The 136547-nt window shown below is 52.9% G+C and overlaps 9 protein-coding genes across 16 annotated transcripts in view; 3 read left to right on the forward strand and 6 right to left on the reverse strand.

The window, feature by feature from the left end:
* Positions 1 to 3107, reverse strand: part of KAZALD1 (Kazal type serine peptidase inhibitor domain 1) — a 3276-nt gene extending 169 nt beyond the window's left edge. Inside the window, exons 1-5 of the mRNA XM_062214592.1 lie at positions 3010 to 3107; positions 2059 to 2625; positions 760 to 920; positions 531 to 678; positions 1 to 393 (exon numbers count right to left, since the gene is read on the reverse strand). The exon at positions 1 to 393 is cut by the window's left edge and continues 169 nt beyond it. Of these exons, the coding sequence (XP_062070576.1) occupies positions 299 to 393; positions 531 to 678; positions 760 to 920; positions 2059 to 2569 (915 nt within the window). The 5' untranslated portion in view covers positions 2570 to 2625; positions 3010 to 3107 and the 3' untranslated portion in view covers positions 1 to 298. The remainder of the gene's footprint in view (positions 394 to 530; positions 679 to 759; positions 921 to 2058; positions 2626 to 3009) is intronic.
* Positions 3108 to 23686: 20579 nt separating this feature from the next.
* Positions 23687 to 31515, reverse strand: SFXN3 (sideroflexin 3). Of its 2 annotated transcripts, none has more exons than XM_062214608.1 (11): positions 31393 to 31515; positions 29331 to 29494; positions 28625 to 28795; positions 28259 to 28357; positions 27873 to 27948; positions 27643 to 27728; positions 27285 to 27412; positions 27049 to 27098; positions 25870 to 25919; positions 25332 to 25379; positions 23687 to 25117 (listed from the first exon to the last, which is right to left on the reverse strand). In XM_062214608.1, the coding sequence occupies exons 2-11, from the start codon at positions 29489 to 29491 to the stop codon at positions 25021 to 25023; spliced, it is 966 nt and encodes a 321-aa protein (XP_062070592.1). In that variant the 5' UTR covers positions 29492 to 29494; positions 31393 to 31515; the 3' UTR covers positions 23687 to 25020. The 2 variants fall into 2 exon arrangements, with proteins under 2 accessions (XP_062070592.1, XP_062070591.1); XM_062214607.1 differs by lacking the exon at positions 31393 to 31515 and adding an exon at positions 30674 to 30777.
* Positions 31516 to 31980: 465 nt separating this feature from the next.
* Positions 31981 to 48897, forward strand: PDZD7 (PDZ domain containing 7). The gene is made up of 17 exons (XM_062214195.1): positions 31981 to 32043; positions 32638 to 33020; positions 37021 to 37161; positions 37386 to 37560; positions 37985 to 38161; positions 38248 to 38395; positions 39438 to 39498; positions 39849 to 40244; positions 40555 to 40752; positions 42130 to 42180; positions 42695 to 42870; positions 45534 to 45625; positions 45739 to 45830; positions 45962 to 46033; positions 46428 to 47039; positions 47306 to 47406; positions 47794 to 48897. Exons 2-17 carry the CDS (start codon positions 32798 to 32800, stop codon positions 48181 to 48183), a joined length of 3105 nt encoding a protein of 1034 aa, XP_062070179.1. The 5' UTR covers positions 31981 to 32043; positions 32638 to 32797; the 3' UTR covers positions 48184 to 48897.
* On the reverse strand, positions 48778 to 58046 carry LZTS2 (leucine zipper tumor suppressor 2). Of its 5 annotated transcripts, XM_062214189.1 has the most exons (6): positions 55313 to 55384; positions 54355 to 54475; positions 52525 to 52974; positions 51308 to 51970; positions 50643 to 50918; positions 48778 to 50111 (listed from the first exon to the last, which is right to left on the reverse strand). In XM_062214189.1, the coding sequence occupies exons 2-6, from the start codon at positions 54394 to 54396 to the stop codon at positions 49428 to 49430; spliced, it is 2115 nt and encodes a 704-aa protein (XP_062070173.1). In that variant the 5' UTR covers positions 54397 to 54475; positions 55313 to 55384; the 3' UTR covers positions 48778 to 49427. The 5 variants fall into 5 exon arrangements, with proteins under 5 accessions (XP_062070173.1, XP_062070177.1, XP_062070178.1 ...); XM_062214193.1 differs by lacking the exons at positions 54355 to 54475; positions 55313 to 55384 and adding an exon at positions 57970 to 58046; XM_062214194.1 differs by lacking the exons at positions 54355 to 54475; positions 55313 to 55384 and adding an exon at positions 56217 to 56538.
* LOC133775764 (serine/arginine repetitive matrix protein 1-like) lies at positions 54785 to 58800 on the forward strand. The gene is made up of 5 exons (XM_062214271.1): positions 54785 to 54865; positions 55215 to 55807; positions 57545 to 57725; positions 57998 to 58141; positions 58786 to 58800. The coding sequence occupies exons 1-5, from the start codon at positions 54785 to 54787 to the stop codon at positions 58798 to 58800; spliced, it is 1014 nt and encodes a 337-aa protein (XP_062070255.1).
* A 1963-nt stretch (positions 58801 to 60763) lies between these two features.
* TWNK (twinkle mtDNA helicase) lies at positions 60764 to 66502 on the reverse strand. Its single transcript, XM_062215014.1, has 5 exons — positions 64654 to 66502; positions 64266 to 64506; positions 63980 to 64087; positions 63223 to 63364; positions 60764 to 62389 (listed from the first exon to the last, which is right to left on the reverse strand). Exons 1-5 carry the CDS (start codon positions 65894 to 65896, stop codon positions 62069 to 62071), a joined length of 2055 nt encoding a protein of 684 aa, XP_062070998.1. The 5' UTR covers positions 65897 to 66502; the 3' UTR covers positions 60764 to 62068.
* Positions 66503 to 66548: 46 nt separating this feature from the next.
* MRPL43 (mitochondrial ribosomal protein L43) lies at positions 66549 to 67751 on the forward strand. Its single transcript, XM_062215015.1, has 3 exons — positions 66549 to 66723; positions 66826 to 66932; positions 67034 to 67751. Exons 1-3 carry the CDS (start codon positions 66593 to 66595, stop codon positions 67267 to 67269), a joined length of 474 nt encoding a protein of 157 aa, XP_062070999.1. The 5' UTR covers positions 66549 to 66592; the 3' UTR covers positions 67270 to 67751.
* A 1059-nt stretch (positions 67752 to 68810) lies between these two features.
* SEMA4G (semaphorin 4G) lies at positions 68811 to 83281 on the reverse strand. 2 transcript variants are annotated; one of them, XR_009868362.1, is made up of 16 exons: positions 83196 to 83281; positions 79915 to 80403; positions 79669 to 79817; positions 79367 to 79429; positions 75194 to 75292; positions 74977 to 75070; positions 74741 to 74854; positions 74400 to 74569; positions 74139 to 74308; positions 73779 to 73923; positions 73427 to 73649; positions 73154 to 73269; positions 72861 to 73021; positions 72634 to 72695; positions 69972 to 71004; positions 68811 to 69850 (listed from the first exon to the last, which is right to left on the reverse strand). XR_009868362.1 is itself a non-coding variant. In XM_062215013.1 (15 exons), the coding sequence occupies exons 2-15, from the start codon at positions 80036 to 80038 to the stop codon at positions 70175 to 70177; spliced, it is 2520 nt and encodes an 839-aa protein (XP_062070997.1). In that variant the 5' UTR covers positions 80039 to 80403; positions 83196 to 83281; the 3' UTR covers positions 68811 to 70174. The 2 variants fall into 2 exon arrangements, 1 of the variants encoding a protein (XP_062070997.1); XM_062215013.1 differs by having other exon boundaries at positions 68811 to 71004.
* Positions 83282 to 90516: 7235 nt separating this feature from the next.
* SLF2 (SMC5-SMC6 complex localization factor 2) overlaps positions 90517 to 136547 on the reverse strand; it is a 50844-nt gene continuing 4813 nt past the window's right edge. Inside the window, exons 4-20 of one of the 2 annotated variants that reach the window (XM_062214938.1) lie at positions 134360 to 134417; positions 127860 to 128830; positions 126845 to 126915; positions 122642 to 122764; positions 122122 to 122289; positions 119704 to 119806; positions 112419 to 112494; positions 111533 to 111674; positions 106134 to 106236; positions 104772 to 104948; positions 102998 to 103095; positions 101654 to 101741; positions 97579 to 97710; positions 96811 to 96888; positions 95891 to 95977; positions 92576 to 92644; positions 90517 to 90644 (exon numbers count right to left, since the gene is read on the reverse strand). In XM_062214938.1, coding sequence (XP_062070922.1) covers positions 90609 to 90644; positions 92576 to 92644; positions 95891 to 95977; positions 96811 to 96888; positions 97579 to 97710; positions 101654 to 101741; positions 102998 to 103095; positions 104772 to 104948; positions 106134 to 106236; positions 111533 to 111674; positions 112419 to 112494; positions 119704 to 119806; positions 122122 to 122289; positions 122642 to 122764; positions 126845 to 126915; positions 127860 to 128830; positions 134360 to 134417 — 2580 coding nt within the window. In that variant the 3' untranslated portion in view covers positions 90517 to 90608. Of the gene's footprint in view, positions 90645 to 92575; positions 92645 to 95890; positions 95978 to 96810; positions 96889 to 97578; positions 97711 to 101653; positions 101742 to 102987; positions 103096 to 104771; positions 104949 to 106133; positions 106237 to 111532; positions 111675 to 112418; positions 112495 to 119703; positions 119807 to 122121; positions 122290 to 122641; positions 122765 to 126844; positions 126916 to 127859; positions 128831 to 134359; positions 134418 to 136547 lie in introns of those variants that run through there. The other variant, XM_062214939.1, reaches the window with a different exon arrangement.

The raw sequence follows: 136547 nt of genomic DNA on the forward strand, positions 1-136547 counted from the left end.
GCCCCTGTGCTCTCTCGCACGACAGATGGCCAGCAGCAAAGTACTTGCAGTTAGTAAGGGAGAGAGGGAAACCTGTGGAAGGTGAAATTTGAGCTAAGGCAAACTGAGGCTAAGCAAAGGAAAGTAACAGAAGGAACCAGGACCTCTCTCCCTACCCTCCTGCGACTTGTCTCTCCCTTACCATCGCCCCCATGATTGCTCGTCCTAAGAGCCTTGGAGCAATCCATGAGGGGACCCTGCTCCCGCTTTCAGGGGCTTTTCCAGAACTGAGCCAGCCTCCACACCCTGGGTTCCGGACCTAGTAGTAGTCCTCGCCCTCTTCGCTCTCAGCCTCCTCCTCTGGAACTAGGCTCAGTGACGGCAGCCGGGGGACGCCTGTGGAGTTCAGCTGGTCTGGGTAAAGAAGAAGGACCAGGAGAGAGGGACTGTGGGCACCCACATATCCCAGGCTGGGGGGCACCGCCATGCACATGCACACCCAGACTCTGTTTCTTGCAGCACCCCCCTCCAGGCCCCAGAATTCCCCTCACCTGGTGTGAGCACCGTCAGGGTAGCAGGGGCCTCCGTTTGGCCCAGTGAATTTCGGGCGAGACACCGGTAGACACCCTCATCACTGGGGCGCACATCCTGGATCTGCAGCCAGCCAGTCACCTCGAACCTCTGGGGGCCACCCCTAAACTGGGGCCAGATGAGGCGTCAACACGGCCCTTCCAGGGGGTCCTGGGCTGCCTGAAGCAAGCCTCTGCTACCTGTCCCTACCTGCACAGAGATGTGGGGGTCATCCCCGGGCAGCGGGATGTCCAAGCCGTCCTTCCTCCACTCGATGGAGGCCATGGGGTAGGCGAACACCTCACAGCCAAAGATCACGTCCTGCCCGGTGACATTCCAGATGTCGTGTGGCTGTGACACGATCTGGGGCTCTGCAGGGGAGAGGCGGGAGGCCTGAGAAGGGAGGGCACGGGGTGAGGGGTGCCCAGCAAAGACACGCTACTCAGGGACACGTCTGTGTGGAGACACAGGGCGTGCTGAGGGAAATGTACACCCCTCAGCAAAACACGACAGGCACACACGGGCACACAGGAACACAAATGCGTGGACACACAGGGAGCAAACATAGCATGGAGATGCACGCACACCTTGCAGACACAGTGCACAAACAGGCAAGTGCAGGGAACCACACCTTAGCCCGGCAGCCACTGCTGTCCCTGACCGTTCCCCTGTCCTCATTCCACCCTCCCAATCCCCTCCCCCTCCCCCCTGCCTGTAACCAGCACCCCCTCCCCCTCTCTACCCAGGCCCAGTTCCCAGAGGCCCTACAAGCAGCCCTCTGTCCCTCCCCCTGCAACCACACACAACACACACACACACACACACACACACGGCTCCACAAGGCAACGGAGGACAACCTGAAACCAGACCTGAGAAGCAGACAAGAAGCCTGGGTGTGTGTGTTGGGGGGGATTGTTGGGACACCCCCCCCCCGCAGAGGTGGGGGTGGGGGAGTTTGTTTTCCCAGCAGCCCCAGCCAAGCCAGACCAGGAGCTGGGGCTCAGGAAGTGAAAGTTACTAAAGCTGCCAGAGAGAATTTGAGATCTGAATGGACCCCAGCCCCCAGGGATGGGGGGAGGGAGAGCTAGAATCACTTCCCCCTTCCCTAATCCCTAAACGCAAGGGAAAGGAGAGACGCCGGCCAGCTGGGCTAACTGATCGCTCTCAGAATCCTGGAAACTAAGCCTGATTGTGTCTCATAGGAACCCGTGAACTCATAGGAAGGCTGGGGGTCTTTTCCCTCTCTCCATTGGCTACGTGCTTGCTCCCCCGGAGCTGGTCCCTGCCAGCTGAATCCGGAGCTTGCATGGGGCTCAGACTAGCAGGTCGCCGCGCCCCTTCAGAGGGCTGCCTTTGCGGACCAGTGTGGACAGCAGCGCTGGACGCTGGACGCTGGACGCTGGACGCGGGAGCCTTCCCGCCCTTATCTTTCTAGCTCCGCTGGCCAGAAAGCAACGCTGTGGGGCGTCGGGGAGCAATGCCTCGAGGAAGCCCAGGTGCCGTGCGTACCCGATTCGCAGGGCCCTGGGTGCGCTACGGTGAGATTGGCGTCGGGCTGAGCGCGGGCCGCCTCCTGCAGGCGGCAGATCTGGGCGTAGGTGCGGCCGTCGGACCCGCAGAGCGGCCGCTGCGAGCTGCAGGCGCACAGCGGCTCTGGCACCTCTCCGCGGCTCAGGTCGCCGCCTGCGTCCAGCCGGCACTCCAGCTGCTCCCCACAGCGCCCGTAGAAATGGGCACTGGGGTCCAGGTCGCAGAGCTGGCCCTCCAGGTTGGCGCATTCCCAGCAGCAGCCGCACGCGTCGCGCACCCGGCCAGCCAGGCAGCCCCGCGGCGCGGCGCACTCTTCCGGGCGGCAGGGAGCGCAGCCCTCGCCCTCCGCTAGCAGCCGGAGCCAGCCGCGCCGCAGGTAATCCGGGCCTGGGGACGGCCTTGCGCTGGTCGGGGGCGGTGTCCGCACCACCAGCAGTAGCAGTAGCAGGGGCAGTGCCAAGGCAGCAGCGGGCGGCGGCGGCGGCGGCATGATTACCGGGAAGCCCTGCGAGCCAGCACTCAGAGCATCAGCGCGTTGGCGGCACCCTGCCAGGAGGGAAGCCAGGTCAGGCGGTCAGAAACAACGCCCAAGCCCTAAGACCACCCTCACTGCTCCCTGCACCAAAACTTGGCCCTAGCGTTGCCCTCCCCCCCAACACAGAGACCTAGGGACCCCCTCAGGGCTATCCAGTTACGCCGGTTGGCAATTGATGGGGCTGATGGGAGTGGGGGCGGGGAGTGGGGAAAGGAGAGAGAACAGGGTGATCAAGTTCAAGCTCACACCCGGGCGCACCAACACCACGAACATCCTCTAACTCGGATCCTCCTTGTCCCAGAGATGGACAAGGCTCTACAAGACATCGTTAATGGGGTGAGAAGAGGGGTGAGTGATGCCCCTGGGGCTGGTAGCCTGGGTCCCAGGGCGCTCACCTGGTGTCCAGGAAGAGACCCTCTGATTCCAGTCCAGAGCAGGTGGTGGAAAGAAAGCAGAGGCGCACGTGTGCCACCTCTGCTCCGGCCTGAGGCTCTCGGGGAGAACCCACCGACTGGGAGTCACAGAGCCGCCCCTCCGAGCCGCCCCTTCGCGCCCTCTCCCCGCCCCTCGACGTCGCGCCCGCCTTCCCCCCTAGTTCTGAGCCTGTGGGTTTTATGCAACTACACGGGACCCTTCCAGGCCATTTCCCCTAGCCTGGCCCAAAAGTCACGAGAAGCCGTAACCGGACACCGCAGCTGGGAGAGGAGCGGGGGCGAGGACCCGAGTCCAGGCGCGGGGGTGGCCAGGGAGCTCAAAGCGTTGGCTGAGCGGCCAGGCCCTGTCACACCTGACTCTTAAGTCCCTGAGGTCGGCGACCGGGACTGCGTATTGGGGGGGGGGGGGGGGCGTGGTAGGAGATCCGGTGCCCAGTCATTTGCCGTCGACGTCTGGGCGCCCCTGGAGGGCAGGGCTAACTGCCGGCGTCCCCCCGAAGCCCAGGGCCGGCTTCCCGCGGGGGGCGCCTGCAGGCTTGTCCGCCCAGCTCCTCCAGCGAGGATCGGAGCCCCAGCGCTTCCATCTCCCTTTCCCCATCTGGACTCCTCCCTGCCCACATCTGGCAGGTGCTTCAACCCGCAGACGGCCGCGTGATTAAAGGTCGGAGCCGGCCAGCGGCCGCGGGGGCAGCCGGGCGGCGTCGCGCGGGGCCGGGATTACAGGTTTGGCTTGCGAGGCCAGCAGGGCAGGAGGCTTTCGGCCTCGCGGCCGCCACCAACGCCACCGTGGCACTTCGGGCTGGGGGCGGGGAGAAGAACGACGTCGGAGGCCCCGCCCCGGCCTGCCTCAAGCGGCTCTCAGAAGCCGCGCCGCAGTCCAGTTTGTAGGGGGCGGAAACCATGGTTTGCAGCCAGGGAGAGGGCGGTTTTAGTCAGGCTCGGCCCAGAAGGCCCGGGCCGAACCGTGGCCCGGCCGGCCCAGCGGGGCCGCCTCCGCATGCGCACTGGAGCCCCGTGAGTCGCGCTCCCGGACTCTCCCTTCCAGGAGCACCCCCGAACCCGGCCAAGCCCTTCCCCTCGGGGCTCCCGAGCTGCGTAGACGCCACTCCTGGCCAGGGGATCTCTGACGAGGTGGGCGAGGGCCCAGCCGCCGTCACCCGCGGCTTCCACCGAGGAGCGACCGAGCCCGCAGCTCACGCGAGGTCTCGAAGTGTCGCGAGAATCGCAGCAGGAAACCTAGGAATTCAGAACAGGAAAAGCCCGCGGGTTTTAAACCGGGGGGCCAGCGGAGGGGGAGCGCTGGCAAAGGCCGCTGGGGCCGCTGGCCTGAGGGCACTGAGGCAGAGGTGGCCCCCGGGGAGCAGCCGGAGAGGGAGCTCAGCGGAGGACGGGCGCAGCGCCCACGGGGAGGTTCCTGGCGCTGACTGGAGGGACACCTTGGGGCGGAGGTGGTTGCCCGAGTACCGAGCGGAAGCAGGCCGGGATTGAAGAATTCCAAGGCCTGGAGTCGAAATTTGAAGAAAACTCCAGGGCCCTGGGAACTCCTCGCTCACCCCACTTTATTGCAGCCGGTTATTTACTGTCAGCCTTTGCTTTGAGTAGTTAGGAATCGTGCCTAACTCCCACTTTATCTTGTGAACCTAGTCCCGCGACTGGCGGCACAGTAAATTCTCGGTAAATATTTGTGGATTAAATGTGAAAGACGTTTCCTGAGTGTTAAAGTCAAGTTCAACCTGGGTTTTCTGAGTGGCTGGTGGAGACGACTTAGACGGGGAACGGGCGCCCTCTGGTGGCAGGCGGCTGGCGGCGAGGACCCGGCACACCATGCATACCTTGGGCACCAGCGATGTTACTGTACAGGGGCTCTGTTTTAATTAAGTGCAGATTTTACTCCAGGAAAATGCCACATATTATAAAAATACTTTTAGAGGGGGGTTGTTTGCATAAGACACAATTTGAAAGTCTAGACATGGGACCGGCGGGGCATAGCAGGTTAAGCCGGGGCCAGCAATGCGCGCATACCTTATGGGCGCCAGTTCCTATCCTAGCTGCTTCACTTGCAATCCAGCTCCCTGATAATGTCCTGGGAAAGGCAGTGGAGGATGGCCCAAGTGCTTGGGCCCCTGCCACCCACGTGGGAAACCAGGATGAAGCTCCTGGCTCCTGGCTTTGGCCTGGGCCAGCCCTGGCTGTTGCAGTCATCTGGAGAGTGAACCGGCAGATTGAAGACCTTTCTCTATCTCTCTCTCCCTCCTTCTCCCTTCCTCCCTCCCTCTCTTATCCCTCCTATAACTGCCTTTCAAATAAATAACATAAATCTTTTTTTTAAAATCAAATAAATATAGGGGCCGGCACTGTGGCACAGCGGGTTAACGCCCTGGCCTGAAGCGCCAGCATCCCATATGGGCGCCTGTTCGAGACCTGGCTGCTCCATTGCCTATCCAGCTCTCTGCTATGGCCTAGGAAAGTAGTAGAAGATGGCCCAAGTCCTTGGGCCCCTGCACCCACGTGGGAGGCCTGGAAGAAGCTCCTGGGTCCTGGCTTCAGGTTGGCTCAGCTCTGGCTGTTGCAACAAACTGGGGAGTGAACCAGTGGATGGAAGACCTCTGTCTCTCTTTCTCTCTCTCTGCCTCTCCTCTCTCTGTGTAACTCTGACTTTCAAATAAATAAATAAATAAATCTTTTTTAAAAATCAAATAAATAGGGCCAGTGCTGTGGCATAGTGGATTAAGCGGCCATCTGCATTGCCAGCATCCCACGTGGGCACCAGTTTGAGCCCTGACTGCTCCCTTTCCAATTCAACTGCCTGGTGGTGTGTCTGGGAAAGCAGAGGAGGATGGTCCAAGCACTTGGGTCCCTGCTACCCATGTGGGAGACCCAAAGGAAGCTCCTGGCTCCTGGCTTAGGCCTGGCCATTTGGGGAGTGAACCAGCAGATGGAATGTCTCTCTCTGTCTCTCTCAGTGTGTAACTCTGACTTTCAAATAAGTGAATAAATCTTAAGGACAAAATTATATTTAAAAAATGAAAAAAAATTTTTAACAGAAGTCTAGGCATGCTTCCAGATCTTCATCATCTGATTCTTTATTCATTAAAGGTTTCAAGACACATTCAGGAAAACCTACATGCCTCCTAATAAAGGAACGGCAACATATTTAGTGTATTCATACTTTCAAAACATTGACTCTGACCAGGTTCACGTAAAACTCTTGGGCCGAAGGGAAAGGATTCTGTGGTCCAGATGACAGGAGTACTGCAAAGAGAGAAGCCAGGTGGCGGCCTGCTTCGTGTCCATGTGGGGGAGACCAGTTCAGCTGCAGAAGGCGATCTTAAAGTACGTGGACTTCGGCCGGCACCATGGCTTAACAGGCTAATCCTCCGCCTTGCGGCGCCAGCACACTGGGTTCTAGTCCCAGTTCGGGCGCCGGATTCTATCCCGGTTGCCCCTCTTCCAGGCCAGCTCTCTGCTATGTCCCGGGAAGGCAGTGGAGGGTGGCCCAAGTCCTTGGGTCCTGCACCTGCATGGGAGACCAGGAGAAGCACCTGGCTCCTGCCTTCGGATCAGCGCGGTGCGCCGGCCGCAGCGGCCATTGGAGGGTGAGCCAACGGCAAAAGGAAGACCTTTCTCTCTGTCTCTCTCACTATCCACTCTGCCTGTCAAAAAAAATAAATAAATAAAAGTATGTGGACTTCACAGGCCTGCCACTCTCCTCCCCCTCGCGAGCTGACACTTGTGAAGAGGTGCAGCTGTCAGCTTTTGTCCCCGTACTGGAGTGCCTGCGCCAAGTTACTCATGAAGAAAAGGGCGGGTCACTGGGGCTCATGGCTCTGGAAGCTCGCAGCCCAAGGTCAGGCCAGCTGGCCGATCTGACATCTGGTGATGGCGCCTGACCGGCAGGATCCTGAGGCAGAGCGTCACATGGCATGGACACGCGTGTTACTGTCCCTCCTTGTCAAGCTGTGATTTTAACACACAGGCCTCTGGGGGACACTCAAACCCATCATGGGAGGTGTGGACTGTCGTCTGCCTCCCACTGGGAATCATAGCCTGGAGTCCTCGGATGATCACACTTTTACTTTCTTTGAGCCTCTGACGTGGGAAATAACTGTGAAATGTAATCACAGAATGAAGGGGGCCGTTCTGTTGCTACAGGAGCCCTATTTTGACACAACTGAGGAAAATAGTGGGGTTGCATCTTTGAGGAGAGAAGCAGAAGTGAAAGGAATGGTCCATGTTGACCTCTTAGAGGTGGGTACAGAGACATTGTGCGTCCCGTGCATATTGAAACCAGTTAAGTCCAAAAAGGGCTCCATAATGAAGATGCAATACTTTGCATCTACCTACTATGACAAATAGGTGGACTCAGGCAAAGTGAAAAATATGTGCAGGAAAATAAGGCTAACGGGGAACTCTATGGATGTGGATCACCGCTGCAATCATCAGTAAGCATCCCACGAGAATTGGGAATGAGGCTGAGTAATGGTTGAGAATAATGCGCACTACTCCTTTATTTTGTAAAAACTATTTTTCATAATAAAGAGTGGAGGCTATTTTTATAGATACATTAGAATGTTGAGATAAATGGAGAATGCTGGGGTAGGCAGCTAAGATGAGAAACCCTGTAGTTCAGCTCCGTGTAATATTACCAAAAGAAGGCTGGGATAGTCAGGAACTGGCTCTGCTGTATCCAGGCACTGAGACAAGCTGACATCCACAAGGAAGCCAGGCTACCACTGGCCTCAGTTTACCTTTCTTGCACTATCTCAGAACACAACACCTAACCCCCAGCATGCCACCCAGCTTTCAAATGAGACTGTAGCTCCATCCAACCTGATGACTTGGACACATTTTTTATTTATAAACTTTAAGAGGTTGTTTAAATCATGGTGTACGCAGACTCCTTTTCCATCTGTTCATTTTTCATTACGAAGTAAACAGACAAGAAGACAAGCACACAAAGCGGATCCGTGGCCCAGCTGACTGCTGGAAAAGGAGCGTTCTGGTGAGCCTCAGCCAGGTCAGGGAAGACACCGCTCACAGCACCAGAGGGCCCATCCCGCTCGGTCCTTAGACAGCCACTGCCCTCTCTCTGCGCTGACCTCACTGATGTTGACGCTTCCTTAAACTGGGACATGCGTAGAGATGAGATCACTGCTTCATGTCGTGTGAAGACAGGCAACATCAGAAGATATTACCAGACCTTTCTTCCAAAGTGACCATCAATTACGTAGTGGCCAGCGGTTATGAGCTTTCCCACTGTGCCACATTCTTGCAACACTCGGGATGATCAGTCTTTTAAATCACAGCCAGTAGGTAAAAATCTTAGAGCCTAAGACTTTTTTTTTTAAAGATTTATTTTATTTGTTTGAAATATTTGAAAACAGAGAGCTGTACCATCCACTGGTTCACGCCCCATATGGCCTTGACAATGTGGGCTGGGTCCTGCAGAAACCAGTAGCCAGGAACTCCATGTAGGTCTCCCATGTGGGTGGCAGGGGCTCAAGTACTTGGGCCATTCTCTACCACCTTTCCAGACACATTAGCAGGGAGCTGGATCAGAAGTAGAGCGGTCAGGACTTGAACTGGCATCCATATGGGGTGTCACCACTGTAGATGACAGCTTAACCCACTATGCCAGGGTACTGGCCCCTGAATTCTTAAATAAAATTTATTTGTGTTGGGGCCCACACCATGGCATAGTGTATATAGTGCCACCTCCAGCTGTTGAGCCATTTGAGGAGTGAACCAGCAGATGGAAGACTCTCTCTCTCTCTGCCCTTCAAATAAATAAATAAATCTTCAAAATACTTTTTATTGACATAATTTTAGACTTGCTTAGAAGCTGCAAAAATAGCACAGAAATGTTCCATGTAGCCTTCACATAACCCATTAATAGCATCCTATATAACCAAAGTATAAACATCAAAACCAAGAAATTCATATTACTATTATTAACTAACTATGGATCTTATTCAGGTTTCACCAGATTTTATGTTACTTGTGTATATGTATTTGCATAACTGAAATGTTATCCCATGTGTGGGTTTGTGTAGCCATGAGGGGAGTAGGTGGGCTTTTTGGGGACATGACAGCTAAAGCTGATGCCAAAGAAAAAGCTAGTAGAATCTGCGCTGACACCACACCAGTTAACATCTGAGTTGCCTTGTGCGTTACTATTATCAAAGTCATTTATGGAAAACGCAGCCAGTGGTCATGGCTAAACACTCCGCCCACAGTGACGCACCAGGCAGAGTCCCAGGGTCACTGGCAAAGGTCCACCTGTCGGTATGGCAGACTCAGAAAGGAAGATCGGTCCCACCACACACCCACTTGTTACCTGCTGTCTCCTGTCGGTGAGGCCAAGGAGATGGCTTCCCTGATACCTCCGCAGTGATTCCTCATTGATTCTGGCAGATGCCCAGGTTTCTATCTCTGCCTCTCAAATAACAGTTACATTAAAAAAAAAAAAAAGTAGATGTTTCACAGGAAACCAGGCTGCTGTGACCAAGGCCAAGTGCTAGTGACTGCAGCCCAGCCACAAGCGCTGTGTGTGATAGGGGCCCCAGCGGGGGCAGCTGGTGAGGCTCCACAGTCTGGGAGGGGGGGAGTCAGTCCCCCACCCGAGAGAAATTCTTCCTTTGACTTGGAATCCAGGCTTCCTGGCTCAGCTTAGCCAGTGGCCACAACCCATCTGCACTTCACTTGCTTCTGGGAGCCATGAATGAATTCAGCCTCAGACACGTTGCACTTGGCACAGTGTTTTCAACTTCTCGCTCAAGTGCCAGTATTTAAATGTTGAGAAGTTTTATATAAAAGTCTAGAGTGTAGGGCCAAAAGGCCAGGCCAAGCTATTCAGAGAGGCCGTGAGAAGGAACCAAGCTTCTTCCAGTGCCGAGATAGAGAGGCAGGGAGCGAGAAAAATCAGGACTGGTGTCCGAGCACCTGATGCTGGCAGACTGTTCTAGAAGCAAGCAACCAAGAGAAATGGGGCACCTGATCCACCTAGTGACAATTGACAGTGACACCTGGTTCACCTAGCGACAACTGACAGTGAGCACTGGCTGCTCTTCACATAGAACTGGCTGCCTGCCCGCCACAGTCCCCACCGGGCCGGCTTCCTTCACTTAAGCTTCCTGTCTGCCATGGTAGATTTTATGTCCCTTGAGCTAGGTAGATCCTTCTGCTTTGAGATGTAATAATAATAATAATAATAATAATAATAGCTGGGGCCAGCGCTGTGGCTCAGTGGGTTAAAGCCCTAGCCTGCACTGCCGGCATCCTATATGGGTGCCAGTTCGAGTCCCAGCTGCTCTACTTGCAATCCCACTCTCTGCTACGGCCTGGGAAAGCAGTGGAGGATGGCTCAAATCTTTGGGCCCCTGCACCCGCATGGGAGACCTGGAGGAGGCTCCTGGCTCTTGGCTTGGGATCAGCTCAGCTCTGGTCATTGCAGTCATTTGGGGCGTGAACCAGCAGAATGGAAGACTCTCCTTCAGGCTCTACCTCTCTCTGTAACTCTTTCAAATAAATAACATAAATCTTTTAAAAAATAATAATACCAGCTACCACTTCTCAAATGGTTACAGTCGGTACTGTGGTATTTACACACATTAGTTTGTTTCAGACTTAAAAATCTTAGGTATGGTTATTAGCCTTGTGTTTTATTTATACAATTTTAAAACTTATATTATTTATTTGAAAGGCAGAGAGAGAGAGAGAGCGAGCAAGCACACTTCCACCTGCTGTTTCACTCTGTAACTGCTCACAGCTGGGGTCGGCCCAGGCTGAACCCAGGAGCCAGGAACTCATCCTGCATCTCCCATACAGATGGCCGGGACACAGCCGTCCACCATCACCTGCTGCCTCCCAGGGTGTGCACAGTAGGAAGCCAGGAGCAGACATGGAGCCAGCCCGAAGCCCAGGCACTCTGACACAGACGTGGGTGGGTGTTCCAAGCGCTGAGCTGTCCCAGAGGCTTAACGGCTGCATCAAATGCCCACCCCCCCTGATGTTCTGGATGAAGATGCTAAGGTGCAGAGCAGTAGGTATGTGTTCCCACGCCACACTGGCTGTCACTTGACCATGGGGCTGCTGGGGCCCAAGGCATGATTCTAACCATCACGTTGCCCCGACGTTGTTACTGTACTGTGGTCAGCCTAACGTCCAGCTCGAGGCGGCGCAGCGGCAGGAGTTTTACAAGTGTAAATGCCCCACGTTCAGGAGTCGCGCTGCAGAAACACAGGCGACTGTGTGCCCAGGGGCAGCGATCAGGAGGGGGGGAGATGGTAACAGCTGGGCCTCTGAGGCCTAAGTGTGCCTGGAGAGCGATTGGGGTAGGGGAGCGGGCAGGCTGTTGGAGAGCCTGGGGCAGGGGTATGGGGTGGGGGTGGTTCCAGCTCCATCTGTGCTGAGACAGGCTGGCAGGGTGTGAGGCAAGTGCTCACGTCCCCCGCTGGCCTGGGCAGGAGCCTTCCTGGCTGAAGGTGGTTGGAGGGGTCGTGAGCGCAAATCAGGCGGCTCTCTCCGCCGCGGGGCCGAGCCTTTTTCCGTCTTGCCCCTCTCCTTGCTTTGCCTGACCCGTTTGCGGTGACCAGCCAGGTGCCTTTGCAGGAACAGCCCAGCTAGCCCCCTCCCCCGGGGGAGCAAGTATGGGTGGAGTTTCCCTAAGGCCTCGGAGCCCCTGCTAAGTGCAGTGCATTGAGCGGTAAGGAAAAAGAGGAAAGCACTTGTCCAGAAGCACGCAGTTGCTCAGGTGTGTGGGGTGAGTGAGGGGTTCCGAGCCCAAAGCAGGGAGCCTGGGCGAGGATCCCGCGTCGAAGGCCTGGAGCGCCCTCCGGTGGCGTCCGAGAGCGCCGCAGGCAGGCGGCGGCGCGGGGCAGGGAGGCCGGCCGAGGGAGCTCCAGCCACGCCGGCGAGCGCCCTGCGCCCCCTACCCACCTGCGCGCGGGCGCCCCGCCCCGGGGAGCAAAGACGCGAGTCCGAGGCGGGTCGGGTTCCCAGCCAGCTCCCTCCTCACAGGAGGCGGCCCATTATCCGGCGTCGTTAAAGAGCAATTAGATGGAAATTAAGCCGAGAACAAGTATTGATTATCTCATTAAGGCCGGGGGAGCCCGCTCTGTCGGGGAGGGTTTACCGCCGCTCACCCCATTATCTGCAAGGTGAAAGCCTGCGGTCGTCAAAGCCCAGTGATGCATCGATCTTGCCCCCATCCCCAAACCCATCCCCACCCCCTCTCCTCTAGACCAAGTGGGTTGGGGGGCACACCGGGGGTGCGATGGGGTGCAGGCAGAGCTCAGGGCCCCCACTCTCTCCGTCCTAGGACTTTCTCCTTACTTGCTTTAATTTCTTCCATTTCTGATCCCGAATCAGTATTTTCACGTGGCGCTTCTTGGGGGCAAGAAGATCAGAGACTGATCACACCCCCACGCCCCCACACACACCCAAGAGAAGATCCTCCAAGGAAGAGAAAACGGAGTGGAATTTGCTCCTGTTGACTAGAATACAGGCCTACCTAGGCCCCAAACACTTCACCAGGAGGGATCGGAAAGGCTTAATTCTGGGCCACTGCTATCCCCAAAGGAAGAGCTCCCTGGGACCACCTGCAAGCGGGGCTTAAAAACTTCAGAAGCTAGAAGGAGCTTCCTTGGGGTCTCACATGATGTCACCTTTGGAGAAAATTCAGTGCCTTACAGCGGAAAGTTATTTTCACCCAGCTTCCAGTCTAGCTGGCTATGTGACCTCAGGCAAGTCACTCTGCCTCCCCAGGCCACCAAATCCTCCAAAGAATGAGTTTGGAAGAGGCTTGCTACAACTGCAACTAGGAAAGGCGCAGCTCCCTGGGGGAGCTGGGGGGTGGGAGGGAGGCGGGTGTTCAGCTGTGGGTCCCCAGGAGCTCACCACCTGGCAGGGGAAGAGACATGGAACTGGTACTCCCAGAAGGAATTAATATTAATAATTAATAATTAATAATCACCATTATAGCACGAGTTAGAAGGGAGTGCAGGTGCCCCCAGTGTTTAATAAGGGAGGAGGGGCTCACACAGGAGGCAGAGGTTTCAATAAACACACAGGGAGCAAGCAAGCCTGTTGCCCACTCGTTCATCCAACACACAATTAAGGAAGCGCTCCAGAGTCCACGGTGAGCACAACCCAGATCCCTTGGCCCTGGAACCTGCAGTCCTGCGGTGGAGACAGATACCAAGGCTATAACGGTGCGGATAAAGATGGTTCCAGTGCTGAACCGTCTGCCAGAGCGCGCCTGAGCTCCCATCCATGAGGAACTGACTGGAAAGAGGCCATGGGGCCCAGAAAGCTGGTCCGAGAAAGCGGCGGTCAGCTCCTGAGTTAGGGGTGCAATTCTTTTCATTGGTAAAACTGGGGGGAGGTCCACTGGAGAGGGCGCGCCTTCCTCCCCCACGTGCCAGGACCTTGCCTGGCCTTGGCGCGCTCCCCGGTCGGTCGGTGGACTCACCTGGGAGCGGCCGAGGGGCCAGGGCTGGTGGAGGGCTGGCGGCAGCAGGTGGAGCGCGGGGCTGGCCCGCACCGAGCTGCGCCGCCGCCGAATCTGGGCTCGTCTCCCTGCCCTGGAGCCGGGCAACGATTAATCTTGGTTGACGGTTTCTAATATCCTAATTGGGAGGTGGGCAGAGCGGCCCAGTCCGCCCTAAAGGTGGAAGCGGCTAATGGGCCTCTTCATCACCGCCAGGAGCGGGTCCCTGGCGGAGCGCGAGGGACGCCGCGGCAGGTGAGGCGCGGCACTGGCGGCGGCCCTTAATGAAGCTGGAGGCCCCGGGCGCCAGAGGGGCGAGCTCTGGGGACAAGGGCGGTGCCAGGTGAGTGGCGGCTTCGCCCTTCTCCGCCCTGACAGCCACCTGGGGGCCCACCTGGGGGCCAGATACCTGAGGAGGCCTTCGGTGGGCGCAGTTCTAGGGGTGGCCTGGTCAGGCCTGCGTAGGTAAGGATCTTTCCAGAGGTGATGGGAATCCAATGGGATGGGAGGAGGGTCTGAGAGCACGCATCGCCTTGCACACTGCGGACGCCCCGAAATGTTTGCTGACCTCCGAGGCCTGTGCCCGTATGTGCAGGGGAGAGTTCGGAGCAAGTGCGAATTCCGTGGCCTTTTCGTGGCCACACCCCTGTCCCTTGGTGACTCGGTTTCCCTTCTGAGATCGGCTGGTGAGCTCCCCAGCCCTCCAATTCACGAAGGCGACCCTGCTCCAATATATGCCACCGGAACCCGTGGCTAACCCTATCCCCTCAATGTGGTCATTACCACTCCCGCTCCTATCCTGACCCAAACTGCCTTGGGACGAGGTGGGGGGAATGCAGGCAGAGGCAGGGCCCACCCAGCCCCAGCGCCGCGCACCCGCCCCCGCCCCCATCCCAGGAGCCCAACGTCTCTGCAGGCTCCTGCTCGCTCGCTCACTGTCAGCCTCTCTCCTGCCCTCCCCGCCGCCAGCTGCATCAGAAATATATTGCATTCTTACCTAATCCCGTTCAATTACAGCATAATAAAACACATAATAAAAACCTAATTCATTTTTCTCCCGCGTCGCCCCCATCTCCTGGCATCTTCTTGCTCGGGATTAAAAATCTGTCTTCATGTTTGTGGCACGGCAGGCCCAGTGCCCGCACATCTTTAATGTATGAACCAGGACACTAGGGACCAGCGGCACCTGCAGGCACTTGAGGATGGGGGCTTGGGCCTGCGTGAGGCCCCAGACGCACCCACCCGCGGCGTTCCCCGGAAATCCGGTGGCCAGGAGCTAGCACGTCCGCCCAGTCCAGCCGACCCAGTGTGGCCTCCAGGGGGCGCAAAGGAGCAGGTCTCCAGGGCTCGAGTTTGCCCTGGAGAAATGGGCCCACCAGGTGCAGCCCAGAGGGAGATGTAGAAGGCAGCCAGCCCTTCTGTCCGCAGCTCCGTTCTCTCCCTTGCCGGCCTGGCCAGTGAAGCCCTGACTTCCAAGCTTCTGCCACTAACCCCATCCCTCACTCCCAGTCCCCACACCCTGACACCTTGTGATCCCCTATGGACAACCTTGGATTACTGAAGTCAGGTTAGAACTGCCCAGAAGGAATGTTTAAGAGTCTAATCAGAGGGGCTGGCGCTGTGGTTAAAGCCCTGGCTTGAAGTGCCGGCATCCCATGTGGTCTCTGATTCTAGTCCCAGTTGCTCCTCTTCCCATCCAGCTCTCTGCTATGGCCTGGGATAGCAGTAGAAGATGGCCCAAGTCCTTAGGCCCCTGCACCCATGTGGGAGACCTGGAGGAAGCTCCTGGCTCCTGGCTTCAGATGGGTGCAGCTCCGGCCGTTGCGGCCATCTGGGGAGTAAACCAGCAGATGGAAGACCTCTCTCTGTCTCTACCTTTCTCTGTAACTCTTTCAACTAAATAAAATAAATCTTAAAAAAAAAAAAAAAAAAAAAAAGAATCCAATCAGAGAAAATTACCTAGAAAGTCACAGTACCTGTTGAGTTTAGAGAGGGCAGGTCTGAAACCCAACACATTCCTCCTTTGTTCAGTCAGGACAGAGGGCCCCAAACTTTCTAGATTCACTGAATTCTTGGGTTTTCAGTAATTTTTCAAATACACTGGATCCAAAGAAATCTCTGACAGCTTCCTTAGGTACGCAAGTCCAAACAATGTAAGTATTTACATGCCAACAATTTTGCAGCTGTTTGAAAAACTAATACACGGGCCGGCTCACTTGGCTAATCCTCCGCCTTCGGCGCCAGAATCCCCCGTGTTCTAGTCCCAGTTGCTCCTCTTCCAGTACAGCTCTCTGCCGTGGTCCGGAAGGGCAGTGGAGGATGGCCCAAGTACTTGGGCGGCTGCACCCACATGGGAGACCAAGAGGAAGCACCTGGCTCTTGGCTTCAGATCGGCACAGCGTGCCGGCTGTGGCGGCCATTTTGGGGGTGAACCAGTGGAAGGAAGACCTTTCTCTCTGTCTCTCCCTCTCACTGTCTGTAACTCTACCTGTCAAATAAATAAAAAATAAAAAAGGAGAAATTAATACACACAAGTTGGAAGAAAGAATATTTTTATTTCATTTTTATTTATTCATTTATTTGAAAGGTAGAGTTACAGAAAGAGAGAAGAGAAGGAGAAAGAGAGAGAGATCGTTCATTTACTGGTTCACTCCCCCAGTGGCCACAACAACCCAGCTTAGGCCAGGTTGAAGCCAGGAGCCAGGAGCTGCTTCCAGGTCTCCCTCGTGAATGCAGGGGTCCAAGTGCCTGGGCCATCTTCTGCTGCTTTCTCAGGTTCATTAGCAGGAAGCTGGATCAGAAGTGGAGCAGCCAGGACTTGAACCGGCACCCATATGAGATTGCAACACTGCAGGCCACAGCTTTAACCTGCTGTGCTACAGCACCGGCCCCTTTATTTCATTCTTAACCCCGATTCTTCACTAATGGGATGTAGGCATCTCTGTGTTCTCCTTATTTCCTATTTCACACCGATTCTTGTGCAGGGCCTGCTTTTATCACAAGCCGTTACACGAAGACATCACTAAATATAATGCAGCACAAGCTAATGTTGAAACTCTGAAATACTTCATGCAGTGTCCAGTCAATATCGAGTATGTTTCCCTCAACAGCAGCCCCGTGAGTTCCCTGTGGCCCTCTGGGGTACCTCACAACATAGCTTGGAAACTTCAGGTCCAGGGGCCACCCACTGTCTATGCAACAAGCTTCCTTAATTGATCTTGGGAACTTTGGGACAGTTGAACAGAGTGTATCTGATTTAGCCAAAGGAAAAGAACTTGATTCTTTCCACACTGTGGGGGTCAGATATATGCAGAGGAATCTGACAGCCGGGTTCAGGGGCTGGCAACCAACTGCAGAAACGGAGACCTCACTGATGAGCAAGTGTAGCAGGATGAGTGAGTATCACAGGAAGCAAAGCTTCCAGGCTTGTGTAGGGTGATGCTTTATCCCATATACCACCACTGCCCAGCACCACCAAGCCGTGCCCTGGTGCCCTGGTGCCCTGGAAGGAAGGCTCAAGCCCCTCTGTAAGGAACCAAGAGGGGCCAGCACTGTGGCTTAGTGGGTAGAGCCACCGCCTGTGATGCCAGCACCCCAGATGGGTACCAATTCAAGCCCCAGCTGCTCTGCTTCTGAGCCAGCACCCTGCTAATGTACCTGGAAAAGCAGCAGATCATGGCCCAAGTCCGTGGGCCCCTGTATCCACGTTGGGGACCAGATGGGAGTTCCAGTCTCCTGGCTTCAGCCAGGCCCCGCCCCAGCCATTGCAGTCATTTGAGAAGTAAAGCATTAGATGGAAGTTTCTCTCTCCATCTCTCTTTGTCATTCTGCCTTTCAAATAAATAAATCTTTTTTTTTTGGGGGGGGGGGGGGCGGCACTGTGGTGTAGCGGTTAAAGCTGTCGCTTGCAGTGCCAGCATATGGGTGCCGGTTTGAGTCCTAGCTGCTCCACTTCCAATTCAGCTCTCTGCTGTGGCCTGGGAAAGCAGTAGAAGATGGCCCAAGTCCTTGGGCCCCTGCACCTGCATGGGTGACCTGGAAGAAGCTCCTGGCTCCTGGCTTCAGATAGGTGCAGCTCTGGCCATCGCAGCCAATTGGGGAGTGGGCCAGCAGATGGAAGACCCCCCCCTCCTTTTCTCTCAGTATAATTCTGATTTTCAAATAAATAAATATATTTTTTGACAGGCAGAGTTAGACAGTGAGAGAGAGAGAGAAACAGAGAAAGGTCTTCCTTCCATTGGTTCACCCCCCAAATAGCTGCTATGGCTGGCACGCTGTGCCAATCTGAAGCCAAGAACCAGGTACTTCCTCCTGGTCTCCCATATGGTGCAGGGCCCAAGCACTTCATCCATCCTCCACTGCCTTCCCGGGCCACAGCAGAGAGCTGGACTGGAAGAGGAGCAACTGGGACAGAACCGGCGCCCTGACCGGGACTAGAACCTGGAGTGCTGGCACCAGAGGCGGAGGATTAGCCTAGTGAGCCATGGCGCCGGCCCAAATAAATAAATCTTTAAAAAAAAAGGCGGGGGGGAAGATACATCTCTTCCAGATTGACTTACATGATGGTAACCTGGTACCAGCCCCAGGAAGGTACAAAAGTGGAGGGTAGGTCAGCCCCACAGGGAACTGCCCAAGGAAGAGGGCATTGGCAGGTGCAGAAAAACAGATAAAGCCCAGCCTTGGGGGCCAGTGCTGTGGTGGAGTGGGTAAAGCTGCCGACTGCAGTGCCAGCATCCCATTCGGGTGCCGGTTCCAGTCCCAGCTGCTCCAGTTCTGATCCAGCTCTCTGCTATGGCCTGGGAAAGCAGCAGCAGATGGCCCAAGTCCTTGGGTCCCTGGTGCCCACATGGGAGACCTGGGTGGAGTTCCAGGCTCTTGGCTTCAGCCTGGCAGAGGCTTAGCCCACTACACCACAGCACCGGGCCCCCACTCTGGGTTCTTAATGGAAGGAAATGCCTGTACACTCCAGACCCACCCAGCTCCCTGCCTTTCCCCAGGCCCTGTTGGTGAGCACCGTTCCTGGTTCTGACAACTATAGCAGAACCCTTCCAACATAACCACTTTTCACAATCATTGCTCTCAACAACTGAACACATCTCAGCTTCAATCAAAGTTCAAATGGAAGCGCTCCTTCTGGGGAAAAAAAAATATCAATGCAGTGCGGACTTGCTGGTGGGAGGGGAGGGAGGGCTTCGGTCAGAAGGAAAAGAATATAGGAGCTTAACTGGTTAATTTTTTTTTTTTTTTTTTTTTTTTTGGACAGGCAGAGTGGATAGTGAGAGAGACAGAGAGAAAGGTCTTCCTTTTTGCCGTTGGTTCACCCTCCAATGGCCGCTGTGGCCGGCGCATCTCGCTGATCCGAAGCCAGGAGCCAGGTGCTTCTCCTGGTCTCCCATGCGGGTGCAGGGTCCAAGGACTTGGGCCATCCTCCACTGCCTTCCCGGGCCATAGCAGAGAGCTGGCCTGGAAGAGGGGCAACCGGGATAGAATCCGGCGCCCCGACTGGGACTAGAACCCGGTGTGCCGGCGCCGCAAGGTGGAGGATTTGCCTGTTAAGCCACGGCGCCGGCCTTAACTGGTTAATTTACAGACTAACACAGCCAGCCCTGCCCCTTAAGTAAGCACCTTCTGGAAGGAGCTTCTCGCTGCCTGTTAAGAGCACCGCGCGTGTTATTTCCTGTTGGATGTGCTGGGGGTGGGACGGGTTGTCAGTGTAGCCCAAGCTAAGGAGGGTTCCTCCGCCTCGCACACGCTGGGTCCCGCCAGTTCAGCCGCAAAAACTCCTGGGTCTGAGAAGATGGAAAGGGGGAAGCTGCAGGAGGTCACCGCCTGGAGCTGGGGCTGCCGCTGGCGCCCTGGCGGCCTGGGCTGGGACCGGAGCATCCCAGGAAGCTCCCTTTCGGAGAATGATCCAGCTGGCAAAGGGGGGGTGCCCGCGCCAGGGCCGAGATGACCGCAGCGGCCGCGGAGAGGAAAGACGAGGGGCGGGGAGGGCGCCGTGCCGTCGGCCCGCAGGCGCGAAGGCGGGTCCCCCTCGCAGAGCCCAGCTGCCGGGGTTCCGAACACGCTTCCTGAGCCCCTGGGTGGAGGCCTGGGAGCGGGAGCGAGGCGGGCGGCGCGGGAGGCAGGGCCGCAGCCCGGGAGGCGGCTGCCCAAACTGGGGCTTAGGACCAGGAGAGGCCTCGCGTGATTCCTCGAAAACCTCGCGCGTTTCCGGGCAGGAAGTCAAAGGGCGGGCCCTGGGAAGCTCTTGGATTTCGAAACTGGAAAGAAGGAAGGGGGGGAGGGGATTGGCGGATTTAGCGGTCCGGGACCAGGAGCAGCAGGGCAGCCGATCCGAGATGCATGCTCCAGACTCAGGGAAGACGGTGAGCCGGACCCGCGACCCAAGGCGCTACCGCCGTTGCCCGGGAAACGGAAGGACCGACGGGGCCACCGCGGGGGGCGGGACTCTAGCGGCCGGCTACGTCTCTGGTGGGCGTGGCTTACCGATGGCTGGGGGCGGGGCTTGAAGCTGCCAGGCTTTACCCGGAGGGAATAGGATTGGCGCTGCCTGGAACCTGACCAGACCAGGCTAAACGTCTGACTGGTGTGACTCCGCAGGGCTGGCGCTGAAACTGGCTCTAACCGCCTGTCCTTAGGATGGTGGCTTCATCCGGTCCAGGGATCCAAGAAAGGGGCAGGAGATGCTCACTGTGACGAGGCTAAGCCAGGGCTCCGGACTGAAGCCATTTATTTTCCCCCTTTAGACCGTAGGCGGGGAGAGAGGAGGGTTGTGTTCTATCTTAATAAGGGCAGAATGGAGGCCCTGGAGTGGATGAGGCCAGGCGAGGGGAAGAGATGCAGCTCCCCAGAGAAGTTCCTGGCCTCTGAGCACTGGAAAGAAGGGCCGACCCACCCGAGGATGAGGTGGCTGAAGAAAGTGTGCCCCACGCGCCACCCACAAGCTTACTTCTGGTGAAAATTCCAGTGTGTGGAGACACTTTGGAGTCACCTGGTGGGTCTCTCCCTGCAGGGGCTGTGAGGTCCCTGCAGATAATGTAGAGTGTTTGAGAAACTAGTTAGAAACAGGAAGGAAGGGGGCTTCCTGCTCTGCCCACCAGTGCCGGGGCCAGTCTTCTCGGACGTGGTTTAGCATTACCTGCAGGGCACGGTTGTTTTTTATTTTAATGTTTGTTTATTTATTTTTCCATCGAAAGGCAGAGCAGCACACACACAGGTTGTCCATCTGCTCTTTCACTCCCCAAATGCTTACAACAGCCAAGGCTGGGCTATGCTGAAGCCAGGATCCTAGAACTCCACCTGGCTCTCTGACATGAGTGGCAGAGGAGTCAAACACTTGAGCCATCATCTGCTCTCTCCAGGATGCATAGCAAGAAGCTGGATCATAAGCAGAGCAGCCTGGACTCAAACCAGTGCTCCGATAACTCATGGCACTAGAATGCCCACCCCAAATAACTGCTATATAATGTCTTTTAAAAAACGATATATTTTATTTATTTGAAAGGGAGATATAGAGATCTTCCATCTGCTGGTTCACTCCCTAAATGGCTGCAACACCCAGGGTTGGGCCAGGCTTAAACCAGGAGCCAGGAGCTTCCTCCAGGTCTCTTACATGGGTGCAGGGGCCCAAGCACTTGGGCCACCTTGGCCAGGCCACTATCAGGGAGCTGGATGGGAAGTGGAGCAGCCAAGGCTGGGATGTCAGCACTGTAGGTGGCTGCTTAACCCAATACACCGCCGGCCCTTTGTTTTATAAAGATTCCCGCACCTCACTCTCAAACTAGATTTATCTTCCATAGATCATCCCTGATTGGCAGGATGGGGTGGAGTTGAGACTTTTATCTAAGTGTTGTCCTGTTTTTAATGAAGATTGGGGATCTTCACTTTTTTTTTTTTTGGACAGGCAAAGTTAGACAGTGAGAGAGAGAGAGAGAGGTCTTCCTTCCGTTGGTTCACCCTCCAATGGCCGCTGTGGCCGGCGCACCATGCCGATCCGAAGCCAGGAGCCAGGTGCTTCTGGTCTCCCACGCGGGTGCAGGGCCCAAGCACTTGGGCCATCCTCCACTGCCTTCCCGGGCCACAGCAGAGAGCTGGCCTGGAAGAGGAGCAACCGGGACAAAATCCGGCGCCCTGACTGGGACTAGAACCCGGGGTGCCGGTGCTGCAGGTGGAGGATTAGCCTAGTGAACTGCGGCGCTGGCTGGGGATCTTCACTTGTACTGCAATTGTGAAACTCTGAAGGTGGGAAACTATTTAGTGGCATTAGTGAAAGGCTTGTGTACACTTGTTGACCTGTCAGTTTTGCTGGTCTGTACAAAAGGTGGCCAGGGAAAGAGAGGCCCTGGAAAGTCCACATGACCAGAATAACGGCCTCAAGGTCGCTGGTGCCTGGCAGGTGAGAAGTCTAGCAGAGTGGCCATGGTGACACACACACCTCTGTTTCAATCCTAGCTGTACCGCCTCCTAGTGGTGCAGTGTGGGAAACTCCCTTAATAACTTGAAGCCTGTGTCTTTGCTAAGAGTGTAAGCTTTCTGGCCCCCCAGGGGTGGTTATGAAAATCAAGAGATGACAGACTCGCAGCCCTGGCTTCACTGAGCCCACACCACACAGGGGGATTCAGTGGTCAACAGCTGGTGTCAGCCCTGCTGCCCGCCCAGGTGAACTTCGGACTCCAAGGACAGTGAGTGACCCCAGGCCAAGGTGCACTTCAGGCTGCTGTGAGAGCTTTGGGCTAGAAAAAAAGGGAAATGAGGGGTCTTTCCCTGCAGGGAATGAGACACAGTTTTTCATTAAAAACCCATTCATCATTGTTCCCTTGAATCTACAAAAGCTAAGACTCAGGGGAACAGAGGCAACTATAAACTGCCCAATAGTAGCTCTTACCAGCTAGACACAGAGGTGAACTTCTGGCCTCGTCCACCTCCCAGAAATAATGGGGGAGGGCGGGTTAAATTGATAGGGAGGGGGTGGAGGACCCTGGGGTCATGGGAAGAAGTGTTAAGGGGGGTGGTGTTTGGTGCAGTGGTCAAGATGCCACTTGGGATATTCAGACAAACCAAACCAGTGCCTGGTTTGAGTCCCAGCTACTCTGCTCCAGATCTAGCTTCCGACTAAGGCATCTGGAAGGCAGCGGATGATGTCTCACGTACTGGGTCCCTGCCACCCATGTGGGAGACCTGAACTGAAGTCTAGGCTCTTGGCCCAGGAATGGCTATTGCGATTATTTGGGGAGTGAACCACTGAATAGAAAATTTCTCCTCTCTCCTGTCTCTCTCTCTCTCTCTCTTTGAATTATTGAAGGCGTATTTATTTATTTGAAAGGCAGAGTTACAGAGCGAGAGAGGAAAGGACAGAGACAGACAGAGATCTTTCATCTGCTGGTTCATTCCAAATGGCTGCAATGGCTGGAGCTGGGCCAGGAAAAGCCAGGAGCCTGGAACTCCTGCTGGGTCTCCTATGTGGATGGCAGGGACCCAAGCACATGAGCCATCTTTTGTTGACCTCCAGGCGCATTAGCAGGGAACTGGATGGGAAGTGGAGCAGCAAGAACTAGAACTCGTGCTCCAGTATGGGTTCTCAGCATCACAAGCAGCAGCTTAACACACTACACCACAACACTAGCCCCTCTCAGTCTTTTTCCTCCCCCCCACCTCTCAAAGAAAATGAAAATAAATACATACAAATTCTTGAGGGGCAGAATTTTTCTAAGAAAAAGCAATTTGCTTTAAAAATAAGTATTAAATGGCAAGTGGTTCCTCCCAGGCCTGTTCCCGTGGAACTTTGTAGGGCATGGAGGAAGTGCCGGTGTCTTAGCAGCCTCTCTGATGGAGCCGGGCAGTTCTCAGCCCTCTCGCCTCCCTGTCTCCAGAGGCCTCTCTACGTCACTCTTCCCCCCCCATGCCTGCACTGGTGGGCAGGTCCCACCCAGGCCCCAGTGGGCAGCGTTCCATCCACCGCGATGACAAAAGGTGGCGGCATGGGCAGTCCCTGCGAATGGGGGGACTGACTTTTTAAATCTCAGAGCGCCCTCTTCTGGGAAATGAGGCTCCCTACAGAAGAGGAGGCAAGAGGCCAAGAACTGGACTTCCTAGGGAGAAAAAGGAACTCCGCTGGACACTCGGACATGGAATCAGGTGAAGATCAAGAAGGAGATAGGCTTGTAGTTTATTGAGTAGCAGTGGCAGCATGGCTGTTGTCACCGGCGCTGGTGGCCTGGGAAAGTGCCCCCAGAGCATCCACTGAGGCCTTCTGTCCAGCCCACCGCCACCACCGCTCCAGCCAGTGTCCATGGAGCTGCAGTCGAGACTGAGCTCTGAATTCGCCCCCAGCCATCCCACCCCACGTCCATGTTCCACTTGGACCCACCATTGATGCCCGGGCCCTTCCTCTCCTTGGGGTTGGGGTGGAGGTAGGAGCGGGGCCAAGCCTCGAGAAAGCGGAGCAGCTAAGGTGAGGGCTTTGCTGATTGTCCCACAGGGGCCAGTGGGACACAGAATCCCCGGTCTGACGATCGCACACTCAGGGCCTGGTTGCCTTTGAGGGTGTCCTGGCTACAACCACTTGGGTGCCTGAGGAGTTTAAGCACTGCTCCCACATCTGGGACCCTCTGTGAGCAGGTACAGTGGGAGCTCTTAAAGGGAAATGCTCGCTCTGCCTTTGTGGCTCTTTGGTTGGGAAAAGGGGTTGGAATGGTGGGGTTTCAGTCTGAGGTCATGATGTCAGAGCAGATCAAGAACTCCTAAGTGGTGCCTAAAGACACCAGCGTTGAGGTCTGGGGGAGTCGGGGAACAGCAAGAGCAGCACAGGCTACTAACACTGCTTTGTTCTGGTATAGAAGAGGAGTGGAAGAGGGACTGTTCCAGGGTGTGGGGGTGCTGCCGAGGGATGCGTGAGCCCCCTGCCTCCCCTTACCACACTGTGGCTTCCTGAGCCAGCCGATTCCAGAGTCAGCTTTGGGAGCCAGGTCTCAAAAACTGGAAGGATTCAGCCCACTTTGGCCTGCTAGTGGCCCTCCGTCCCTCTCTTGGGAGCCTGGGGCTCTTCCTGTGTCTAGAAAGGGTGAGGCACTATCAGAAGTGATGGCCAGTGAAACAGTTCAGGGACGGAAGTCCCACCTTGACCTGGCTGGCAGGTGGGCAGGCCACTGAGAAGGGACGCCAGGTATCAGGACATCCCAGGATAGTATGTCTGCCACTTTCTTCCAGGACCAACATACACATACATGTCTCATGCATGTATGTATGTGGACACACAAGCACAGGTAAGGAGGGGTTATGTGATGTCACTCTTTGAAAACAGAGAAGAGAGAAAAAGGCTTTTGGGAGCACCTCCCCCACCCTAGTGGGTTGCTGGTATCTGTAGCTGCTCCCCTCCCCCACACCTCTTGCCCCATACAAGGCAGCTGGGCAAGTGGCAGTGATGGCAAGGCACCATGAAAGCAACAGCCCAGGCAGTAAGGGAGGGGACAGGCTGACCCCCCTCAGAGCCCCTTGTTGTAGTAAACCACTTCGATGCTCGGCTTTTGCTCGTGGATCTGAGCCCTCAGCTCCGGCTCCAGCCTGCTCACTTGTATGGAGCTGCAACAGAACAGCACAGGCGGGCTGACTGCCCCCTGAGCCCCCGCCTCAGGCTCAAGGACCACCGTTCCTTCCCTCTCCCACTCCCACTCCTAGAAGCCTGGCTCCCTGTCACTCCCCCACCCCCAAAGTCAGAAGACTGCCTGCCAAGCCTCCCCCCAGAACATACAAGGAGGGTCAGGAGCCCCGGCCTTGGCCGGGGGGCAGCACTTACCTCCTCTGGGGAAACAGGGCACAGCACAGGGGCGTGGCGAACACCAGGCTGGGGGAGGAGATTGGAAAGGCTGGTGAAGTTTGGCCTGGGGTTGTTCCCTCCCTGCGCCCACCCACCCCTGAAGATAGCCCCAGGAGGTGGAGGTGGATTAAACCCAAAAGGGCCTTTTAGGAACATGAAGCCCAACCCCGACTTTAGGTTCTGGCCGAGGACAGAGCCCCCAGAGCTACGTTCCAAAGCCCCTGGCCAATGGGTGCAGAACCAGGAATGAAATGTGTGGGGAAGCCCTTCCTGGCCCAGGAGTATTTGCGTGTTTCCCCTTGTAGATGAAGACTGGCAGCCCCTCAGCTAAACACGTGACCTTCATGGGCAGGGACCACCCCCTAACACTCACAGGTATCCAGGACACACATGAGCCGGACACATGAATGCACACTGAGTATAAGCATCTCAAAGGCCATAGAGAGCCATCTGCGCCCACTGTGGACAAGGCGCCCACACCCTACCCCCCGCCCCCACTATCTCCTTTGACACTTACCAGAAGCCCACCAGTCCCACCTGCAGGGGTGCCCCCAGCCAGGGTCGGCGCTGTGGGGAGACAGAGACAATGGGATGGCTGGTGTCCCTGGCCTCCTAACCCCCATTCTGCTCCACCCACTGTGGCGGTATCCCATCAGGCCTACCTGTGGGCCTTTAATATCTGCCCAGCCCAGGAGACAGTGGATCCATTGCACCCATGCACTCCAGCCAGGCCTGGGAGCTGACCACCCTCCCTGACATCCTGTCAGTCATTCTCACCTCTCAGAATTGGTTGCCAGGACACTTGCTGGCCCCTCCTCTTCTCTCACCTCCTCCAGGAGCTGCTTCCTTCACCAAGCCTCCGCTCTGAACCTCCACTCCCAGCCCCCTATCCTACAGGTATGAATCTTTCCCTTTCCAAACACATCCCCTGCTCAGCATGCTGCTCTCAATTGGCTTCAGTCACAAAGACCACCGTCGGGCCCCTCAAATGTTCCTGCCCCAGGTCCTTTGCACTGGGTTTTCTCTGTACCGGAAATGCTCTTCTCTGCACTCCGTCCAGTCTCCCCTTTCCATCCCTGAGTTGTCAGCAATCCCTGACCACCCTTTCTAAACAGCTCGGGCCCATTGGTTCCCCACAAAGTACGTATCACAACTACTTATATTGGTGGCCTCCTTGTTTATTGGCTTCTGTGCTGAGCTATAAGCTTCCTGAGCACAAGGACTGTTGTCAGTGCCGTCTGCACAGTGCTGGCACACAGCCTGGCACGTAGTCGGTACTCACTCAGTGTTTATGAATGAATGATCTAGACCATGTATCCCTGTGCCTTGCTTCCCCGTCCTGCCTGCGTGTGTGTGTAAACATGTGCACGTGGGGGGGGGGGGGGCTGCTAGTGGGTGATAGTAAGAGTATGCTATCAAGTATGACCATGACAGTCCTTATCCCGGGGTCGAGGCCTCCAGGGTGACGCCAACTCGTTTTTGGACAGAAACCATTTCCTTTCTTCTCTTCCTGTGTTCCTTCACCCCAGCCAAATTCATTCTTGTTGCATGAATGAAGGTGGAGGGGGCAGGGCAGGGGCGGGAGGAGGGGTGCAGGCCTTAGGCTCAGGCCAGGTTGGAGAGAGGGCTGGAGGCTGATGCCTTCCTCTCAGCCAGTAAACTTCCGGGATGGGCGTGGCGAGTGCCTGGCACCTACCTTCAGGAAGTCTTTCTTCTCCAGAGTGTTCATGATCACAGGGGGGATGGCTGAGGGGAGAGCAGGGCGGGAAAGGAGGCGGTTAGTAAAATGAAAGTCAAGGACCCCAAGAAAGGGAGACCTCTTCACAACTCCTGCATGCTCCCTGCAATCTTACCCTCCCAAAGTCCGCAAAAGAAACTGCACCCCTCCTCCTTTCAGAGCCCCCCTCCCCTGGTGCTTCCCCCCCGCCTCACCCATGGCAGGAATCGCCATGCAGATTCTCGACACCACCACCTGGAAGATTCCCTGCTTGGCCGCAGTCACCGAGTGGCCAAGCCTCTGACCTGTCTCATCAGTCACCGGGATGCCCACCTGCAGCTCCCTAGGAAGGAAAAAGGGGGCTGGGGTCAGATCCTAGGCCCCAAAGCCACCTGCAGTGCCGCAGTCCTACTCAAAGGCCGGTTCTCCCCCCCCCCCCCACCCGAGGATTCCAGACTGAGACTGAGACAGCGCTGAGCCGATCACGTCTGGGGAGGGAGAGCAGCATCCCCACGCAGGGCTGGTCTGCATGGGGACACTGGGCGCGCAGGGGCCAGGGGCAGCGCTGCTCACCTCTGCCGCATCAGAGGGATGTTGATGCAGTTGGCGGCTGCCACCGCTGCGAAGGGCACAAATCTGCCGACCAGGGGAGGCAGGTGCTGGGGGGAGAAAGGTCATTCAGTGGCCCTGTGGGCCGTGGGCTGGTGAGGGTCCCTGGGGAGAAATACAGGGATCCCACAGGTCAGGACTGGGGGGCGACAGGGAGGAAGGAGGGGATAAAGGATGTGTGGGAGCACCTTTACCTTGGTGAGGGATTTGAGTCCGAGAGCCGTGGCCACAGCCCCGGTGGTGGCACTCACATAGGCTGTTCCCAGCTGCCTGTGGATGGAAGGGGCAGGTCACCAGGGAGAGGTGAAGAGGCCACCTAGGGGGTCTTTCCTTTAGGGACACGCCAGAACGTCAGCATGTGACCATGAGAGGGTGGCCTCACTGCAGAGAAAGCCCTCCCCGGCCCCAGCAGAAACTTGGTAGGAAGCCCCCGAAGCATACCCTGGGGGCCCTCAGGCCCTCAGGTGAGGCAGGGGCCAAGCTAAGCCTCTGGCTGCTGGACCCACAGGGAACTGGAGAGACAAGGACAGAGCGGTAGGGGGTGAGAGCACCGCAGCTCTTCCTGGGGACACATTCTCACCCCACGGTGATGGGAGCGTCGCCGCTGCGGTTGGAGTAGTTTACAATGGCGTTGAAGGACTGGTTCACCCACTGCCAGAACACCACGGTGGGGGTCGTCCTGGAGGAACAAAGACACTTACTTCTGCCCCCTCTACACCATCGCTCACCTTGCACCCTACAATGAAACCCCACAGGTTATTCCCAAAACCTCAGGGGGAGCCCCTACCCCTGCGTGCCCCACCCCTTACACACCCGCTGTGCCAGGGCTGAGAGTCCAACAGAAGCGCTCGCCCTCCCACTGTCCTCTGTCCAAAGTGTCCCAGAGAGGAAGCACCTACTCACCAAGCCTTAGTGTACTCAGAAAGGGACAGGGGACAAGACCTGCCTGTAGAAGGTGAGCATGCAGCCAGTGATGGTCATGTTCATGGGCACCTGGGCTGACATGCGGCCAATCAGGACCACCTTCTCTCCCGTGTCCGGGTGGAAGGCAGAGTCGTACACGTACTTGGCCCTCCACAGCTGGTCCTCAGTGAGCCCCGGAGTGAGCACGCCGGCCCTGTAGAAGTTAGCAAGGGGTAGGCAGGTCAGGAACTTCAGCCCCCACCTCAGGAATAAAGGAGCTCCTTGTCTTTGGGGGAAGGGCAAAGCTTCCCCAATGTGGAGGCTCCTATTGCTGGTCGCCTTCTAGCTCCACACAAAGGGTGGCCCTTCTTTTCTCCCAAAATGCAGGGTCAAGGTGATGGTGGTTTCCAATGGGTGGTTGCCCTGTGGCCTCGGTGGTTCTCTCCGTTGAGCCCCGCCCTCCCTGCACAGGGCGGCCCAGCAGTGGGAAGGGTCCCTATCAAGGGTTTGTGAAGCACAGAGCAGCACCCACCTGTAAGTATCAATGCCACCTCCTCAACCCAGACACCCTCCGGTCCTTATTGGATCAAGCTTTGGGCCACAGTGCTTGTGACGCCAGCAGACAGGATGACAGGGGGTTGAGGAGTAGGACCAGGTGACTTTCGAGCTTGGGGAGGCAGGTGCAAAATGTACTGTATTAATGGCAGGGAACGAGACCCATGGGGACGGGGTCAGAGTGGAGGAGTCACCTGTAGTTCTGTACAATGTTGCGGGAAGCTTCCAGCTGTGCCCTGGATAGCAGTAGATTTCGGGGATCCGTGACAGTGAAGAAGTGCCTGGCTCTGCCCAGGAAAGTGCTTTGGTCCCAGCGAGGTTCCTCGATGTTGATATCTAAGGGCAGTTCACCCATTTTCTGCAGGGCACGGACAAAGTCAGAAGGTTCCAAGGAAGGGATCCAGAAACTCCACCTGGGGAACTTTGGTAGCCCTGTCCTGGCACCTGCCTGTCACCAGCACCTTCTAGAGCTCAAGGTGACTCTAGGAAGCGGGGGTGGGGGAGGAGTTGTTTCCTAAGCAACGTCCTGGCCCAGGGACCCACAGCCTCTGGAGAGGGGAGGGGAAGGTCAGCACCGGGAACACACATCTCCTTGTGCTTTGGCCTGATACAGATTTTCATGAGTGAGGATTTACGTGTATGTGGCCAATGCATAAGCAGCAGCTCATCCCGTGTACCTCCTTGTGTACTCTGGATGCACGAAATGCACAGTACTCATACATGCACTGCACAGCCAGGCTCATGTCAGCTGTAGGTCCCCAGCTGCCCTGAACCTAGATACAAACACCTAGGACTGAGAAGATGGCACAAGACATGCCACATTCCAGCCCACACTCCTGACAGGAAGAAAGCCAGAGTTCACTGGGCACCCCAGGGCTTCTCTGCTGCACATGGGTCTCAGACATAGGCCTCCTGTTGTCAGCCATGTGCATGCACAAATCCCCTCTCCAGACCCAGCTTCCCCAGCCCACACAAGGTCCCAAGGCTCTCCCTGCTGGGCAGGCCTGGCACGGACACCCACCCTCCTCTCTAGGAGCTACCGGCCTCCAGACTAGAGCCGCACGCAGCTCAGCGGAAGCCCCTCCACCCAGCACAGAGAGGAAAGCCGGCAGCAGCCATCTGGCAAAATCCTGCAGAATGACTAATCCTCTGCAGCCCCACTTCCTCCCTCCCGAGAGGACTCACCCTCCCCTCTCGTACACTCACTCACACTCACACTCACATACCCATGCACAAAGTCACCATCATGCACGCCCTGCCCGGACATACAACAAGGTGGACGCTCCGGGTGTACACCAGCCCACAAAGACCTTTAGTCTCTGTCTCTCTGCCTGCCCCACCTCCATCGCCATCAGTGAGCACACACAGCCCCACCCTGACACTCCTCCCCAGCCAACCGCCCGTGGACCTCCGCAGAGAGGAAGTCACTGAATCCCACAGGCCAGAGCGCCCGGTTCAAGGCGAGCCTCAGTTTCCCACCCCAACCTGCAGTGCTCGCCTCCCTGCTCCGACCCCTCCAGGCACGGCCAGCACTCACGCCTTCCAGGGCTCCAGGCCTCTGCAGCTCTCAGACCTGCCTTCCTCTCCGTGCGTCGCCGCCGCCCTCCTGAGAGGACAGCACGTCACGCGTGACGCTGAGCAGCGGGGAGGGGCGGGGGTGCTCAGGGCGCCTTCGCCCGCGAGCCTGGGGATTGGCAGAGCCTTGGAGCCGTGGGTGTCATAGGGACCAACGAGACTGGGTCCTGCGCCTTTTCCTAGAGCCAACCGTGTGGTGGGGATCAATCCCGTCCCCGTCCCCCGCCAGAGAGAGGGGGAAGGAGCCGCGGGCGCTGCCCCTTGTGCCTGCAGCCCCTTGGCGGGCGGTGGGCGGCCCTGGCCCCGCAGCCAACAGTCTAGGTGCGCTGGAAGGAAGCTCGCGGAACGCAGGGCGCAGGTGGGCGGCATAGAGGGGCTGCCCTCTGATGGGGCGTCCGGAGGGACTCGGGTAACAGCGGGCTTGTTTACTTGATGGCTGCCTTGGCGACGGCCTCTGCCAGCTTGCCGGGCCCCCCTCCCTCCCACCCCACCTCCCGTGCACCTTCCCCAGGACCCACAAGCTCCACCCACGGTACCTTGGCATTCGCTCCCCTTCATTGCCCTGTTCCTGTCGAACCTGTGCCCCGTCCATGTCCCCAGCCCTCTCCCTGCTCCCCCTCTGTCACCCGTTGTTTGTGTCGCCATTCTCCTTATCCCAACCCCCATTCCTGCGCCACAGACCTCAGCCACAGCCCCCGGGATGCCGAGGGCCAGGAGGCTCGGAAGACCTGGCGGCGCCTCCGCAAGCGCGTCGGAGGGGCTCTTCCCCCGCCCGGTGTGATGGGACCGCCGCCTCGCCCCGCACCCCGAAAGGGGGTGTCCAGAGAGAGGAGGATGCCGGCGAAGGAGGCTGCCCCCAGCCACGCGCGCACGCACTCGCGGCTCACACAGCGCGCGGACAGCTCCCCCGGCGCCAGCGCGCGCTCCTGTCAAGCGCAAGCTCGCTCCCCGCTCCGCCCGGTGACATCCCCCACTGCCTCAGGGATGACCACGGAGGGGTGGCGATTCCAAGAGCTAGGGGAGCTGGCTTGGCCAGCGAAAGACGCGGTTCCCTCAGGAGGAGCAGGCGAAGACGCAAGTTCGCGTGACGGGTGGGGCGCCGGCGTCGGAGTGGAGAGCAAAGAGCCCGGCGGCCCCGGGCCGGGTGAGGGGCGGCTGCCGCGGGCGCCCGAGGGAGGCGCCGGGATGGAGTGATTGGCGGCCCCAGCAGCCAATGGAAGCCCGGGACTTACCCTGTTCTCGCAACGCGGCGGTGCGTGGGCGGGGTCCCCAGCAGCTACAGTCGCAGCGCCCGCGGGCGGGCGAAGCGGGCGGCCGCCCCCACGCCAGGAGGTGAGAGGGTCTGACCCGACAGTGGGGGGCCGGGAGGGCTGACCCCGGGGTGGGGTGATGCATTCTGGGCCCCAGAGCTGCCCCGGGTTTTGCGCGGGATGTTGTGGGTTCTTAGCCATCGTGTCCTCCCCGAAGCGTGGGAGAGGTCCCCGAAACCTCTTCAGTCCAGGAGCGTCGTCCCCTGCTCCTGGAGCCTAGCAGTCTTTGGGATCCTCGACCACAGCTGTCCCAGGGCCTTCGCTCGAAGCCCGGAGTCTGGTCCTCTACCCGCATACACAGCACAGGGCTGCGATGAACTGTCCTGACCCCTCGTGTGTGTACACCGTCCGAAGCTGCAGGGCCCCCGAAAATCCCATCCGTATTTTCAACCTCTGCTGAGGACTGGGGCGAGTGCGGATGGCTCAGCCGCGAGCTGGAGCCAGGAGTGCAAAAGAGGCTCCCGCCTGCCTTGTGTTAATGGCTCTCATGGTGCCTGCCCCGCAGTCCTCTTGCCCAACATGGGAGAACTGGGGGCCCAAGGCACGGGAGGGCAGGCGGGAAGGCAATGAAGGCAGAATTCACATCCCTTCCCCCATGGCTGCTCTCCCCGCCCAGGCCTGAAGCACGCTCCTGAGAGGTGGTGCAGCAAGGGCTTCAACACGCCGGGGACCCCAGCCCTGCACAGAAGGCTCACAGAACCAGAGCAGGCAGAGCCAGCCTCTCAGAGCTAGCAGGTTCCTTTGGATGTGTAGGGCGCCGCCGCAGCCCAGCCACCATGGCGCACGGGTTCGCCGTGGGCTTCAACCCAGGCCTCGGAGACCTAAGCTCGAGCTCTTTGAGCTCCCTCTCCTCCCGAGGCCACCTGGGCAGCGACTCAGGCTCCACAGCAACGCGATACCTGCTGAGGAAGCAGCAGCGACTGCTGAACCGGCCCCCCCGGGGAATCCGAGCCTGCTCGCCCATGGGCCGCGTCATCCTCATCAACTCCCCCATCGAAGGTGGGTGCGGGGCCCAGCCACTGGCCTGCCTTGGAGGGGGGCCGGTGGGAAGGGACAGCAGGAAGCAAGCAGAGGCAGAGCCAGTGCGGGCAAATGGGCATCCCAGGGAAGGGAGGGAGGCCCTTGGGGACCCACACTCTCGCTCACCTCCTCTTGCCTCTCCTCCAGGCTGGTGCTTTGGGGCTCCAAGATTGCAGCAGGCTCAGATGTGGGGGACTAAGGGCACAGGGGACAAGGAATGAGCCATGTGTGCCAGCTCCCAAAGGAGCAAGGCAGGGCACTGGACTGGCCCCTTCCCTTGGACTTGATCTTCCTGTGTATGGTTTGTGTCTGCCTTTGGGGTTGGGGCAGGGTGGGTAAGGATCAGCCCACTGGGTGGCCAGCTCAGTGCTGGGCTGTGAGCACTCAGCGCCTCAGGTGCAGGAGGAGGGGACGAACTTCAGAAGGCAGGGGACCACAGTGGGGCTGAAGGTCAGAGAAGGAGCCCCCGGGCCAGGTCTGAAGGAGGGGGAGACCTAGGCTCAGGGGTTGCCAGATGCCACTTCCTGACATGCCCAGTCTGTACCAGCCTTGCTTAGGCCTTGCAGGGGACACCCAGGGAGAAATGAGGCTCAGTCTCCCCCTTGCAGTCTTTGGCCACGTGGCAGGTGGTGGGGTGGAGGGGAAGGCAGGGAGCATGGCGGGGTGGGCAGCTGGGAGACAGCGGGGCTGCAATGACAGATGTGAGGCGACCAAGAGCTGGGGAGCACGACAGGACCTTGAATGCCAAGGGGAGGGGACCCCTGGGCCTGGGCTCTCTGTGAACAGGACCAGATAAACATCTCCAGCTCCTCTCCTCTTTCTTGGCCAACATGGCTCCCTGGCTGCATCCCAGACTGGCCTCCTCGGGCTCTGTTCCTCCCCTCTGACCCAGCTGGGCATCTCAGGCCCCCTCCCCAGGTGCTGGCAGGGGTGAGGCGTGTTGCTCCTCCTCCAGCAGTGGCCCAGTGCCCTCGCCCTGGCCACCCAGCACACTGTGCCTCACACTTAGCTGAGTGACAGGACCCCGCTGAGGGGCACCACTCACAGCCAGGAGCAGAAGTCCCCAGAGAACTCGGGGCCATGGGGTGGGGGAGGCCCTGCAGCACCTCCCTTGTCAGTCCCATTCTAGTAAACTGTGCCCCCACCACCACACACACTGTGCCCCCTGTGATGCCAGGGCTGTTCATGCTGCCCCTCCAAAGACCTCCTCCAGAAGCCCCCTGACCACTCTCTCCCCAGCCTTGCCCTGTGCCACCGGGCAGCCAGGGCAGCAGCGTCTCCTAGCAGTCGAAAGACCGTGGCATTGCTCGGACCACCTGGTCCCTACCCTGCCTCTGAGCCCAGAATCTTCCCCTCTTCCTGGACACAGACATCCCCTGGCTCACCACAGCCTGCCCATGTTGTCCTGTAGCTGAACAAAGTAGCTGAACAGGGGGACACTGCCACATCACCCCCAGGAGGTGCCAGACAAAATGCATTCTCTTTAACCTACCTCAGCCAATATTCCTCGTCTCCTTAGTTCATTCGTTCATTCATTCATTCATCAGTCCATTTAGTCTTTAATTTAATAAAAAAATACTTATCGAATGCTGTACAACATCCTGGGGACATACTGTGGGAAAAAAATGCCCAAGTCCTACTGTGAATGAGCTTCAGTCTTGTAAAAGGATGCGCAGTACAAGAGAAATAATGAGAAAGGATGGAAAATTTGGAAGGAAATAATTCCTGTGATGCCATAGAGTAATTTTTCTCAAACTTTTTTTTTTTTTTTTTTTGACAGGCAGAGTTAGTGAGACAGGCTGGGGCCAGTGATTAACCTAAGATGCCCACGTCCCACATCAGAGTGCCTAGGTTCGATTCCCAGTTCTGCTCCTGGCTCCAGCTTCCTGCTAATGCAGACTCTGGTGGGCCGCAGTGGTGGCTCTCAAGTGGTTGAGTCCCTGCCACCCAATTGGGAGACCTGGATCGAGTTCCTGGCTCCTGGTTTGTGCCTCAACCGAGGGATCACTGTTGTGGACATTTTGGGAGGCAACCAGTATGTGGGAATGCTCTTTTTCTCTATCTCTCTGCCTTTCAAAAAAGAAGACAGATTGGTGGGCTCCCCCAGAGCCTGATTCAGTCAGTCTGTAGTGAAGCCCAGGAACTCACATTTTGAATACACTCCCAGGAGATGCGGCTGCGCTGCAGGTGCAGGTGCCAGCCAGGAGAATTCCTGTGGTGGCCCCTGACTTGGGGTGGGGGAGGGGTGGTCCAGGAGGGCCTCTGGGAAAGTAGACTCTGAGCCAGGAGGGCAGCGAGAAAGGAGCTGGCCTGTGAAAGGTCTGGGCAAGGGTGCTGCAGGCAGAGGGGACATGGACAGGGCGTGGCTTGTGTGAGGGACAGCAGGGATGCTGGGTGAGAATGGCCGGAGGTGAGGACAGAGGGGTGGGAAGAGGAGGCCTTGGAGGGCCTTACAGGGCACAAGAGGTGTTTGAGTCTCGCAGAGCAGGCGAAGGGGCAGGTGTGGATGTGCTCAGGTGGAAAGACATCATCTGGTGTGCCAGCTGACTACCACCCGGGGCAGGAGCGGGAGCAGGGACACAGTCAGCAGGTTGCTGTGGAGCGCCTGGAGGGTGGGGTTGGTGGCCCCAACTAGGGCAGTACAGGCAGAGAAGGCGCCATCCTTGGAGGACCCAAGGTCCTAAGCTCACACCTCAGAGTGGCAGCCCCTGGCCCAGGGCCCTAGGAAGACCCAGAAGGGACTAGGGGGATGGGGGGGCAGGGGACCAAGGATCTGTGGCAGAGGCCGAGCAGGTCCCGAGATTCTGTAAAAGCAGTCGCTGGGCAGCCCCAGCCTCCCCAGGGCTCCGACCTGCACAGCCTTGCCCATGGGCTGCCCTGGGGATTTCTTTCGCAGCTGCCCTGGCCGTGCCCTGTAACCTGATTTCTCCCAGATCAAATGGAGGTGTTCTCGTGTGCATGCTGTGTGATTTCTCCCCCTGAGCCACCTCTAAAGTAAGCCTTGCCCAGGAAGAGACTCCCTGGGACCCCACGGACCCCCGAGTCTTGCTTGTCTCTGACCAGAAGGCCTCCCCAGGCCTGCCTCTGAACTTGCTCACTCCCTCCCCTCCTCTGGGCCTCCCCTTCCCCCTGCCCTCCCCCACCATGTCTCCTAAGAAGCCTGCTCTGACAGGTCCAGGCCCAAGGACCCCTCCCCTGACTGCCCTGCCCTGAGGGGAAGGCCCACTCGGCTCTGCAGCCCACTGCAGCGTGGCTGTGTCTCAGCTTCTCTCTCCACGTGGCCAGGTGTTTCCTAGAACCCTTACCTCCAGAATCACCAAGTCTAAGAGGTGAAAGAAGTCTCAGGCTCCTTCCAGGAGGCCTCAGGCAGGCACTGGCCAGGTCTCAGCTTGCATGCCTCCAAAGATGAGCGGCTCACTATCTGTTCCAGAAAACTCATCCTGTGGTCCAACAGCTGAATATTTTAGGATTTTCCTTCTGTCTCACTCCACTGTGTGGGCTGGTGCCAGGGTGGGCTCTGCCCCGTGGGTTATGCAGACAGAAACATCTGATGCCCTCGGCGGGTAGCTCTTTGGCTATTTGAAAATGGAGCTAACAGTCATTCTTGCACTAAGCTGAAGAGCGCAGACCCCTCTCTGCCCCATGCAGCAGAAGTCTGAGCCCCCTCTTCTGTCTCTGTGACTCCAAGTGGCAGGGTTTCTAGAAATGTTTATTAAGCACACATGCACGCACACAGAGGGAAGGGGAGCCATGTTCCGGCTTGGGTCGTCTTGCTGCCTGCTGCTCTCACTCGCTTCCACACCCTCCTGGCCCATGGTTCCCCAAACCACCCGGGGGTACTCAGAAATAGACAACCTCCCCCAGGGCCCGAGGTGCCTGCATCTCAGCCTTTGCAGGCCCCAAGCTGGGGAACCCAAGCAGGGCACACTGTGTGCCCAGAGGGTACATGGGCGTCATGCCTTTGTCCTTGTCCCCACAGCTAACAGTGATGAGAGTGACATCATCCACGCGGTCCGGGTGGAGAAGAGTCCAGCAGGGAGGCTGGGGTTCAGCGTGCGTGGGGGCTCTGAGCACGGCCTGGGCATCTTCGTCAGCAAAGTGGAGGAGGGGAGCAGCGCAGGTGAGCGGGCCCTGGGACATGGCCCTAAGCGTGGGTAGGGGCTACTGTAGTCAGGGCTGGGGGGCGAATCCTGGGCTCTAGGGGCCTGGGATGGGCAGAATGGAGTGGGGACAGACCCCTGCTCTAGCAGGGGGTCCTGGGAGCAGCTCCCTGGGGAGTCCGCGCCGTGGGGGACCCTTCTCCCAGGTGTCCTGTCCCAGCTCTCCCCGTCTCCTCCGGTGCAGAGCGAGCCGGCCTGTGTGTGGGAGATAAGATCACCGAGGTGAACGGACTCAGCCTGGAGAGCACCACCATGGGCAGCGCTGTGAAGGTGCTGACGGGCAGCAGCCGCCTGCACATGATGGTGCGGCGCATAGGCCGAGTGCCGGGCATCAAGTTCTCCAAGGAGAAGACCACGTGGTGAGCAGCGTCTGCCTGGCTACCCACCCTCACCCAGTCCACCCCGCACCGGCACCACACAAAACCCATTGGCAGGAGGGAGAGGGTCTGGCTCCTCCTGCTCCCTGGGCACCAGAAACACAGGGATGTTAGGCTTGTCCTGGAAATGAGGTCTGCCCCTCTCCCCCAGCCCACCCCCCAGCCGCTCTCCCAGACCAGTGGGCTGACAGCACCTGACCTGCAGGGGGCGCCTTAAGGATTAGAACTGAGCCCCAGCACCTTGTAGCTGCTCAAGAGAAAGGGGTGCTGAGGACAATTTCCAGATTCTTTGGAACCCTGAGGGGCTGCCCCCAAAGGCACCCCCAGCCCCCCGCCCCGTGCATGGGAGGGGAGCTGGGCATGTGGCTGGGGCCCTTGGGCTGAGGGCCCCTCGTGGCTGTCCCAGGGTGGATGTGGCGAACCGACGCCTGGTGGTAGAGAAGTGCGGCTCCACGCCGTCGGACAGCGGCTCGGAGGGCGGCGTGCGGCGTATCGTCCACCTGTACACCACCTCTGACGACTTCTGCCTGGGCTTCAACATCCGTGGCGGCAAGGAGTTTGGCCTGGGCATCTATGTGTCCAAGTGAGGTCTGGGGTGGGGCCCAGAGCTCGACTGGGGCGACGGCGGGCAGGCCGGGGCCCATCGGACGGGTGCCTGTCTGCCCCCAGGGTGGACCATGGTGGGCTGGCCGAGGAGAATGGCATCAAGGTGGGGGACCAGGTGCTGGCGGCCAACGGCGTGCAGTTTGACGACATCAGCCACAGCCAGGCCGTGGAGGCACTCAAGGGCCAGACGCACGTCATGCTGACCGTCAAGGTGGGCGGGGCTTCAGCATTGAGGGGCGTGGCCAGACCAGGAGAAGGGCTGCAGGCACTACCCAAGCTCTAGCCCCTCCCCTGCTCTGGCAGACTCTGCCGCTTCCACAGCCACGCGGAAGGCACAGCAGGCCCCACTCTCACCCCCACTTTGCAACAGAGAAAACGGAGGCAGAGCAACTCGTGGCCAGTTACTGGGCCTGGGTGCGGTGGCCTGGGCAGGGTCCCTTCTCCTGAGTGTGAGGGGCCTGCAGCCAAAGGAGCAAGGGTCCCACCAGAGGGACTGTGGCAGGGGGCGTCCTCAGAGCTCAGGGCAAGGCTGGATTCCAGCAAAGGCAGCTGGCTTCATTGTCCATGTGGGTCTCACACTTGCCTGCGGATTAGGCCTTCTCCCTCCAGCTGTGGAGGGAGGAGGTGAGGCCTGGCCCTCCCCTGGAGCCCACACCTGCCTCCTGCCCAGGCCTCCACTCACCTCGCCAGGCAGTGCCTCCTCCTCCACGAACTCCCAACACCTCCATTCCCCACCTCTCCCACGTCCCATTTCCCCATTTCCCTCCTCTCACATTGTCCGGAACATCCCTCCTCCCACTCGGCCCCTCATCCATTCGTTCCTCAGTATTTTTGAGCACCTGCTGTGTTGGGCACTAGTGGGGCGGGGACAGTGAACAGGACAGACCAGGCCTCTGCTGCTGGGAGGTGGGGGTGAGGGGTGGACAGACAAACTGGATCTTCAGACTGTGACAGGTGCTATAAGGAAATTAATCTAGATGGGCTGGAGTTATTCACAAAAGTGTCTGTGGCCAGGGGCTTGGGGCAGGCCTCTCTGAGGAAGTGACACTCAAAGAACAAAAGGATCCAGCTGTGTGTCAAGATGAGCAAAGAATCCAGGCAGAAGCGGCAAGTGCAAAGGTCCTGAGGCACAGAGGCACTTCGTGTGTTCAGAAATGAAGTGGGCGGTACAGCCTGAGCATGATGAGTTGAGGGGCTTAACGACGACTCCTGCCCCATCCCTACCCATCCGTACCCTCCCTACACCCTCCCAGGACACAGGCCGGTATCCCGCCTACAAGGAGATGGTGTCTGAGTACTGCTGGCTGGACCGCCGTGAGTGGCTCACGCCCCTGAGGGTGTCGGGAAAGGCCCCGGGCTGGACTCTGCAAAGACAGAAAGGGCAGGACCTCCCCACAGCTCAGAGCTGCTCTGGCTCCTTTCTGAGGAGCTGCAGATCCAGTCCCAGGCCCCTTCAGCCCTGGACTCCCAGAGGGCCCAAGGCAGCAGGGACTGGCCGGAGGTCTCGCAGCACGGTGGCGGCAGGGCTGCGGCACAGCCGGAGGTTCCCACCTGGGCTGCTGCCTGACCTTTGGCCCTCCCAGCCCAGGGGTGGGCTGCAAGCCTGGCAGGGCCGTGAAGCCACCGGGCCAGCCTCCCAGCATCCCTGCCTCCCCTCCCCGCAGTGAGCAACGGGGCGCTGCAGCAGCTGTCGGCGGCCTCGGAGAGCAGCTCCAGCGTGTCCTCCTATGCCTCCAGTGCCCCCTACAGCCCAGGCTCCCTGCCCTCGGACCACATGGATGTCTGCCTGGGGCCCGAGGAGCTGGGCAGCCAAGGCCCAGGCTGGGGGCGGGCGGACACGGCCATGCAGACGGAGCCGGAGGCGGGGGCCCGCGTGGAGACCTGGTGCAGCGTGCGGCCCACGGTCGTCCTCAGAGACACAGCCATCCGTGCCGACGGACCCCTGCCCGCCCGCCGCCTGGACTCTGCGCTCTCAGAGTCCCCCAAGACTGCCCTGCTGCTGGCCCTCAGCAGACCGCGGCCCCCTATCACACGCTCCCAGAGCCACCTGACCTTGTGGGGTACGTGGTGGGGCGGCTGTTGCCAGCCTCACACCCTGTCCTGGGCCCCAAACCAACCCTAACCCCAGTGCTTCTGTACCGGCCTTTCTAGGTGTCCTGAGCGCGCACACACACACACACACACTCTCCTGACCTTGCTGTAGCCCTGTGGGGGGTGGAGTTGGAAGAGGAACCCCATGCCCACTGCCTGCACTGCTTCAGATCCTGCTTGCCATCTGCTCTCCCTAGTCTCCCCACCCCGCACCCCTGCCCCTCGTCCTCTCCTTCCGCCCACTCCTCCAGCCCCCCGGGTGCTCCCTCGTGTCTGCAGAGGAGAAGAAGCAGCGGAAGAAGGAGAAGCCGGGGTCCCCTGGGGAGAAGGGTGCCCTGCAGCGCTCCAAGACACTGATGAACCTCTTCTTCAAGGGAGGGCGGCAGGGGCGGCCGGCAGGGGATGGGCACAGAGAGGCCTGGACGCTGGACGGCGGGAGCCCGGCCAAAGCCCGCCCGCGCCTGGACCTGGACAAAGGTGTGTGCGGGCTGCATGGGACAGTTGTGGCAGCCAGCAGCTCTGGGTTGAAATTCCGCACTACCCCTGTCAGTCACCACTCCACCCTCCGTGGGAGCCTCAGTCTCCTTGTGTGTGCAATGGGAGCAGCACTGCCTGTTTGTTCAGCAGTGGTGGGAAGTGCGTGTGTGCGTGTGGGTTGCTCTGAGCTTTGTCTGGCACAGGCAGTGAGGAGGCGCTCAGCAAATGCAGGGCCGCTGCTGTGGCGCCCGGCTCCCCGTGACACACAGGGAAACTGAGTCACAGCGCAGTGAGGAAGTGTGAGGGCCGGGCACAGAGCCCTGTGCTCGCTGGGGCAGCACGGGGCGGGCAGTGAGGCGGGGTGTGCACTTTTCTAGGGCGCCTAACGTCACCCCTCTGGCCAGACTCACAGGCCCTGCTGAGTTCTAGAACCATCCTTGAGCAAGGCCATTGGTAGATTATTAAGGCCCTGGGCAGAAGGGCCTATCCCGGCGCATGTGTGGATCAGGGGCTTCCTAGCAGCTCTCACAGGAATCTCTAGTGAGAGGCAGAGGCTGAGAGTGGGTAGGTTCCTTGGAGGCGCGTGAGGCAGAAGCTCAACTCAAACACACGTTAAGTAGGCTGGATATAGCTTTGCAGCGAGACACCTGTCCCTTGCCCTGCCATGCCCTGGGGCTTAGAGAAAAGGGGGCCTCCCCGGATAGGGGATGGGGGCGCTGTTGCTGGCCTGGCTGGGGTCACCCAGTGCTGAGCAAGTCGCTGTGATGGAGCAGACAGGGCAGGTGCCCTCTGGCCTCCTCTGGCCTGCTGGGGGGCTGTGTGCCCAGGGGAAGGCCAGAGTGCCATTTCCCAGATCGGGTGGGCACCAGAGGCTGAGGAGCCGGCCCTGCCCTACCTGGGCTGGATGCTCCGAGGCTCCAGATGCTGGACCCACGGGCGAGACAGCTGCGTCCAGTGGGGGCTCCACAGCCCCTCCCTCAAGCACCCTCTCTCCCCACAGCTCCCAGGGCCCTGCTCCCTCCCAGCTGTCCTCCCTCTCTGGCTCCTCTTTCCCACTCTGTCCCCTGAAGGTAGGTAACTCTACCCCTGAGCCTACTCTCCCCCAGCTCTACCCCTGAGCCTCTTCCCTCTGCAATTTGCTTCCAAATGAAGGCCCGCAGGCAGAGCCTGGACTGGACCCTCTCTTGACCCAAAGCACTCTGACTCCCCATTGCCTGTGAACGAAGTCGCCGGCCTGAGCTCATGACCTTCGAGCCCCTCCTGGCCAGGCCCCCTGTCTCCCTGCCCTGCCTGCTCCGTTCCAGCCAGTGCAGTCCGAACGCCCGGACTCCAACTTCCACACTAGGGCCTGCAGCTGAGCCTGTCTCTTCTCCACAGCAGGCAGCGTGGGGCCCGTGCAGAAGTTCGTCACCTGGAGACGGAGACGCGGTAATTCACGCCTCACTTCCCCCAGGCAGCCGAGGGCGCGTGTCGGGGGCCTGTGGACCAAACTCAGTTGGGGCCCACGTAGGGGACCAGGCAGGTAGACGCTTTAGGCGGCAGCTCGAATAATTGGACTAAGCTCAGGAAAGATAGCGTTGTAGACAACTATTGGGGTGCACTTGGGGGCTTCTGTTGGGACTCTCCAAGACAGGTTTTGCTAGCCTGTGTTAAGACTCCAGTGGGGCACAGAGGGTGCATTTTTAGGGGGCGTGGGGGCCCTGGACTAAGATTGCGTTCAGGAACAGTCTGGTATGGGGTGGGTGTCAGGCAGTGGGAGGTGGGGATTGGTGCAGCATTGGTGGGTGGGTTGCTGTAGAAGACCACGCTGGGGGCAGATGGGCTGGCCTGGGATCCCATCCCACACCTGGGACCCTCCACTGACCCTCCATGGGGGAGGCTTCTGCCCTCCCCTCGAGGGGGTCTGACTCCTACATCACAGCCGTTTGTTCCTGCCCCACAGACCGGGACAGAGGCCGGGCCCTGCTCTCTGCCAGGTCTGGGAGCCCCTCCAGCCAGCTGCCCAATGTAGACGAGCAGGTGCAGGCCTGGGAGAGCCGACGGCCTCTCATCCAGGACCTGGCCCAGAGGCTGCTGACTGATGACGAGGTGCTGGCTGTCACCCGCCACTGCTCCCGGGTAAGCCCCCAGTGTGTCCCCAGCCCCCAGCTTGTGGGCACTTGTTACCCAACCCCTCATCTGTTCAGGCCACTGACCAGTCTCTGGGCTGAATGATGGGAGACCAGGGGTCAGTAAAAGCTGCAGTAACTTCTCTCTCTCTCTCTCTCTCTCTCAGTCGCTCTCTCTCTCTCTCTCTCTCTCTCTCTCTCACACACACACACACACACAAACACACACACACACGTAATAACTAGAACCGAAACACCCACAGTGAAAAATCATGGGATTTCTGTGAAGGAAAAGAGTATGAGAAAATAATCCGGAAAGTGCATTTGCAGTGGTGTAGTCTGGGAAGACCTCCCTGAGGAGGTGATATTTCAGGAGAGGTACGAAGAAGCGAGAGTGTGAAGAGAAAGTCCAGCAGTCATGTGCCTGCAGCCTCTGTAAGCCCCAAGCCTTGTCCCCATGCCTCCTACTCCTGGGTCAGCCAGCGGGCCTGGCCTCCTGCAGCCCCCAAACCTACACTCTTGTCCTCTGTCCCTTTCACTTTGAACAAAACCAGAGGACCCCAGGGTGGGTCAGATTTGGAGGAGACCCTGTGGTCTGATCCCTGGGAGGCAGCAGAGCGGTGGCTCAGCCCTGCTCCTGTGCCCCGTGCCAGGCTCCTCAGGAGAGCACGCGTTGGTGTGTGTCCTGTGCAGGGCGAGCCCAGGGGGTTCAGAAAATCAGGTATGCAGGTTCCCCACTGCTCAGCTTGCTCGGGGCGAAGCTGTGTTTGCATCTCTGTGTGTGGTTGGTGCACGTGTGCATCCTTGCATAGTCATCTAGAGACTTAGGGGGGGGTCATCCATGCATCCCTTTACCAAGGTCCCCTGCACAGCAGAGCAGCAGATGGGTGCATGTTGGGGGGCAGCTAAAGTCTTTTGGGCCAAAGGAAGTGGAGCACTAACTGTGGCAGCGGTGGGGACCGCCCTCCTGTGAGCCTGCAACGCTGGGACCTGGCCACTAGGTGGGGCTCTGTGTCTGTTTCTTTAGCGGCGCCTCCCTGGATCCTCCACAATCCCCACCCCTCCCTGGGGTGGTCCAGGGCCACTTCTTACTGTGTCCCTCTATCAGCTGCAGGGCTCTATGCACCGCATCGACGTGACCCGGGCCCCGTCCACACCCAGGCATGAGGCCCTGTAGGGTGGAGCACTGGCTGAGTGATTAGTCAGACCCCTAGGCTGAAATCCCCAGGCCACCCTCTCTCCCCCTCTGAACCTTTTTCACATGGCCTCCAGACCCAGGATTATAAACCACCTCCGTGGTCACTGCACGCGCCAGCTGCTCACTGTCATGTTCAAGGCCCTGCCTGGTTTCACCTCCCACCCACTACTCAGCTTGGTCTTCCCGCTGCCCCCTCTGAGGCTCGCTCAGGCCGTGAGCTGCATGATTTGACAGGGTGCTGGTCACTCGGGAGTCATAGCTCGTGCAGCCCTACATGGCTTCCATGGCCAAGTTAAGCCCTCCATCCACGTGTCCCCAGAGCACTTTCCTCCCTGTGTCTGTAAATGCCGCGGCCGTGACGCCCACTCTGCCCCTCCCACCCCCTCTGAGACCCCCTCACCCCCATTACTGGGGATACGTGGCTCATCTTCCCTTCACTCCCACCACAGACAGCATCTTCATCACAGTGTCGGCTGCCCCTCCCCCAGGACAGGGCCTGGCCATTGGGGGTTGCCCGGGCAGGTGTGTGCACACGTGTGCTGGCGGGACTTCAAAGAGATCATGGCACAATCAGTTTGAAATCTAGGCCATTTGTTCATAATACCCGTTTTCCATGAATTTGTGAAGGCTCCCTTATATCCCTAGGCAGAAGGGGTGTAGTGTGTGTGTGAGAGAGAGAGAGAGCGAGCAAGAGAGAGTCTCATTTGTGTCTTATTCGTTTCCAGGTATTTATGAGTGACAGGCTGTCTCCACCTCTCCACCAGGGCATGCTGTGTCTGTCTATGCCCATAGGTGTTCTGTGTTGCGGGGTGGGGTGTGTGTGTGTGTGTGTGTCCCTGAATCAGGCTCCCTCTCACCACTAGAGGGCAGTGTGCTGCCCAAGGAGGGTGGCTGTCCCTTTATTTGGTTCCCCAGAGTCAGCCGGGTGTGGCTAGTGGCGCCCTACAGGGCCAGGCCGGGGGGCTTCCACCCCCAGGGTACTGACTGGAGAGCCGCCCCTTCCCCAGAGTTTCTATCACAGCCATGACCAGAGCCTAATGCGGGGGTCCGCGTGGAGCCGTGGGCAGGGATAGCCAGGCTCGGCCTGGTGCTGGCTCCAGCTCCTTCCTTCTGCCTGCCAGTGGGGGCGGGAGGAGCGGCCCCTCCCTGCACATCCTTTTCCGGCAGCAGGGCAGGCGCAAGCTGGACTCCTCAGGTTCCAGGCCCTGCAGACACTTCCTTATCTGTGTGGCTTTGAGCAAAGTCCTCCTCCCTTCTGAGTCCCTGTTTCCTCCTCAGGGAAATGGGGGTAGTTAATGTCATCTCAGGACAGTGGATAAGTGAGAGACCCCATGGAAAAGGCTGAGCCAAGTGCCTGTCTGCCCCAGGACGTTCTGGTTGTTACTATTTATGGCAGTGACAGCCTTCGGTGTGGAGGGCCAGAGGGCTCCCAGGGCCCCAGACTGCCCACCGACCTGTGGCGCCTCTCTCCGCAGTACGTGCATGAGGGTGGCGTGGAGGACCTGGTGCGGCCCCTGCTGGCCATCCTGGACAGGCCCGAGAAGCTGCTGCTGCTGAGAGACATCAGGTGGGGTGGCCGGGGGACCAGGAGGGCGTCCCTGGTGCCTCCCCGGGGCTGAAAGCTCTCTGGCACCTCCAGGACTGAGCCCCTGCCCATGGCCATCTCTCGTCCTGCCCCAGGAGTGTGGTGGCGCCCGCGGACCTGGGCCGCTTCGACAGCGTGGTGATGCCCGTGGAGCTGGAGGCCTTTGAGGCCCTCCAGGGCCGGGCAGGTCAGCAGCTGGGCCAGGACCCTGGGGCCCTGGGCCCGCGTGGGGGCACAATGGGCACGGAGGCTCGCCGAGCTCCGTCGTGGGTGTCCCTCAGGGTGCCTTGCCTCTGACCTGTCCCTCCCTCCTACCAGTGCGGCCTCCTCCTTTGCGACCAGCACGGCAGGACACGCCACCCAAGCGTCACCTCATCACCCCTGTGCCTGGTCAGTGAGTCTCAGGGCCCAGAGAGGGGCTCCCTGGGAGCCTGTGGGGGGAAACGCCCTCCCCTCCCCCACAGTACAAGCCCTCGCCCACCTGCGCCATCACTCACTGGGTTGAGGGTTTCAGCCCCACTTGCATTTGAAATCAAGCCTCATTCTGCACAATAATCTCCAGGAAAGTATGGCTTTGGGGTGCCAGTCGTATTTTGTGCTAGGCACGTTCAAATAGAACACTAACAATTCCAAAAAAAGAGCAAAATACTGTTATAATAGAACACGTGTGTCGGCGTCTGGGCCCAACCCCAGGCCTCCCCCCCCATAGACCCCCACCCCCCACCAGCCCAGGCCAGGCTGGGAGGAGGGGCGGGGCAGCCTGACCTTGACCCTCTCCCCCCAGACAGCCGCGGGGGCTTCTACCTGCTGCCTGTGAATGGCTGCTCCTCGGAGGACGAGGACAGGGAGCTGAGGGACAGGCTGGGGGGCCTCAAGGTCTCCCTGAGTGCCTCTGCCCCCCGCCACCCGCACGACGCGATCCCCCCGCTCCAAGACGTGCCAGTAGACGCCTTTGTGCCCTGCCGCAGTGCCTGCACGCCCCCTCCCCAGCCACCCCCCGTCGCTCCCCGGCCCCCGCGGCCTAACTGGCTGCTGACAGAACCCTCGAACCGAGAGGACCCTCGGCGGAGCCAGAGCCAGAGCCAGAGCCAGGACCGGGCCCAGAGCCGCAGCCGCAGCCGCAGCCGCAGCCGGGGTCGTGGCAAGTCCCCTGGACGCAGACGCTCCCCTTCCCCAGTGCCCATCCCTGCCCTTCAGGCGGCCAATGGGTGCTACCACAAGCCGCGGAGGGCCAGGCCCCCTCTGCCCCGACCTCTGCAGGAGCAGCTGACTGGGGCAGGGGCCAGGCAGGGGCCCACGGAGAACGGGGCTGGGAGGATGCCCCAGGAGGAAGCCCTGGAGGCCCCCAGGGCGGAGCTGAGGACTGTCACACTGTCCAAGACCAAGCAGTCCTTGGGTGAGTCTCTGGGGGAACCAGGCTGGCATGGGGACTCCCGGGCTTGGCTTTGGAGGGTTGTGGCTTAAGGGCGCTGGGCGCAGGAAGAGAAGCTGGGGTGCCGAGGTGTAGGTGACAGGGTGTGAGCCGTGACTGGGGAAGTGTGTGGAGACCTGAGTGGGAATAGAAGCTGGGATTTGGGAGAGGTCTGGGGCCCTGGATTTGGGGAGGTGATCCTAGGTTCCCTCCTGAGAACTCTGGGTTTTGGGGTGTTTCTCCCTCACCAGGCATCAGCATTTCGGGGGGCATCGAGTCCAAGGTGCAGCCCATGGTGAAGATAGAGAAGATCTTCCCCGGGGGGGCCGCCTTCCTCAGTGGGGCTTTGCAGGTGGGTGGAGGCCACCAGGCCACTCCCCGGGCCCAGAGCTGAATTCTGGCAGAGTGGAGGCTGCTCCACACTCAGCTTGTCAACCTGGTGGTTTAGAGCAGGCTCGGGGACAGGGGTCAAGCACGCGGGATGATTGGTCCCCTCATGCTCCCTGGACCTAAAGATGGCCCATTCTGTTCTGCCCAGAGTCCCAAGGGACAAAGGGCCATTGTCTGTGCCCCGCCCTGCCCCCAACAGTTCTGGGCACAAAAGTCCCATTGTCCATCCCCCGTACCCAAATGGGGGAGGAGTGTCCTGGCTGGTGGAGGTGAGAGGGCACTGCTTTCAGGTTGGGGGCAGGGAGGAGGTGGCAAGAGGAGGGGACTCATTCTCCCACCTCCCGCCCAGGCTGGCTTCGAGCTGGTGGCGGTGGACGGGGAGAGCCTGGAGCAGGTGACCCACCAGCGAGCAGTGGACACCATCCGCCGGGCTTACCGAAACAAGGCTCGCGAGCCCATGGAGCTGGTGGTCAGGGTCCCCGGGCCTGGCCCTCTGTCCTCACCCCGTGACTCCGCTGTCACTGATGGCCGCCTTCCTGTCAACCGCTCCCCTGCCCACCTGCCTCCTGATACTATTCAGGTCCCCTCCCCTGGCTCCCAGGACTCCTGGACCACCTCCACTGTGGCCAACCTGCCCCAGCGGCGGACTCCCAGCCCAGTGCCCCCCACAGCCCTCCAGCCTCCTGCCACTAACACTAACCAGGCCACTCCCCACGTACCCCGCGACCCTTCACACTGACCTGATCTTCCCTGGGCCCAAGTCCTCTGCTGCCTCCCAGACTTCTCCCGAGAACCTCGCTGCCACTCGGGAACCTCCCCTCCGGCCCCACCTGCCTCCCCAGGGCTGTACACTGGTGGCTCTGATCTTTGCACCCCTCCCCTTCACTCCCCTCCCATTTGTCCATAAGGCTCCCTCCTTTCCAGATAAGCGTGGTGTCCATGGACAGAGTGCTAGTAGGAAGCCTGTGCCAGCTGTGCGCGCTGCTCCCCAGCCGCCCAGAGACCAAGTCCTGTAGGCAGGCATTTTCTCCTAACACCCCCACTGTTGATTCTGCACACTCTGAGGGGTGTGGGCTTGCAAAGGGGCCTTCCAGGGCACCCCATCCCCAAGCAGCACCAGTACCTCAAACCCTGAGACCACGCCATGTTGTGAGCCACTAGGACCCTCCACTCTGCACTGGATTTGTCCTTCCTCCTATACCCTGTCTCCCCAGAAGAGCTCTCTGTGGGGAGGGGAGCACCCAGGAGACAGATGGGGTCAGGGTCACACAACCTCCCCCAGCCTGTATGCACTTGACCAGCTCGTTCTTTTTTTAAAAACAAAAAAGGTTTTTAATTTTTTCTTTGGGTTTGTACAAATTTACAGTGTGAAAAATATACACTTGAAAACGAGGCCATAAACCTGGGTGTTGGGAGGGACTGCTTGGTCACAAACACAAATAAACAAGACATTTCTGAGTTCTTCCTTTGGTCTGACTTCAGCCCCTCACCTGAGGAGGGGGCAGCAGGGCTGGAACCTGGGGAGCGGATCCCGGTCCCAGCCCCAGCCCCCAGCACAGGCAGGGTAGGGGCAGGCACATCTGGAGCAGCTGGCGCCATCTGGCTCTCTCTGGCTTTGGGGTGGGGGAAGAATGTGGAGATGAGGGGCCCCTTCCCCTCTGAGCTCTCCTGGCTGGAGTGGGCTGGCAGGCAGCTGGGCTGGATGGTGTTGGCAGTGGCACGGGCAGCAGCTGGGGAGTGACACAGATATAGTGAACGGGGGCTCTGGGTGACAGTGAACACAGCGACCCTCGAGGGGCCTGACCTTGCTCCTCCATGTCACATGGCAACCCGAGTGCTCGCAGAGGCCCAGGGGCTGGGATCCCAGGGAAACAAGTGGCCCTGGGGTCCTCCAACCCGGGGATGCTCAGTGGGTCCCGGGGCCTGAGCGACCTGTGGCTGCTGCCCTGGGCAGAGCTCCCTGTGGAGCGGGACGCCCCGACCCTAGATCTCGGTGGCCGTGATCTCCTCCAGGCAGATGCAGGGGGCCGGCTCGGCCAGGCCTAGGTCGGCCAGCTCCCGGGCCTCCAACTCCAGGCTGAGCTGCTGCAGCTCCTGCTCCAGCTGCCGGTTGCGCCGGCACATCTGGATGTAGTTGTGCTGCAGCTGCTTCTGGTAGCGGATCACCTGCTCCTTCTCCGCCTGCCAGGCCAGCCGCTCCCCGTCGAAGCTGTCCCGCTGCTCCTCGCCACGCCGCCGCTCCCGCTGCAGCTCCGCCCGCAGCCGCTCCACCTGTGCCCGCAGGCTGCCCCCCACCCCGGCTGCCGCCCGCTGCACCTTGGCCTCGTCACTCTCAGCCAGGAGGAAGGGGTCAGTGGCAGCAGGGGGCACGGGGGGCTCCCGGAGCCCAGCTGCCTCGGCGTCCAGCTGCCCGGCCTTCTCACGTAGCCGCTCGGCTTCCTTGCGGTGCCGCTGAAGCTCCTGGGAACAGGTCTCCAACTCCAGCTCTCGTGCCCGGGCTGCCTCCTGCAGGCCCCGTGCCCGGCCCTCACTGACCCGCAGTGCTGCCCGGGCCTCCCGCAGGGCCACCCGCAGGGCCACCAGCTCGCTGCCCTTCTGCACCAGCTCTGCCTGAGACTCCTTCAGTTGCTGCTTCAGCAGGGAGATCTCGCCCGACTTCTGGCACACCTAGGATGGGAGGGGTCGGGGCAGATGGAGTTCCTGGGTGACAACGTGCTGGCCGCTGCACGAGGGAGGGTCCCACTACGACCCCCATTTTACAGATGGAGACACCAACATCACGCTGCTGCAGCAGACTGCACACCCCAATCTTATTCCTGTCTTTAAGCCGTCAGGAAGACCTGGTGGAAGCAGCACTGAGCCCAGGGCCTGGGCGGCAGCAGGTCTTGCAGGGTGGGAGCGGCTGGGGCACTCTGGTGTCTTGGTTAAGAGTGCAGACGATCAGAGCCACACTACCTGGGCTCCACGTTTGGCTCTACTACTGCTAGGTGTGGACTGGGCCCCAGTCTCCTTATCTATAAAGTGGGGAGGTAAACAGTACCGACCTCACAGGCAAGGCGGTAGAGCTGGAGCGCCACTGGCTACGTGGGCACTAGCCCAGGGAGGAGACCCAAGGAGACTCCCACCCAGAAAGGGACTCGGTGGGGCTCCTCATTTCACAGCAAGGAAGGGGAGGCCCTCCGGGGGTGGCCGACTCACCTCCCACTTGGTCTCCTCGAGCCGCGGGCCGAGCTCCCGCTGCTCCCGCTCAAAGGTGGCGCAGCGCCGCTCCAGCTGCTCGCGCTCCTGCAGCAGCTGCGCGAAGTCATCCTGCAACTGCCGCTTCTCCTGCTGCAGCTGGAACACCTGCAGCTGCAGCAGCTGCTGCGCCCGCTGGGCCCGCTGGGCCGCCTGCTGCGCCTGCGCCTCCCGCTCCCACGGCCGTGGCCGCTGCCTCTCCTCCAGCACCTGTGCAGGAGAGGGCAGACCTGGGTCCTGGCAGGTCCCCCAACGGTGGGTGAGCGCCGGCCCTCCTGGCTCCAGGGGCCCACTGCCCTGGCTTCTGGGAGGGGAGGTGCCACCGAACCACAGCGATCACAACAGCGGTAGCAATGACTTTTATGCCAATAGAGACGAGCACCACATAAGAGTTCGCACTTAAACAGCACTTGGGAGGTGCCAGGCACCGCTCTTGCCTTCCTCACCTCTGAGTTACCCCCAGGGCCAGAAAGATTCCCCTTCATAGGGAGACTGAGGCTCAGGAAGGTTAAGGAGCCACGTCACCAAGAAGTGCTCCTGGATTCCCAGGGCCTCTGGCCATGCGGTGCGGTCTCCCCCACCCCACAGCCCCCCCCCCCGCCCCGCCATTCCGCCGCTGACCACACCTGGCACACGGTGGCCTCGCCCTCGTCCAGACTGTCCCGCAGCTGCTGCAGCTCCGCCTCCCGGTCACGCAGCTTTCCTTCCAGAACACAGTGCAGCAGGGCCTCGTCCGACGGGGGTGGGGGCGGTGGGGGCGGCGGGGAGCGCTCCCCGCAGGAGCTGCTGTCAGGGGAGGCCCGGGCCCCACTGCCCAGGAGGCCCCCAGCCACGCGGCCCCCCAGGGATCCTGTGCTCTTGCTGGAGGAGGACCGGCCGCTGTCCGAGTGGGAGGGCCCAGTGGGGGCCCCTCGGGCTGGCCCAGGCAGTGGCCCCCGAGCAGGGCCGTGGGAGGACAGGTGTCCGCCGGGGGAGCTGGCAGCGGGCTCAGCGCCCCCAGTGCTGTAGGTGGGCAGGCTGGACAGGGAGTTTCGGCCAGAGTCAGACAACGTTCCCGACGGGCAGCCACTGGCCCAGCCGCTCAGGGCCAGGGGTTTGTCGGCAGCCGAGGAGGAAGAGGAAGAGGAGGAGGAGGAAGCAGGGCCACCAAACAGCTGTGTCAGGCTGCCCTGGCTCCCGGACAGCCCGGTGGCCCGCGGCCCCAGGAAGCCAGGCAGGGCCGGCGCCCCTCGAGGTTTGGGCAGCACGGGCTTGAAGGCTGTCGGGCGGATCAGGATCTTCTCCATGTTCTGAAAAGAAGTGCCGAGTGGCCTGGGGATGAGCTGCCCGATGCTGCCAAGCCCCCCTTGCAGCTGTCTGACCTCCCCACCCCGTGCAGTCCCAACAATTGCTACCACTGCCGAGTGCCTCCCGAGCGGCCGCTCGACGCCAGGCGACTAGGAAGGCCTCGCTCTCATCGCTACCGACCACTGCCCGGGCCACAGCTGCCTTCTGCCACCATCCCCACGTTCCATGCGGGAAATGGAGGTGCCGCATGGTTAAGGCCTTGCCCAAGTCTCACGGGGAGTTGTCTGACAGTCATTCAAGCAACCAACACGTACCCAGCACCTGCTAGGTGCTGGCCCCATGCTCAGCACTGTCTGAGTCACTTCTCCTAACAACCCTACAAGGCCGACCTGTGGCCCAAACCTTACAGAGACAGAATGGAGGCCCTGACTTCCTCAAGGTCCCACAGCAAATTGAGGCAGGGCTGGGCTGGCGAAGCTGGAGCCCACGCTCTCCTCTACACAGGCTTCCGATCCCCACCTCCCCTCAGGGCCCCAAGGAAGGGGCTGGTCCTCACCTTCTCCAACTTTCCCGAGACAGGGATGAGCTTGGGTGGGGGGCCACGGAGGTGGGCACTGCGAGCCTGCTGACCTCGGGCATCCTCCACGTCGCTGCTTGGGCTGGGGGGTGACTCTGTCCGGAAGTCCTCATTGATGTAGGTGAAGCTGGCGCCGGGCACAGTCTTCCTGGGGGGCACGGCTGGGCACAGTGGCTCCTGTGCCTCGTAGCTACCCCGCAGCAGCCCATCCTGCTGGCGGAAGAAGGTGGGCCCTGGAGGGCCATGGTGGCGGGAAGGAGCAGGTCCGCTGGGGCAGGGCCGGCCAGAGATGAGGCTGCTCACACTGCCCATGGCTGGAGCTTGTGCGGCAGTGGCGGCCTCAGGAGCGGGCTCCAGCGGCACTGGCAGAGTGTGCACGATGGCCATGGCGGTGGAGGCTCGGGCCTGGCCAGGGGCCTCCAGGACAACCTGTGAGCAGGGCACTGATGTCAGAACCCCAGCATCCTATGCCCTCTCCCTACACAAGGCCTTGAGTCCCCGTGCTGTCCCCTGATCCAGGTCAAACACCTTCCTGACATGAGTAACAAAGCCCTAACCCCCCCAAGGCTCCTCTTCCAAGTACTGGCACGAATCTCATTTCTCTCTGGGCCCCGGACCACTGCTCCCTGGTCTGCACACAGCCACCAGGCAGAGGAGATGAAGGGATCCGAAGCCTGCATAGCGCCACTTGGCAGTGGAGGCCCAGACCCAGACATACACCCCCACAGAGACCAGGACTCAGGTTAGGCAAGAAGCCCTCTCTCCCAGCACCCGGCCCAGGTCCCCAGTCTCCTGGGACAGGTGGCCTCGTTACAGGGCAGTTTGGGCAGCGACAACCTCAAGGACACAACCAGCAACTCAGACAGTAATTAGGGAACAAAGAGCCAAGGCCAAGCAGTGCCCCACCTCCCCCTACTGGGCCTCAGTTTCTCCCAGACAGAGAGGCGGCAAGGGTGGAGCTGGCCCAACAGGCAGTCCACAGCTCTCAGTACACACACAGGTGCCCGCTAGGGCCTCCTGCCTCTCGGAGGGGGATGCAGGCACTTGCTTGTTTCCATGACAACCCCTACCCTCTCCATACCCACTCAGGGTGTGACATGGGGCCTAAAGGAGCCTTCATGGGCGCTGCACGACTCCAACCTCTATCAGAAGCTTCCAGGTTCCACCATCTCCAGAGAAACCCCGATGGAGGCGGAAGCCCCACCATCACTTCTGGCAGCTGCTCCAAGACCTCACCAGCTCCCCGGGCTCTGCTCCTTCCTGGAAGGGGAGAGCAAGCCTCCCCGGGGAACTCCCTCCGGTCCCCAGGCCGCCGAGGACCAGGGCTCTGGCATCTGCCGAAATCATCACGCAGAACGTGCAGGCCAGGGAGGCGGACAGAAAACTTCCTGGGAGTAGGAATGTGTGCATTTACAGGTCTTCATGGCCGCCTTTATGCCCAGGGGCAGCAGAGCGAGCACTGCGTGCCGGGGAAAATGCGTGTGAAAACATGAGTGTGTGTTTGGACATGTTCAATACATACACCCGTCTAGGTGTGAACTAACGTGTGAACCTCACACGTATGTGTGTGTAATGAAGGGTCACTATGCAAGTATGCAGGCGTTATAAATGCATAGGTAACAGGTGAGCATGCTGAGATTCTGAAGAGGTGTATACATTCACCAGGACGTGGGTGCCCCCCGCGAACCAGCAGGCCGGCCAGAGCCGGGTTACCTGCAGAGAAGGCTCTGAGGGCAGGCTGTTGGGCACGGGGGAGTGGGAGGGAACCCGCCAGTTTTCCCTCTGGAGTGTGGGGAGAGGGGGAGCCACCTTTGTCCGAGCTGTTCCCCTTCTTTCTTGCTTGTGTTCCATCGAATTCGTCCCTTTCCTCTCTACCCAAGTGAAAAGACACCAAGAACCAGGTCGGTGTCAGTCCACACTGCCGGAGGAGCTGCTGGGAGCAATGGTGGGCCTGGCTGCAGGGCTGGGGCCTGACAGCACCCCAAGCTCCAGCCCTGGGCGACGCGGGCACCCGGCAGCCTCCTCCTCCCTCTGCAGGGCCACGCAGGGTACAGACAGGACCGGGGAAGGGGCCATGCGGGCTGGCATTTCTGTCCGCATTTCTCCTCTTCAGGGAGCACAGAGAAAGTGAAAACTGAAGGGAGGCGACGGGCCCACTCGGAGAAAGAGCCAAAGGCCGAGACAAAGGCTCAGGGAGGCGCGGGGGTCAGGCGGCCGAGGAAGCCAGGCCGGCCGGCCCATGGCGCCAGGCCCCGGAACCGCAAGGAGCCAAGGCCCCCCAGACCCAGAGCGCCGCAAGCCGGCCCGCCAGGCCCAGCCAGTAGGGCTCCCGCTCTCAGAGCCCGACTGAGAAGGAGGGGCAAGCCGAGGCTCCATTTTGAGAAATGCGCCGTGGCTGTGGGCAAAGGGAACCCCTGGCTCTCCCGGGTAATCGCCGCGATGGGCAGGACGGAGGGCGGAGGGCTGGGGCTCAGCCAGGGCCAGCGACGGCTCTGGCCGCGCTCCGAGCTCGCGCAGACCTGAGGAGTTCGGGAAAGTCGCCCTCCCACCTCAACTCCAAGAACAGTCACGCAGGCTCCAGTCTGGGACTCGAGTTCCCATTCCGAGGCGGCAGGAAGCCGGGACCCCTCCCCCGCCCACCCCCACTCAGCCGACGACCCCCCCCCCAGCACGGCGGCCGCCGAACGCCGCCTCCCCCGCCCCGACGCCGCCGCGCAGAAGTTGGGGGCGACCCCGGGTCTCCTCCCGGCCCCGGCCTCCCCCTCACCTCCGCCGCGCTGCTCCATGCTCAGCCCCGGGCCGCCCCAAGCGCTCCACAGGCGCGCCGCCCGGCTCCGGCCCGACCCGGCCGGGCCCCGCCTCCGCCTCGGCGGCGCCCCCGGCCCGGGCCAGTCCCCTCCCGGCCCGAGTGGGCGGCGCGGCGCGGGGGAGGGGTCCGAGGGGCGTCCCCGCCCCGGGGCGCGGACACGCGCAGGCACCCCACGTCACGCGTGTCTGCTGGGGCGCACGCAGGGGCTGCGCGGCGGCGAGCGGGACCCCTCCCGCCGAGTCTCGGTGACTGCGTGTCGGACGGCTCGGTCGGCTGTGGATTCGGCGGGCGGGTCACCCCCTACCGGAGCCGGGGCCCCGGGGCCAGCGGCAGCTGGTCATTGTTCGAGCACAAAGGGCCAAGGCGCGGCGCGGCGGCCCCTCCCCCTCGCTGCTCTGATCGAAGCCCGCCCCAGACACTCTCCAGCTTCAGAGTCCGGAGCGGGAACAGAGGGTCAGCTGCCCGCCGCTCCTCGGCTGCCGGGGCCCTGCGCCCCAGCACTGGTCGGGGGCCGCGGCCGGGTCCCTGCCTGGCCCACCCCACAGCGGGCTGGAGGCGGTACACGAGGATCTGCGGAGGCGGCGCCCCCTGGCGGTCGGTCCTCAGAGCACATCTACTCGCCCCCCGACCCAGGGGGTCTTCCCCCACTCCACAGCCCGTGCCCGCGGCCGCCAGCCCAGGCCTGCCCTTGGCGCGGCTCTGGACTCCTCGACTTTCCCTTGGAGTCGCTGGCTAAGAGAAGGGTCATTGGCCGGGGGAGGGCGGCTTCTGGCCTCCCCAGTGGAAAGGCACAGCCCAAGCCTACACCACCTTCCCATCAGACAACATTCCACGGTCTCCTCGGGGTCACGCATATGCTCACCCTCTTGGAAACAACATCTTAACACCCACACGACCTTTCCCACATTCAGTCTCAGGCAGCCGCAATCACAGCTTCACCCGTCACGTGGTCCCCCAGGCCTCCTTCCATCCACTCCCGGGCCAGCTCCCTTGCAGCCCCGTGTCACACCGGTTGTGCACAGGTTTTTCACAAGTCGCAGGCCCTCGCGCCTCCTCGCGTCTTTCACATGCTGACAGCCTCGCAGTGCTCACAAACAGCTTCTCACGCTACACACCGTGTTTTGCATGCATTCTATCACACAGACCTTTCCTTAGGGGTCTCTGTGACCTGGCCAGGTCAGCTGATGCCTGCTGGCCTTGGCGAGGACGGCCTCCCTCGCCCAGACGGCAGCCCTCCCCCGCAGGGCCAAGGCCAGCCAGAGCTGGGCTCTGCCCCAGGAAGGAGCATCCCCCCCTTCCAGGCCACAGCCCTGGCCTGCGATCAGCTCTATTTTTAGCTCGATGGGTTGTTTTTCTTTCTTTTTCCCTGGAAAGGGAAACATAGCCCAGCCAACCTCAGGCTCACCCCAGACCCTCAGCTTCGCAAAAACAGACTGAGCCCCTTCCCCAGTGGAGAGCCCCTTCCTCTGGTCGTGCCCTGATCCCGGCCTCCTGGGGCACTCAGAGCCGCCTCCCCTTGCTGGCAGCTCGCCCGGAGGCTCAGGCAGCAGCTGGGATCAGCATGGTGGAGTGCTGGGGGGTGGGGGCGGGGAGCGAGGCACCATCCCGGCTCCCTCGGCCCCTGGGGGAGGGCTGCTCTCCTGCCTACAACTTGGGGGTAGGGGCAGGCCCACTTGGGTACTGAGGGGTCGTTTAGGCTCCTGGCGGCAGTGAGGGGGGCGCCCATTCTGGCATGGATGGGTTTTCGCCTCCTACACCGGGAGGAGGAGCTCCCGGTTCTGCAAGGGGCGGAGGTGGCTGTAGGAAGGGGACTGGCAGGCACTGGGGCAGCTGCTCCCTGGGCTGCGACAGGGATGGGGGCAGCTGTCCACTGCCATCGAGGGCCTCTCCCATACATTTTGGACACCAAGAATGTCGGGGAGAAAGGCGGGAGGAATCCAAGGAACCCCACACACCCTAGCCCATCCATCTCCAGCCCTTCTATGCCACCCCGGCTCCAGGGGCCGGTGTGCTCCCCATTCTGGGAGAGGGCTTAGCACGGCTCCTGCGGAGAAAGGAACTCAGCCCCCCCCGTGGGTCCCAGCAAACGCCCTGGGATGGGGAGTAGGTCCCCTCCTGGTGGCGGCGTTGGGGGACACAGCCCACTGGTCTGCGGAGCAATCACGTGCTCCGTGCCTGTTTACGTCTTAGCCTTCACCTGCAGGCGGCCGGGAAGCAGCAGCCTCCGGATGCGTCCCACCCGGCCCGCCCCCGTCGGCGGTTATGGGACAGCCCCTCTCCCCAACCCCACGCCATCCCCGGCCTAGACTGTGGGGCGCCCTGCCGGCTGGGGGTCCGCGCGGGCCGGTGGCGCTGCCCCTGGACTGCAAGGGTAACCCACGGGCGCGCCCTGCCCGAGTGCACGTGTGTGCGTGTGTCCCAGGTGCGTGCGTAGGGAGCCGTCCGTGTGAGTTCCCGTGTTGCCTCCCTGCTCAGACTCGTCGCCTGCGCCCCAGAGAGTGGGAACCCCCCTTCCTCAGCCCAACCCCCAGCTTTCCTAGCCGCGGAAAGTTCGCTCCGGAGCGGCGGTGTGCGGAAGGCGGGAGTTCCTGCACCTCCGCCGCGCCACCACTCACCCAGCGTCACCTGCGCTTGCCGCTCTAGCTCCGGCTGGGTTCCTGCCCCAGCGCGCCCACCTCCTCGTCGCGAGAACGCCGGCTTCCCCGCCCGCTCCGGCTCCGGGCTCCGGGCTCCGGGTTCCGGACGCCGGACGCCGGACGCCGCCGGGAGCCCGCCTTGCCGGACCCGGTGGAGCAGGGCGGGGCGGGCCGGCTGAGGCCGCGCCCCCCACCCAGGGAGGGGAGTGGTCTGCCCAGCACCCCCTCAACATTAGACCCAGTACCCAGCCCCAGAGTAGCTGGCCCCTGGCTGCATAGCCTACTGCCGTTGGCTTTCGACCTGGGGAAGGGGCCACCAGCATGTGACCAAGACCTGTGTTACCTGGCTGCCCTAAACTGGCTATGAGGCTTGACTCTGCCACCCTCCCCTGCTCCGTGGGAGCCCGGCCCCCACTCACTCTCAGACACCACCCTCCCAGAGGGAAAACCCCTGGGAAGCAAAGAGAACTCGGTTTCACCAAAGCAGCGCCCCCCCCCCCCCCAAGCTTGGAGCTGCACCGCCCACTTCCCTGGAGTTGCTGTCTGGCCAGGTGAGCAGCCTGCCAGTTCTGGCCCCCACAGGCCATGGCTCTGCTTCCCTTAGGCTCATAAAGTCCCACCCACAGGCACAAACAGGAAGTTGGCCTGTACTGCAGGGAGGCACCAAGGACTCCCTCCCTCCCCTTGTGGCAGCGCAGGTAGCCCCGGGGAGGCCCAGGCCTGCGGGTATCTGGGCCATATTTGCAGCCTAATGGGGCTATGGAAGACTCCAGTGAGTTTTGTCTCTTCTCCCAGCCGTCCACGGCGTGACACACTCTGTCTTGGCCAGGCCCTTCCTGAACTCAGCTACTTGACCTCCACCAGGGCGCAGGCAGAGTGCTGGTTTTGTCCCAGGTAATTTGCTTCAAGCCTCTTTGGCTGCAAACGTGATCAGTGGACCCAGGGGCCTCAGGCAGGAACTACTGATTCACCTGCTTCTTTCTAGGCTCCAGGGACTCCTGGAATGGAGTGGCACGAGTTTGGGTCAGGGGTGGGAGTATTACCTTCCCTCCCCCTCATCTTTCTGCTTTGTGTTGTGTCGAGGAGTCTGCTAGGAGGGTGGGGCCAAACAGGAAAGCACACATCTCTCTGTCCTCGTTCCCCCAAGCCCCCAGAGGATTTCCTGAGAACACAGCAAGCATTCTCGGGAGACCAGAACGTGGAACTCGTGTCTTCTAGGTAGGCCTGACCTGCTATTGTGCATCTGGAAGCCATGGCCGCCGTTCAATGTTACAGACCCTGGATGAGGCCTAAGCAGCCAACGGCTGGGAATGATTACTGCAGGATTAGGGAGGCCTGGCTCCAGCCAGTCTGGGAGAGACCCCCAAGAAGGCAGGCCTGGGAGGAGCCACCCCCACCCCCATGGCTTCCCTCGCAGAGAACAGCTTTGCAGCAGGTTGGCTCCAGGGCGCAGCTCTCACACACTGCAGCCCAGGTGCCAGGCCTTTCCGCTGGGCCCAGAAGACCAGGGCCTGCTTCCCACCCTGGCAAAAGAGCTCTCGCCAGCCCCTTTAGGACATCTTGCATTCTCACCACTCTTCTAGGCAAATCCAAAGGGAACCTGAGACCTTCATCAGAGGGAGATGAGAAAGTGCCACTCAGAAGTACTTCTGACAGGACCTCTGGATTTCTTATTTTACAACTCCTGCTGGAGGGCCGGCGCCTCGGCTCAGTAGGCTAATCCTCTGCCTGCGGCGCCAGCACACGGGGTTCTAGTCCCAGTCGGGGCACCGGATTCTGTCCCAGTTGCTCCTCCTCCAGTCCAGCTCTCTGCTGTGGCCCAGGAGTGCAGTGGAGGATGGCCCAAGTGCTTGGGCCCTGTACCCACATGGGAGATCAGGAAAAGCACCTGGCTCCTGGCTTCAGATCAGTGCAGTGCGCCCGCCACAGTGTGCTGGCTGCAGCAGCCAAAAACAAAAACAACTCCTGCTGGACTTGTTAAAAATGATTCCTGTACCCCTCCTCACCCCCGGAACTAAAAATGCACGTGTGTATGGGGAGGGGAGTAGGCCCTAAGTCTTACATTTTAATTTTTTAAAAGAATTGACAGTGACAGATCTTCCATCCAAATGGTGATAATATCAGGGGCTGGGCCAGGCCAAAGCTAAGAGCCAAGAACTCCATTTGGGTCTTCCACGTGGGTGGCAGGGACTCACTTGCTGCTTCCCAAGCACATGAGCCAGGAGTTGGATTAGAAGCAGGGGAGTGAGAGATGGGAGGCTGGTGCCCCACGTGGCAGCTTAATCTGATGCACCACAAAGCCAGCCCTTATTCTACATTTCTAAAACAAATTTCCAGGCATTCTGGTACATACAAGGGCACTTCAAAAAGCTCATGCAAGATGGAATTAAGAGATACATTTATTGGGCCCAGCAGCACTGTGGCATAGTGGGTTAAGCTGCTGCCTGCAGTGCCAGCATCCCATATGGATGCCTGTTCAAGTCCCAGCTGTTCCACTTCCAATCCAGTTCCCTGCTAATACACCTAGGAAAGCAGCGGAAGATGGCCCAAGTGCTTGGGTCCCTGCACCCATGTGGGAGACCCAGAAGCCCAGCTCAGGCCAGTTGCTGTGGTCATTTGGGGAGTGAACCAGTGGATGGAAAACCTTTCTGTCTCGCCCTCTCTCTCTCTCTCTGTAATGCTGCCTTTCAAATAAATAAATAAAATAAACCTTAAGAGAATAAGTTTATTTTAATGTAAAAATATTTTGAATTACAAGTTCAAAAAGTTCATGGAAAACACATATTAGGAAACAATTATGCATGGATTTCATTATTTTGCACCTAAATAAACTTACCTTTTAACTCCATTTTTCTGCAAATTGTGTAAAGTACCCTGTATTAATATTAGAGAAACATGGGGAGAGACTCAGATTGGGGGTAGATCTAAAACACCAATTCTGACTCCCCCAGGAGAGTGCGAGGGGCTCCCGTCACAGAGGGCTGGCTGCTCAGACAGAGCTTGGGCCCAGGAACATGGAGATCCTCAGGGAAGTTAGTGATAAACATACACCACTCTGCGCTGCACAGGCCAAGAAGAGGTGTAAGGGGAGCAGGCGTGAAAGCACTTTAACACCGGTGCCCACAGCTCCAAGGCTGCCCCTGGGGGGCGGGCGCCCATCCACACCAACTCAGAGGAAAGTCGTTACAGACTAGGGAGACACCTGGTGGACAAGTAAGGAAAAGCACAGAAACAGAGGCAATGAGAAAAAGTTTTTTTTTTGGTTTTTTTTTTTTTTTTTTAGTAAAACTGGTAACAATGCTACAAAAAGTTCTAACTCTAGCTGCAAGGGGCAGCATCCAATGGAACCAATGTCCAGGGACTGGCCCTCCCATGGTTCTGTGACCAAGAAATCTCTCGGGAGGTAACTCCCATCTCAGGCCCCGATATAGTCCAGGGCTAAGCACCTAGGAACCAAATTCCACCATGTGCCCCCTCATGTCAGGCTCCACAGAGGAGCGGAGGGGCTCGGCACCTACCATGTCACCCTTTGGCTTTGAAAGCCTGGGCTGGAGTTGGACAAGAAGCCCCTCCATTCCCATCTAGGGTCAAGAGGCCCGACCTCACTGCCTTGAACTTGACTTGGTCATTCCCACCTGCCGGCCCTGTACTTTCTCCATCTCGATCCCTTTCTCCACATGTGCACGTGACTCGCTCTTTCTAGTTCTGCACCTCCAGGCCAGAGGCCCCCTGCTCAGATCACTTAATCGAAACTAGGCCGCAGGCGCGCTACCACGCTACCATTTTCTTCACGGCGTTTTCATGGTCAGAAACTGTGTTTTCTGTTCATTCACCACGCGTCTTGTCTCCCCCACCACAAGCAGAGCCCTGTCTTTTTAGTGACGCAGGTACAAGACCTCAAACTAAGCCTGGCACACAGAAAGCTCTCAAATACCCGCTCAACTGAATTTTCTCGTCGTGGAACCCTGCCCGAGAAGGGCCCACAGCCCAGGGTCCCCGGGCAGAGCCCTAGCAGCAGGCTATGAGCCCACGCCCCAGCCAGGGCCAGGCTCCTTTCAGTGAGCAGCTCTCACGACCTTCACCTGGAAGGCTTGGCGGGGTCTGGCTGGGAGGGGCTGGGGGCCTGACTGGGACAAGCCTCAGAGCTCTGGGCCACAGCCCCCCTTTTGCCAGAGGAGGGCTTTTTGGCCACTAGTTCATTGTCATCCTTGATCTTCTTGAGCCGGGCCTTGCTCTTTGGTGGAATGGCGAAAGTGAGGGAATTCTTGTTGAACTCAAGCGGGAAGACACCCACGTCTCCGTCAAAGCGGTTCTTGGACACCTGTAGGTACCGCTTCCCTGGCCCAGTGACCAGCTTCCGGTCCTGCAGGATCAGAACGTTGTCTGCTTCCTGGCTTGCCTGTGGGAGGGGCAGAGTGGGGAGGCAGGAGTAAGAAGACACAGGAGCAAAGTGGCAGGAGTTCAGTGTGCTGGGAGGAGGGGAGACCGGGGAAAAGGCATCCTAGCGTCACCGAGGCTCTCTGAAGCCGGGGCCCTTCAATCTTCCTGCTTCCGGACCTACGGCTGCGGAGACCGTGCAAGACGGACCCTCTGCTTGTAACACTTGACCCCGCGGTGGCCCCCCACTCATCACTCGACTCTGCTCCAAATGTCCCACTGAGAGGCCATTCTGCATTCCCTTAAAGCAAGCAAAGCTGCTTCCACATGTTACTCTTCCCCAGCTTCGAGTCTGTTCCATACGGCACATGGCGTGTGCCCCTTGGCCTGGGTTCCCGGGCCCGGCCCAGGCCTGATGTGTACTAAGCACTCGGTGTAGCACTGGACGCCCTAGGAGGAGGCTGCTCCTGATGCTAGCAGGCCGTCCCATTTATTTGATTATCTCATTTATTTGATTGAAACCCATTGCCTGCCAAACCTCAACCCAACCCTTGTGAACTCCTCCCTGGGAAGTCTCCCAGATCCAAGCTGACTCAGATGTTTCTCCTCTTCCCTCCTGAATACCTGTGCTGCTGATCACAGCTCTCATCACACAGAGCTACAGTCACACCTCAGTGTTTCTCCCACACGGGCCTGAGCTCCTAGAGGACACAGCACCAACAAGGAGCAGCCTCTGCACCCTGCGCGTTTCCAGCCCTCGTGTCAGGACCCCAGAGGACGGTCAGGATGATAGAAGGTAACTGAGGGCTGTCCCCTCCGCCCTCCAAAGCCTCAGCTCCTCTAAGGGCCACTCACTTTGGCTGAGCCAAAAATGGATGCCGTCTGCAGTTCCTTGTCATCGTCCTCCTTCCGGGGATGAATGACCAGCGTCACGTGGCAGCTGTTGTCCGTGGCGAACTTCCGAAAGGCCCCGACGATGTAGTCCTGAGCTGCGATCCTGGCCCCACCCCAACCACAGAGAGAGGTTACTGGACAAGACAGTACACACGGATTCACTCACGTGTCCCCACGGACCACTGCAAGCCTGCTCTACCCTACCTCCCTCTATCTGTGGACTCCCTCTCAGGGCCCCATTCATACTACTTCCTGCTGCCATACCCTATGTAACACAAATGGGGTGGCCTGCACACATCTCAGAAAATAAGAGAATCTGGGGCTGCCATTGGGGCATAGCAGGGTAAGCTACCACCTGCAGTGCTGGCATCCCATATGGGCCAGTTTGCGTCTCAGTTGTTCTCCTTCTGATCCAGCTCCCTGCTAATGCATCTGGGAAAGCACTGGAAGATGGCCCAAGTGCTTAGGCTCCTGCACTCAGGTGGCAGACCCAGAGAAAGCTGGCTCCTGATTTTTTCAGCCATTGCAGCCACTGAGGGAGTGAACCAATGGATGGAAGACCTCTCTCTCTCTCTCTCTCTCTGCAACTTCGCCTTTCAAATAAATAAAATCAGTCTTTAACAAAAAAAGAGAGAGAGTGCTTTGTGTGCCCAGAGGCTAGCTGCCCGAGAAGATGTGTGCTCAAGTGAGTTCAGGCTCGACGAGAGGAGGAGGTCACCTGTCTGTGGACAGCTGCTCATGACCCATCATGAATTGCAGGTTGTCGATGACCACGTGACAAACGTCGTAGACATAGACTGCATGTTGCATTGTGTCGATCACAGTCCTGGGAGGAGGAAGAGGCAAAGGAGTCAAGAGTCCAGCGGTCTCCAGAGCACCCCCAGGGGAGGTGCCACCCAGCTCTGCCTGCCCTCCCATTCTCGGAAAACCCCACGCCTGTTTAAGGAGACCTGGGAGTCCCCACCGGAGCTGGGGAAGCAGAGTGCCTGGGGCCGGGGCCTCACCTGATGCTCTGCTGCCCATGGAAGGTCATGAAGTAGAGGGGCAGGTCCTCAAAGCGGTCGGCCCACTCGTCGTATTTGTCCAGCTGCTCTTCCAGCCGCCCCACAGCGAACTGCGTGAGCATGACCCGGGCGAGCCTCACGTTGCTGATCTCAAAGCTGCCCCACAGCGTGTTCACCCCCTGCATACACAAATCCAGGGCATATTCGCTGATGAAGGTTGTCTTTCCGCTGCCTGTCGGCCCTGTGGGGGGGGAAACAGAGTCCTGGGTGAGGAGGGAACGTCCTACCCTTGAAACCAAGACACAGCGAAGGCTTGAGAAATTGCAAAAGGAAGCCTCCTTCCCAAACGCCCGTCCCTGTGGCCCGAGCAGTGGCCCCTGGGAGTCACCTGTGAAGACCGTCAGCTCGCCCTTCCGATGCCCCTTCAGGAGCCGATTGAGGTCTGGAAAGCGGCTCCAGCGCACGCCAGCCACCTGCTCCACGTTGGACAGTTCTCCTAGCACCTCCTCCCGAAGCTGCCGGAAGGACACGATCGACTTGTGCCAGGCAGGCAGGGCAGTACGAAGAATTCGAGAAAGATTTAAGCCCTGGTTCAGGGCATCCAGGGGACGGGGCTGCTGGTCCCCAGGTCGCACCAAGGAGCATCGCTTGGGGTTAAGTTTTCGGGCAAACAACTTGGCAGCTTCCCAGGACCGGAGGTCGTCCCCCAGCCAGAATACCACACGCCGGAACTGTTCAAGGTAAGGGAGCAGGGCAGGGGGTAAGCAGGCTGTTCCTCGGGGCAGGGTAAGGGTGGGCAGCCCCGTGGCCTGGTTCAAGGCCAGACTGTCCAGCTCTCGGCTTGTCAGGACCACCTCGACATCCCGACGAGTGATCAGGGGCAATCCAAACAGGTTGTGGTAGGCACCAGGCCGGGGAATGGTGGTCTCCACGTAGCGCACTCCGTCCCCCTGGTCTTCGGCCCCTAGTAGCTTCAGGCCTCGTAATCCCAAGCCCCCAGGGGAGAACCAAGGGAAGACAAGGCTGCGGGCGGGCCGCAGATACCGCACACTGAAATGCCTGAGTGTGTCCTCCGTCACCTTGTTAAGGCCGAACATGACCCGAGCCAGCTGGGCCTCCTCTGGGTCAGGCAGCTCCCCGAGAGGGACGGCTCGGTCCCAGATCCTCCGCACCTCCTCGCTGTCCTCGGCTCCTGGGGCCTCAGCAAGCAGGGTCCCCTCTCTGGCCCCATCCCCTCGCCCCTCCACGCTGGCCTGGAAGTCTTCCCAACTCCCCTCTGCCAGGCTGCTCATGCACAGAAAGTGGCCTGTGGTCTTGTCAATGAAGAGGCTGAAGGAAGCCGTGGAACCCGCCTGGTCCTTGGGTGGCAAGGACCCCACAAAGGGGCTTGGTGCCCGCAGGCAGCTGTGGCCATCCTGGAAGGGGATCCCATGAGTCCGCAAATACTGGCGGATTTCGGTCGTTGTTACTGGCAACACCGGCGCCTCTAAGGCTGGCAGAGCCTCCTTCCGGTACCGTCTGCGAGGAGGGCCTGGAACCAGGCTTCGCGGGAGGCCCCTCCGGGCCATCCACTCCCCTCGCAGGGGCAGCAGGATGCGGAGCGGGTACGCACCCCGGAGGAGGACCCACATTGCTAATGCAGCGGGGAGTCACGACTTGAAAAGCCCTGGGCACCTGGTGTGGGTACCTTCACCACGCCAGACCCTGGGGGACCCAGCCCCGCCCCCAGCACGCTGCAGGGCTCGCGCGCTCTAGATGGCTTCTCGCGGCCCCGTACACATCCCCCTGCCCCCTCTTCACACTTCTGCCCTAGGACGTCGGTGTCGTCTATCTCGGCTCCCTCACCGCCGCGTCAGGAACAGCGTCTCTCCCCCACCACCTCACCTCCGTGCCCCTCTACACTGTCCCTCACGGGCACGGTTTCTCCGTCATCTCCTCCCCTCCACTGCCCCTCCACAGATTCTCCTCGCCGCTCTCACTGCTGCCATCCGCATCGTTTTCGCAGTCCCTCGGCTCTAGGCCCCCGCTAGGGACCCTTCTTCTCGGCACCCTCCACACGACTCCCGCCGATCGCCGAGCCCGGAGGGACGCCACCACCTCCGCCCTCCTCGTGTCTTCCCTGGGCTCTGTTAGCAAGCGCTCCGCTGCCCGGGCCAGCGCCACCGCGCTCCGCTCACTCCGCTCGTCCGCAACGTGGGTCACCAGCACGCTTTGACCCCGGAATCAAAACTCCTCGGGCCCGGATGTCCCCGGAACCGGAACCGGAAGTCTCCGGGTTTAGTCCCTCCTCCACCGTCGCTCGGCTCCGCTCCCTGCAAACTGTGACCATGACGGCGCGCGGCACGTCGAGCCGCTTCCTGACCAGCGTCCTCCACAACGGGCTGGGTCGCTACGTGCAGCAGCTGCAGCGTCTCAGCTTCACCCTCAGCCGCGACTCGCCCTCGTCCCGCGGCGCCAGGTGACGTGCGCGCGAGGAGGGAGGGAGACAGGGAGTAACGCGTCCTGGCTGAGGTCGCCGGATCAGGGGGTCACCGTGCTCACCTTCCCTGGGTCCCCGTAGGGAGTTCGTGGAACGCGAAGTGACCGACTTCGCCCGACGGAACCCGGGAGTCGTAATATATGTGAACGCGCGGCCCTGTAACGTGCCCAGAGTAGTGGCCGAATACCGTGAGTGGGGCCGGGGCGGGATCGGGGCTCAGCCCGCTAGCCTTGCCCTCGCCTGCCCCCCGGCCTGCCGGCTTCCACTGACCGCCACCTCCCTCTGCTAGTGAACGGAGCTGTGCGCGAGGAGAGCATCCACTGCAGGTCCGCGGAGGAGATCACGACGCTGGTGCAGAAGCTGGCAGACCAGTCGGGGTTGGAAGTGATCCGCATCCGCAAGCCCTTCCACACCGATAGCCCTAGCATCCAGGGCCAGTGGCACCCCTTCACCAACAAGCCGACGACGCCGGGCGGGCTGCGCCCCCGAGAGGCCCGGGATGCTGCCCCGGTTCAGTTGCAGTGAGAGTTGCCCCATCAGCTGCAACCCCGCGCTTTTGAACTGTTTCCCAGGATAGGCGGCTTTTCCTCTGGGATTCTGAGCCCAGGCAGACAAATGAAGCCGCCAGTGCGCAAATGGACACATTTGTGGATTCACAAAGCGTTTGCTTGTTTCTGGTGTCCGTGGGGCAGTGGCCTTTTTGAGCCCCTAATTCTTACCCAGTTGGCATTCCTGAGGTATCAGATGAGAGGGCCTTCAGGGGTTCTACAGGGCCCTTGTTTTCTGAAATCCAAATTAATAACAGTGAACTGAAAACACAGCGAGGGGCCCAGAGGCTGCCGTCTGAAGCCTGTCTCTCCTGCTGCTCCATCCGCTGAGCCAAGGGCTGCTGTCTGCTACCGTTGCAGCCATCTGGGCTAGGCGCTTCATATGCTCTCTGAATGTTTGTACAGATTTTAGTGAGATTAATAAAGAGACCCATGGTCGTACTTGATCTGCCTTGAAAAGCTGTGCTATTTGAAGCCTCAGTTTTCACTATTTCAACACTGGAAGCAGCTTCCTGCGACACTGGCATCCCATCTGAACACCGGTTTTAGTCCCAGCTACCCCACTTCCTGGGAAAGCAGTGGAGGATGGCCCAAGTACTTGCCACCCATGTGGGAGACCTGGATGGAGTTTGAGGCTCCTGGCTTCAACGTGGCTCAACCACAGCTGTTGCAGCTGTTTGGGAGTGACTCAGTGGATGCTCTCTCTGTCACATAAATAAGTAAATCTTAAAAAAAACAAAAACAAAAACAAAAAAAAACCTGTAAGTGGAACATCGAACAACCCTTTAGAGTGTTGATGTCAAAGGCCATATGATTATTCTAGGCCTGACCTCTGGAGAGTTTTTTTTTGTTTGTTTGTTTGTTTTTGATAGGCAGAGTTAGTGAGAGAGAGAGAGACAGAGAAAGGTCTTCCTTCCGTTGGTTAACCCCCCAACTGGCTGCTACAACTGGTGCGCTGTGCCGATCCAAAGCCAGGAGCCAGGTGCTTCCTCCTGGTCTCCCATATGGGTGCAGGGCCCAAGCACTTGGGCCATCCTCCACTGCCTTCCCGGGCCACAGCAGAGAGCTGGACTGGAAGAGGACCAACCGGGACTAGAACCCAGGGTGCCAGTGCCGCAGGCAGAGGATTAGCCAAGTGAGCTGTGACGCCAGCCTGGAGAGTGTTTCTTAGGTCCCTGGTTGGTCCCAGCTGCACACATATCCCCTTGTGCTGAAATTCCTTGGGCCAGGGGTAGGGGGCTTTTAGATTCCTGGGGGGCTGAGAAATAAGTATATTCCAGGCATAGAGGTTGGCAGGAGGGTTAGGAAAAGAGCCAGGAAGTGAAAAATCTACAAACTGTATGAATTCTTAAACCGTTATAATTTTCCTGGTTGTCATTCTCTAATCACCATGACCAATGAATAACGTGCGCCTTGGTAATCAAAGGGCCTGCGTGTCTGCCCCGCACACCAGGATGAAGAGCCCTGCAGCTCCTTCTCCACAGGGGAGGCCCGTCTAGACCAAGCAGACTACTCAGCTGTGGGGAAAGGGTCTTTATTAACCAACGGGGAGCAGCTGAGCCCAGGCTCCCCACTCTGTCACATGCCTGTTCCGCCCACCTGGGTGGTGAGTGGGGGCATTCCTAAAGAAGTGTAGCCGTTCTCACAATAAATACATTCATTGTGGGGTGGAGGTGGGAGGGTGGGTGAAGGGCAGTAAAAACCCGTGGGATTCCACGTTCTCAGCTACAAAAATAACAGTCATCCTCACCCAAGGGGGATGGGGGAGCTCAGTCAGGATTGATTGTCCCTTACGGGCCTGGAGACTGCAGAGGCCCCTGGACCCTGAAAGTGCCCGGGTGAGGTAGGACAGGGGTGGGAGCCAAGCATCCAAACTCCCAGCCTCTGCCCTTTGCATAGTTCCAAGAACGGGCTTCATGTGCCAGGTGAGACATCCGATCTCCTCCACTGCTCTGGTCCTGGGGAAGAAATGCTTGGTCCCCCAAAGGGGAGGCTGGCTCATTGAGTGCAGTGTTGGTCACCCGTCCCAGGGAAGGGGCTCCTCAGAAATGTCCACGGACCAAACCCGACAGACACAGGTCCGAGGCGGCAAGGGGAGGCTCAGAAGGTGCGTGTGGGTGAAGTGAGAGCACATGTGATAAGGTGCATGTTACCACATGTGCGTGCGGAAGGGACACGCCTGGAGCTCTGTCACTCGAGAGGGACCGAGAGGAGTGGGGCTGACTCACAAGGGCACGGGAAGGGGCGAGGAGGGATGGATGCAGTCTTAACCTCCCTCGGCTGGCCTGTTCCCAAGCTCTAACCAAAGAGGTCGCCACGCGGGGCGGGGCCTGGGGAAGAGGGCGTGGTAATTGGGAAGGTATGCAACTCTAGAAGGGATGAAACACAAGAATCCACCAGAAGGTGGGGGTGGGGATGGGCCCTGCAGCCCAGCTGATAAACATTCTTCCGTGTGTGCGTGTGAGTACGCAGGGCTCGGCTGGCTGCAGAGGTCTTGTCTGGCCTCGGCCATGCAGAGGGTGGTGACATTGAGGCCATCTGGACCTGCAGAGCCCTGCCTGGGAGAAAGAGGAAGGGCTTGGGCAGACGAATGGGACCGGAGGAGGAGCCCTCTCCTCCTGAGTGTTTAGGGTTAAGGGTCTGGGTCTACAGAGCACCTGGTCCCAAGGGAGCACCTACCTCTGAGGAGCACCGGTGGGCCTGGGCTGCTCACGTGTGGGTCTTGGAGACTGAAGAGGGGGCTTTGGCTGGGCGTGACTGACCAGCCCTACAGAGACAGTAAAAAGTTGGGAGCAGGGCGAGTTGCGGGGGCGTGGAGGCAGGGTGTTAGGGAGGCAGCAGCCCAGCCCAGGGCAGACAGGCTGGCTTGGAAGAGGCTGGGCTCAGACAGAGCTCTCGTCCAGCTGCTCTATGAGCTGCGTGTGCTTCCGCTTCTCCAGGATGCGGCTGAGTTCCTCGGCAAAGGAGCAGGGCCCCGCAGGCACGCCATTGTTGCTCTGCCTCAGGAGCACGTAGCTGTTGCCGTTCATCCTCCGCAGCCTGCTGGGCAGCGCCACCAGCCCGTTGGTCAGCTCAGCTGGAGGCGGAGGAGGGGGTGGGGGCGGTGGTGCCGGGGCTCCTTCTCCGGGGATGATCTGAAGGCAGCCACCCTCCAGGCCCCCGGCCCCCTCCCCATCATCACACTCGTCTTCCTCTCCAGGACACTGGCCTGAGACCGTCTGCAGCTGCACAGCAGAGCCCCCTGCCCGGCCAGCCCGGCCCAGCGAGTACTTCCGTCGGCGCCCTCCTCTGCCTCCCCGCAAACAGGCCACGTAGAGGAGGGAGAAGGCCAGGATAAGGCAGAGGCTACCAAGTGTGGCAATGGCCAGCACGTAGAGCAGCCTGACGTCGGGCGCCAGCTGTGCCCTAGACGTGACGGGAGCTTGTGGAGCTGGGGCAGGCGTGGCGGGCCGCACCGTGAGGCTGTAGGAGGCCAGCAGCGTGCGCAGGCCGTTCTCCTCGGCGTAGCAGCCGTAGTTGCCGCTGTGCTCCGGCTGGGTGTCTGTCACCAGCAGCCCGTCCACCCCCACGCGGTAGCCATGCTGCCCGTCGCTCAGGCCCTTGCTCCCATTGAGTAGCCACAGGGCCCGGGCCAGGTTGGACGGCTGGTCACACGGCAGGAGGACGTCATCGCCGCGGAGCACAGAGCGGATCTTCAGTGGTGGTGGCGGCCCTGGGGAGGAGAGGGAGATCAGCACCTGCCCGTTTAGGGAGGGTGTTGAAGGTGGCAAGCCAAACCAAGTCACTGCCCAGTCCTGGCATCCCGCACGGAACCTGGAACCACAGTGACAGCTGACCAAGCACTCATGCTCCTGGGCAAGGGTCCCCTGAGACCTCCACAGGAAGCAGGCAGTCCCGTGGGCCCTGTTCCCTTCTCTCCGTGTGCTCTCAACCTCTCCTGTACTTCCAGTTCTGCCATCTGCCAGTGACGCCCGATCTCAACCTCCAGCTTGGACCTCTCTCCAGATGTCTGCCATGTGCTGGGCCTTCCACGTGGGGTCTGAGGGCACCTCACTCAGGCCGGGTACACCCAGTTCTTTCCTTGAACTGTACCACCAGCTACCTGACCGCTCAAGTCAGAAACTGGGGAGTCTCCCTTGCCTTCCTCACTTCCTCTTCCAGTCCTCACCCAAGATTCTGCTTCCAGGATCCATCTCAGACCCCATTTCTCCCTGCACTACCGTCAGCCACTCTGGCCCGTTTTGCCCATTCTCCACCTGATGGGAAGGTGATGTTTTAAAACCACAGCCGGGGAGTGGGCACTTGGCACAGTAGGTGACTTTGCTGCCTGGGGAGCCTGCATGCCGTTCACAGTGCCTGGTCGGAGTCACCATGAGCTTCCTGCTTATACTCATCCTGGGAGGCACAGATGCTGGGGGGCTTGGGGCACAGCCACACCCACATGGAAGACCCGGACTGAGTTCTGGGCTCCCGGCTTGGCTGACCCCGGCCCTGGCTATCGCGGGCATTTGGGGAATGAACCAGCAGATGGAAGATCTCACTTTGTCTCTGTCTATCAGCTTTTCAAATAAAATGAAACAAAAAGAAAAACTAAAGAGAAAAAACTACAAATCAGATCACACCACGCCTCTGCCTAGACTCTTCAGATTTCCTGTTACTTTTCAACACGGTCCTTCCACTTCTCCAGCTCATCACCAGGCTCTCTCTGGCTGCTCTTCCCTCTGCCTGGGTGCTGTTCCCAACCCCACCACCCTCCTCTTCCCTGGTTAACTCTTGTGGGAGACGGCATAGCACAGTGATCAAAAGCGCAGAGTCGGGTCAGCCTGCTTGGGGTCAGGTTTGAATTCTGACCCTGAACGACCGAGCCTGGAACTCCTTGCTTGTGCCTCCAAGAGGTTGTCCTTCGGGATAATCGCGGCACCTCTCACAGGAACGCTGTGCGGAGCCTCGAGATCGTGCGAGCAGGTGCATGGTCCGTGCCTAGCACATGGCGATGTACTTGGCTATGGTTATTAACTTCTGTTCTTCCTTCAGATGTCAGCCCTGTAATCTGATCTTCCTGAACCCACTTCACAGTTGTTAACTATTAGTAATCACACTTAGTTATTTGCCCACCCACTGGAGCAGTGCCCCCCACTAGCACTCACAAACACACCCAGAAGGGAGCACTGCGCATCTTGACCCTGTGAACTCATCCGTATCTCCTTTGGGCAATAAATGTCTGCTCAGCACCTTGTGCCAGGCTCTAGGCCAGGTCTTCCTCACCAAGAGCACACAGACACAAACATGACACACAAATGACAGTACACGGCCAGATGCACCCCCCAGAAGTGTCACTCACCTGTTTCCCTGCTGCCCTCGCATCCTCGGTTTCCCCTCTCCATGTCCTGTATCAGTGCTGTCCTGGGGGACAGAAGATCAAGGTTCGGAACAGGGGAAGTGGGTTTCCGTTTCCCCAGGGCAAGGGTCGACCAGGTTGTTAGCGATAATTCGCCCCCACCTCACCCACCACAGCCTCCTCCACTCAGGCCACATGGAACCCGCACCACCCCCCGGCAGCCCTGGAACCTGTTGGCTGTGGTGGTGGCTGCCTTGCAGGCATGGGTACTGGGGTCCCAGCCACAGTAGGGGTCCCGGGCCAGGATGCAGTCATAGCAGGTACGGTAGCGGGAGCAGCTGGACAGCGGTAGCTGGATGACTCCGCCAGGGGCCCCCACATAGAGGCTGTGCTGGGAGAGAGTGAGCACGGCTGGTCAGCAACACCCCCTCTCCCACTTGAGAGACACACCCCCAGCCTCTGCCCAGGTCCCCACTCCCTCCTGCTTTCCAGGCCATGTCGAGGGTCAGAAGCCAAGGGCTACCTGCACTGGAGAGATGACCAGGTTCTCCACAGACTGGGGCTCGCTGAACACTTGGGTCTCCTCAATTATGTGCATCCCAGAGCCCAGGACCACGGCCTTATGGATCCAGCCATCAGCTGGCACAGGGAAGGCAGAGGGTCAGACCGCAATAAGGGGCTCTGCTCCCAGCACCCACAGAGGCCTCACGGGGACAGCCCAGGAGTCATCAGCTCAGGGGCTGCAGCAGCATTACTGATCAGGGTCAACAGAGGTGAGGATGCGGGTCAGAAGCACCTGTGCCCAGAAACAGCAGGTCATAGGTGGGTCCCGCCGGCGTGGTGACGGCTGTCCCGGTGAGGTGTGTGTAGCGCACGTTGCGCTTGAGCAGCAGTGGCCGTCCGCGTGTAGGCACCACGGGCCGAGCCATCAGCGGGTGCAGCTTCACGAAGTCCAGGACCAGGGACGGCAGGTCTTGGGACGAGTTGTAGCCTCTGCTGCGCAAGGAGTCTGTGATGCACTGGGGTGGGGGGAGGGGCTGGTGAGCTTCAGGGCTCCACCCCCTGCCCGCCCTCTCCTCAAGGGTGGTCCCTCCTGCCCCTCCCACGGGTCTGTCTGTTTAGCACTGGCCCCAGGCCTAGGCACTTACTGAGCCAGGCCGGGGCTCAGGCACTCCACCCTCGTAGCGGCCCCAGCGCCGGGCACCATCCTGGTACTCCATGTAAGGGCCTGCGAAGACGGCCTGCATCTCGGCCAGGTCATAGCGGCAGATGGCTGAGGCCTCCAGGGTCTTCCTAGGAATGGGACATAATGGAGGGGGCTGGGTCACACTGAGCGGGGCCCAGTGTTGCCATGGCAGGCCCACAGCGGCCTCTGGCCCTAGGCTGGCCTGCCAGTCTCACCTTGCCACCAGTCCTCCCCACCACGGGTCCTGTCTTATCCATTTTGATCTCTTTCCCAGGGCCTGTGCTGGCCCAGCCCCTCGCCTCCCCACTGTCCCTGCACTGACCACTGTGTGGTCAGCGTGAAGGCCGCGTAGAAGTGCGTGCGCGCTGAGGCCTCCGCGTCCAGGCTGCAGACTGCACGCAGAGTCTCATACTGGGGGATGTGGCAGATGAGGCGAGCCTTCAGGAAGGTCGTCCACTTCTTCTGCAGGATCTTCTTCCCGCCCAGGTCTCCCTGGGGAGGCAGAGGCACGGGGTCAGGGGTCAGGAGCCAGGATCAGAGGTCCTGCCTTCACCCCGGGTCCCCTCGCTGCAGCCTGTTCCACCTTGCACACCCGGGCCACGCGGGCCACGCGGTGGTTGCTGCGGCTCTGAGGGAAGCTGCTGGAGCCCTCCTCGGCAGTGCGCTCCGTGAAGAAGTAGTAAACCTTGTCGTCGTCGCCCACGGCGCTGGCCTCGCTCTCCCGCACCAGGACGGAGAACACAAACTCAGCATCTGCAGGGCCGGGCAGGTCAGGCGGCTGCTGAGACAGGCTGGGGCCCTGGCCCCGCCCCTCCCCGGACAGCACACAGGAATGGAATGGACAGGCTCACCTGCGGCTTTGAGGGATGGCTGCCCAAGGAGTAAAAAAAGAAGAAATAGTTCCCTCCCACGCATCCTCCTAACCATTGAGCCAGTGCATCGGTGCCTCCTCGGTTCTCAGAGAGTGCGGGTGGCGGCTCCGGCGGATGTCAGGGATGCTCCGGAATTCGTATCGCGTGGCTGTGTAGAGGCCTCCGTCTAGAGCAGGGACATGCCAGGCCGGGAGCCACGTCATAGGCAGCAGACCACAGGACACACGTAAATGGCAAGTCCTGGCTCTGAGACCCCCGTCCCGGGAACCGCACTGAGGGCCTGCTCACCGATGACAAGGCCTGTGAAGCCACGGGCTGGGTCATAAGGACACTTCTCCTTCCCCTCCTCGAAACTGGTTGGCAAGGTGAAGGCCTCAGCATCCTGCGGGACAAGAGGCCAGCAGTCCATCAGTGGTCCCAGGCACACATAGTGGAGCCCAAGTTCAGACCAGTCTGGCGTCAAGGTCAGGGGTCAGGCATCTGGGCTACAGGAATGCATACTCACAATGGCTGCACAGAGGGGCTGGAAGGCGTGGGTCCCACATGCATAGAGGTGGGTGGCATTGAGCCGCTGTAGGAATCGCACATGGTTGAAGCACTCTGTCTGTAGGACAAGGTGGGGGAGGTGGTGAGCCCCCTGCCCCTCCATTAGTCTAGCTTTTTTTTTTTTTTGGACGGGCAGAGTTAGACAGTGAGAAAGAGACAGAGAGAAAGGTCTTCCTTCCGTTGGTTCACGCCCCAAATGGCCGCTATGGCCGGCGCACTGCACCGATCCGAAGCCAGGAGCCAGGTGCTTCCTCCTGGTCTCCCATTCAAGTGCAGGGCCCAAGCACTTGGACCATCCTCCACTGCCTTCCCGGGCCACAGCAGAGAGCTGGAATGAAAGAGGAGCAACCAGGACAGAATCCGGCGCCCCAACTGGGACTAGATCCCGGAGTACTGGCGCCGCAGGTAGAGGATTAGCCTAGTGAGCCACGGCACCGGCCCATTAGTCTAGTTTTGTAATATGATTATTGCCCCCACTTGTAGGGCAGTTCCTTCCAGGACCCCCATGGGCCTTCTCATTGCCCAGAACACAGAATACTCCCTGGAACTTGCTGTTCATGGCCGCCCAGAGATGACATGGCCCTCTTCTCTCCTGTAGTCCTCAGATAACCTCACTCCACTTTGCCAGCCTATGTCTCCTGCAATTCCCCTACCCCAAGTGTAGGAGCTCTCGGAGCTCCCACCACCCTGAATTACTTCTGTCCCCTGACTCCTTCTCTGTAATGCTTCCCCTCCCCGCCCCATCCTGGAGCTCCACACCCTCCCCAGGGTGAGACCACCAAAACCATCCTCAGGCCCAGCTCTCTCTCCATCTGATAGTTGCAGACCCTTCAAACTCAACTCGTCAGAGAGCAAGCTTGCCGCCTCCAAGCTTGCATCTCCCCTCCTAGACCTGCTCAGTCAGTCCGTCCCACCTTGCTCCTCCATCCATCCTGTTACTCAGGCCAGAAACCGGAAGTCATCCTTGTGCTTCCCACCCCTTCGCCCCCACACTCAGTCCCCCTCCATGACTCACTCCTTATCCTAAATGGCTTGTAACTTGGTCCACTTGGCCTTCTCCTCTACCTCTTCCTTCCACTGCAACAGCCACCTAGCAGCTCTCCCAACACTCCACTGCTCTATAAAAACTATTCAGTGAATGAAGAATACATGCATGCAGTACAAGCTTCAAAAAGTATGGGGCAGGTGCTTCCAAAAGTGGTGCAGCAGGTGAAGCCACTGCTTGGGATGCCCACCTCCCATATTGAAGCACCTGGTTCAAGTCCCAGCTGCCTATCGTGCTTCCTGCTATGGTGCCTGGGAAGCAGTGGGTGATGGCCAAAGCACTTAAGTTTCTGCCATAGGGGCTGGCACTGTGGCCTAGCAGGTAAGGCTGCCGCCTGCAGTGCCAGCATTCCATATGGGTGCCAGTTTGAGTCCCAGCCATTTCTCTACCAATCCAGCTCTCTGCTATGGCCTGGGAAGGCAGTGGAGGATGGCCCAAGTGCTTGGACCCTGCACCCACATGGGAGACCCAGAAGAAGTTCCTGGCTCCTGGCTTCAGTTGAGGAGTGAACCAGCATATGGAAGACCTCTCTCTCTCTCTCTCTGCCTCTTCTCTGTGTAACTCTGCCTTTGAAATAAATAAATCTGGCCGGCGCCGCGGCTCATTTGGGTAATCCTCCACCTGCGGCACTGGCACCCCAGGTTCTAGTCCTGGTTGGGGTGTCGGATTCTGTCCCAGTTGCTCCTCTTCCAGTCCAGCTCTCTGCTGTGGCCCAGGAAGGCAGTGGAGGATGGCCCAAGTGTTTGGGCCCTGCACCCGCATGGGAGACCAGGAGAAGCACTGGTTCCTGGCTTCGGATTGGCGCAGTGCCGGCTGTAGCAGCCATTTAGGGGGTTAACCAACGGAAGGAAGACCTTTCTCTCTGTCTGTCTTTCTCACTGTCTAACTCTGCCCGTAAAAAAACAAACAAACAAACAAAAAAAAAACAGCAAATAAAATCTTTTTTTTTTTTTTTTAAAGTAGTACAATTGCTCTTTTTTTTTTTTTGGACAGGCAGAGTGGATAGTGAGAGAGAGAGACAGAGAGAAAGGTCTTCCTTTTTGCCATTGGTTCACCCTCCAATGGCCGCTGCGGCCGGTGCATTGTGCTGATCCGAAGCCAGGAGCCAGGTGCTTCTCCTGGTCTCCCATGCGGGTACAGGGCCCAAGCACTTGGGCCATCCTCCACTGCCTTCCCGGACCATAGCGGAGAGCTGGCCTGGAAGAGGGGCAACCGGGATAGAATCCGGTGCCCCAACCGGGACTAGAACCTGGTGTGCTGGCGCCGCAAGGCGGAGGATTAGCATGTTAAGCCACGGCACCGGCCCAATTGCTCTTATTAAAAAAAAATTTCAAGAAAGTGCAAAGGAATATGTTGTCAACAGATGGTTTCCTATTCATCCCTGTCTCCCAGGTCGGCTGCATAGACGGCTGCTGTTACCATTATCTGCAGTTTCCTTCCAAGAGATTCTAACAATCAACACACCTTTGCTCCCCTCCCACAGATGTGAGCCACCAGTGCCCTGCAGGGTCCCCTGGCCCTGAACTCCTGGGCTCTGCCCCTTTTGCTGGCCTCACTCCCTCCTCCAGCCACGCTGGCCTTCTCTGTCCCTCAGAAGCTGGAAGCTGCTGCCTTCAGTCACCTCTTTGCCTTGTTAATGCTTCCTCCTTTTGCATGCAGGGTTTGAATCTACACAGGCCTCTTTGTCTCCTCCCACTCCCTCTCCTGCTGCAGCACCCAGCCTCTGTCCTGCAACCAGCTGCTCATGCTCCTCTCTGACCCTTACCATGCCTTCAACGTCCCCACCACTTTCCCTGCCTCCAGACTTCATCCTTTTTCCTCCATCCAGTGCCTGGGGCCAGGTCGATATTCCTAGCAGTATCACTCTGAAAATGAACATTCCTCGGAACACGCTTTGGGAAACATTCTCCTGAAGCCTTGCAGCCCAGTGTGGTCAAGGGAGCAGCACATCAGTGTCATCTGGGAGCTCCTTAGAGCTGCACACCCTTGGGGCCCACACTGTGGCATAGGTTAAGCCTCCTCCTGCAGCGCCAGCATTCCATATGGGTGCTGGTTCAAGTCCCGGCTGCTCCACTTCGAATCCAGGTTTCTGCTATGGTCTGGGAAAGCAGTAGAAGATGGCCCAAGTGCTTGGACCCCTGCACCCACATGGGAGACCCAGAGAAAGCTCCTGCTCCTGACTTTGGGTTGGCCCAGCTCTGCTGTTGAGGCCATTTGGGGTATGAACCAGCAGGTGGAAGATCTCTCTCTCTGTCTCTTCCTCTCTGTCTGAACTCTGCCTCTCAAATAAATAAATAAATCTTAAAAGAAAAAGAAAAAAAGAACTGCACACCCTTGTGCAGCGTCCAGGCCTCCTGAGTGAGCATGCGCATTTAGGGTGGACCCGGCTGATTCACAGGAACATTAAAGTCTGAGAGCCTCTGAAATACCCAGCGGTGACCCTCAGCCTTCTAGGGCCCGGGTTCCTCCTGCCTCACCAGCCGTTTCCTATCCATCCTGCACCAGGAGGCGGCCTTTCACAGCCCCCTGGGCTGCCTCTCTGAACTGCAGCTGTCTCACCAGCACCCCAGACCTGCTAAATAGGAGTCCCCGGGCTGGGGCCCTTGGGAACGTGTTGGTTTTAGCGCTCTCCAGGTGGGTCGGTTACCTGCCAGACACGGGACACCTGTGGCCACCCATAACTTCAGCCAGAAAGGGCTGACCCATCTCTAATAGCCCTCCATGGAATGACTGCGTACTGAGCTGCTTCTCAACCAAAGCCTCATCTTTCTCGTCTGTAAAATGGGTATAACACTACTTCACAGGTTACTTGAGCACAAGGCAAGGCAACAGGGAAATCAGTTACAAGAGGCCACTTACTGCTATCAGGATTATTATTTGGGAGCCCCGAGGGGATTAAGATGCCATGACAGGCCAAGCTAACAGGCCACCACATGGTTGGATTAGATGTGCTGTGCCCAGGGCTGTACTCCAGCAATGCTTACAATGTTTACTGCGAGTGACTCGTGGGTCTGTGTCCCCACGAACCCTGGAAGCCCCAAGTGAAGGCGAGGAAGAAAGCAGTGGAGGACAGGGCAGACCACGTACCTGGTTGTTTTTCCCTTTCTGATGGCATTTGCTTTGCATCTCTGGGGAGGCCTCCCAGCGGATCTGGGGGGGATAAAGGGAAGGGGCTGATGCATGGGCTCCAGCAGCTGTTACCTCATAGGACCAGGCGATGGGACCCCAGGGAGCAGGGGAAACGGGGGCTGGGAGGAATTTCAGGCGGAGCATTGGGCGCAAGGCAGGCCTGCGCTGGGCCGAGCGGCACCGTCCATGGAGGCTGACAAGGTTTCCAGGGAGCCAGGTGAGGCTGGAGCCGCTGTCGGCTCCAGGTTCCAGAGGCTGACCTCTTTGTGAGCACCATCTCCTATGTCCCGGGCGCTGAGAGAGAACAGGGCGCCTCGGGCTCCCACCAGCAGCCTCCCTGAGGCCTCCTCCAATAGCAGCGTTGAGTAGTTCTGGGCTTGGCCCTTGAAGTGCCGGGTCCCAGAGAGCTCTGCAGAGAGCGGGGCAGAGGGCCCAGCTGCAGTTGCAGGGCTGCCTCCCCTCCCCCAGCCCAGGCTCCCACGGCCTTCCCAGGTTGAGGGTCTAACCTTCATAGGGGATGGTGGTCCGAGGGGTGGCATCCAGCTCTCTGGATGGACGTCGCACTGAGAATCCAGGGACTGCGGTTGCTAGGAGGAAGCTCAGAAGGGTGGGCCAGAGCCTCCCCAACATCTTCCTGGGGAGGCCCAGACCAGCAGGACCCCCAAGGGGAGCCGGGGCCAAAGTCGCGGGGGGTGGGTGGGTGAAGGGAAGAACAGTCACAAGCGTCAAAGTGCAGGGAGCCCAGGTGGGAAGTCAGGGGTCATGAGGCCATGGGGGTCAGGGAGTCATGGGGCCAGGGGGGGTCCTGGAATGGGGGGGACATGGAGTCACAGGGTTGTGTGGCCATGGAATCCCAGCGGAGAGGTCACAGCGAGGGATGGAAGGCAGACTCCATGGGGACAGGGAGCCGTGGAGTCACTCGGGGGCTGCAGGCTCCTGGTGGGGTGGCCCTGCCCCCGGCAGCAGGGCTAGTCTGGTTCTCTGAGGTCGCTTTTCTGAAGGGCAAAGGAAAGACACAAACACACAGAGGGGGAAAAGCCCAGTTGTTTGATCTGCGTGTGGGCAGAGATTGACAGCAAGACCCAGACTTCAGGGGGCACTCCAGGGAGGAGGAGGGTGTCCACACCCTCATGGGCTCCCGGCATTCTGTCCAGCTTTCTCTTGGGATGCAGAGGGCTGGAGTGGAACTCATCCGCCTTACAAGACCCTCGCCCGCGCCAGCCCGCCCCAGGCAGCAGGCCTCCTCTGGCCCCACCTCGGTGGACCTGGGGCTCTGAGAGAGAATGCCTGCTCCTCCCTGCAGTGGGCCCCAAACGGGCACAGCTGCTGCCCCTGCGGCCTGCAGGATGGCCTGGCAGAGGTGGGCAATGGGCCTTTGTGAATTTTGCCCTGTTTTCCCTTTGTTTTTTCTTTTCCCTGACCTGAGGGCTCCCTCTGGAATTTCTCTTTAATTAGACACTTCTCCTCCTCAGCATTCCTCTGGGAGGGGGGGGGGAGGTGCACATCGCTGCCCTGCCTGTGCGAGTCTGTACTGCACCTTCTGGCTAGGCTTCCCCACGTGTCCCTGCCTGCAAGCCGGCACTCACAGGCCCGGGGCTGGGTATCTGGGGCCCCCAGCTGCACAGGTGTAATGTCTGTGCAGAAGGCTGGAGGGTGCAAAGCCAGTTCACTGAGACATAAGCAACAACTTAGGAGCTCTTGGCCACCTTGCCTGGCACGTCTTGGAGACCACTACACCTCAGGTCCCTCTCTGAAGCTAAGCAGTTGGGGCTGGGGTGAGGGTAGGCAGCAGGCCTCTCCAACTTTGGAGGGGCTCCTGAGGCTCCCTGAGCTGTGCTGGGTGTGGAGGAGGCCTGACTCACTCCATCTCACAGACACCCACGGGCAGGGTCAGAGGTGCCACGGTGTCTCCCCTCCCTTACAGGTCAAATATTAACTATGTGGCCTTGAAGAGAGGGGAGGGATCAGGAGCTGGCCAGACGGATAAGAGGAATTTGGAGAACTCATCTAAGAGAAGAGGTAAAGGCCAGCCCCATGGTGGACAGATCCCAGTGCCTAAGAGGAGAGAAGAGTGTCCCCAGACCACAGAAAGGCCACCAGCTCCTGGCCTGGGGGCCAGGGCAGCAGGAGGATCCAGGAAAACTGCCCAAGCTCCACCTCTCACTGGGAGGCACACCTGTTTACCTTTGGGGCCTCCTATTTGCTCAGCACAGAAGGCAGGGTGGGGGGTAGGGGGAGCCCTATCACTAGGAATCAGTCCCTAGGACTGGGCAGAAGGAACACACCCCAGATTCGAGGCACCACTCAGAGTGTGGTACATGGCACACGCACACAGGTTCTGAGGAAGGTGATGTGCATGCACACAGGTACACACACATGGGCTCACAGGAGGACTGTGAACACATGTATTCACAGGACAGCCATCCACACACATACACAGAGAGGGAGGTTTGTGTACACACGTGCACAAGGACGGTCATGGCCATACACAGCTACGCATACTCAGAACATACAGCCCGGAGGTTGACACAGGTGGGTTTATATGACTGTCCATCTACTCAACAGGAGTGCCCTGCACATACACACACATGTACGGGGACACGCACCCAAACCTGTTGATCAAATGCTTCAGTACATGTGTGTTCACAGAGTCCCACAGTCACATCCATGTAGAAACAAACAAGCATGCATGTAGGGGTCTAGCTCTTGCTGCAGGCTTGGAGGCTGCCGGTGTCCACTGGGGTGAGATGCAGAGCAGAACCCTGCCTCTCTTCCAGAAAGTCCAATTCTAAAGCCAGATTCCAAGTGTGTGTGTTGGGGGAGGGGAGGTGGAGAAGAGGATGGGAGGGGATGCTGGGGGGGCTTCTGACCAGGGATTCCCAAGGCCATGCTGCAAGGGAGGGAGGGGTACTAACTCAGGCAGGGGGAGGCCGTTGGCTTTAGCAAAGGAAACACGGAGGGGAACGGGTAACTTAGCTCTCCTCTGCCCCCATGTATACTGCAGTTCTTAAATAAGGGAGTTGGGCTGGTGATCGCAGCCCCTATTTAACCTGTTGGGAGGGAGGGTGGAGCTAAATGGGCGGGGCGGCGCATGCCATCCCCCTCCTCCCATGGCAAAGCGGGTTCAAGGTCTCCAGTTCACACCCCACACCTCACCCCGAGTTCCACAGTTCGGGTTCCTCCCCAGCGCCAGCCTCGTGAACTCTGACCACCTTGTCTATTAAATCCTAGGGTGAAGGGAACTGGGCAGAGAGACCCCACTCAAAAACAAGATCAATGGAGGATCAGCAAGCTCTCGACCTTCATCCCAGATGTCCATCGGCCTGGCCTGGGTGGTATCTCCCCTTGCCCAGCAGGATGGCGGTACCGTTTGCTTGAGAGCCCCTCCCCCGCCACCCCTTCTCTCCACCATCCTGGGCGGTCCGCGGTTCTCTGCTTTCGTCAGGTCTAACCTTAGTCTCTATTGCTGCAGCTCGAGGACAAGCTCTCCTTCCATCCCGCTGTCGCCGGGAGACGTGACCCAGATCCCAGGGAGCACGGTTCGCCACGCGGGCCCCCGCCCCGTGCCGGTCCCCGACTCCACCGCGGCGGGTCTGCGCCCAGCGCGTCCCGAGGCCTGGCCCGTGCCCCTTTAGAGCCTATATACGGGGCCGGGGGACTTGGCAGTGAGAAAGGCCTGGCTCAGTTTGGGGTGGAATGGACGTGGGGAAGGCCTTGCCTGGCTCCCGGCCCAGGCCCAGCCTCGACCCCCGGCCCCGCCACCACCCGCGCTCCCCGCCTCCCTCACCTTTGCGTTGGGATCCGGGGCCATAGAGACAGCGACGCTCAGCTCCGCCGCCCCACAGCACCGGCTGCGGGAGGAAGGGGCCGCGGCCGGAGGCGGGGCAGGGGTGGAGGCGGAGCCGGGGGTGGGGCGCGGCCTGGGAGGCGGGACCGACCGGGCAGGGTACGAAGGGCGCAGCTCTCTTCTTTCGCGCCCCCCACCCTAGCACAATAAATATGGCCTGAGGGCACCCTGCCCGCCCGCGGACATCTGGTGTCCCTCTCCCGCAGGCGCGGCGGCCGCGGTATCGCCCTCTGGTGGTGGCCTCACCGCCCTGTGCGCCCTCCACAGGTTTCTAGCTCGCCTGCCCCTCACCTCTCTCCTCTAGCTTGCCTCCCGCGGCGACTTGGAAATCCCTCCCCCTGGGGTCTTTCTCTTTCCGAGGGCTTCGGGCCCGTCCTTTCACCTGGGCCTCACTTCCTGCGCTCCTGACACCTCTCTCAGCTCTGGGCCTAGGCTGGGGCGGGGGCGGGGCTACAGGTGGAGACCAGGCGTTGGAGCAGCACAGCGTATGGATTCCCAGATCAAAGGCTCCTGCAGTCTGGCTGTTCAGCTGAGTAGGTGAGATGGGGTTAGACCCCTGAACGGGATTAAGCAACAGCTTTGACCTTAGGCACACACAGAAAATGTTCTTTCCTGGATAAATGAGCCACAACCTGGCCACTCACCAAATCGTAGCCTTAACTCTGGTTCACCTCTGGACTTTGGTCAAACACCTGCTTTCCCCTCCGGCGCATCTTGAACACGGTTCTTACTCCAGCACCGTGGGCCCTCCTAGGCAAATACGCTGTGCTTCCCAAGTCCAATCACTTTCCCCAGCAGCGATGAGGAAACCCTCTCAGAATCTACTCCCTCTCTCGAACTCAACTACGGTGATCCTCTCAGTCCCTGTCGCGGCCACTGCCCAGTACTGCGAACCCAGCTCTAGGATCTGAATGAAACCTGGGCTCTGGCTGTGACCCAGCCTGGTCCTCCCCACTCCCCCTGCCCCCGACAGCACTGATGTATTCTAAGAGAAGAAAGAGGACCACCTACATAACTGATTGTCGCAGGCGCCTAGGAGTCTGAACAGGATTTGAGCGGCATATTTAACTGAGGGGGCCCGTTTCTAGATTCCCCAAAGCTTACACAGTTTGGCACGGAATCCTGCACAATCTCGTAGTTTGGACTGCTGTGTGTGACTGCAGACTGCTAGACAGCAGGGCTCACATCACACTTCCACCGCCCCCCAAACACCTCTCCCAGCACTCTGCAAATAGGCTGTGCGTGTGTGCAAGGGGAGGGAAGTAGCCGGGAGAAACGCTTACACTGTCTACATACACTTTAAGTTCAGCTTTATTTATATTTTTTGTGCGCTCATCTCTCACCCTGAAGAATAGCCCCATTTTATAGATGGGAACGCAGGCTTTAAGAGGTTAAAGTGATCTGCCTTGAAATTTATTTTTGTGTTTATATTATATAGAGGACAGTCAAGATGGGAAGTTCGAGGAGGAAGCAGGGTAAGCCTGAAGGGGCAATGTCATTAGCAGACACAGAAACGTGCAAGTTTGGAGCAGGCATGGAGGTGTTAAGCTTCTGTTTGGAATGCCTGTATCCCGTATCTGTGTCAGCTCAAGTCACAGCTACTCTACTTCTGACCAGCGCTTTGCTAATGAGCCTGGGAAGCAGAATATCGGAGTCCTTGCCACCCTCGTTGGAGGCAGACCTGGATGAAGTCTGGCTCTTTGGCTTCAGTTTGGCTCAGCTCCAGCTGTTGTGGACATTTGGGGAGTGAACTAGTGACTGGAAGAGTTCTTTCTCTCCTTCTCTTTCAAATAAATAAACCTTAAAGTGCCAGGGGCTGGCACTGTGGCAAAGCAGGTAAAGCTGCCACCTGCAGTGCTGACATCCTATATGGCCACCACTTCAAGTCTGGGCTGCTCCACTTCTGACTCAGCTCTCTGCTATGGCCTGGGAAAGCAGTAGAAGATGGCCCAAGTGCTTGGGCCCCTGCACCCATGTGGGATACCCAGAAGCAGCTCCAGGCTCCTGGCTTCAGATCCGCTCAGCTCTGGCTGTTGTAGCCATCTGGGGAATGAACCAGTGCATAGAAAATCTCTCTGCTTCTCTGTAACTTTGCCTTTCAAGTAAATAAATCTCTTAAGTACCAAGTTTGTGCATAGACTTGTACATCAGAGGGGACTGGTAGAGAGAGGGAGAAGGCAGGGGGCATGGAGTGTGTGAAACTGATTAGACGAGAGGGTTCATAGCAGGAAATAAGGTGTCAGAGTCAGCTAGTAGTTTGGAAAAGAAGAAAATCCTGAATGAGCTAAGAGATTCAGGAAGTCTGAGCTGGGAAGATCAGCAGAAACATGGCTGAGAAAGACCAATCTACAGTCCCTGTGGGACAGTGGGTTGGAGACAACAGTGACTGCTGGCCACAGTACCAGCCAGGAAGGTAAAACACAGGGGCCCAGTGGGCTGAGGCACAGCTCCCCAAGTTCTCACAGAACTCTCGGTGCTACTGGCTTCAGGTGCCTCAGGAGCGGCAAGTAGGCCAACGCCCACCTCCCTCTACAGGGCAAGCCTTTCTCCTGAGCTGCTCCCATGGCAGATGCACAACTTGACACATTTTTCAAATTTGTAATTTCAATGCCAACTTCCAGTAGAACACTTGCTACACTGCCATTGGGCAGTTACTTCTGACAGTGAAGATTCAGACCACAATCCATTTCCCTCTGCTGTCCTCCTGCTTACATCTCTGAGCTCAATGAAGGTGTCAGATGTGAAGGCAATTAATGGAATCTACCAAGGCTGCCCTTTAATGGACATATTCCTTCCTGCAAACGAAGCTGATAAATATCTGAGGACAACACTTGCAGCAGGAAAAAAGGGGACTCAAAATCAAACCAAGAAATGAATCCTACCCCGAGCCATGAACTTGAGCCTGGGACCCTGGCAGGTGAAGTCTGCCTGGTTGCTCCTGTGCATGGCTGGGCAAAGATGCTGTTTGGAAACCTTTGCTGTACTTCACACACACAGAACACAAATGAGTTCTGTGTTTTGTGTGTATGTGTGTGGCTGTTTTCCCCAACTCCCATGTGAAGTGGCTGAGGGTAGTGCTGGCTGTCCTCAGCACGGAACCTCAACTGCCCACCTGCCAGGGGTTTTGGGGCTCCAGGCTTTGCACAGAGCCCTGTAGTAGGGATCCTCCTGTAGCAGGGAGCAGCTCTTGTCCTGCTTTCTGTTCCCCAGGCAGCATTTCCGTCTTGGCTCTGCCATCTCCACCTCTGGCTTGCCCAGCACCTTAGGCGGTGTGATCTTTATTTTGGCCAAATAGGCAAATGTACTTCTTCAGAAGGGCTCGTCACCAGTGCAGCAATGCTGCGGCCTCAGTGTTCCACAGGGCCTCCGAAGCCTGTTCTGCCTGTTCCGTTTTCCTCCTAGCCAGTCCTCTTGGAGTCAGATCCAAAGCTGGGCCTTCCGGTTTGCCCTCTTTTGACTGCAGCCTGAGGAATGGCTGGCAAGGAAAAGGGAGTGCCGGGCACGGCCACAAGCACCGGAGAACTGCCACCCACCGCTGCTTTCTCAGCTCAGCATTCTGGGCTTCAAAAAAAGGGTCAAAAACCTAATTCTTAATTTATTTTTACCAGCAGACACAGAGGTGAACAGAGAGGCCTCTGGAGCTCCTTGTGCTGAAGAAATAGAACACACTTACAACTCTAATTTTTGGAGACAGGTAGAATACTGATAAAGTTCTGGAACTTGAGACCTCTGGAGGTCTGGTAAGATTCACATGAGCTCTGTTTGTGTTGCTCAGCACTCAATCTTCCCTGAAACCCAGAGAGTACCTAGAACGTAGCAAGTATTCAACAGTTGTTGAATTAACAGCAAATGAGGTAAGAATGAGATTACTCAACTCCTGACTGCAAAGCATACAGTAAATTGTTAAGTGCTTATGTAAAAGTGAACTATGTGCAACTGTGGCTTTATGCTTCTGGAAACAAGAGACACTAAGCTGGAAACTGGAGAATCCAAAGCAAGAGGAACAAAGGAAGAAATCCATGTTAGAACTAGGGCATGGGGCAAGGAAGGAACAAGGCATTCCAGGTCGTTACTCATCCCCGTTCCCAAACAAATATTATCAAACACATGTTCAAACTGAGAAAAAGCAGTTTAATAACACACACATACATTCATAGGACTTTAAACAAGATGTAGTATAAAATCTTAAAATAAAAAAGGAAAGAGAAAGGAAATCAGCAATTGCTGCCTGTTGAGGCGCTGGTGGATTAAACGGCTGACAGAATTGCCCAGGGAAAAATAAATGCACAGACAATGAGGTGCACCAACACTGCTGATGAGAAACCAAGACGACAGATCATGCTATCTGCTCCACGTGCCCAGCCGCCTGGGTCCTACTCCTGCCTCCTAGGAGACACCAGGACAGTCATCCTCTAATTCTCCAACTCAGTCCCTCGTCAATAGATCATCTCTTAAAATTTTCTTTAAGTTTAAGAATTATTCTTAAAGACTCCACACGTAATTACTGGCCAGTCCCCACCAACTATCTGTTTTGATAAAAATAAAAATGCAAGTGCTGCAACTGAGCCTGGATAACAACATACTGTTTTCTATCTTCTACATCTGGGGAGATTTCTGTGGAGTCTAAAGCAAGCTACTACTTGCACTTTAAAACAAAAACAAAATGCCAACCTTCCAGAAGGTGACAAAGGCACCACTGCCATCAGGAGACAGACAGAAAATGTACAAATGCTGTCATTTTGCTGCTACATAGATGCATTTTGTGCATGGAAAGCCTCTTCACTTAACTGGATATCACGAAGAGAATTCTATTTTCAGATACAAGAAAAGCAGTTTAGGAAAGGCGAACAGTTACACACAAAAGCATAAATACACGTACCTTGATTTTCAGCTTGCAGTAAGGGTAGTAAGTTTGACATACATATCCAGAAAATTAGACAAGGTGATTTTTGGCACAGTAACATTGCCAAATACACACCCATTCAGTGCAAGCTTTGTTTGCCAAGTCCCCACAGTGGCCTGGCATTTTCTGTGCAATGAACATTTTCTCCCTTTCCACTGTTCCATTCATGGGCAACAGCAGCAGAAGGGAGACAAAGCGTGGGGACAAGAGGGAGAAGGAAAATACTTGATTTAGGAGAAAAAACATGGGCTACTGGGTAAAAAGAGAATCACATAATTTTTATGAGAACCTAAATGCAAATACTGACTGGACTATGACCTGGAGACTGAAGACCTCCACCAGAGTCATAAAGACAAGGGCCTAACCTCATGTCTGGCCATTTGTTTTAAAGGGACAGATGAAGATTTTTCTTTAACGAAGAAAGACAATTAAAAATAGATTTTTTTTCTTACTGGAACTGTTAAATAAAAATATATCAAAGTGGTTTTAAATTTGATGGGCAGTTATCTGTGGAAACTGCAATACAAAAGGGTCACTTAAAAAAAAACCTGAATAACCCATTTGTCCCCCCATCAATGTATACAATTAGAAAATATTTACACACTGTAATTACAAGCAATATAAGCAGTATTTTATACTTTGAGAGTTTGTACACTTTACACAATGCAAAATGAGAAAAATATGAACACTTATAAAATTACACTCAAATAATGTATCTACAAAGTATTAAATTACAGAGTGACAGCCCCCATTGCTGGGCAGACAGATGCCAGAGTTTCAAGTGACTGTCAAACACAACTCTTTGTATCTATCTCTTTAACCATAAGTGGCATTTTGCAACAATACCCTTGAGAGGTAGTATCAAGATAATAATATTCTTACCAGTAAACTCAGCACAGAATAAAAACTTTCATTGGTCTGACTCTGGGAGCCTCCTTCTGCCTGGGCTCTTGGAAACTCCATTAGTCTTCCCTAAAAATCTCTAACTGCCCAATGCTTGACATGAGCTCAAAAGTTACTGATACTATTTCAAATGATAAACTGAAGATAAAAAGTTTTTTACTCTTCTTAAGCCTCAATTTAGAGGTAGAAAGTTTCCAAAATTTATTCCCCCCCTCAAACCATAAGTATCAAGTCCTGTTCCTTTCCCCTCCACCACCTTTCCCCCCATGACTAGAGATACTACTAGAGTGCTCAAGAAAGCAGGTCACCCACGCCGATAATGAAACAACAACAACAAAAAGGTGACATTCTTTCAGGCAACAAACCCTCCGAAAAGGGACATTCAGGCAACACATAAATTTTCAGTTGGCTAGTAAGAGTATATTAACTATCAAAGGCTTTGAAGGGCCCTTGGCTTAAAACCAGACGCACTTCTAACCTTCCACCGTTTAAACCAAAGGATGGCTTTCCAGTGTTTAAGAATTTAGAGCAGCCGTGGTTTTCAAGTGCAACAACTCCAAGACACAAGCACATGATTGTGAGCACATGTGCACACGCACGCACACACACATATGTATACACACGCACACACACAGTATCCCACAGAATAAACACTACCCAGGTCTCTGCCAAAGTTATATACTCAATGAAACAAGGTTTTTGGAAACCTCCCTAGATTTCTAAACATTTACAATACAGACTTCTGTAATATGGTTTCCAAGAGCCAGAATTCTAAGAGTCTAAAATGTAACTAGTATTAAAAAATATATATATAAATGCACTTAAAAGAAATACAAAACAAATGCCATAAGGATGTTCTGGCATAAAAACAGAGTCACTATTTTATAGCTTAACCTTTTCCCCTTAAGGGGATCTGACAATATACCAAACTTCCACTTCTTGCCTGTTTAAATGCATTTTAAAAACCTAACCTTTATAATCTTGAATAGTGAATAAAAATGCATGGGCTGAAACCTCTCTGTGATTTAGAAGAATTACAGGAGAGACTCATGCTTTTTATTACTAAGTTCTGTTCTAACCCTTCCCTTGCATCTTGAAATAACCAAACAGGAAAATTAAGCCCAATTGGAACTTGATCTTGGTTTCCATGTCCAACTAAAGTCAGTTCAAATTCATTTCATCCGTATTTCCTGTGATTATCCAAGTGCCACCATACTACCTAGAAAGAGGTAATTTGTTTCCAATCTAACAAGAGAAGTTACTAAGGGCAGGTGAGACACGTGACTATTGGCTGCTGCTTCTCCCCTTTTTCTAGGACTCTGCTCTTTTAAAGGGGCAGTTGCCTTAACAATTAAGCAGATCACATTTCATATCTGCTCCAGAAATGGCAATTTCTTCATTACCAGCTTCATACTAGGTATTCAAGTGGCATATCTGCTGTACATTTTCCTAGTTTCCCGCTGGATTCTGCAGCAATCCCTTCTACTCCTTTCAGAAAGGCTCTTATTGAATTTCTCTGGTCCACATTATGGCTGCTGCAACTCCTGTTAAGAATCTGGTACCCAGAAGTCATGAAGCTGCCCCTAGAAAAGGAAAGAGGAAAACAGGATATAGAAAAATTTAATTGGATTATAAATTAATCCTTATAAAACTACTAATCAACAGATAAAATAGGCTTTGATAATGAAAGAAATATAATCTCTATATTATACACATCTAAAAATTAATGGTAATCATTCAAATTTCACATTTTATGGTTAACAATGAAGTATCAAGTAAGTACAGTATACTTTTGTCACCAACTCACACAGGACATGAATATTTAAGGAGATTAAGCTGATTAACTCAAAGTTTTGCCATTAAATTCTTTTCAGTTTTAATGCCACCTCAGCTCAGATGGCCAGCCTAAAAAATTTATTGACATAAGAAACCAAAACAATAACACTTGAGAAGTTTAAGACTTCTCAAAGACTTTTCTAAAAGGTTATACATGCATATCTTTTTTTTTTTTTTTTTTTTGGGAGGTAAAAGTAGCAAAGTTTATTAGGGTAGGGACATCCGTAAAAACGGATGGGCACCTCTCCCGACAGGACCCGAGAGAGAGTGCCCAGTCGCGCAGACTGGGGGAGAGTGGGGCTGCGTGGGTGAGTGGAGAGTACACCTGGCCAGGCCAGGCGGGCGGCTCAGCAAAGATGTAGAGAGCTGAGCGCTATACATGCATATCTTGTGAAGGACACCCACAGCAAGAGTTAAAATGTCATAATGAGGTTGTATTTCCTAGTTAATATTCACTGCTCCTGTGATTTTGTAATAAAATATAAGCAACTTCCCCAGATACTCAAAGTTTGGTCACTGGACCAGCAGTGGTGGCATCAAGGCAATGAAAATACAACAAACAGAATGGGAAACAAGTATCTGCAAATTATTTGCCCAATAAGGAACTTGTATCTAGAATATACAGATATTCTTAGACACCATAATAAAAATCTATATAAATGGCTAATAAACACATTAGAAGATATACAATATCATTAGTCAATGCTAGGGAAATGCAAATTGAAACCACAATGAGATCCTACTTTCTATGTACGACTTCAGTGAAAAAGACAATGACAAGTGCTGGGAATAATGTGGAGAAATTATAATACTCATACATTCTGGTGGGAAGAAAGTCTGTCAGTTCCTCAGAACACAGAACTACCGTGTGCTTCAGCAATTCTACTCTCAGATATGCTCAAGATACTCTCATTTGAAAACATCTATTCACATAAAACCTGATGAAAAATGTTCATGAAAGCGTTATTTGTAAAAGCCGGGATGTGAAAACAACTCAAACATCTATCTAATAAATGGATAAATAAAATGTGATACAGCTATATAATGATATCATTTGGCAATAGAAAGGATGTATGTGCTACAACACATATTCATTTATCAATCATTAAATCATCATGTTGAGTGACAGCAGCTAGTCACAAGACTGCAGAGCGTATCTCCTTTGCAGGAAATGTCCAGAATAAGCAACTCTATACAGACAAGGTATATTAATGTTTGCCCAGGGCTTGGGGAGAATCAGGAGGAAGTGAGGGGTGGAGGGGAATGGAGAGTGACTACTAATGGGTATGGGATTTTCTTTCTAGGTGACATATGTTTTAAAATTAGACTGTAGTGATGGCATTCACAACTCTGAATATACTAAAAACCACTGTATACTTTAAGTAGGTGAAAAACATGATTGTGAATTTTATCTTAATAGTACTGTTAAGAAGAATGTTTCCCATGAAATAACCACCATTTGATGAAATATGCCATTTTAAAGTGGGCTCAACCACTTCTGGAAATCAATGAATATAAAGCAAACAAAAATTGAAAAATGTAGACAAAACATGTACATGTATTATAATGGCATTTTTAGTTCATCTTAAGACAATCAGAAGCAAGTGCTCTTCACAGCATCAAGAGTACCATTTGGTAAAACTATTAAGAATCAATAAACTGTTTAGTAAAATGACACCTGAGTAGGCCGGCAGTTCTGGATTATTTCCTGCCACTTTCCATGTATCCTGGCAACCAAGTCTTTCACCTTAAAAACACCAAGAGGAGAAGGGATCAGAGCAAAGAAATTTTCACCCATAATCAATGTAACACTTAATTCAAAAGATCGAATAACTGTGACAGGCTCACACTGAACTCAATTTGATTTTTGTTAGGAAACAGAAAACAAACTGGCGCTGGCATTGTGGAGTACTATGGTAAAGACACCCAGCCTGTGATGCTGGCATCCCTTATGGGTGCCGGTTCATGTCCTGGCTCTCCACTTCCAATCCAGCTGCCTGCTAACGGCCTGGAAAAAGCAGCGGAAGATGACCCAAGTGCTTGGGTCCCCTGTCACCCATGTGGGAGATGTGGAAGAAGCTCCTGGCTCCTGGCTTCAGCCTGGCTCAGTGCTGGCTGTTGCAACCATTTGGGGAGTGAACCAGCAGATGAAAGATCTTTTTCTCTCTTTGTAACTCTTTCAAATAAAGAAATAAAAAAACAAAGGAGAAAGAAAACAAACCATTTATTTTTTGGAGGGGCTTTCAAATCATAGTAATTAACAACTTTCCTGTATCAAAAATATTGACTGCTTAGACTCAATTTTCCTATTAGTTATTAAAGATCATCCAGAAAACACATTTCCTGCCTTCAAAGGAATTTACATTTTCTTTTTCTTTGGGCCATCCTCCTCTGCTTTCCCAGGCACATCAGCAGAGAGCTGGACAGGAAGTGCAGCAGCCAGGACTTGTACTGGATGCCAGCACTGCAGACCGAGTATGGCACAACGGCAGTCCCAGAAATGTACATTCTCAATGTGCAGACTTCTGAATACCCAGAGGAGCCAGAGAGTGCTCTCAGCTATGGGGCCAAGGCTTTGGCTGTATCTTGCTTTCCTAGCTTCTATCTGAAAGACTCAAGACCATAACAAGTATTTATATGTTCTTTTCCGCATTATCAGAAAGCCCAAAATTCAAATTCAGTTCCTTATCTCCATGTTTTTGCAAAGTACTATGAAATTCTCTTTAAATACCTGGTATATTCCTGCATTTTGAGGTTTAACAAGTCTGTCTACAAAACTCAAACTTAACCACAAAAACAAACTCCACCACTCCAGATACTTCATTAGCTCTTGAACATAATTGCTTGAGAAAAGTATTTTAAACAAGTCAAGGATTTTTTAGCTGCTTAAAATGCAGGAAGTAAATTGCAACCTCTGTTTTTATCTACACCTAGAGTTCAGCAAATTAAGTTTCTTTTTTTTTCAACTTTTACTTAATATAAATTTCCAAAGTACAGCTTTTGGATTACAGTGGCTTTTCCCCCCATAACCTGCCTCACACCTGCAAACATCCCATCTCCCACTCCCTCTCCCATCCCCCCACCCCATTATTCATCAAGATTCATTTTCTTTTTTTTTTTATAGGCAGAGTTAGACAGAGAGAGAGAGACAGAGAAAAAGGTCTTCCTTTTTCTGTTGGTTCACCCCCCAAGTGGCCGCCACAGCTGGTGCATTGCGGCTGATGCGCTGCGCCAATCTGAAGCCAGGAGCCAGGTGCTTCCTCCTGGTCTCCCATGCGGGTGCAGGGCCCAAGCACTTGGGCCATTCTCCACTGCCTTCCCGGGCCACAGCAGAGAGCTGGACAGAATCCAGCACCCTGAACGGGACTAGAACTCGGGGTGCCAGCGCTGCAGGCAGAGGATTAGTCTAGTGAACTGCAGCGCTGGCCCAAGATTCATTTTCAATTATCTTTATATACAGAAGATCAACTTAGTGTATACTAAGTAAAGATTTCAACAGTTTGCATCCATACAGATACACAAAGTATAAAGTACTGTTTGAGTAGTAGTTTTACTGTTAATTTGCATAATACAACACATTAAGGACAGAGATCCTACATGGGGAGTAGGTGCACAGTGACTCCTGTTGTTGATTTAACAATTGACACTCCTATTTATGACATCAGTAATCATCCAAGGCTCTCGTCATGAGCTGCCCAGGCTATGGAAGCCTCTTGAGTTCGAGCAAATTAAGTTTCTCCAAAACAATTATCAACTTTTCTATTAGAGGCATTTGGAGACGCATGCAACTCACCTGTTTCAGCAGAACCATCCCCTGAAGTAATTTTCATAGACCACTGTGTCACTCTCCACTCTAAGAAATTAGAGGAGCCCTGCACCAATTTGTGCCAGGCCCTTAGCTTTAAGAAACATAAACCTTGGGCGGTCCCCCTTTTAGCATGTCTGTCAGCAGCAGTCACTACCATCAAGTTGTACAGGCCATTAACTCTAGTCAATATAGGAAAGAATGTATTTTTTGAAGCTAGGGTTTCCACTCTAAGGAAAAGAGCTATATCCTACATGTATTTGAAAAGCTGAAATCTGATGCAACTTCATTAGTTGCTCATTTTGATATTTAACTTAAATTGACTAAATACATACACCAAATCCAAATGGGCATTGTTCCAATGACTAACTTTACAGCTAATTAATGTAAGATATAAAGTTACAAAGTTGAGCTTTTTTTTTTTTAGAAAAAAAATTTTTTTTGACAGGCAGAGTGGACAGTGAGAGAGAGAGAGAGAGAGAGAGAGAGAGAGAAAGGTCTTCCTTTTTCCGTTGGTTCACCTTCCAATGGCCACTGCGGCCGGCGCGCTGCGCCGATCCGAAGCCAGGAGCCAGGTGCTTCCTCCTGGTCTCCCATGTGGGTGCAGGACCCAAGGACTTGGGCCATCCTCCACTGCACTCCCGGGCCACAGCAGAGAGCTGGACTGGAAGAGGGGCAACCGGGACAGAATCCGGCGCCCCAACCGGGACTAGAACCCGGTGTGCCAGTGCCGCAGGCGGAGGAGTAGCCTATTGAGCCGCGGCGCCAGCCCTAATCTTATATAGTCTTTAAAAAGTTTTTACTTATTTATTTTACTATTTGAAAGGCAGAGAGAGAGAGAAATCTCCTATGCACTAGTTTACTTCCCGAATACCCCCAAAGCTGGGCTGGGACAGATGAAAATCAGGAACTGAGAACTCAGTCTGGGTCTCTCACATGGGTGGCAGGGACCCATGTACTTGAGCCATCACCCGCTGCCTTCCCGGCTGTACACACTGAAATGGAGAACACAGCTGGGGCTCAAACTCAAGCACTCTAACATGGGATGCTGGCACCCCAAGTGGTGACTTAACCGCTGCGCCAAACACACGCTTCCTGTTTTCTTTTTTAAAGAAAGGCTCACATATTTCTCCTTAAATATTATTGTAACCAAGATTAAGCAAGAAAAATTTATATAAAAAAACTTACCTTAGTTCTATAGAAAAGTCTTGCATCTTCCCTAATATCACACTTAACGTGCTTTTCCAAAGCCCCACAGAGTAGCACAAAGTGTTTCTGTGCAAAACAATTGCAAGGGATGACAATAATACTGAACAAATTAACAAAGACTGCAGTTTGAACAACTAAATCATTTAAAAACCATCATTTAATACTTTCTGATGCTAGCTAGCCAACATATTAGCAGTCATTATCACCGAAAACAGTCACTTTCATGAAAATAAGGCTGTTGGGTTTATTGCTAATTAATTTTAAAAATACAAGTTGCTTTAGCTCAGACTAAGTGATAATACAGTACCAGAAATTTGAAGAGCTCTTGCTATAACAAATTTCCTAAAGGAATATTGAAATAACAGCTAACCTATTTTTTTCTTTATGAACAAAGTAAATTTTTAATAGTGTATCATACTTACTTCTTTGAAAAATCATGAGGGCACTTTAAAAGTCTGTGATGAATGGAATTAAAATAAAGGCCTTAGGAGAATATTCCAAATGGATGACTATATTAGCTTCCAACCAGGACAGCAAACATAGTTCTAAGTACAACAGCATTTATAAAACTTGTGCCCTTACTACTACACTGAGGAAATAGTACGTTTTTTGGGGGGGGTGGAAGGTTCAATAAAACTTTATTTATGAACACTGAAATTAGAATTTTATATAATTTTCCAATGTCACTAAATATTATTCTTTTAGTTTTTTTTCCCCAGAGATTCAAAAGCATTAAAACCATTCTTAGCTTGCGTCACAGAAAAGGTTGTGGATGGTATCTGGCTATGGGCCAGTTTGTTTTAAAATAAGGGATGGAACAGTTAAGATGTGAATAAAGCGGGTTCATTCATTCCATCAACAGTGATACCTATTTAAAAATAACAATGAACATTACCTACCCGTTGTCCAGAGGAAAAAGAATGAGAACAACTAACTTCACCGATTAAATGAAGAAGAATGTAGGTCAGGTAATATGCCTGTTAGAGAAATGAATAAAACAATACCCATGAATTAGATAAACGTCATTCCAGTTTACACACTGGGAATGCTGTCCAGGAAGAATAAAGGATTTGCTAAAGTTAACTAAGCTGATAAGAAAGGAAAAGCCAATCACTGAAACCAGGCTTTCTGATTTCTAACTGAAGTGCATCCGTTTTACCACCTCAAGATTGCCCTAGCACAGGGTTACAAAAAAATATTCCCCTTACTAAATTACTAATAACTACTCTTTTTACTAAATTATTAACTCTCAAGATTACTGAAGAACTTCACAACAGCATTATATTAAAAATATACACTTTATAGTTTGCTAGAATATACCCAGTCCCTATATCCAGAAATGCCTAGGCCACCAATCTATGGTTAGGTTTGGAACTGGGACTGGCTTTGTGGCTCAGTGAGTTAAGCCACTGCCTGTGGCGCCAGCACTCACAATTGAGTGCCAATTGGGTCCTGGCCGCTCTATTTCTGATCCAGGTCACTGCTAATGTGCCTGAGAAAGCAGCAGAAGATGGTTCAAGTACTTAGGCCCCTGCCACCCAACTGGGGAGTGAATCAGCGAATGGAAGGTATGTGTAACTCTTTCAAATAAATAAAATAAATTTTTAAGCAAAAGATGGTATCAGTTATTTTCATATGTACTCATATTGAGATCTAGCCCTGGATACCTGCTTTTCAAGCTCTAAATGAAGACTGTCATCAATGGTGCCATTTGGTTGTTCAGCCTTTTTCTTCAAGACCATTTTCTTCAACAAATCAGAAGGCTTCATTTGCACAAGATAGCGATGTAGGACTGATATCTATCAGAAGAAAGGAGGCAATGAACACTACAAACTAAGCGATATAATTGTTCTTTCTTGGCTATATCTTCCCCATGTGTTCTCTGTTCATTATGCCCTTTCAGGTTTGTTTTTTTTTTTTTTTTGACAGGCAGAGTGGAAAGTAAGAGAGAGAGACAGAAAGAAAGGTCTTCCTTTGCCGTTGGTTCACCCTCCGATGGCCACCCCGCGGCTGGCGTGCTGCAGCCGGCGCACTGCGCTGATCCGAAGGCAGGAGCCAGGTGCTTATCCTGGTCTCCCATGGGGTGCAGGGCCCAAACACTTGGGCCATCCTCCACTGCACTCCCGGGCCACAGCAGAGAGCTGGCCTGGAAGAGGGGCAACCGGAACAGAATCCGGCGCCCCGACCGGGACTAGAACCTGGTGTGCTGGCGCCGCTAGGCGGAGGATTAACCTGTTGAGCCACGGTGCCGGCCTCCCTTTCAGTTTTCTTTATAATCTAATGTCGTCCATTTCCCTTTTACTTAAAATTTTTTTGATTGCTTAAAAAGGGATTTTAAGGGGCCAGAGCTGCGCCTGAGCAGGTAAAGCTGCTGCCTGCAGTGCCAGCATCCCATATGGCTGCCAGTTCGAGTCCCAGCTACTCCACTTCCGATCCAGCTCTCTGCCAAGACCTGGGAAAGCAGTAGAGGATGGCCCAAGTCCTTGGGCCCCTGAGCCCACATGGGAGACCCAAAAGAAGCTCCTGGCTCCTGGCTTCAGATCAGTGCAGCTCTGGCTGTTGTGGCCATCTAGGGAGTAAACTAGTGGATAGAAGACTCCCCCCTCTCTCTTTCTCTGCCTCTCTGTAACTCTACCTTTCAAATAAATAAATATATATATTTTTTTGACAGGCAGAGTGGACAGTGAGAGAGAGACAGAGAGAAAGGTCTTCCTTTTGCCGTTGGTTCACCCTCCAATGGCCGCCGCGGTAGGCGCGCTGCGGCTGGCGCACCGCGCTGATCCGATGGCAGGAGCCAGGTGCTTCTCCTGGTCTCCCATGGGGTGCAGGGCCCAAGCACTTGGGCCATCCTCCACTGCACTCCCTGGCCACAGCAGAGAGCTGGCCTGGAAGAGGAGCAACCGGGACAGAATCGGTGCCCCGACCGGGACTAGAACCCGGTGTGCCTGTGCCGCAAGGCAGAGGATTAGCCTAGTGAGCCGCGGCGCCGGCCAATATTTTTTTTTTTTAAAAGGGATCTTAAGCTAAAGATTTAGTATTTGTAATTTAGGATAAATGCTTAGGAGACCAAATGACAGAGATTACAGGAAATGCCTTTTCTAGGAAATTATTTGAAAATCAGCTAAGTTGAATCTCCTGGATAAGAATCACTTAACTCTGAAAAGAAGCACTACAAGGGTAAGCATCTGGTACAGCAGTTACAATGCTGCCTGGGATGCCTGCATCCCACTGGTTTGCTTGGATGACTCGAGTCCCAGCTTTGCTTCCGATTCCAGCTTCTAGCTCATGTGTACTCTGGCAGGCAACAGGCGATGCTCAAGTACTCGGGTCCCTGTCACCCATGTGGAGACCTGCACACTGAGTTCCTGGCTCCTGGCTTCAGCCTGGCCCAGCCCTGGCTATTGTAGGCATTTGGGGAGTGACGGAGATGGGAGATCTCTCTATCTTTACCTTTCAAACATTACAAAGAAGTTGTGGGGAAAAATCACAACTAAATTTTGTAATTTAATGAGTCCGAGGGTTAATCATTCATATAGTGAATCATTCATATGATTCTGTTTTGTATGGGCAAAACAGAAAAAAATAACAGAATTAGAGGCAAGTGGTGGAAATCCTATCCTGGATCTTTTTTGATGGCAGTAAATATCACTGAAAGGAACTGAGAGTTATTTGCTAATTAATCTAGTGGCTCTGGAGTGGTCCCCATATATTTAGAATGAAATCTTTATTGAAGCAGAAACCAGCTGTCCCTATCAATCTCTGGTTCCATTGCACCGTGTGCATACTTCCGTCACTGTTCTTGCTAGACCAACTAGCCCAAAATAGCTGGTGTATTTTTCTTTTAAAATTTTTAAAAAGATTTTATTTATTTGCTTGAGAGGTAGAGTTATGGAGAGAGGGACAGAGAGAGAAAGGTCTTCCATCTGCTGATTCACTTCCCAAATGGCCGCAAAGGCTGGAGCTGGGCCAATCCGAAGCCAGGAGCCAGGAACCTCTTCTGGGTCTTCCACATGGGTGGAGGAGCCCAAGCACTTGGGCCGTGTTCCACTGCCTTCCCAGGTCATAGCAGAGAGCTGGATAGAAAGACAAATAGTCGGGCTTGAACCAGCACCCATATGGGATGCTGGCGATCCAGGCAGTGGCTTTACCAGCTACGCCACAGAGCTGGCCCCGGCAAATTTGTTTTAATCACTAGATTACATCTTCATGGGCAGAGTCTCTAATTCATTTTTTTTTAATCTCTAGGACCGAGGCCCAGCATGGTGGTACAGTGGGCTTCCAATCTAGTTCCCTGCTAACATGCCTGGGAAAGCAATGGAGGATGGCTACTATTTGGGCCCCTTCCACAAAAATGGGAGACCTGGATGGAGTTCCTGGCTCATGGTTTCAGCCTGGCTCAGCCCCAGCCATTGTGGCCAATTGAGGAGTGATTCAGTGAATGAAGATTTCTTTTTCTCTATCTTCTGTCTCTGTAAATCTGCCTTTCAAATAGATAAATCAATCTTAAAACAAAACAACAACAACAACAACAAAAAACAAGCCTAAGATCTGAGAGAATACCTTGTACTGAACTGCAATTCAAACAAGAACATCAGTATATCCAGATCACCTTCTATGGTGAGTTTTAAAATCCACCTAAGGGTATATGCATTAGTGCTATCAATGTTTGAAAAAGATCTTCATTACTTCTAAGTGTGGAGTTTCCAAAGAACATGTTCATACATGAAATATTTATGACTAAACAAGTACTGGAGAGAAATCACATTTAAGCCCTATGATTTAAAAAGGCTAATATTAAAACAGGCACAAGAGGCAATTAATGCACAAGATTTCCAATCTTGGGCCAATGCTGTGGCGTATAATGTAAAGCCTCCACCTACGGTGCTGGCATCCCATTTGGGCACCGGTTGGAGTTCTGGCTCTCCCACTTCTGATCCAGCACCCTTCTAATGGACCTGGGAGAGAAGCAGAAGATGGCTCAAGTGCTTGGGCCCCTGTACCCATGTGGGAGACCCAGAAGAAGCTCCTGGCTCTGACCTGGCCCAGTGCCAGCCACTGTGGTTATCTGGGGAGTAAACCAGTGGATGGAAGATCTCAATCTCTTCTCTCTGTATCTCTGCCTTTCAAATAAATAAATAAATCTTAAAAAAAAAAAAAAAAGATTTCAGCCAGCGCCGTGGCTTAACAGACCTGCCACTCTCCTCCCCCTCGCGAGCTGACACTTGTGAAGAGGTGCAGCTGTCAGCTTTTGTCCCTGTACTGGAGTGCCTGAGCCAAGTTACTCATGAAGAAAAGGGCGGGTCACTGGGGCTCATGGCTCTGGAAGCTCGCAGCCCAAGGTCAGGCATATCTTATTAAAAAAAAATAAATAAATAAAAATTAAAAAAACACTTAAAAAAAAAGATTTCTCATCTTGTGATGATACTGATAACTTTGAAAAGTTGAAATAATTCTATATATAATGTCATATATTTATATAATAGCATATTATCATTTTCCCAGTAGTTTACTTATATATTAATTCATTTGATAACCATCCTATGTAATACAGGGTGTAATATCATCTCCATTTCAGAATGAAGAACTGGATCTTGTTAGTTAAGTCTGTCAGTTAAGTGCCAAAGATCAGTACCATGCCTCAGAGATGAGAACTAATCCCAGGACTTTTGACTTAAAATTCATCAATTTTTCTTACACTTCAGTATCTCTCCCATTTATTCAAAATAAAAAATGTATTCTTACCTGCAGGTTATTGGCATTAGGGACATCTTCATGTTTTTCATCCAAAAGCTTTGAAATAATCACTAGACTTAGGCACTGTCTCAGCTGCCTGGAATTAAAATTTAGAAGTATTTAGAATGCATTTTCATCAATATTGTTAGAGAAACAAATGAATGGGCCAATAATACTTCTAGTTCTAACTGGAAATGCAGGTAATGTTTCAAGAAAATTGTTGTTAAAGAATAGTAAAAACTTTCATGTAAAATATTTTCATCTAAAGTGAGAAAGATATGCCTGGGATTCGGCGCTGTAGTGCAGCGGGTTAAAGCCCTGACCTGCAGCACTAGCATCACATATGGGCACCAGTTCGAGTCCCAGCTGCTCCACTTCCCATCCAGCTCCCTGCTAATGTGCCTGGGAAGGCAGCAGAGGATGGCCCATGTCCTTGGGCCCCTGTACCCATGTGAGAGACCTGGAAGAAGCTCCTGGATCCTGGCTTCCGATTGGCTCAGCTCCAGCCATTGTAGCCATCTGGTGAGTAAACCAGTGGATAGATCTCTCTCCCTGTCTCTACTTCTCCCTGTAACTCTGTCTTTCAGATAAATAAATACTAAAGAAAAATGAGAGTTGCCTGAAGTTCAGAAAGTCAGTGAAAGCCTTTATCTTTGCCTGTGCTGATTTACTGATAGAAAACCCATATTATTATTTGAATAACCTCTGCATTAAAGCAAACAATGCTAATTCATTCACTTTAATTTTATATGTGTCATGTGTATTAAGCTATCAGATAAACTAAAAATCAAGACTATTACAGAATGATCCAAGTTAAGAATCAGCCTATCAGCGCCTTTTCTCCCACAACTGAGTATGAACTAAATATGAAATAAAAGGTTCTGAGCCGGCGCCGCGGCTCAACAGGCTAATCCTCCGCCTTGCGGCACCAGCACACCGGGTTCTAGTCCCGGTCGGGGCGCCGGATTCTGTCCCGGTTGCCCCTCTTCCAGGCCAGCTCTCTGCTGTGGCCCGGGAGTGCAGTGGAGGATGGCCCAGGTTCTTGAGCCCTGCACCCCATGGGAGACCAGGAGAAGCACCTGGCTCCTGCCTTCGGATCAGTGCGGTGCGCTGGACGCAGTGCGTCGGCCGCAGCGGCCATTGGAGGGTGAACCAACGGCAAAGGAAGACCTTTCTCTCTGCCTCTCTCTCTCACTGTCCACTTTGCCTGTCAAAAAAAAAAAAAAAAAAAAAGAAATAAAAGGTTCTGATTTCACATTCAAAAAATGATGAATAGAAATAAAGAGCCCTAAAACAGTTCATTACTATAAACTTTGTAGAATTTCTTAGTGTTTAATTCTCACTTTTAAATACCTTCCACGTGAGGTCCAGTTAGGGACCAGCTGTACCATCCACAGAAGGTTGTGAGGATGACTTGAGAGCTCATTTATACCCAGACAGAGTTCAGGCACCTGACCAAAAAGAACAAGCAAGATTTCTTTTTCAAACAAGACAGCAGAATCAAGCACCTAACAGATCATTTATACACCTTCTTGTCCTAAGAGAAGGACTATTACAAACTATAGAACGCTCATTCTTAGAAACAGTATGGAGTCTAGAACCCCCTAAAATCTATACAAAACATGGATTCAGTTTTATCTTAAATAGGCCGTATAGATACACTTGTCAGAATTCCATTGACTTTCAAGTTTTGTGCTCCATTACATCTCTACCTATATTTAATAAGTTTTTCTTGGAAGAATAAAATGATCTGAATATATGCTAACTTTCAAATGTGTATAAAGGAAACTGCACAAGATCATCCATGTTCCTGATCTGGGATTTCTTGTACTTCAGGGATCCTATTCCGGCATTTTCAAAAGCCTAACAGTTGTTTATAAAAATAATCTAATGACTAAGGGAAGGAGGTACGGAGTGGGTTTAAGAGATTAGACAAGATCAAAGACTGATTATATTTTCATAAATTTTGAAGTTGAGTAACAGGTATTTAGGGGTTCAACATAGTCTTCTCCTGACTTATGGACATATTTTAAATGTTCTACCAAAGAAATTTGAGAAACATGATTTTCAGAAAGACCTAAAAATATACATGTTCACTCTCCATATGACTGCAGAAGTTCAACTCAAATTCTTGCTGCAGGTCTAACTCTCTCCATCATTTCATTTAGGTCACTGCTCAACAGTCATTTCAGAAAGGCCTTCCTTGATCGCTTCACACAAAGTAGCACAGCACCCAGCCTTTCTTCTTCCTAGAGTTCAGGGGTGGGGCTAAAAAACTTGGCCAAAAAATCATTTGGTCTGGCCCTGCCAAAACAACTGCAGGCAGGACTTGAGATTCAATAAATCTGTAGCAGGTTAATTTTGTATAGTCTGCAAACGGTGTTATAAATATTGAAATGTTGCTTGGGAGAAGAAAGGCTCCCCACCCCTGCTACCCATGTCTTCCTTTATTTTAGTTTGTTGATGTGGCTGGCACTGTGGCACAGTAGATAAAGCTGCCACTGCCTGTGATGCTGGCATCCCCTATGGGCGCTGGTTTGATTCAGGCTGCTCCATCTGATCCAGCTCCCTGCTAATGGCTTGGGAAAAGCAGCAAAAGATGGCCCAAGAGCTTGGGGCCCCTACCACCCAGAAGAAGCTCCTGGTGTTGGTCTGGCCCAGCCCTGGCCATTGTGGCCATCGTGGGAGTGAACCAACATATGGCAGATCGATTCTTTCTCTAACTGACTTTCAAATAAGTAAATCTTAAAAACAAATAAAATACAACTTGACATGAAAATACAATCTACATCTACTTGTTTCCTATCTAACTTTCTGACTAGGACAAAGCTCATAAGGTTAAGGGTACTGTCTTTTTCATAGCCAAATCTCTTAGCACCTACATTAAATGTTCAGCCCACAGCAAATTATCAATAGATGTAGTTTTGTTGAATAAACAGTTTAAGTGTTTGAAAGGATTCTTTTATCATGAATTTAAATAATACAGTTCTAGCAAACAATCCCCTCAATTCATTTTTAATCTGCAAAATATCTTAACTGAGCTAAGAAACATAATTACTTCTGTTATAGTGAAAGTCAAATCATGATACTGTACCAAAAGCCAATACTAAGATTTTAGTAATGTTACCTTAGTGTTCCAATCTCTAATGTTTTTCATCAGGTTTATCAGGAGGCTTTGAAAGTCAACGAGAGGAATCTGCTTCAGCTGTTTCTCCAAACTCATTTTAAACAACATTAGAATCAGCAACATTATTTCACGATCCTGGTAACCTTCTGGATGTATAGATGTACACAAGCCTAGAAACTTTTGATACAAATGCACAGGCAAAATAACTTCAGAAGATATATCTTACTTGAAGAATTTTCATTATAAAATCTTTTTGACAGGGGTGGGCATAGGGACACAGCAGGTTAAATCACAGCAGGCACCAGAAGTGGAGCAGCCAGGTCTTGAACTGGCGCCCACATGGAATGCCAGCACCGCAGGTGGTAGCTTTACTTGCTACGTCACAGTGCTGATTACTTTATGAATTCTTGATCACTAAGCTATTTTGTGGTTTTTTTCCCTTCATACTTCCTAATTATAAAAAATGATTGGTTTTAGGGGTAGGCATTTGGCCTAATAATTAAACTGTTCATGAAGGTGCCTGTACCCCATATCACAATGCATGGGTTCAATGTCCACCTCCAGCTCTTGATTACAGTTTCCTGGTAATGCAGACCTTAGGAGGCCACAGTGATGGCTCCAGTGATGGGCTCCTCTCTCACTCTCACTGCCAGCATTTGGAGGATGACCAGCAGAAATGAGCTCTTTGTCTTGCTCTCAAATTAATAATAAAATAATAATAATAATAAAAACACCAAGTGAAAACAAAAGACAGATAGCGACTCCAGGGAAAAAAATTATTGGTTTTAAAATTATCTTAGTTACCTAACTCTAACCTAAAGTTCAGTTTCACTATTAATTTTTTTAAATACACATTTATTTAAAAGGCAGAGTTACACCGAGAGGGAGAGACAGAAAAAGAGGTCTCCCATCTGCTGTTCCACTCCTCAGATGGCTACAACAGCCAGCACTGGGGCCAGGCCGAAGCAAGGAGCCAGGAGCCAGGAGCTTCTTCCAGGTCTCCCGAGAGGGAAGCTGGAGCCCAAACACTTGGGCCATCTTCTGCTGCTTTTCTCAGGCCATCAGCAGGGGGCTGGAAGTGGAGTAACTGGGACGTGAATCAGCATCCATATAGGATGCCAGCATTGCCAGGTGGTGGCTTTATCTACTATGCCACAATGCCAGCCCCTTCACTCTTTATATTAAAACAAAAATAAAAGCAATTAAAAAACTTTAATACAAAGATATTTGGTCAGACATCTCACCTAGCAAGAGACTAGTAAAACCTACCTGTAAGATACTAGTGACTTTTTTTTAAACTGTTACCACAGAACAAATGATTATAGCTCTGGGCTAAAGACATACAGGTAAGTTTTTTCCTACCTTAACCACATTTAAAATGTTGGTTTCAGGAAGAGCTGAAAAAATTGGTTTACAAGATGAATCTTCACTTCCTTTTCCCCCTGATGTTGTCTGTGTATCAGAACTATTGAAAAATGAATAAAGCAATGTGAAATTAGGTGCAAAATAATTATTCTGTTTAAGAAATGCTGAAAGAAATTTTAAACTATGTTTTCTTGAGGTATATTTTACATACAATAAGGAACACTCATATTGTATTTTGATAAATGTACACTCAATTAAACACTATCCAAATCAACAACTTCTAAGAACATTTCTATCACCCAAAGCCCCTTCATGCCAGAACCAAGTCAATCTGCTGCCCCCATTTGAGGCAAACTTTTTTTTTTTAAGATTCTGTTTATTTATTTGAGAGGTAGAGTTACAGACAGTGAGAGGAAGAGACAGAGAGAAGTCTTCCGTCCACTGGTTTACTCCCCAAATGGCTGCAACGGCTGGGGCTGTGCTGATCCAAAGCCAGGAGCCAGGAGCTTCTCCTGGTCTCCCACGTGTGGCAGGGGCCCAAGCACTTGGGCCATCTTCTACTGCTTTCTCAGGCCACAGCAGAGAGCTGGATCAGAAGAGGAGCAGCTGGGACTAGAACTGGTGATCATATGGGATGGCGGCACTGCAGGCAGAGGATTAACCTACTGCGCCATGGCGCCAGCCCCTGAGGCAAACATTTAATCTGATTTCTCTCTCTATGTATTAGTTGTCCCTGGTGTCAGAAACCTGTGTAGGAAGTGGCTGCAATTACAAAGACCTCCTAATAGGTAAAAGTCTCTTGAATGCCCTAAAGAAACAATGCTAAGTATTCCAATTCTGGTTGAGTTTAGCAATGAAATTTCATGGGAGAGGACATGCATTAATTTGGCTTTCAAAAGATATATCATTTTAATAAAAACAAACAAACAAACAAAAAACCCCAGCATTTCCATTTGTTCGTTTACTCCTTAATTGTCCCAGGGACAGAGCTAGGGACTGGGAACTCAATCCAGGTCTCCCAGATGGATAGCAGGGACGCAACTACTACTATTGAACACTGGTAAACCCAATGGGTGGAATCTGTTACAGAATCCCTAGACCTGGTCTGCCCTGCCAAAATGTGTAGGATGTCAATCACTGACGCTGGGATGGTGGAAGTAGTTCATTTTGCAGTTCACAGAGCAAGGAATCAGGCAACTATCACTTGACTTCCGAACTCCCCAGGAGATTAAGGGTGGTGAATTTAGACTGAAATAAGGGTTGAGCACTGCATGTGTGGGTCTCTGACCCACAGTGTTCGTGGCCTTCCTTTGATCAGTTAGTGACAGGAGGTCAAAGTTTTTCGTTTTTTTTTTTTTTTTTCTTTTTCCTTTTTGAAAGGTTCATTTAAAGGCTGGTGCTGTGGCAAAATGGGCAAAATCGCCACCAGCATTCCATATGGCTCTGGTTCATGTCCTGCCTTCCAATCCAACTCCAGGCTAATGCGCCTAGGAAAGCAGCAGAACATGGTCCAAGTACTTGGGCCCCTGCACTCATGTGGGAGACTCAGAGTAAGTTCCTGGCTCCTGGCTTTGCATCGGCCCAGCTCTGGCTGTTGAGGTCATTTGAGGAGTGAACCAGGGGATAGAAAATCTTTCTCTCTGTCAATCTGCCTTTCAAATAAATAAATCTTAAAAAAAAAAAAAAAAAAAAAAAGGTGCATTAGCAGAGAGCTGGGTTAGAAGTGGAGCAACTGGGACTCAAACCAGCACCCATGTAGGATGCCTGTGTGGTGTTTCAGGTAGCAGTTTAACCTGCTGCACCACAATGTTGGCTCCAAGAGTGTTTCTTATGTAATGGTAAGTGGGCTTCAGCCTGTGTTGGGGTCTTCAAGTAGACTGGCTATTACTTTGATTAGGGCCTGCAGAGATTCTATTAAGCTCCCAGACTAGAGTCTAGAATTGGGATAACTTGATAATTCTGACTTTCAGTGATTCTGTCTTACACGAATGGCCTTACTCTTATGCCACTCCTTAAATTTAGTGAGTCAGGGGCTTGTGTTGCAGTGCAACAGGTTAAGTCACTGCTTGTGATAACTGCATCCCATATTAGTGCCAGTCCAAGTCCTGGTTGCTCTACTTCTGGTCCAGCTCTCTGCTAATGTGCCTGGGAAAGAAGTGGGTAACAGCTCAAGTTCTTAGGCCCCTGCCAACCATGTGGGAGACCTGGACGAAGCTCTTGGCTCCTGGCTTTGGCCTAGCCCAGCTCTGACTTAATGTGGCCATTTGGGGAGTGAATCAGCAGATGGAAGATCTGTCTCTGTAACTTTGCCTTTCAAACAATTAAATAAATCTCTTAAAAAAAGTAGTGAGTTAATCTTTAGTAAGGGGTTGACCTGTAATCATCAAAGGGAAGACAGAGGAACTGCAAACTGAGGGAGAGACACTGACAGTCTACATCAAAAGCTTCTGGGGTAAGGGCTTGGTTTCACTACTTGAATCACCACCAGGGTGTGCGCCGGCAGGAAGCTGGAATCCAAAGCTGGAGCTAGAACCCAGGCAATCCAATATTGGGCATGGGTATCTTAGTGTTCTAACTGCTAGGCTAAATACTTATCCCTGTTTAATTAAAAATAAACAGGGGCGTGCATTATGGCGTAGAGGGCAAAGCTGCTGCCTTTGATGCTTGGCACCCTCTATGGGATCAGTTTTGAGTCCCAGGTGCTCCACTTCCAATCCAGCTCCCTGATAATGGCTGGGAAAGGCAGAGGAGGACGGCCTAAGTATTGTGGGCTTCTGCTACCCACATGGGAGACCCAGATGTTGCCTCTGGCTCCTGGCTTCAGCCTGCCCCTACGCTGGTTGTTGTGGCCATCTGGTGAGTGAACCCAGCAGACAGATCTCTCTCTCCCGGTCTCCCACACGGGTGCAGAGGCCCAAGGACTCAGGCCATCTTCTACTGCTTTCCCAGGCCATAGGAGAGAGCTGGATTGGAAGTGGAGCAGCTGGGACTCAAACCTGAGCCCTTATGGGATGCCAGCACTGCAGGCAGAGGATTACCTAGTGTGCAATGGTGCCAGCCCTATATATTTTTAAAGACTTATTTATTTATTTGAAAAAGTTACACAGAGAGAGAAGGAGAGGCAGAGAGAGAGAGAGAGAGAGAGGTCTTCCATCCTCTGGTTCACTCCACAGATGGCCAAACTGGCCGGAGCTGCACAGATCCGAAGCCAGGAGCCAGGAGCTTCATCTGGGTCTCCCACGTGGGTGCAGGGGCCCAAGGACTTGGGCCATCTTCTACTGCTTTCTCAGGCCATAGCAGAGAGCTGGATCGGAAGAGGAGCAGCCAGGACTAGAACCAGCGCCCATATGGGATGCCGGCGCTTCAGGCCAGGGCATTAACCCGCTGTGCCACAGTGCCGGCCCAGCTCTGTATTTTTTAACTAGTTATAATTAAGGTGTCTGAGGCATCCTGATTTCTCTTTATTGTTTTTTTTTTTTTTAACCCTGGGATTCATATCAAATTCTCTCTTATTTTTCATTTTTCAGTTGACTGCCAGGCTTCTATACATAGATTAAATCACTTCTGCAAATAAACAATCTTTTACCAACTCCCTTCCAATTCTTACGTCTCTTATTTTCTTCTCTTGTCTAAGTGCTTTGGTGAATACTGCCCAAGGAGTTAAATAATAATGACAGCTATTAACTTTACATAAGAAAAAAATTTAGGAGGAGGCATTTAGTCTAGCAGTTAAGGCATCTCTATCTCACATCAGAGTGTCTGAGTTTGATTCTGGGCTCCTGTTCCTCACTCCAGCTTCCTGTTAATGAAGACAGACCAAGTAATTTGGGTTCTTGCCATCCACATGTGTTCCTGGCTCCTGGCTTTGGTCCTGGCCAAGTCCTGGTTGTTGTAGGCATTTAGGTGAGTAAATCACAGATGGGAGCAGTCTCTGCCTCTCAAAAAATTAAAAACTAAAAAACTTTAAAGGGCTGTTTCTATCATTTCTCTATTAAACATGTTGAAGGCTTTTAGATTAAGACATGTTAAGAATGTATCTAGGCCGGAGCCGCAGCTCACTTTGCTAATCCTCCGCCTGCAGTGCCGGCACCCCGGGTTCTAGTTTCGGTTGGGGCGCTGGATTCTGTCCTGGTTGCTCCTCTTCCAGTCCAGCTCTCTGCTGCGGCCCGGGAAGGCAGTGGAGAATGGCCCAAGTGCTTGGGCCCTGCACCCGCATGGGAGACCAGGAGAAGCACCTGGCTCCTGGCTTCGGATCGGCACAGCACACCAGCTGTAACAGCCACTTGGGGGGGGGGGTGAACCAACAGAAAAGGAAGACCTTTCTCTCTGTCTCTCTCTCTCACTGTCTAACTCTGCCTGTCTAAAAGAAAAAAAAAAGTATCTAGCAGGGCTGATGCTATGGTTTAGTGGGTAAAGCCACCACCTGCAATGCCAGCATCCCATATGGGTGCTGGTTTGAGTCCTGGGTTCTCCACTTCTAATCTAGCTCTCTGCTATGGCCTGGAAAAGCAGAAGATGGCCCAAGTGCTTGGGCCCCTGGACCCAAGGAAGAGGCTCCTGGCTTCAGATGGGTCCAGTTCTGACCATTGCGATCATTTGGGGAGTGAACCAGCAGATGGAAAAACTCTGTCTCTCTCTCTCTCTCTGCTTCTGCCTTTAAAATAAATAAATAAATCTTTAAAAAAAAAAATGCATCTAGGGACCGGCACTATGGCATATGGGGTAAAGCTACTACCTGCAATGCTGGCTTCTCATATGGGTGCCAGTTTAAGTCCCAGCTGATCCACTTCCCATCCTGCTCCCTGCTAATGTACCTGGAAAAACAGCGAAGGATGGCCCAAGTACATGGGCTCCTGCATCCATGTGGGAGACCCAGAAGAAGCTCCTAGCTCCTGGCTTCAGTCTGGCCCAGCCTGAGCTGTTGTGACCATTTGGGGAGTGAACCAGTGGATGGTAGATTCTTAAAAATCAAGAACAAATATTAAATTTGCTAAATAATTAGCCGGCACTGTGGTGTAGTGGGTAAAGCTGCCACCTGCAAGGCTAGCATCCCATATGGGTGCCAGTTGGAGTCCTGGCTGCTTCACTTCTGATCTAGCTCTCTGCTATGGCCTGGGAAAGTAGTAGAGGATGGCCCAAGTCCATGGGCCCCTGCACCTGTATGGGAGACCTGGAAGAAGCTCCTGGCTCCTGGCTTCAGATTGGCCCAGCAGCCAGCTGAGTGAACCAGCAGATGGAAGACCTCTCTCTCACTCTGTCTCTGCTTCTCCGTAATTCTGCCTTCCAAATAAATAAATCTTAAAAAAAATTTAAAAACTTACTAAATTACCATTAGCTGTTATGTTTGAATTGTTTAAAATGATGCTTTTGGTGTTAATTATGAAAAGCAAACTTACACCAGATTGTCTTCACTGAAGTCTGGCTGAAGATTCTCCAGAGGAAACAAAGATCTAAAATCAATCCCCATATTGAAAAACACAGCTGCTATATCAGATAGTGATGGAATCCAGGGCCAAATTGGTGAGTCACTGAAGGTATCTGGTTAACAAAACAAAATATTTTACTCAAAACCACTGATGTACAAACCCACATTTGGAAAGTGACTGCATGTGAAATACGATTCTTAAAATGATTTTATAGAAATGACAGCTAATGATACACCAACATATAGTTAAATTATAGTGACCAGTGGAACTATACATTTTCAAATAAATGTGAAGGAAATGACACTCATAAATAATAAGTAACTCAGAGTGATGGATAAAAGAGTTTAAGGAAGTAACACATTTTGAAATGACTAAAATAACAACAGCAAAATCTGATACTACCAACACATGAAGATTTATGATTTTTGGTACCTTTATAATCCAGTCCATAACACAAGTGAAACAGGTAAACCACAACGCTGTTTTTATTATAAGGGCTCTTGAAGGTGAAAGTCATTGCAATGAATACTTCCAGTCTGCTTTAGTCCATTATCAGTACTTACCAATAAGCCAATTAAAATTAACTGCATAAATCAATACATAAATCTAGCAAAGTAAATTGCTATTTCCCCTGTACAGTAAACCCTGATTTGGTAAGTAGCAGCAAGAGTTGCCACTTACAAGATCTTATCCCCTTTTTCTTAACACAACTAGAAAAATGCAGAAACGTATTTTTGATTGGTGTTTCCTTATTAAAGATTTTTTTATTAAAAAATTATACTATTCATCAATATAAAGAGGCTATATAATAGCAATCAATAACTCATGCTGTACATCACAGCAAATTCAGACTTACCATTTCTAATTGTTATTTCCATCAATGTACTTAAAATTTGCACTGACACAATGCAGTCTGTATGAACTGACATCATCTGTCAAAAGCACATAAATAATAAATATTATTAGAAAACATGAACATTTATTCTACATTTAAGGCGATTTCTGCATATTTCACTTAATTCATTCAATAAGTGGGGTGGCACTGTGGTGTAGCAGGTAAAGCTGCCACCTGCAATGCCAGCATCCCATATGGGTGCCGGTTCGAGTCCTGGCTGCTCCACTTCCGAAGCCAGCTTTCTGCTCTGGCCTGGGAAAGCCGTAGAAGACGGTCCAAGTCCTTGGGCCCCTATCTTGCGTGGGAGACCTGGAAGAAGCTTCTCCCGGCTTCAGCCGTTGCAGCCATTTGCGGAGTGAACCAGCAGATGGTAGACTTCTCTCTCTCTGCCTCTGCCTCTCTGCAACTCTCTACCTTTCAAATATAAAAATAAAACTTTTTTTTTTTTTGACAGGTGGAGTTAGACAGTGAATGAGAGAGAGAGAGAGAGAGAGAGAGAGAGTCTTCCTTCCGTTGGTTCATCCCCCAAATGGCCGCTATGGCCAGCGTGCTGCGCCGATCCAAAGCCAGGAGCCAGGTGCTTCCTCCTGGTCTCCCATGTGAGTGGCAGGGCCTAAGCACTTGGGTCATCCTCCACTGCCTTCTCAGGCCACAGCAGAGAGCTGGACTGGAAGAGGAGCAACCAGGACAGAATCTGGTGCCCCAACCAGGACTAGAACCCGGGGTGCCAGCGCCGCAGGTGGAGGATTAGCCAAGTGAGCCGTGGTGCCAGCCCTATAAATAAAACTTAATAAAAAACCTCTCAAAAGCTTATGAAGCAGTACTCATCACACATATGATCAAATAGTCTCAGAGAGATTAAACACCCTACTCAGTGTGACAAATGCTGATTTTTTTTTTTTTTCCGGATATATTTAGGGGGCCAGCACTATGGAATAGCAGGTAAAGCTGCTGCCTGCGGTGCTGGCATCCCTCATGGGCAACAGATTGAGTCCATTTCTGATCCAGCTCCCTGCTAATGCACCTGGGAAAGCAGCACAAGACAGCCCAAGTCCTTAGGCCCCTGCACCCATGTGAGAGACCTGAAAGAAGCTCCTGGCTTCAGATTGGCCCAGCTTTGGCTGTTGCTGCCATTTGGGGAGTCAATCAGCAGATGGAAGATTCTTTCTTTTTAACTCTGCCTTTCAAATAAATAAATAAATCTAAAAAATTATTTATTTGGAAGTGAGCCATTTCTGCAGTCTCCAAGGGTATATACACTAGTAGGAAACTGGACAGAAAGCAGAGATGGGACTTGTACTCCAATATGGAATGTGGGTATCTCAAGCAGTGGCTTAACCTACTGTGCCACGACATCTGCTCCTCTAGTCAGTCTTAAGGTAAAGGAATTTAGATACAGAGATATATAATTATTATAACTTTTACAGGATATTTTGGAACAAAATCTCAAATTTAAAATAAAATTTTTAGATTTTTATTTTATTAAAAGTTTTATTTGAAAGGTAGACCAAAAGCCAGAGGAGAGAGAGAAAGGAGGAGCATGTGTGCAGAAAGAAGTCTGGGGCTGGCGCTGTGGCGTATGGGGTAAAGCTGCTGCCTGCAGTACCAGATTCTCATATGGGTGCCAGTTCAAGTCTCAGTTGCTCCACTTCAGATCTAGCTCTCTGCTATGGCCTGGGAAAACAGTAGAGGGTGGCCCAAGTCCTTGGGCCCCTGTACCCACGTGAGAGAACTGGAAGAAGCTCCTGGCTCCTGAAAGTAATTTAAATGGGTTTGTACAGAACACACACCTCAATTGCTATCTTTTGATTAGGAGCTACAGATTATGAGCATAATAAATTTAAATTTAAAATGTAAAAGGGATAGGGTAGGAGTTTGTTCCAGCTTCTTGCTAATGTTTACCTTGGGAAGCAGCAGATGATGGCTCAAGTACTGCCACCCACATGGGAGACTTGAATTGTATTCTAGGTACCTGTCTTTAGCCTGCTCTAGCCATAGGTATTGCGGGTATTTGGGAAGGCCTGTTTTTGCATTTCAAATAAATTGAAAATAAATAAATAAAATGTAAAGGGAAATAATACAAACTCTGCTTTCACTTAAGCAGATAGCCTTTGTCATTCCTCAAATGTTTGCTATTCATCCCGGCCACTAGGAGGCAGCACTTGTGGCACACAGGACAAGGTTTGGACAACAATCATTTTTTGGGGGGGGGGTGTTGGTTTCTGAGGGAGTGCAATATAGTAATTTCAGATAAATAAATGTGTAAAAAAGCATACTGAGTAATATACTTCCCTCAGTTGATAATAGGTTAAATAATTCATGATACAGTCTGTCAAAGGAATACCATAAAGCCATTAAAAAGTATAAACAAGGGTGTAGACATTTGGCATTGTGATTAAGAAACTAATCCATATCCTGCATCCATATCAGAGCACCTGGGTCTGAATCCTGGCTCCTCCCTTCATTCCAGTTTCCTGCTAATGTGCACCCTGGGAGGCAGTAGGTGATAGCTCAAGTAACTGGGTCCCTGTCGCCCATGGTGGAGACCAAGACTGAGTTTCTGGCTCCCATCTTTGGCCTGGCACAGCCCTGGCTGTTACAGGCATTTAGAGAGTGAACAAGGTGGGAGTTCTCTTTCAAAAAGATGACTTTTAAAAAGGGTGTTAATATCTATATTCTTGAAGTGGAAATAATTTACTGCTATCACATATTCTATTTATATCAGATTAGCAATTTTTGCATGCAGAGAAGAATCTAGAAACATTAGCCAAAATGAACAGTTCCTGGATATTAGGATTTGAGAATGCAGCCTACTTTTTAAGATTTTTCTTTTATTTTCTTGAAAGGCAGTTAGAGAGGAAGAAGGAGATAGATATCAATCTTTCATCTACTGGTTCACTCCCTAAATGGCAGCAACAGAAAGCTAAAGCCAGGAGACAGGGATCTCCAACCAGGTCTCTCAGTGGGCGGCAGGGGCCCAAGCACTTGGTCTATCTTCTGCTGACTTCCCAGGTACAAAAGCAGGGAACTGGATCAGAAGCAGAGCAGCCAGGATTCAAACTGTGATATGGGAGGCCAGCTGCTTAACCCAATGTACCACAAACCCAGCTCCTTAGCCTACTGATTAAGATAACTGTGTCCAACATCAGACTGCCTGAATTTGTCCTGGTTCCAATCTCCTGATTCGAGCTTCCTGCTAACGTAGACCCTGGGAGGCAGGGGTGATGGCCCAAGCATTTGGGTTGCTACCAGCCATGTGGGAAAACTGGATTGTGTTCTGGGCTCCTAGCTTCGTTACAGGCATTTGGGGAGTGAACCAGTGGATGGCAGCTCACTAGCTCTCTCTCAAAAAACAAAAAACCAGGTACGTTTATAGAAAGAAAATTTAATCTTTCCATTTTATTTAAACTTTTTATAATTAAACATGCATTCCCTTTGGAAATGATAAAAACAAAGGTTCTTTTTAAAGATTTATTTATTTATTTGAAAGAGTTTAGAGGGAGAGACAGAGAGAGACCCTCCACCCACTAGTTCATTTCCCAGATGACCGCCAATGACTAGGGCTGGGCCACTCTGAAGTCAGGAGCCAGGAGCTTCTTTTGTCTATACTGGAATACTTCTCTAGTTTTTGCCCAAAATGAGATTCTTTGAAATGTTATCTTAGTTTTTATTTTATTTTTTAAAAATTTACTTATTTATTTGAAAGACAGAATTAGAGAGGCAGAGGCAGACAGAGAGATTTTCCATCTGCTGATTCACTCCCCAAATGGCTGCAATGGCTGGAGCTGGGTCAATCCGAAGCCAGGAGCCAGGAGCTTCTACTGGATCTCCAACGTGGGTGCAGTGGCCCAAGCACTTGGGCCATTCTCTGCTACTTTCCCAGATACATTAGCAAGGAACTGGATGAAAAGTGGAGTAGCAGGGTCCTGAACCAGCACTCAGATAGGGCATCACAAGCAGTGGGTGAACTTGCTGTTCTGCAATACCAGCTCCTCTACTCCAGACTTTAAGATAGCATTTTAGGGTCTGGTGCTGTGGCACAGTGGGTAAAGTCACCACCTGCAGTGCTGGCATCCCATATAGGCACAGCTCAAAAAAAAATTTAACTGGGGTACAAACAGTAATCCCCTAACCACTGGAAGCAAATGCTGCTGCCCCACAGTCTTTGCAACACTGGCTGTTCTCAGCCTAAAATGCTCTTCTCTCACATAGCACCAAGATTCATTCCACATTACTTTCTTCAAAAGAAACTAGAAACTGTTGGAAAGATGGATCTTAAAGGGAGCATATGAGCACTGGTCAATGGGGGAACTATACTGACAAGTTACTCCCGTATTTAGACCTCATCTTAAAAGAAAGGCCTTCAGGGGCCAGCGCTGTGGCACAGCAGGTTAAGCTGCCACCTGCAGTGCCGGCATCCCATATGGGCACCAGTTTGAGTCCTGGCTGCTCCACTTCCAATCCAGCTCCCAGCCAATGCGCCTCAGAAAGAAGTGGAAGACAGCCCAAATGCTTGGGTCCCTGTACCCATATGGGAGACCCAGATTAAGCTTCTGGCTTTGGCCTAATCCAGCCCTGGCCATTGTTGCCACTTGAGGAGTGTGAACCAGGGGAAAATCTCTTTCTTTATGCCTCTCTCTGTAACTCTTTCAGATAAATTAATAAATTTTAAAGAAAAACAAAAGGCCTTCATCAACTGCATTATTTAAAAATAAGAAGATGGGACTGGCATTGTGTTGCAGTGGGCTAAGCCACTGCCAGCAATGCCACCATCCCATAAAGGCTCTGGTTCAAGTCCCAGCTGCTCCACTTCCGATCTAGCTCCCTGTTACTGCACCTGGCAAAGCAGAAGCAGTGGAAGGTGACCCAGGTACTTGGGCACCTACCACCCATGTGGGAGACCTGGACGGAATTCCTGGCTCCTGGCTTTAGCCTCACCCAGCCTCAACCATCACAGCCATTTGGAGAAAGTAGATGGCCCAAGTACTTGGGCTCCTGCCACCCATGTGGGAGACCAGGATGAATCCTGGCTCCTAGCTTCAGCCTGGCCCATCCCTGGTTGTTGTAGGCATTAAGGAAATGAATCAGTGGATGGAAGACTGATCTCTCTCTCACTCTCCCCTCCAGTCCTGATGCTCTCAATACTACTCAGTCATAAAAAAAGAATAAAATCCTGTCTTTTAAATGGATCAAACTGGAAACCATTATGCTTAGTGAAATAAGCCAGCCTCAAAAAAGACAAATATCCTATGTTTTCTCTGATATGTGGCAGTTAATATAGAATACGAAAAATGTATAGGAATGAAACAAACATCTTGTGAGATGATTGTTTTTAGCCCTGGTGGAACTGTGGTCTTCTTACTTTTTACTTGTTGAATATTATGGTTATCGGTGAATTATGCCTATGATTATGGAGTGGACTGAAATTAGGTGTTTGTAAAATTAAAGGGAAAAAAAGGAAGGAAGGAAGGAAGGAGGATTGAGGCAGGCAGTGGGAGAAGGAGGGAAGTATGGTTATCTTAGAACTGTACCTAAGAAATACATGAAATCTCTTCTCTTCATATTAATAAAAAAAAAAAACTTTCAAAACAGAAAAAAGCCTGGAATACAAACTCCATGCATTTTTTCTACTTTTCACTTCTTATGATACAGTTCTCTGGTATCATTAATATATATATATTTTTTTGACAGGCAGAGTAGACAGTGAGAGAGAGAGACAGAGAGAAAGGTCTTCCTTTGCCGTTGGTTCACCCTCCAATGGCCGCCGTGGCCAGCGCGCTGTGGCCGGCGCACCGCACTGATCCGAAGGCAGGAGCCAGGTGCTTCTCCTGGTCTCCCATGGGGTGCAGGGCCCAAGCACTTGGGCCATCCTCCACTGCACTCCCGGGCCACAGCAGAGAGCTGGCCTGGAAGAGGCAACTGGGACAGAATCCGGCGCCCCGGCTGGGACTAGAACCCGGTGTGCTGGTGCCGCAAGGCGGAGGATTAGCCTATTGAGCCACGGCGCTGGCCCTATCGTTAATATTTTTAAAAATAAGATATCTGGAGCAAACATTTACACATCATAAAGGATTCTCTTATACCATGAATTATCTTCCTCTATTCTATGCTTTTTTTTTTTTTTTTTTGACAGGCAGAGTGGATAGTGAGAGAGACAGGGAGAAAGGTCTTCCTTTTTGCCGTTGGTTCACCCTCCAATGGCCGCTGCAGCCGGCGCATCATGCTGATCCGAAGGCAGGAGCCAGGTGCTTCTCCTGGTCTCCCATGGGGTGCAGGGCCCAAGCACTTGGGCCATCCTCCACTGCCTTTCCGGGCCATAGCAGAGAGCTGGCCTGGAAGAGGGGCAACTGGGATAGACTCTGGCGCCCCAACCGGGACTAGAACCTGGTGTGCTGGCGCCGCAAGGCGGAGGATTAGCCTGTTAAGCCACGGCGCCGGCCCTATTCTATGCTTTTCATACATTCAGAATTTTACTAAAGTGGAACACTCTCACAACCTGGGAATAACTTGTCATTCATAATCTTCTTTGTATATGGGAGGAGGCTAATTCCAACTTAACTGAGCATCATCATAGTACTTGCTGATGTAGGAGCTAATCGAAAATTCCCTCTCCATAGCTTCCTAGCTCTTCTAGGATGTACTGCATTTAACCCTGAATTGGATGATACAATACTTCTATATTAATGATGTCTTTTGCCTAAAGGGCCAAAGTACCTACCGTAACACCAGGACTCTACATATAAAATCAATACCATCTATATTTTTAAAAGTTACACTTAAAAAATAAAAATTAAGATATTCAAGTGGATTTAAGTAGAAAATATGAATAGAAAAAAGAGAAAAAGTTGGATTTACACACACACACACACACACATGAATGAATGGGGAAATACTAGTATACAATAAAATCCCTGAAAATGAATACTGGTACCCCTATAAATAAAACAAAATTTAGGGAATGTAAGCATTTGAAGATCCTTTCTAAAATTAACTGTAACAGTGATTTACTGGTGTGATGAAGTGCCTCAGACGCATATAACTTTATTGATTATCCTGCACACTATCTGTATTAACATTTCCTTTAAATGCATTGAGATTCCTTTTGTATATTCTAATCCACTGAAATCATGGGTTTGATATATTAATTTTCTCCTAGGCATATGCAAATAAAATTACATGTAAAAACTTGCTTTTGACTGGGAAATACAGTAGCAGGCAACTATAACCCTCCAAACATTTCTCTTACCCGAAATAGCCACTTTAACACAGGTACAGGACACTGGACATAATGATAAGCAGAGGTAAGGAAGCCTTGTGTTGTCAAAAAAATCTGATCTGTTTTTCCTGATCTGAAAAAATAAGTGAAATCAATGACTATTACTTTCATGGCAAAGCATTTCTACTACCACCACACCTGACACAATCAAGACAATAACAAGCGAATCATCCTGTGTAGGTGGATCCCACACCAATATAGACAGGTTACTCACAAAACAAATTCAATTGATGGCATAAAGCTGATGCGATCTATTATTGCAGCTTCATGCCTGTCTAGTAGACAACATTACATTTGTTGGCAGTGTTGAGAGAGCCTATAAAATCTTAGGACCTCCTCTGCTTGTGTCAGCTTGCAGAACGCTATTTCGTAAAACTCAGCACCAGAACTGATATGATCTCTCTAGCTCTAAGATATCAAGTACCTAGAGAAATCAGACTAGCTAGGTAGAGATTACTTAGCCATACTAACATCTGGTTTGTGGTAGAGATTACTTGTCTATACTAACATCTAATTTTGCATGTTTTTTTTTTTTTTAAGATTTATTTACTTATTTGAAAGACAGAGTTACAGAGAGGCAGAGGCAGGCCGACACCATGGCTCGCCAGGCTAATCCTCCGCCTGCGGCGCCGGCACTCCGGATTCTATTCCGGGTTGGAGCGCCGGTTCTGTCCCGGTTGCTCCTCTTCCAGTCCAGCTCTCTGCTGTGGCCCGGGAAGGCAGTGGAGGATGGCCCAAGTGCTTGGGCCCTGCACCCACGTGGGAGACCAAGAGGAAGCACCAGGCTCCTGGCTTCAGATTGGCGCAGCGCGCCAGCCGTAGCAGCAATTTGGGGGATGAACCAACAGAAGGAAGACCTTTCTCTCTGTCTCTCTCTCTCTAACTCTGTCAAAAAACAAACAAAAAAACCAACAAACCTAAAAAAAAAAAAAAAAAAAAAAAAAAAAACAGAGAGGCAGAGGCAGAGAGAGTCTTTGATCCACTGGTTCACACCCCAAATGGCTACAACAGCTAGAGCAGGGCAGATCTGAAGCCAGGAGCCACGAGCTTCCTCTGGGTCTCCCACAGGGATGCAGGTGCCCAAAGACTTGGGCCATCTTCTACTGCTTTTCCAGGCCATAGCAGAGAGCTAGATCAGAAATAGAGCAGCTGGGACTCGAACTGGTGCCCACATGGGATGCCAGCACTGCAGGTGGCGAGTTTACCTGCTACCCCACAGTGTCAGCCTGTTTTGCAGTTCTTGGTAACCAAATCCTAACTTTCTTTTTTAAAGATTTATTTACTTATTATTTGAAAGGCAGAGTTACAGAGAGGCAGAGGCAGAGAGAGATACCTTCCATCCGCCAGTTCACTCACCAAATGGCTGTAATGGCTAGAGCTGGGCTGATCCAAAGCCAGAAGGAAGTGCTTCTTTTTGGTCTCCCATGTGGATGCAGGGGCCCAAGTCCTTGGGCCATCTTTTGCTGCTTCCCAGACCATTAGTGGGGAGCTGGATTGGAATTGGAGCAGCTGGGACTGGAACTGGCACCCATATGGGATGGGATGCAGGCGGCAGCTTTACCCGCAATGCCAAAGAATCCTAATTTTCAATTTGGCTCTCTGGCTGCCTCCCTTATAGCCAGGTGTGGCCACATTGACTAAGTTCTATCCAACTAATTTGAAGTAGAAATGTGTAGAATTTCTGGGAATTTGAACATACAGGATTTGAGTTCCATCAGCCACTGGAGCAACGAGGTGCTAAGAATGACAGAGAGGGGCTGGCTCTGTGGTGCAGGTTATCCTCCGCCTGTGGCACTGACATCCCATATGGGCACCAGTTCGAGTCCCGGCTGCTCCTCTTCCAATCCAGCTCTCTGCTATGGCCTGGGAAAACAGCCAGGAGCTTCCTCTAGCTGAAGTCCTTGGACCCCTGCACCCGCATGGGAGACTGGGAAGAGGCTTCAGATTAGTGCAGCTCCGGCAGTTGTGGCCATTTGGGGAGTGAACCAACGGAAGAAAGACCTTTCTCTCTGTCTCTTCCTCTCACTGTCTGTAACTCTACCTCTCAAATAAATAAATAAAATCTTATATAAAAAAAAGAATGACAGAGAAAAAGGACTGAATAGTGAAACCAACATACTAGCCCTAGACTTGATACCTCTTACCCTTCTTTAACTTAAGAAAGAAATAAACTCTTGTTTAAGCTCCTGTTACTTTGACAGTCACTGCTATTTATGGATCTTAATCCTAACTAATAAAAGCATGCCAACTTTCCTATGCTGCTTCCTATAATTAAGTAAAAAATCATAAAGGGCAAAAAAGGATTAGGAAACCGGAAAATTACATTGGTCAGAAATCTTTTAAAGTAATTTTTATAGAGAAAAAGACATAATATTAATTTCTACTTACTTAAGAATAAGCTTTTCTACAGCACTTTGTCCGATAAAACCAGAGTCTCTTAAATCCAAGGTATGCTGATTGAAAATTTTTCCAGAATTAAGGAAATTAAATATTTCTTCACCTGGATGATGATCAGGAATAGCATCAATTGTAACTGAAAATTTCTTTAGAAATTCCCTGAAACATAAAACATGTTACTTGAATACCAAATAGTTACACTGCACATGGTTTTGTACTTAAAAGTTGGATGCAAAGAAAACTTTACGTCCAATGTCAATCCCAAGTTAGAAGACCAGCCTGAGAAGAATTATGCTTTGCTTCTCCCAATTTTTGTCTCTTATAAGAAGGAACAATAATCAGTACAAAAGAAAAGGTGTAACTTGCCTCTAACATTTGCCTTTTAATACCATCACAGATGATTAGAAACCCAGTAAAGATTCATGAAGGAAATAATCATCAAAGGCCTATTTACTTTACAAAGAAACAAAAACTATAAAATTACATGTATACATTATCAAAAATACTGTACCTGTGTTCCTCCAAGAGGCCATCTTCATCATCTGTACTATCTTGATCTCCGATTCTGATTGGGGATTTAATGCCTCGGCCCTGCCTTATATCTTCTTGTAGCTGCTTCTGCAGTTCATCTAGCCTGAGGATTAAAAGAATGCTATAATAAATAATTCATCCTAAAAATTAAACTTAGTAAGTTAAATTGTGTCTCCCCAATACATCATGACATATAATACACCATTTTCAGTAAAACATGAAAAGTCTGTTTCTTTTTTAAAGATTTATTTTATTTATTTGAAAGTCAGAGTTACACAGAGAGAGAAGGAGAGGCAGAGAGAGAGAGAGAGAGAGAGAGAGAGAGAGAAAGAGAGGTCTTCCATCTGCTGGTTCACTCCCCAGATGGCTGCAAAGGCCAGAGCTGGGCCGATGCGAAGCCAGAAGCCAGGAGCTTCTTCTGGGTCTCCCATGCGAGTGCAGGGGTCCAAAGGCTTGGGCCATCTTCTACTGCTTTCCCAGGCCATAGCAGAGAGCTGGATAGGAAGTGGAGCAGCTGGGACTCGAACTGATGCCCGTATGGTATACTGGCACTGCAGGCAGCGGCTTGACCCGCTATAAGTGCCAGCCCCCCCAAAAGTTGTTTTAGGTCTTAGGCTTTTACTTAGTTTCTGTATATTATCAGAATAGTGTTCATCACATAAAAACCTTGCCTATTTCCTTACTGTTAAAAGCTTTTAAAAGTGATCTATCCAAAACATTTAGAGAATGGGGAAAGAAAAGTATCAAGAATAAATATCACTAATTTAGTAATCTTTAACACTTATCTGACTTCTAGTAGTCCCAGCAACCTGCAGTAGTTGCCACTGTCATTATCATTTCAGCTAACATTTACTGAGCAGTTACTATGTGACAAGTACTACACTAAGGGTTTTATGCATTTAATCCTTTTAATCCTCACAACAACTCCATGTAATTTATTTTACCCATTTTATAGGTGAAGAAGTAGACATTAGAAAAGTCAAACTTGGAAGAACTCAGGATGCATGTTCACAATGTAGAGTCTAGGCTAGATCCAAGGTTCTTGCTCATATTGCCTCTTTAAGATTCAGTTTTATTTTATTTTTCAGAAGATTTATTTATTTGAAAGGCAGGGTAACAGAGAGAGACGGAAAGACACAGACAGAGATCTTTAATACACTGGTTTACTTCCCAAATGGCTGTAATGGTTGGGGCTGGGCCAGGCCAAGGCCAGGATACTGGAATTCCATCTGGGTCTCCCACTAAGTGGCAGGGACCCAAGTACTTAGGCCATCTTCTGCTGTTTCCCCAGGTGCATTAGCAGGGAGCTGGATGGGAAGTAGAGCTCTGTGACTTGAACCAGCGCACCTCTGGGATGCTGGCATCATAGGCAGTGGCTTATCCTGCTGTGCCACAATGCCTGCCCTGAGATTGAGTTATTTTAATTAAGGTTTTTATTCCCAACCCCAGTTCAAACAAATGAGTACATACAACAGTAAATGACTAGTACATGTATTCCTTTATCATTATAGGAAAGAGTCAAATCATCAGATCAAACTAGTACCTTTGCTTTTGGGCTAAGCAATGCTTCATTTTAAATAAGCAACTTGAGATTTCACATCCCAGATCAGATTTTATAATAGAGATACTTTCTCAAATTAAATTCAGAAAGGTAAAAACTTTTGACATATTAATTGTCTGCCAGATTCCAACAGTTAGCTAGCTATTTGGTTATCAAGTTTGAAATATTACACAACTCCTTTGTAATCAAGCCAGCTGAACTCTTAAATGAAGTTCTCTAAATTAGTATCATAGAAACTCCTTGAATTGGGGCCGACACCGTGGCTCACTTGGTTAACCCTCCGCCTGTGGCACCGGCATCCCATATGGGTGCCGGGTTCTAGTCCCAGTTGCTCCTCTTCCAGTCCAGCTCTCTGCTGTGGACCGGGAAGGCAGTGGAGGATGGCCCAAGTGCTTGGGTGCCTACACCCGCATGACAGACCAGGAAGAAACATCTGGCTCCTGGCTTCGGATCAGCGTAGCTCCGGCCGTAGCAGCCATTAGGGGAGTGAACCATCGGAAGGAAGACCTTTCTCTCTGTCTCTCTCTCTCTCACTGTCTGTAATTCTACCTGTCAAAATAAATAAATGAATAAATAAAGTCTTAAAAAAAAAAAAGGAAACTCCTTGAATTAATGAGGAACTATTTCCCCCATCTCATTAGCAAAGATATTCTGCAACTAATCACACAGATTTTATTAGGATCATTATGATCCCGAGATTTCTATTGAGTGTATTATATGGTAGGATGTTCATCCTGATTCTATACTCAAAAGAGTAACTCAAAAGAGTAACTTGATGTAGAAATATCATATCTGGTTACTTAGATGTGGTGAACGTATATTTTTAAAAACTTCTACCTGTGCAAATAACAACCAACCTGATTAAAAATAGGCAAAGCATCTGAACACATATTTTTGCAAAGAAGCTATACAAATGACCTATAGCACATGAAAAGGTGGTTACCATCATTAGTCATTAGGGAAATGCAAATCAAAACCACACTAAGATACCACTTCACACCCACTGAGATGGATATTACTAAAAGCAAACAACAAGTGTTGGCAAGGAAGTGGAGAAACTGGAACCCTTATCTACTGTTGGTGGTAATGTACAATGGTGCAGCTGCTGTAAAAGAACAGTATGGTGGTTCCTCCAAGAGTTAAGTGGAATTATATAAAACAGCAAGTTCACTTATGGGCATAAATCTCCAAAAACCGAAATCAGAGACTGGAAGCGATATTTATACATTCATGTTCATACCAGCATTATTCACAACAGGCAAATAGTTGAAGCAAACCAGGTGTCCACTGATGCATGAATAAACAAAATGCAGTTATATACATAATACAATGAAATATTCAGTCTTAAAAAGGATGGACTTTTTAATACATAGTATGATATTGGAAACTGAAATAAGCCTGTAGTAAAAGGACAAGAACTGTATCATTCCAATTATATAAGGAACCTGGAAAAGTCAAGGGTGGAGGGAGCGGAGAATAAGGAGTTATTACTGAATGGCTATTAAATCTCAGTTTGGGAAGACGAAGAAGTTCTAGAATTGGAGGATGATGTTCACAGTAGCACATTAATGTGGATATTCTTAATGTCACATAACATTGGTTAAAATAATAAATTTATTGTATAAAAAATTTGATCTGAGCTTTAGATTAAAAATTTAAGCTATCAGATATGTTAAATATAAGCAGAAAATAGTTTATATTGATATTGATTTATGCTGTATATATCTTAAAAACCTGGATCTTCTCATCCAGCCTATGAGTAGGAGAGTATTTCTTATTTCTAAATAGCTGACAACAGAAGAACTGTTAACAGTAGTACTAACACAAAATACAAGCTAGTTTCTTGTGATTTTTTTTTTTTTGACAGGCAGAGTGGACAGTGAGAGAGAGAGACAGAGAGAAAGGTCTTCCTTTTGCTGTTGGTTCACCCTCCAATGGCTGCCACAGCTGGGGCGCTGCAGCCGGCGCATCGCACTGATCCGAAGGCAGGAGCCAGGTGCTTCTCCTGGTCTCCCATAGGGTGCAGGGCCCAAGCACTTGGGTCATCCTCCACTGCACTCCCGGGCCACAGCAGAGAGCTGGCCTAGAAGAGGGGCAACCGGGACAGAATCCGGCGCCCAGACCGGGACTAGAACCCGGTGTACTGGCGCCGCTAAGTGGAGGATTAGCCTAGTGAGCCTCGGGGCTGGCCTTCTTGTGATTCTTTTGAAAGGTCAATTAGGGCCCGGCACTGTGGCGTAACGGGTAAAGCCGCCGCCTGCAGTGCCAGCATCCCTTATGGGCACTGGTTTGAGTCCCAGCTGCTCCACTTCTTATCCTGCTCTCTGCTATGGCCTGAGAAAGCAATGAGGATGGTCCAAGTCCTTGGGCCCCTGCACCTGCATGGGAGACCTAGAAGAAGCTCCTGGCTTCAGACTGGTGCAGCTCCAGCCTTTGAGGCCAATTTAGGAGTGAACCAGAGGATGGAAGACCTCTCACTCTCTCTACCTTTCATTCTCTGTGTAACTCTTTTAAGTAAATAAATAAATCTTTAAAAAACAAAACAAAACAAAAAGGTCAATTAAAACCAAACCAAACAAGCTGTATGCTAAATCCAGCAAACTCATCATGATGACAACTAACCTTTGTGTGTCTTCCATCTCTTTCACTAGACGCTCTAAAGTATTTGTATAAGTCCCACTGTGACCATGTTCCTAGAACAAGAAGAAAATTCAGAAATACTTTACATCTAAGAACTGAGATATTTAACATTATTCAGAGTACTAAAGACTATCTTCTATTTCAGGAACCTGGGCCAGGAGGATGCTTTTCTTAAAAGATAATTTTCACCATCATGCTTTAAATCTAGTATTTTATATTGCAGGCAATTTGATTTTTACCATCTACCAGGAAAGGTACTACTTATAAAACCCTGCTACTTTTAGGATCTAACTGCAGTCACCCAAGGGCTCCGTGGCTACCCTGTCTTTACTTTCAAGTTCTTTTAGTGGAATCAGACTACCAATTTTTAGATGTTACCACAGAATATTAATATGATCCCCACCAACTTTTACAGACATCTTAGAATTTAATCCAGCTATTCCCAAGATAGAATGAAGCACTTTATAAATAAAAATTGCACACCACAATTAACAACATTTCTACACTCTACCTTCATTTACAGCAGTGGTCTCCAAAGCAGGGGTGTGCAAGGTGATCCGTTGGGGTGCAGGAAGAAAATAATAGAACTTCTATTTATATGGAACTTCTATAGAAACTCCAGTAGAACTTAAGTCTATAGTAACTTCTACATAACTTCTATAGGAAAATACTCATTTTCTTCTTCTTGTTAAATTATGTTTTTGCATATGCTTCAGAAAGTACACAGCATTTTAGTGGTACATGTATGTAATCTATAAGTATACACATATATTGGCGTACATGCTCAAAATTTTTTTACTAACGCAGTGTGTGTGATCAAAAAAGTTTGGAGACCACTGATTTATGGGAAACTCATCAAATAAGAATTATACCATTTTCAGTTTATTATGAGTTGTGATAAATATTAATTTTAAAATAAGTTCTAATAATCTGTTCTTTCACTAATCAATCCATCTTTCCCTCTTCAAGTTAAGGAAAATGTCATAGAAGTACTTACTGTATACTCTGATGACTGAGACCTAAGACCCTTGGTAAGAGCTGGAGGCTTTCCTGTAGTTCCAGGAGTCTGATTGAAGTTCAAAGCCATTATTTCTTCCAGTGATTTTAATGTTTCCTCTTCCTCATCACTGTCTAGATTGTAACCTAAACTTTCTTCATCACTATCAAAATCACCCCTTAGTTTTCTTTTCAGTGCACTGCTACCTGTGTTGGAATTTCCTGAACTCTCTTTATCTGAAGGTGCTGTAGAGCTTGGGATGCACGGCACAATTTCCAAAGCAGCTGGGGGAGACTTTGTAGAAGTGCCATATTCTGAATGCAAAGATTCCCCAGAAATTTTCCCTGAAGATACATTAGTATCATCCTTATTAGTCTTTGCTTTGTGTTCCTTGTGTTTGGAGGATTCTGTAGAATGCCCAGAACATTCTTTAGATGACAAACGCTCTTTATCTTTTTTAGGAACTGGAAGAGTACAATTTTTAGTATTTAATGGTACCCGAGAGGAACCAGCACTTGGAACATGGGAAAGTAAAGGTAGAAGTTTTGTCTCTTTTGATGTCACAGAGCCAGCAGTTTTACTTTTCTGAAGGCTGCTAGCTTTTTTAGCTGCAGATTTTTCCTGAGGTAAAGGTGAGTGGGGTTTGTGCATCTTAGTGTCTTTGGTACTTGCCACACTGATTTGGTCACTATTCCTAGATGAGTGGTGGCCAGAATGTGAAGGTGCTGAGCCTGTAGAGGGGTGATCAGTTTCATCGTGAGGGTCCTTGGATATATCCTCCAAACGCAGCACATCACCAGGTGTCTTCAGAGCAATATGTTTTATGAATTTTTCTTTCTGATGTGGTCCGTCAGGACGCTTCTCAAAAAAGGACTCTTTTGCTTTTGGTATCAGAGATTCTCTTGTGCTTTTTAGATCTGAATCCACAGAGCTCCTTTTTCTTTTGTCAGGGAATTTATTCTGCTTAGAGCCTGGTAAAATTTAATTTTTGTAAGATTACTGAAAAGTACACTTTCCTATCTCAGAAAAGCTTATTCAGTGAGTTAAAACATTTTGACAAAATATTTAAATTCTACAAATTCAGGTTGTGATTATTCAATATATATGGAATGAGGACAGAATTAATTATGTCATTTATCAAGTTGATACATACTGGTGTCAAGTTTAAAGCAAATGACAAACGCTCACATTCATTCCAAAGCTATTAAAATTTTAGTACCTTAACAGAATTAAAGGTCACTCCCCAAAACAAAGACAACTATGAGATTCAAGATGGGATTCTCATGATAGATATTCTTTTAAACCTAGGACTACCTGGTTCCAGAAATGTACCACTTCTACCTCTATATGTACAGTAACTTAAAAAACAGTATAAATGGAAGGCAGACACATTTTAATTTTCCACTTAAAAAGAAATTTACCCAATTCGTTCCCTCTACTATTTAATTATGATTTATTCTTTCCTATGTATCTTTCCAATCTTTCGCTATGTTACAGGTTGAACTGTGTCTCCTAAAAATGATATGAAGTCCTAAACCCCAGTAATTCAGAATATGACCTTACTGGAAATAGAGACTTCATAAACATGATACAACTAAAACAAGGTTTTTAAGGGTGTGTCCTAATGCAATATAACTCTTACAGACGTGCACAGATGAAAGACAAACTAAAGATTTGCAAGGCAAAGCTACAAGTAAAGAAACACCAAGGATTACAAGCCAACACAAGATAGACGAGATAAAGAACTAGCGTTGTAAGAGAAAACACAGCCCCACCAATACGTTGATTTTGTACTTCTAACTTTCAGAATTGTTAAATAATAATTTCTGTTGTTTTAAGCCATCTTGGGTTTTGGTATTTTGCTAAGGGAGCCCTAGGAAACAAGTTGTACATGTTTATCAGTTGCCTCATCCAGAAACATTTCAGTAACTACCACTTCTCAAAAATCTCACTAAAAAGCCTCCAAAACCAAACTTGAGAGTTAGGTAATTTTTATTTGGACAACTTTATCAATAATATAGAACATTCAATAAAATTAAATAGTAATTAATAAACAAATATCCCAGAGCCAAGGATGGCCCAGGTCCTTGGGCACCTGCACCCATGTAGGAGATTTGGAAGAAGCTCCTGGCTCCTGACTTCAGATGGGCTCAATTCCAGCTATTGTATTCATTTGGGGAGTGAACCAGCAGATAGAAGATGTCTCTCTCTGTCTCTACCTCTCTCTGTAACTCTTTCAAATAAATAAACCTTTTAAAAAATAAACAAATATCTCTTCTCTTTTTTTTTTTAAAGATTTATTTATTTGAAAGTCAGAGTTAGAGAGGTCTTCCATCTGCTGATTCATTTCCAAAATGACCGCAACGGCCAGAGCTGCACCAATCTGAAGCCAGGAGCTTCTTCCGGGTCTCCCACACAGGTACAGGGGCCCAAGGACTCGGGCCATCTTCCACTGCTTTCCCAGGCTATAGCGGAGAGCTGGATCAAAAGTGGAGGAGCCGGGACTCAAACCGGCACCCATATGGGATGCTGGCACTGCAGGCGGCGGCTTTACCTGCTATGCCACAGCACCAGCCCCTGCTGCTGCTTCTTTGATTTACTTATTTGGAAAGCAGAGTGAAGAAGGAGAGAAAAAGAAAGATCTACCCCTGGTTCATTTCCCAAACTGGACTGGAAGCAGAGCAGCTGGAAATTGAGCCAGCACTGTAATATGGGATGCTGGTGTTGTTAAACAGTGGCTTATCCTACACCACAATGTCATTCCATTTTAAGGGCTTCTAGCATAAGAATTAGAAGAAAATGAATTGGTACCATAGGCGGCTCTTCTGCAAGCTCTTAAAGGCAGTAAATTAATAGTAACATTTTCATGATTGTTTCTATACTCCCATCCAGCTTGTAGAGTGAGTGTCTAGTAGTTTCAGTTTTGACTAATATATAAAATAAGTAAGAGAGGGGCTGGCGCTGTGACGCAGTGGGTTAAAGCCCTGGCCTGAAGCACTGGCATCCCATATGGGCGTCAGTTCGAGTCTTGGCTGTTCCACTTCCCATCCAGCTCTCTGCTATGGCATGGGAAAGCAGTAGAAGACGGCTCAAGTCCTTGGGCCCCTGCACCCATGTAGGAGACCTGGAAGAAACTCCTGGCTTCTGGCTTCGGATTGGTGCAGCTCTGGCCATAGCGGCCAACTGGGAAGTGAACCAGTGGATAGAAGACCTCTCTCTCTGTCTCTACCTCTCTGTAACTCTGTCTTTCAAATAAATAAAATCTTTTTTAAATAATTAAAATAAAATAGGTAAGAGAGGGACTGAGTTTTTAAAAAGAAAAAATGGAAAAGTCTAAAGCCCACTAATGGGGAACTTGTTATTAATAAATTATCAAATGTATTGGGGATAGATTAAATATGATCTCAGAATTCAGCCATACTCAAGGTTCAGAAAAAGCAAAGAGACAAATGTCTATCAGCATTTCTGAACTATCTGAACTGTGGGATTAGTAATTCTGTGATTACATATATTACCATCACAACTAGTAAGCACAATAATGGTAATGATGAACAACATGCATGATTTCCATTTTTAGTATCTACTCAACATCAAATAAAGTAGGTACTCTCAACGTAATCTAGAGTGAGAAATCTCTGTATGTCCTTTACATATTGAATTTCTGTTGATCTCAGTCCACTGAAGTATAAATGTACAGGATGTAATGCTATAATGCATGCAGTATCATAAAAATAATGTAAGTGAAGGTCAACCACCTTAAGTGTGCCTCTGAAAATACGCAGAGAACAAATGTTTTCAAGCAGTGCCTCAAAACTTCAATATGTAAATGAAACAACTTCAGCCAGCACTGACAGAATTTGTAAACACAGGAAATGAAGAATTTTTAAAAAAAGATTTATTTACTTGAAAGTCAGAGATACAGAAATAAGGAGACAGAGAGAGAGATCTTCCACCTGCTGGTTCACTCCCCAAATGGCTGCAATGTCCAAGGCTAGGCCAAGCCAAAGCCAGGAGCCAGGAGCTTCTTCTGGGTCTCCCACATGGGTGCAGGAACCCAAGCACTTGGGCCATCTTCCACTGCTTTTCCAGGCGCATTAGCAAGGAGCTGGATCAGAAGTGGAGCAGCCTGGACTCAAACCAGCGCCCAGATGGGATGCCAATGCTGCAGGCAGTGGCTTAACCTTCTATGCTACAGAGACAGCCCCAGAAGAAAGCTTTTTAAAGTCTTAAGTCATTATCATAGAAAAAGGCAAAGTTGAATAACAGCTGTACCACCAGCAGCAGCCGCCTTTACACTGGCAGAGCTGGCCTAATATTTTGTACTTCCACCCACCTAAGTTAAAAGTGATCATTTACTTAATATTACAAATATGCAATACAGTGAATGAAGCAGTCTCATGGCTTAGAAATGTTTATTCTTGAATAATGTCAAAACTTACTACAACTTTATCATAAAATCAACATTATAGAAATCAAATAAATTTAAAAACGCACAGGGGCCAGCGTTTGCGCAGTGGGTTAAGCTGATGCTTCTAACACGAGCATCCCATATCAGAGTGCCAGTTCAAGTCCTGGTTGTTGTTCTTTCAATCCAGCTCCCTGCTAATGCACAGGTAGCAGAAGATGGCCCAAGTGTTTGGGCCCCTGCCACCCATATGGGAGACCCAGATGGAGTTTCTGGCTTCTGGCTTCTGCCTGGCCCAGATCTGGCTATTGTGCTATGTGACCATTTGGGGAGTGAACCAGCAGATCAAAGAAATCTCTCTCTGTCACACTGCCTACCACATAAATAAAGACAAACACAAACAAAAAAAGCCACATAGAACACTTCAGATTTATTCCTGGATCCCAGACGATCCTTCTATGATGGTAAAATATGGTTGGGCTGAAACTTGATTTTAACAATTTAGAATGATTGGTCAAAATAATAATACATAAAATTAAGTACTACAGGAAACTTGAAGAATGACTCAGAAATGTCTCTCTGTACCCCTGTTTCTTTCATCTCTAAAAGTAACACTTTTGTGAGGATCAAATGAATTAGAAGCACATAGAACAGAGCATAGCACATAGTAAGTGTTCAACAAATGTTGGTTATAATGATTTTGTCCAATATATCTTAGTGGATATCAAAATTCATACAGTTGACAAAATGTGTAGTCATCACAGGGGGAGAAAAAAAAAAAAAACCTGATACATCATACTATAACAGTCATTTTGGGGGAATCTTTCATTTTCAGTGTTATAAACTTCTGTAGTGTTTGAAATTTAATGTTCTAGTTAAAAAAAAAAACCACCTTAGTGCTGGCGTTTTGGTGCAGTAGGTTAGGCAGCAGCTTATAATGGCTCTATCTCTTACCAGAATGCAGGTTTGAATCCCGGCTCTTCCACTTTAGACAAGCTCCTAGCTAATGGTCTGGGAAGGCAGGGGATGAAGACTCAAGTGCTTAGGCCCCTGCTACCCAAGAATGAACACCTGGAAGGAGCTCCTGGTTTCTGCTTCAGCCTTCCCAATCCAGATTATTGCGGACATTCGGGGAGTGAACCACTAGATAGCAGACAGACAGCTGGATCTCCCTCTCATTCTCTCTCCCCTTCTCTCCCTCCTCTGAAACTCTGCTTCTCAAATAAACAAAAAAAACTTTTGTAAAAAAAAAAAGATAACTTAAGAATTACTGAGTTAGCAGTAACTGTTATTAAGTATTTGTTAATACACAGTAAAAGCAGAAACTATTATCATGTAGATGTCCTTGACATTTGATATTAAAAAGGTATATTTGTATTTGTAATATTATAGAACACTGTTTTGGATGATAACAGTTCCAACTTTATACAAAACATCTTTAACATAGTAGCAGGACCACAGAGAGTCCACAATTCTGAGAATAAAAGATTATGCTTCTTGATGTTGCCAAGAATTCAGAAGTAAGAAACTGGGGCCCAGGCTGTGGCAAAGAAGGTTAAGCTGCTGCCTGCAGTGCCAGCATCCCAGATGGGCGCCGGTTTGAGTCTCGGCTGCACCTCTTCTGATCTAGTTCCCTGCTAATGCACCTGGGAAAGCAGCGCAATATGGCCCAAATCCTTGGCCCCTGTCACCCATGTGAGAGATCTAGAAGAAGTTCCTGGTTCCTGGCTACAGCCTGACTCAGCCCCAGCTGTTCTGGCCATTTGGGGATTGAACAAGCAGATGGAAGATCTCTCTCTCTCCTTTCTCTGCTTCTCAAATAAATAAACAGATCTTTAAAAAAAAAAAAAAAACACATAGTAGAAAACTGAACACAAATATGAGAAACACATTGTTAAGAACTCTTGAAGAATGCAGAAAAGAGTCAAGACAAAGCAAAGACTATATATACTAAAGTCAAGGGCAATTCTTTTTCAATATAGTTTTACTAAACTCTTCATCTGAGAAACTCAACTCACCTTTAGAAAGAAAAATTTAAACATATGTATTTATAAGATGCAAATCTATTTAGAAATAAATTTAATTTTGATCTCACCTGAAGTAGGTTCCCATGAATCAGAAGAGGATCTTTTTCTTGAGAGATGTCCATTTTCCTATCAGGAAAGAAAGAAAAAATTAGTTAGGAGTTTGAGGCAGTGAAGAATTTGAATTGCCCTTCATAACACTTATACAGACTTCTAGACTGAATTAACTTCCAAAATAACATTTAAAGATCTTAAGTTTTATCATAAAAATGAAGTGTATTTTTATGATTAAAAATCTAAAAATGTTGGAGCCAGTGTTATTGTATAGTGGGTAAAGATCCTCCGAAGCCAGGAGCCAGGAGCTTCTTCCAGGTCTCTCACGTGAGTGCAGGGGCCCAAGCACTTGGGCCATGTTACACTGCTTTCCCAGGCCATAGCAGAGACCTAGATGGGAAGTGGAGCAGCCAGGACTCGAACTGGAGCCCATATGGGATGCCGGCACTGCAGGCAGCAGGTTAACCCGCTATGCCAAAGCACTGGCCCCGAGAATTTGTATTTCTAACAAGTTTTCATATGATACTGATATTGACAGTCCCACCCAGGGACCAAAGTTTGAGAACTGTTCTTTCTGATTTTCCACTCCTTAAGCATCTCCCTTCAGCAAAGTTTATTTTATTTTTATTATTTTTTATTGAGCTAAGCATTTAAAAAAATTTTTTTTTTAAATAGGCAGAGTTAGACAGAGAGAGAGAGAGAGAGAGAGAGACAGAGACAGAGAGAGACAGAGAGAAAGGTCTTCCTTCCATTGGTTCACCCCCCAAATGGCCGTTATGGTTGGTGCTGTGCCGATCCAAAGCCGGGAGCCAAGTGCTTACTCCTGGTCTCCCATGTGGGTGCAGGGCCCAAGGACCTGGGCCATCCTCCACTGCCTTCCCGGGCCACGGCAGAGAGCTGGACTGGAAGAGGAGCAACTAGGACTAGAACCCGGGGTACCGGCGCCGCAGGTGGAGGATTAGCCTAGTGAGCCGCGGCACCGCCCCGAGCTAAGCATTTTTTTTTTTAAGATTTTTTTTATTTTTTTATTTTTTATTTTTTTGACAGGCAGAGTGGACAGTGAGAGAGAGAGACAGAGAGAAAGGTCTTCCTTTTGCCGTTGGTTCACCCTCCAATGGCCGCCGCGGTAGCGCGCTGCGGCCGGCGCACCGCGCTGTTCCGATGGCAGGAGCCAGGTGCTTCTCCTGGTCTCCCATGGGGTGCAGGACCCAAGGACTTGGGCCATCCTCCACTGCACTCCCTAGCCACAGCAGAGAGCTGGCCTGGAAGAGGGGCAACCGGGACAGGATCGGTGCCCCGACCGGGACTAGAACCCGGTGTGCCGGCGCCGCAAGGCGGAGGATTAGCCTGTTGAGCCACGGCGCCGGCAGATTTTTTTTATTTGAAAGGCAGAGTAACAGAGAAGGAGAGACAGCACTATCTTCCATCTGTTGGTTTACTCCCACAACGGTTGTAATGGCTACGGCCGGGTCAGGCCAAAGTCCACTGAGTGGCTGAGGTCCAAGGTCTTGGACCATCATCTGCTGCTTTCCTAGGCACATTAGCATGGAGCTAGATTGAAAGTGGAGCAGAGGGCTAGCGCTGTGGCGTAGCAGGTAAAGCTGTTGCCTGCAGTGATGCCTTCCCATATGGGTGCCAGTTCGAGTCCCGGCTGCTCCATTTTTGGTCCAGCTCTCTGCTAGGGCCTGTGAAAACAGTAGAGGATGGTCCAAGTCCTTGGGCCCCTGCACCCATGTCGGAGACCCAGAAGTTTCTGGCTCCTGGCTTCGGATCAGCTCAGCTCCGACAACTGCAGCCACTTGGGGAATGAACCAGTAGATGGAAGACCTCTTTCTATCTGCCTCTCTATAGATTTGCCTTGCAAATAAATAAATATATCTTAAAAAAAAAAAAAAGTGGAGCAGTCTGTACTCAAATCTGCACTCATATGGGATGCTTATATGGTAGTGACTTAACCTGTTCTGCCTCAACACCATCCAGCCCCAGCAAAGCCCATTTTAAATATGACTACATGACTACTAGCCTAAGAAAACAAAATAGGGGTGGATGTTGTGGTGTAGTGGGTTAAGTTGACATTTGTGATGCCCACATCCCATATGTGAGTGCCATTTCAAGTTCTGGCTCCTTCACTTCTGATACAGCTTCCTGCTAATGCACCTGGGAAGACAGCAGATGCTGGCCCAAGTGTTTGGTTCCTTCCTGCCA

This window comes from Lepus europaeus, chromosome 17, assembly GCF_033115175.1.
Source record: "Lepus europaeus isolate LE1 chromosome 17, mLepTim1.pri, whole genome shotgun sequence".
NCBI classification, from domain to species: domain Eukaryota; kingdom Metazoa; phylum Chordata; class Mammalia; order Lagomorpha; family Leporidae; genus Lepus; species Lepus europaeus.

Bases quoted from the DNA above. Each gene is read 5' to 3' on its own strand.
- TWNK (XM_062215014.1), bottom strand. From the start codon at position 65,896: ATGTGGGTCCTCCTCCGGGGTGCGTACCCGCTCCGCATCCTGCTGCCC. The intron at 64,088-64,265 runs GTGAGGCCCCGG...TCCTCCTCCCAG, and splicing joins CATGGGCAGCAGAGCATCAG to GACTGTGATCGACACAATGC. The intron at 62,390-63,222 runs GTGAGTGGCCCT...CCCCTCCCACAG, and splicing joins CCATTTTTGGCTCAGCCAAA to GCAAGCCAGGAAGCAGACAA.
- SEMA4G (XM_062215013.1), bottom strand. From the start codon at position 80,038: ATGTTGGGGAGGCTCTGGCCCACCCTTCTGAGCTTCCTCCTAGCAACC. The intron at 79,818-79,914 runs GTTAGACCCTCA...CGCTCTCTGCAG, and splicing joins GACCACCATCCCCTATGAAG to AGCTCTCTGGGACCCGGCAC. The intron at 74,855-74,976 runs GTGAGCAGGCCC...TCCCTGCTCTAG, and splicing joins CTTCACAGGCCTTGTCATCG to ACGGAGGCCTCTACACAGCC.
- PDZD7 (XM_062214195.1), top strand. From the start codon at position 32,798: ATGGCGCACGGGTTCGCCGTGGGCTTCAACCCAGGCCTCGGAGACCTA. The intron at 40,245-40,554 runs GTACGTGGTGGG...TCGTGTCTGCAG, and splicing joins GAGCCACCTGACCTTGTGGG to AGGAGAAGAAGCAGCGGAAG. The intron at 45,626-45,738 runs GTGGGGTGGCCG...GTCCTGCCCCAG, and splicing joins CTGCTGCTGAGAGACATCAG to GAGTGTGGTGGCGCCCGCGG.
- MRPL43 (XM_062215015.1), top strand. From the start codon at position 66,593: ATGACGGCGCGCGGCACGTCGAGCCGCTTCCTGACCAGCGTCCTCCAC. The intron at 66,724-66,825 runs GTGACGTGCGCG...GGGTCCCCGTAG, and splicing joins CCCTCGTCCCGCGGCGCCAG to GGAGTTCGTGGAACGCGAAG. The intron at 66,933-67,033 runs GTGAGTGGGGCC...TCCCTCTGCTAG, and splicing joins CAGAGTAGTGGCCGAATACC to TGAACGGAGCTGTGCGCGAG.
- SFXN3 (XM_062214608.1), bottom strand. From the start codon at position 29,491: ATGGGTGAACTGCCCTTAGATATCAACATCGAGGAACCTCGCTGGGAC. The intron at 27,729-27,872 runs GTAAAGGTGCTC...TTCTCCCCCCAG, and splicing joins GACTCAAATCCCTCACCAAG to CACCTGCCTCCCCTGGTCGG. The intron at 27,099-27,284 runs GTGAGGCGGGGG...CTCTCCCCTCAG, and splicing joins CATGGCGATTCCTGCCATGG to CCATCCCCCCTGTGATCATG.
- LOC133775764 (XM_062214271.1), top strand. From the start codon at position 54,785: ATGGCGCCAGGCCCCGGAACCGCAAGGAGCCAAGGCCCCCCAGACCCA. The intron at 54,866-55,214 runs GTAGGGCTCCCG...CCCCCCCCCCAG, and splicing joins CGGCCCGCCAGGCCCAGCCA to CACGGCGGCCGCCGAACGCC. The intron at 57,726-57,997 runs GTAACCCACGGG...TTGCCGCTCTAG, and splicing joins GCTGCCCCTGGACTGCAAGG to CTCCGGCTGGGTTCCTGCCC.
- LZTS2 (XM_062214189.1), bottom strand. From the start codon at position 54,396: ATGGAACACAAGCAAGAAAGAAGGGGAACAGCTCGGACAAAG. The intron at 50,919-51,307 runs GTGTGGTCAGCG...GGGACCTGCCAG, and splicing joins GCGAGGCCACCGTGTGCCAG to GACCCAGGTCTGCCCTCTCC. The intron at 50,112-50,642 runs GTGAGTCGGCCA...CTCCCATCCTAG, and splicing joins TCGAGGAGACCAAGTGGGAG to GTGTGCCAGAAGTCGGGCGA.